Source organism: Camelus dromedarius, chromosome X (assembly GCF_036321535.1).
Source record: "Camelus dromedarius isolate mCamDro1 chromosome X, mCamDro1.pat, whole genome shotgun sequence".
Lineage (NCBI taxonomy): Eukaryota > Metazoa > Chordata > Mammalia > Artiodactyla > Camelidae > Camelus > Camelus dromedarius.
Window position 1 is genome coordinate 69642777 of NC_087472.1, and position 144179 is coordinate 69786955.

Consider the following 144179-nt stretch of genomic DNA (forward strand, 5'->3'; position numbering starts at 1 on the left):
TTGGTTCTGTGGCTTTTACTCCTCTCCACAAGAATTTGAATTCTCTGTTGCATTTTGTAGACGTGTTCTTCACATGGGAAGAAATTCTGCTTTTTTAAAGAGGTGGATTTTCCTATCCCCTCTGAATGCCTTCTGTAATTACTACAGCAAAAATCTGTTATTGCATTGCTTAATTATTTCATAAACAATTTTTTGGCTTAATCAGAAACAATGACAAAGAGTGATAATAAAAGATACGAAAACCTTCCTTCCTTGGAAGAATAGAAATCATGTGGTCAGGCTCACGCATGCTTTGTGCCTGACACACCCTCTTGTCATTGTGTATCATGATTCGGAGATGGAATTGCTTCAGGTTTGTAGATTTTTGTTTTAAAATTTGTGTTGAATTCTTTCTCCAGGATGATTTTTCCTGTTGGGTTTGTGGAAAGTGTAGAAGAAGGGAAACAAATGCTTTGTTTTGTTTTCAGGAGGCCTGAGTTGCTGATGAGAAAATAGTTGAGGGTGGGCTGAGGAACACAGAGACACTCCCTCTCCTCCCGGCTGATATCGATGAACAATGAAATCAATTAGGTATATCGATATTTGACCAATAGAATTCAATGAGCCCAAACTGGCTAGTTATGCCCAATGGAATGTACTGAATACACCTGCTGAGTTAGGTGTTTTACCAAGTAGAAGCAGCTTAGAGCAATCAGAAAAATCAGTCCTATGATGAGATATAAAAAGAATATAACATCTTTTATTTCTGAAGCTTTTCTACGTTAAGTTGTGTAGAGCTAAAATTAAGTTTCACGCACCAGGAGTTAAGAGTGTGAGTGGTTCTGTGGGATCGTTATTCAGGGAGGTGTCTAGATCCTGCTAGAGTGGCTGAAGCTGGCAGGAAAAGACCCAGAGCCAGGATTTGTCATCCCAGGGTGTTCTCAATAATGGTTCCATGTGGGAGCCCATGATTGGGTTAACAAATTATAACAGACCCCAGCCGCCTGTCAACTTTAAGAAGAAAAAACTGTGCTTAGTAACTGCTTTGCAAGCAGGGGCCTGTGCATCCTCACTCCTGTCTTCTTGCCTTAAAAAGCAGAGACAATGTTTGCTTGCATAGTTGAGGTTTTAGATAGCACTCTGCTCATTGCAAAGCAAGGACCCAGGCCCTCAGCTATAAACGCTGGGCTTGTGTGCTGTTAGGTAGTCTATTATCCCCAAAACAAGGACCTGGCTGGTCTGCTGGTCTGCTTTGTAATTCACATATCTAAAAAATGTATCTTGTCCCCTCACTCCATGACTTCCCTAAAGATACACTAAGCCTTTGTACTCATTGTGGATTCTACAATCTCTATCTCATTCTGCCTTTCCCCAAGTTCCTGCTTACTATCACACACCTGTTAATGACTTTTTCCTTTGATTATACAGAATAAATATGGGAGCATTTGACAGGCTCATGGAGTTGGCTCCCTACTCCCTTTCACTCTGTTAACTTTTTCCACAGAGTCTTGAGTAATTCATTCCATGTCGGTACGACTTCTGCCAGCCAGAACCCACAGCTCCAGGTGAGAAGGATGCAGGCTTTATCACTCCTAACCGAGGGAGAGACAGAAGAGTATTGTGATCTGCTCCCCTGTGGTCCCTTCCTGTCCCAGGGCCACTCCAGTTCACCTGCAGCCTTCTGGCCTCTGCTCACAGGGCCTCTGTCCCAGGACTGACCGCAGCCTATTCTTCCCTTGTCAACATTTCCTGCGCCTTCCAGAAGTTGGTCTCTTCTCTGCAGTTCAACCCTGGCAGATGTGATGGTGGTCAGCGTGCTGGTGGGCAGTCCCTTGTGGACTCCCAGGAGCCATGCTGATTCTCCTGAGTCTCTCATTCTGGGTTACAGAACTGTCGAGCACCGGAGGAAACCCATTCACGTGAAGCCAGCACAGCATTGCATCACTTTCATTTTATTTTTGAATTTTCAGTGTAGAAATTATTTGTAGCAAACTGTTCCAGATTTTCGGCCGCCTGCTTTCCTCACCACCATTTCCTTGTTGGCTCTGGTGCTTGTTTTAAGAACCAGGTTTCTTCTCTTGTCATTTGTAGCAGCTGGGCTCGCCGAATCCTTGATCTGCATTTGAAGCAGAGTGCTTCTTCGTGATGTCAAACTGATTTCCCTTGACATTTCTGAATATTTCGTGTACACTCAGCAACTGTTTCAAGTGAAATGCTCTTGTCCAATTTCGGTTAACTCACATTTGCTGTTCTGCTGCTTTCATGCTGAGAGCAGTTTCGTCTTCCTGTAATAAAAGTTAGCAATTTGTATTTACTATGGGAAGGCACTGCCCCAAGGTTCTTTTGTTCTTAAAAGTTTTAATACAGCTCACAGTTTAAAATGTACTGCGGTTTTTACTCTATGCCGAGAATTGTGCATCCCAATCAATCTTAGAACATTTTCATTCCCCCAAAAGGAAGCCCCGTATGCATAAGCAGTCATTCCCATCTTCCCCATCCTCCCCCAGCCACAGGCAGCCACTCTTCTCTCTCTGTGGATTTGCCTGTGCTGGAGATTTCATGTAAATCGAGTCACTTCATGTAAATGGGACCGTCTATTGTGACTGAATTCTTTCACACTGAGTAACGTTTTCAATGTTTGTCCAAGTTTGTCCACGTTGTGGCCTGTCTCAGTACTCCTTGCTTTGCTATTGCTGAATAATATTCCACTGTATGGCTGGGTCCCTCTGTTTACCCATTCATCACATGATAGTTATTTGGGTTGTTTCTGCTTTTTGGCTGTGATGAATAATCTTGCCATAAACATTCCTGTAGGAATTTTTATGGGGACATTTGCTTTCAGTTCTCTTACGTGTGTCCCCAGGAAGCAGAATTGCTGGGTCATTCAGAAACGAAGTGTTCAACTCTCTGAGGACCTGCCAGGCTGTTTTCCAAAGTGGCCACACTATGTTACATCCTCACCAGCAGCTGCTGTGAGCTCCGCTTCCTCTGTGTCCTCATTAGTGCATGTTATACTTTTTTTGATGATAACCTATTGTAGTGAGTGTGAAGCAGTTTCTCCTAGTGGTCTTGACTTGGTTTCCTTTACAGCTAATAATATTGAACATCTTTTCTTTGTGCTTATTGGCCATTTTTACATTTTCCTTTAAAAATATCTTTTTAGATCCTTTATTCATTTTTTAATTGACTTGCTTTTTACTGTTGAGTTGTTGAACCTTTTTTTTATCTTGGAAATACTAATTCCTTATCAGATAAATGATTTGAAAAAATTTTCTCCTGTGTGTTGTTTTTTCACTTTCTGGATGGTATCCTTTGAAGCAAAGTTTTAAATTTTGATGAACTCCAATTTATCTCTGTTTTCTTTGTTCCTTGTGCTTTTGGGGTCATATTTAGGATATGAGGTATTTTATTTAAACTTTTATATATAAAATAACTGAATTCTTAGGACCGTTCTAGAAGATGGGTGCTGTTGTTGTCCCAAGTCTATGGATGAGGAGACTGAGATGCAGAAAATTTCCCTGAATATCAGTGTCACAGCTACCTAGTGGTGCTGTGGGCTTTCAGACCCTCTTGTTTGTCCCCAGCATCTGTGCTCTTCAACACCATGCTCTACTCCTTCCTGGAATCGTTAATGAAAGTCTTTCCTTCTTTGATTTCTTGTTAGTTTTTTTCTCATTGGGGACCTCATCTTCTCATTTTCCTTGCAGAGCTCAGTGTAGGTTAATTTTAGGTCTCATGTAGGCAGAAGCATTGCTACCAGTTAACTATTTTATTACTCACTTTGCAGTGATGGCTGTTGCTAATTGATCTAATCAAGTCATGCTTAAGTCTTTCCTGCTCATGACACTAAAAACAGAGTCATGACTTACAGAATGCTCAAAGAAGAAGGTACTTGATTGGTTTTATTTTGCTAACCAATCAAATTAAAACCCCAGTGCTGACATAGATTATAAGCCCTCCAGAATAGGGTCATTGACTTCCTTGTGTTTCACTTATTTGGTCACAGTGTCTGGATAGTGCCTTGCTGTCCAGCAGTATTGTTAGGTTACAGTGCTTGTGAATCATTGTAAGGAAAGAATTTTGACAACAGACTGTGTTGTTCATTTCACAAGGGAAAAGATAATATAAAAATACTGCTCAGATCTATTTTAAAATTAAGCTTGGAATTTTGAGGAGAGTTCGAGGAACCATACAAAGATATTTTTCACTGATTATAGATGTATCTTCGACACATTATGGTTACATAGCAGACTAACTTATCAACTAGATTTGACAAGAGGGGTGTATTATTGATTATTTGTTTTAGTTGAAATATTCTACCTGGGATAAAGTAATCAGTGCCCATAAATGAACAAATGTAACTTTGTACTTCTATGCAACATGGGAGCAGACTTCATACATTTATGTATAATATATGTGGGTGTGTGTTTTAAACTGTCTTTCAGTGTTTTTATAGATTTTCAGCAATGTTCTACCTTTAGAATTCTTCTAAGAACATCACCCCCGTATCTAGTCCAGTTTGTACTGTGTATCCTGTCTTATGCATGTAATCCCACTGTCCCCTCAGTGAGGAATTTCCTCTCGTACTGAGTTAGTAGCAGAGCTACAGGGACTGGGATTTCTAGGCCTTTGCTCTCCATGTGTTTGCAGTTGGCTGTCAATCACGAATTTCCCTTTCTTGGGTTTTCATTGTTCAGTTAGAATTTTTGAAACTAACTATTAATATGTTGCACCAGGCTCCCTTGAAAATTGATGTGTTTGTGCATTCCAGTTTTCAATTTATGAAAAATGTAAATGCACTCTTGTTTTTAAGTAGACCTTTTTCACTAGATATTTGTTTACCTCTTTATAGTTAATTTTTTTCCCCAATGAATGAATAGGTATGCATGTTTTAAAAGATACATTACTTTCTATTTTTCTTATTGTAACAGTTATATTATTGTAGAGAATTTACAAAATAAGGATAAACACAGTAAATAAGTTAAAAATGGCCTGTAATCTCCTCACCTGGGGATACAGGTGTAAGTTTTGAAATTGAGAATTACAAGTCCTCTCACGTTGTTCTACTTTTACAAGATCGCTTTGGTTACTGAGTCCCTCGAATTACCATATGAATTGTAGCAGCAGCTAGTCACTTTCTGCCGAGGAGCCCGCTGGGATTGTGATCAAGACCACATTGAATATACGGATCGCTCTGGGGGGCACTACCATTCCAAGAGCGCTGTGTTCTGATCCAGGAATGTGCGTGGTGCGTCTGTCCAGGTATTTAGGTCTACTTTAATTTTTTTAACAATGCTTTCAGTTTACAGAGTATTATTTTACTTATTTTTTGCCTTTATACGGAGGACAAGTGTGTAAGGCACTGTGATCAGAATTGTATTTGAGCCCCGTCCCTTGCTGCCGCCATGGTCTCTGCGCTCTTGCTTCACCCTCTGTACAATCTTGCACAAAATAGGACCTCAGTAATTCTCTCTTGAATGAATGATTATATGATTGTTGGATGATGCTTGAGAGTCCTTGTGATGATTTTCTTTCCCAACCTCTCCCCACTTCTTAACTATGCCCTTTCTCTTGTTAAACTCCAGCCTGGGTTTCAGCCTGCCTGTGGCATTGATTTTCCCTGTCTGTAGACTCTTCCTTTCACTGGTTCATGATAATGTTACATGTGGGCTGTGGAAATTTGCTAGAAGTCAAGAAAGAGCAAATCCATTGTATGCTAGTATTTTTAGAGTGTGGTAATCTTTTATCGATTGAAATTAAATCAGGCTAACCCCCTGAGCCCTCCCGTGAGCTCTTTTCGCCTTCTTACACGTGATACTGCTCTGGTTGCTGCATGTGACCTTCCCCCAGCCTTGGTTTTGGAGTTGAGTAAGTCACCATCAGTGGAGCCCTCTCTAAAAGATGAAGAGAACATTTGCTCCTTCTCCCTGGTTGGGGACTTGGATGAGATGAGGTACCAGATAAAGAATGGAGCCCCACCTCATTCTGACCCCCGCTCTTTCTGTTCCTTTCTCCAGGGGAAAAGAGTACAATTCAACAGTATAAAGATTGATTGTGAGCTAATGAGATAGACAAGACAACCGAACATTTATTAAATATCCTTTCATGCCAGAAACAAATGTATTATACACACAAAAAGCACAAAAAGCACGGTAGTACTGTGGTTACAATCGTGGGTCCGAGTTCGAGTCCTGCTCTGGAGTGACTAGTCCTGTGAGATGGAGAACTGGTAGGTCGGCTTAGCCTCTCCCGGACTTGTTTTCTGTCCTGCAGAGACGGGGCTCGCTAGGCGTCCCCCCCCCCCGTAGAGGCGCTGTGGAGTGTAAATGACGCGCATGGGCAGCCCGAGTACAGCTGCTCGTTCCTCGTAAGTACAGGATAGCATAGCTTTTGCGGTGACGGCTTTATGACCGCCCCGGGTAGACTCTCAGTGCTCCAAAGGGATGCCTTGTGGTTTGGAGGTGGGATTCTCACTTCTGTAAATACCCAAGGATTGTGTTATTGGGCCCTTTCTGATTTGAATCTATTCTTTAGAAAGTACATATTGTAGATTTTTTTTTCAAGCATGCATGATTTTTTCTTTTAATATTTATATTTCTACCCTCTCATGTCTTGGTGTGATTTTTCATGGAATGTAGGAAACAATCCTAAGCCACCTGCCTCTTCACAATTCTCCGTGGTGGTTTTCCTCCCTGACTGGAAGAGGGTTTTGCATAGGAAATTAACTTTGTTCCCTTTTCTTGGACTCTCTCTGTCTGTCTGCCCATCTCTCACCTTTATCTACCCACTCATTCTTCTGACTTGTTCCAAGAAGCGTTTTAGGCAGCTTACAGAAGAACAGATACCAAGAAAACAGGTGAGAAAATGGGGCCAAGTTCACACAGTGAGGCTAGGAGGCGAGCCTGTGTGAGGGTTGTAGGCGTGAGACACACGCGTCTGCCCTGTGACTTATAAGATCGACAGCAAGTCTGTGCCTGAGGCGCCCAGCAGACACAGGGAAACAGTGTTTGTGGGAGATGCTCACTGGCTGTGAAATAAATAAGTGGCTTAGGAGAAGCCCAGCCTTTCCAGCTGCTAAGGCTTAGAAGAATATTTTGGGTGTCTTCCAAAATCAGAGTATTGCATCGTTTCTTTTGTCACAGTTCTTCGTGTCGTTGGTTACATTCTATACCTGGAAATTTCTCCAAAACTGCTTCCCACGTAAGTCCCATGGCTCGGGAATGGAGTGGTTCTGCTCATTGATGGCTGTTAGCCACAAACAGAAAAGGACAGCCTCAAAGGAGACTGGGACTTTTCAGTCATGTTTTGTCAGTGCTGTTGACTTCAGAAAATGCTTTCACAGTTTCTCTCCATCTGAGGTGGCAGAGTGCTCTCTTACCAGCATCAGGAGCTCAGTGCCACGGGATGGTGGGTGCTGACTGAACTGCCGTCAAGACGGCTGAACTGGTCGCTGCAGGCGTGGTGATTTCACGTAGAGCATTTCATGTTCTTAAATAGAAATTTTCAACAGGAAGTTAATTCATTGAGTTAATTAACGTTTAATAAATATGATGCTTTTTGAAAAGACAATTATAGGCACATTATAAGCTGTGAAGGATTTAAAAACGGTTTCATTACTTAAATTTCAGTAGGGAAGATGCACAGTTTATCTTATTTATGCCTCTCTTTTAAAGTAACAAAGAAACAAGACAGAAAAGGCAGAGGATGATTTCTGTTCTTCCTCTCGGCTTGCAGGTGCCCTCACCTCCAGTGGCATCCATCCAGACACCAGCACTGACACTGGCCGTGCTCAGAACTGCCTCAGCCCTGAAGACACAACTGACAAATAGAAAGGGGCCACGCCCTGTTACAGCAGGTGCTCTCACTTTGTGGGTCCTTACGTAACTGCGCGGCGTTAATCAGGATCGCCCGTTCTACATTGTGTGACGCTGCTGCCGTGTCTCCTAGTTACTTATTTCTGTAAGTACTCGTGTATTATTCTCCAATGTGCTTTACTACACATCTAAAAATGCTTTTTTCAGATGAAAAATAATGTGTATTTAATATAATAATTCTGAAAAAAGGGACAAAAGAGGCTATCCTGGTCCCACTACTCAGAGATAATAAATAGCACTTTAACATCTATTTTCTGTTCTTTTCGTCAGTGTGTATCACCTCTGTCATAAAAACCAGCGAGCACTCTGTGCCTGTTTACTGTGTGGAGACCTCCATTTTCCATTCGGCTTATTACATGTTTTTCTACAATATTCTATCTCCCCTGGCATGATTTTTAATGACCAGTATAGCATTCTGCCTTGTGGATGCATCGTCCATTTTACTTCGGACTTAAATAAACTTTTAAATTCCAAGTATACTTAACTTAAATACTGAAAAGAGAACTGTGGTGGTACCAAAAGGCCCCTACCTCCCTTCGCCTTATTTCCTGAGAGTAAAAACTGTTGACAATGTGGTGTATATATTTCATGACTTTATGCCTATGACACATATATATACACATACATACATACACGTATATTAGAAATGTGTGTGTATATATGTTTTATGGAAAAATAAGGTCATACTATAAGTTTTCTGCAGCTCGCTTTATTCACTCAGGGGTATATCATAGACGTCCTCCCACTGCAGACTCACCCGGTCCTTTCAGATAGAGTGGAGGGGTCTTCTGATGTGCAGGTGCGGTCTCTTGTGCAAGAACACCTTTGGTGGGAGAGTGCTGTGGACATGGCCCTGGACCACGCCGAAACGCCGGCTCCCTCAGGGCCCGCAGCTCGCCGTGATTTACCGCATCATTGTCTTGATGGTGGACACTTAGATTTTCTCCATTTTCCACTGTCAGAAAGGATGTTGCACTGGCATCATTCTTGTACAGACATTCCTGTGATCTTGTATGAGTATTCCTTTAGTTAAAGCTTCTGGAAATTTAGTCCCTGGATGTGACATTTACATTCATCACAGGCTCCTTTCAAGTGACTCTAGAAATTCCTTCTCCAGTGGGGAATGAAAAGATGTAGAATTACTTATGTAACCAATTCTCTATCACTGGATATGATTTCACTTCAGCTTTTCTTCCCACCATTGTAAACAGTGCTGTGTAAATGCCCTGATGAGTACATCTTTTTGAGCTGATTTCTTTTTTTCTAAAGGAAACGATTCCTAGAAGTGGAGTTGAGTCAGTGTGTATGCACGTTTTTTAGAGTTTACATATTCATTGAAATGTCATCCTCCAAAAAGTTCGCTCACAGTTTGTTCTCCCACAGATGGACACTAGCTAGAATAACTTTTACAAATATTTGCCACTATGATGAGCAAAAGTGCTTTTTCAATATTTTAGCTTGCATTTGATTACCAGTGAGGTACTGAGCATTTTTCACTCATTAGCCATTTGACTTTTTAAAAATGAATGATCCCTTTTGTTCTTTGCACACAGTTAAGTGAGGGAGCTTCTTGTTGCTTTGTGACAGCTCTTTGTATGTTATGAACATTAACTTCTTGTCTTCAGCAACACGTGTCACAGAGCTTTTTCTTGTCATTTCTTGCCTTTCATTTTGTTCAGTAGGTTTTTTTTATTCTCGTTGTGGCCCAAAATATTCTTAAGATAGTAAATGTCTTCCTTATGGGTTTTATATTTGGCATTATTCTTAGAAATACTTTCTTATAATGGAATAAATCTCTTCTGTAGGTTTTTTAATCTCTAAGATGGAGATGATAATACTACTTGTTATAGTGAGGGTAAGTTGAGTTAATATGAGCAAAGTGTTGTATTTACTGTTACTATTACTTTTTAATATTTATATCACTGTCTGTAATTTTTCTTGTGGTCATTATGACAGGAATAGAATTTATTCTTTCCAGGTGAGTCTCTGATTGTCCCAGGACAATTATTGAATTCATATTTTTCTCTTTGATTTGAAATCCCACAAAATACTTATGTACACTAGAGTCTATTTTTGAGCTCGTGGTTCCTTTCTGTCAATCTTCCTTTCTTATTCCAACACCATATCTTACATATTGTAAAAATTTATTTAATATTTGACAGTCTGATTTGTTTTTGATTCTTTTCTTCCATCCCAAATTTTCTTAGCCAGTATTATCACTTTATTATTCCTGAAGAATTCAAAAATATTTTGCTCAAGTTAAAAAAAATCAGATAAGAGTTTTCATGGGATTTTTTACTAAGTTTTGAATTATTTTTAGGATAACCTATATCTTTACAAAACTGCTTTCCTCCATGCAATATGTTGATGTCTCTACATTTACACCTCTTATTTTACCCTTCAACACAGTCCTGTAGATTTCTTCATTTAGAACATGGGCAAAATTTTTGAGTTTATCCCAGATTATTGTTTATGCTTTTGTTAATTTTGTAAGTGAGAATTGTTTGCTATTGTATTTTCTAACTGCTTAAAACTGACACTTAGAAAGGCAGATTCGGTTTGTAAATACTCACTTTGTAACTTGTCATTTAAAATTGGAAGTATTAAATACTTGCTCCAGAATCCTTTCTATTCTGTTTTTAAAAATTTGTTTCCAAGATTATCAAAATGGTCATAGCTAAGTAGTATAGGTGGGGAGAGAGATGGAGAGAGGTAGTGTGGCTCATGTGCAAACTGTGAGCAGTTTCATGGCTGCCTTTAGGCTGGAGAAGCCCCAGAAGAACCCAGGATAGACCAGGGGTGGGTTTGTATGCACTTGAAAGCCAGCTTTCCGGCCTTTATGGTGAAGCCTGGTGGGCGTGGCAGGTAGATGATCAAGGTCTGATGAAGGTCATTGGCTGCACAGAGTGCTGTGTCTGTGAGAACTGGAGACCATCACCATGGGAAACGCTTGGTGCCAGGAACACTGCAGGGGAGCTGGGGATCCTGTGTGTTAAGGATTTTCCTGTCCTGGGAGTGGGAAGATCAGACTCTGCATTCAGATCTGAGTTTGAATTCATCCTCTCTTGTTTACTGGTCCTCTGACTTTTATCAAGTTATATACCCTCTTTGAACTCCTGTTTTCTTTTCTCTCAAAACAGGAGAATTACAGCCTGCTGCTAGAGTGTTTGTTCAGGGTAAATGATTTGTGTCTATAAGATTCCATGTACAGTCACAAGCTCAGTGAGAAATAGGCTGTCGCTTCTTCTGCAACTCGGTGCTCGACAAGACATCGGGGGAAAGCCAGTCCCTAAATTGTATGTGATGCAAGTAGGAACAAAATTAATGTTTTGCCTTTCCCTAGCAGTGTTCTTACTCCTTTGCTTCATTTACCTCTTTCCTCCTTTCCTTTCCCCTCTTTCACCAAAAGAGCTTGAGTCTGTCTCAGAACACTAGATCCAAATTATTTTAAAGGTTGGCTCATCCCCTTGAAATGACAGTGACATAAAAAAATCTATTCACATCCCAGAATTAATTGTATTTGATTTATACACACACACACACACACATACACACACATATCAGGCTACCTCCCACTTGCTGAGGGAGAAGGACCACTCTTTCTGAGTTTTCATTCACTGAGCGTGAGAGCAAAGTCTCTTAAGCAGACTTTCTCCTGGCTTCATGCATGGTATTTTATTGGATTTCTCTGTGGCCATAGAATTATTCTCCTATTAGAAGAGAGGAAGTGGAGACATAGACATTCTGCTGAGACATCGGTGTCATCATATTTGAGTTGGAAAGGACTTAAGACAGCATAGAGTCGTAACTTTTTATGGGTGAGAATCCATGATGGTGTAACTTGGACAAGAACCTGGGTCTTCTGCCATCGTGTCCACGTGGATGAAGAGGCAACTGGTTGGGGGATGGCAGGGATCCTACTTGCTTGAGTTCCAGGGTCTTGCTAGTTTTCATTGCTCAGCTGCCTTTAGTTTATGTCCATGTGCACTCTCATGGGAAGGTCACTCTGTCCTGATAGATTGAGTTTCTTATCAGCAAAAAGCTCTGGACCCACTCACATTTCCCAGAGTTTTTCTGCTGTCCTGCTGACACTTTATGTAAATGAGACCTAAGAAAACTACTGGATATAAAATCCTTATTTTTATCATTTGCCCTCGAGTTCCATAGGAATGATGTGCTGTTTCAGGCTGTCTAAGGCAAGATCTGAACAAAGATAGGGTGATAGGCTGTGCTGCTGGACCATCATAAGTGGAATGGGATTTCCACCTTATTTTTTAGAATCAGGCAGACGAGTTCAAATCTTGCCTTTACCAGTTACTAGCTTTGTGACCTTGAGGAAGAAAGTTTACTTTTTTGTGTCCAATTTTCTTTATCTGTAAATAAGTTCAGTGTTTATTTTAGGGTTTTTGTTTTAGAATTGAATGAGCTAATTCCCTCATTTATACCTAAAATAATGATCACGTGGTTCTATGCTGGTGCCTTGGTAGTTGATTACTAAGGGACTCGGCAATGAGAATGGGGGTGGGGGACCCCTGGATCATAGAGCTTATATTCCAGGATATGCTTGTAAAAGCCTGGATGTGCAGTGGATTTTTAGTAAATGTCCATTCTTTTCCTAATCCCCATTGATTGTATATATATTTATACTAATATATGAACTTTTTTTGTTGCAATTTAAATTTCTTTGTAGTATTTAAAATATGTAGCTATAACAAAAATACGTGAAATAAAATGACTTGATTTTTATTTTCCTTTCAATAAGCAAAACAAAAGAAAATAGAAAAGAAAGAAACTTTTGAAGGACTAGAAATAATTTTAATTTCCATGGAATCAAGTCTCTATATTAAGTTTTTTGGATTTGTTGTTAAACGGCATGTAAAATTAATAGGTTGCGACTTCAGTGTTGATAGCTAGGTGAGTTTCTTGTTATTGTTGTCTTTGATGAATTATTTGCACTAGATCATAAATGATGTGCATGCTACATATTGGAAATGAGGAAACAGTGGAGACATACTACCTCCAATGTATTTTGTTACCGAGTCCAAACTCGTTCTGCTTGCCACAAGACAGGCCAATAAATTGGGAGATGAGGTGTTGGGTCAAGGAATAGTGACTTTATTTGAAAAGCTGGCAGACCCAGAAGATGTCAGACTGATGTCCTGGAGAGCCCTCTTCCCCAAGTCAGAATTCAGTCTCCTTTTATAGTGAAAGGGGGAGGGGGTGTGGTTGGTTGTTGCAAACTTCTTGCTGTACGAATTGTTTGTCCTTGGTATCCTTTGTTGTTGCAGCTGTCCATGTGGGTCAAATCATGGTGCCCCTGTAAAACCTCCAACAAAACAAAGGTTATTCTCTATTTTGCAACTTGAAACTCTCTACATAAGTGCAGAAGAGCTAACGTCCTTAAAGATCAGAGCCCGGAGAATAGGCTCTCCTTTATATTTCAGGCTAATGGCAACTTTCTTTCACAAAAGGTGCAGAGCTAGCAAGTCTGAGCCTAGAAAACAGGGCACAGGGTTAAAGCCAAAGGAACAGATCTAACACGGAGTCATATTTCTTCTTTCCTATTACAATTTCTTTTTCCATCTCATAGATAATTTTAGTAAGAAACATAAGCAGTTTTGTATTTTTGCTTCTTAATAACCGATAAGTGGGCTGACTACATTTTTGTGAGCAGGGAAGCTGTGCGGGCCTCGGGGTCTCAGCAAACTCTTGTTGAGGGTGGTTGACCCTGCAACATGTCTAATGCCCCCAGGAGTGTTGGTTAGGGTCCCCCCAGCTTGGGGCTCTATTCAGGGACCAGCATATGGGCATTTACCTCTGGAGTCCTCTTTTTCGTCTGCAGGAAGTTTTTTCAGACACTGTGATTGAAAAATCACTCCAGCTGGGGATAATTAGGGAAAAAAGGAAGAGGAAAAGGGTTTGGAGTAGAGTAGAAGAGAAATGCAGAAGATCAGGGAGCCTGGGGGCTTGGCAGCGGGGCCTAGGAAGAGAGGGTAACAGAGGTGGGGAGTGGCCCGGTTCCGGAACCAGCTCCTGCACCTGTCCCCGCACCAAAGCCACACAGCTTTTAATTGGCCTGGGCCACTCTCCTGGCTGGATGTCACCCTGGGCAGAACCTTGAGAACTGAAGTTGAGGGGTGGGCAGCACTCACCTAGGGGGTCACTGAGGACTTTGATCAAGTCCACAGTGCCTTTTCTGATCATGTGTCTTCACTTGCCCTTTATCTCAGGATCTGAGGAGCAGGAGCAAGGTACTCAGGGAGAGATCCAGGAAGACATCCGACTGTGTTAAAAGAGGACAGACACAGTGACACGAGGAGCGAAGACACTTGCAGCAAATTAAAATGACTTCACAACTACTGCATCAGGGCTGCAGGTGTGAGAGAGCCTAAGCCTGTCTCAGAGTGCAGGGGACAAGCGGAAAGGAATGGTAAAATTTCCACTGACAATTTAAATTTTGTTAAATAGCCTGCTACTGTTGGTTGTATCAGTTGAATGAATGCAGGTATATTTCTGTGGGCATTTATAGGTTCACTCAACCCCACCAGCCCCTCTTGCCCCCATCAGGGGTGGGTTTTCTCAAGCACAGTGCCCCTCCTGCTTGGTGGGGCCAAGCTGCGGGTCCTCGCCTGGGGCCGGGCTGCTGCAAGGCACTGAGTCCCCGAGGCACGGCCTGCGAGACATGACAGGAACATCTCTGCTCTTGACTGGGGGCCTCCTTTTCCCCCTGCAGTGTAAGAATGCTGGTGACTCAGAAGCATGCATCCAAGCCGTCCTTCCGTGTCCTCACCATCTAGAAGCAGAGCCTGAATCTTCTGAATTTCTCCAGAATGTGGTTTACAATCACCTTCGACAAGTGAGTGTGTGTCCTCTTACAATTGGAGGAATTACTGCCGTTTTCCTGGAACTTACTCACCACTAGTCCATCTGATGTTTCTGTGCTAGTATTCAGTATGGCATGGTAAAAGTTCTGGAGTCAGATATTGAAACCCTGATGAAGAGGATTATTTTATTTCTTTATATGATAGCCTTTTACTTTCAAAATTCAGAATTTTCGGTTCTTTCAGGATTTTAGGGGGGGTTGGAGAAACAACTTTGCTCTTACCGTCCTTGCGACCTGTTGCTTTATGCCTCTAACCCGTCTTCTGTCACTTGTTAGGCGGTTCCATTTGTAACACTGGCCAGGTTGTTCATATTATAAAACATAAAGACTGTGAAAGTACAGTTCCTTTTATTCCGAAGGCATTCCACAGATACTACTTAAATCTGGGTGTGGTTTCAAGAAGACAGATCTATTAGAACATGTACTTGCAGGTTGCTAGTGAAAAATCCCCAAAGCAAAAGTCTAGCTCAACATCTAAAATCTTTCTAATCTACCTTGGATTTGTATGGATAATTGAAGCAGTTTGCTAAGAACTCAAGACCAGGGTTAGAATACAGGCTGGTGTAGTTCAGCAGGTCCTCCCAAGCTGATACTCTGCCAGGGGACAGGGCCGAGGGGAGAGGGCGGGTCCTGCCCTCCCTGAGCTGATAGTTTCATGGCAAAGAACTTCACCAGGTGAAGAATTTGGAGTTTCTTCTAAGAACAGTGGGTTTGAAAAGAGTCTTAAAAGCACGGGAGTGACAGAATCCCATTTGTCTCAAGTAGGGAAGAGCAGCTGGGGGGCCACTGGGAGACTCACGAGTCCATGTGGGCAGTATTGGTGGCTTCCACCTGAGTGGTGGGATGGTCAGTGGGAAAAAGGGAATAGATTGAAGACATGTCAGATATTAAAATGAAAGAATGAATGATGTCTGTGAGGGTAGGATGAAGTAAGGCCAGGGTTTCTGGGTGGATTAACAAGGTAAATGATGGTCTTGCTGTGTTCTGAGGAGGGAAAGCTGCAGAGGGAGTTCTGGGGGAAAACTGATGAGTTCAGCTGTGGGTAAAATGAAAGGCTGTTAGATGTGTGGTCTGGCAGCTCAGGTGAGAGCCAGTAATGAGTAGGGGGGAGGGGAGAGAGACCTTCAAATCATTTTGTCTTGTGAAATTAGAAAAAAGTGTGAGTAATACACTTACGCCTCTATATTCTGGATTTAAAACCCATTAACATTTTGCTATATTGACTGCAGAGGTTCTTAATTCTTTTAAAAGAAATAAAATAAATAGAAACAAAATAGTGGAGATTATGAACATCTTAGAGTTGATGTGTGTCCTTGTATGTATTTTGATACCTCATCTGTTTATAACCATAATCTATTAAAAGTTAACTAGTTTAGCATAAGAGTTAAACAGAGGGATGAGACACACACTGTTGGGGGTTGAAGCTGATCTCCTTGGGCAAATTATGTAGCCTCTCAGTGCCTTAGTTCCATCTTCTGTGACTGCCCCCGGGCCCCTCATCACAGCTGATTTCCTAGATTAGAATTTGGGAGAGAGGCTGCTGTAGGGAGTGAGAAGTGGCAACCGCCAGGGACACGGAAGAGAGAGACAAAAACAGATTAAAGCCGATAAACTAAGTACAAAGAAATACCCTCAGAGAGAAAGAATCCCACAGTCTTATGAGCCACTTAGCATAAGGGAAACAAAACCACGTGGACCCAAACTTCTTGAGCATGTGAGTATTGTGGGTGGAAATGTGTCATCAGAAAAGGGTTGAGAAAAGGCCTTTTGGTTTCCCTTGATGTTTCCGGTAAGGATGGACAGCAGAAGGGAAAACCCCCCACTTCAAAGTGAAAGCTGCTGTTTTGTGTGAAACTGATCAAAGGTTGGAAACCAGTCATTAGCAGTGCTGGCAAGTGAACAGCCTTCTGGATTTTGTGGGGCAACTACTGTGACTTCCTGGTGACCTGCTGGGTAGGGGCTGGGAGATGGGCAGTAGGTCTGCCGGGTGACCCGGGCATAACCCCGGGGTCTGAAGCTGCTGGTCTGACTAGCAGACCTGGGCACAAGCAGTCTTAATGGGGCAGCTCGGGATGTGGCCTGGGACACCTGCCACACTGAGGGCGAGAGGAGGGCTCCCCTGAGGGGGTGTCCATGTGGAGAGTGGAAAAATCCTCCTGCAGGGACGGAAGAGCCTCTGAGCAGGGGGCCGGATGCACAGGCATGACTGGCCTGAGCACGGAGTGTTTGGGAAGCCGGAAGTCATACGGTGGCCGGAGCAGCCTTGTTCCTGAGAAACTGGAGGGAAAAGATGCTGAAAAGGCAGGCTGCAGGCCGACCCTGTGGTGGGTCATGACTGACAGTCAAGGACTGGTCAGGCAGGCACGAGAGAACCCTGTGGGCGTCCCAGCTGTGGCGTCACACTGGAGGGAGGAGCAGAGTTATAGACTATGCCACTTATTAGCTGTGTGACTTTGAGCAAGATCACCCCACCTCTCTATATATATCTTCATCTGTAAAGTGACAGAGTAACAAGCTCGTGTCATCAGAAGGCTTAGTTTAGTTCTGATCCTCTGTGTCCAGTCCTGTCAGTGCTGCCCTGCAAGGTTCTGCAGTGGCTGTTCTTACCCTGAGATGGGAGGGCGTAGAGGGATATTGTAGCACACGAGGGCAGGAGGGGTGTGCTTTAAAAACAGACATGTAGCCGCCTGCAGCTGCAGACCTGCAGGTAGTTTGGTTGAAGATCGTGGAGAGGACTTTGGAGGACTTAGCATCGTCTTAAGACTTGCTTTCCCTTGGGGACCGGAATTGCCTTTGCAGATTAATGTTGAAGATTTGGGCTTCTGGCAAAGCTGTTTTCAGAGATGGGTATATATGTAACATATCGTATAAAATAAAATGCTTTTATTTAATGTGTGGGACTTTGCAGCTGTTGGGAACAGCTCTGTTTGCCTGGTCTCCACGGAGGACACTAGGGGTCAGCAGAGCGTGCGGGAGGGCAGGCAGCCCACAGTGCTGTGGAGGGGTGTTCTCCCCAGTAGGGCACTCTGCTGAGTTGACTCTTCTCTGAGTTTGGTTACCAGATGAGCAGACAGCAAATTAATGAGTTCTGGTGGGATTGTATAATGACAGGAAGAAAGAGGGACCCGTAGTTTTCTGGACTACTACACGCATTTTGTTCTTGATCCAGTGTGTTTCATTGCGGATTTGATGAGTTGTGTCTGTTCTGGATCTGATTTGGGCTAATCTGTATATTTGGAAAGGAACTGAGATGGAATTATTGCAGGCACCTTGTGCCTTAATAAGTCCTGCGCAAACATAAACACGGATGAAGCATACGTTTGGATTTAGTGGTGTAGAGAAGGGTTTCTAGACATTACAGGGGAAGGCAAGGCAGAATTCCTCTTCTTTGTGGGTAGGGAATTGGGTCCACCTGTTTTTTCTGTAACGTTTTCTGACAGCAGTTTATGGTAATTAATCAGCATTGACAAAGGGTGGCACACATTGCATTTAAGAGCTGGCCGGCTGCAAACTTGTGTATTGGACAGGTGGATTTCACAGACAAGTGATCAGGTAGATGGGAGAGAGAAGGAGCACAGGCATGGGCACCCCAGCTTCAGGTTTAAATCGCCATTTCCACACCATAGGAATTTGGACTAGAATGTAACCTCACTTAACCTGTTGGTGAATCAGTAAAATGGGCATGATAATATTCATTTCTTCCTGGGTTTGTTGTAAGTTGCGTCGACTGAAATAAATGTGCAGCCTAAAATTTAAGAGTTAAGTTTTATTTGGCGGGAGGACTCGAGCCGGGATGACAGCCTCTCAGATTGTTCTGAGGGACTGCTCCAAAGAGGTAGGGGAGGGGCTAGGATATATAGGAGCTTTACAACAAAGACCAGGAAGTTGGAACAATAAAAGATTGCTTGTTATCTAAAGAAAACCAGATATCTCAAGTTTAAAAATTTAGTGCTTTTCTATTTATGGGAGGAAGCAAATATTTGGGCTCACTGAATTCATTCCTTTGACAAGCACCTAGCTATCTAGGGCCAGTATCCTGTACTTTCTTATTCTGAGTCCCCTCAGAGGGCACCATTGTGAGTGGCCGCAGAGGCTGGGCTGCAGGCCTGTCCTCGCTGGGGGGTGGCAGCAGCCTCTGATGACTTGGTTTCAGCATTCTTTGTTTACTGACATGGTTGCAGTATTTTCATTCACATTGTAGTACTTTCATTCACAGTGCTCCCCCTTGGTCCTAAATTCGACCAATATTTTGAGAGACATTTCATGACCAATTTTGTCCCACGGTGCTAGGATGGCTCATTCCTAGTTCAGGTGAAGAATCTTCTGAGCTGCCATTCAAGGTGTTAGGTGTTTTATCAGGCCCTGTTGATACTAAAAGTTCTCTGGATTGCCTGTCTTACTAGTCTATTATGATCCAGGAAATGTTCACCCTTCGATGCTCATTCCCATATCTAGAATCATACTATTACAAATTTTTTATGCAGGGCTATAAATTTTACCTATTTCTTCAAGATGTTTAGCCATCATCAATTTTGTTGTAGGCCTAGTTACACAGTGGGAAATGTAAGAGGACAATTTTATAAAATAGACAGGGTATAAGTAATGCAGCTAGTAAAGTTAATAAAGTCACGAGTAAGAATTTAACAGTCGAGAAGATATATTTTGGTTTAAAATTTTGCTTGTGTTTCTGATTGAGTTTGAGTGATCTTATGAGAAAGTTCATATTTATGGTCAGGCTCAGAGCAGGTATTAATTGTCCAGGTGAGGTCTCCCACCTTGTAAGATCAACAGTGGCCTAAACAGAACTATAATTTCTTTTTAGAATAATGTTTCTGAGGGCCATCTAGTTGGAGCCTTGGAGTAGGGAAACCCACCAAGGTAACAAAGAAGTACTAGACATAGGTAATTTACCATAAACTTAACAATGGGAGTAGTTCATAATCAAAGGTAGGAGAAATTATCAAAGTAATTGGTATACAGGCCTGGTCCGGTGTCTTGGGTCAGCTGTCTACCTCAGATGTCGTCTTCTTCTCATCCTGGCCTGGTAGCTTTTTCTGCATTTGGGCATTGTTTGAAGGTGAGCAGTGCTCTATAGGCGAGTGCACTGCAGGGGCAGTTTCTGATTGGAAATGAGTCCGAAAGTCCTTTTCCTTCAGCTTTCCTGTGTATGGTCTAGTTAATAGTACCTGATAAAAGGTCCTTCCATTCAGGTTGGAGACAGTTCTTTAAGTCATGCCTGTTCCAGTATGTATAAACCCCTGGCTGCAGGTCATGGGGCCTTGGAACTTTACCCAAGGATGGATTACTGAGCTTCAGAAACAAACCTAGAGTATCCTTTTAATAATTCAATTAAACTCTACAGCAATGTGACATAACAACAAGGAATGATCTGGGAAGTGTCTAGTAAATATAGACCTCAATTAACAAAACTAGAATTGAGTATCCACTAAAATGTAATCTTTTTCTCTCTAAAGTTACCCTCATTTTTCGCAAATATAGGCAAATCATGATTAATTTGTTTACAAGTTAAGTCTGATTATTTGATCATATAGGCTTTTTTTAAATTGGCTGTGTTGGAATTTTTAATAAGGAGTCTCAGTGCAGAATGTGAATAAGGCCAGGAAAGCCACGTCAAGGGCTTGTCATAGATTTCTGCCTTACAGATTTAGGTAAATTTTTTCTCTTTAAAATCCTTAAAATACCTTGAGATTTCTATATCTGTTAGGAGATGATCTTCCTCATTTGTCTGATAGAGCCACTGGGGACCTAAGAGTTTTTAGTCTCTTGAGGGATCAGGTAGAGGGAAAAGATAAATGTTCCAAGTCTGCTTACATGGGTATAATTTATCAAATTGGTGTGAATCATAACTAGTTTAAGGAGAAGAGTTTCTTTATGTCTGGGAAACAGGTTAAAAGCCATAGTATTTCAAAAAATCAAAAATTATAACCATATTCATCAGTTTACTCAGTCCCATGTAACTAATTCTTTTAATCAGAGTTTTCATTAGACCTTTAAAATTCCTTACGCAGTTTATTTAAGTGCTATAGTTTGAAATTTATTAGAAACCAGTACATCTCCTTGAAGAGAAAGCATTTTGCAAAATCATCAGAAGAAAACAATTAACTGTCTATTAATGACAAAAGATTTAACAGCATGTTTAAACACCGTTACACTATAATCAATAAAGAAACCTGGTCACAATAACCAGAATTATGACTGGTAACATTTCATATATACCAGAATTTTAGGGAGTCCATATAATTTCTTGAATATCTATATTAATAATACTTTCTCATACAATATAAACTAGGAAGATTTACTATTCATTTGGCAATACTTCCCATGTTATTTAACATGCCAAATGAAACTTACTAGTTTAAAATCTCTCTTTGGGATGTTCCAGGGGCCCTCAGTAGCATCCCAAAATTACCTGGAGATTAAAAGAACTTAAATTAGAAATTGATATTTGGGGAGCTTGTTAAAAGATTTCAAAACACTTCGTCAGATAAATGTATAGATCACTGTAAAGAAGTACTTATTAATTAACAAGAAAATATTTCAAAGGTAAAGGCAGAACAGATCAGTTAAGTGGTATAAGAAGCTTTACAATCTGTTACTGAAGGTGGATTAACATTTTAAGAAAATTTTGTCCTCTTAATAGAGAGAAAACCAAATCTATTCTTGTACCAGCTTACTTCTAAGATTCAGTTACTTTGCCCAAATTGATTCTAAACTTAGCCAATTCTGACCACGTACAAAACTCTTTCCTCGGGGTTCCTCTTCCACAAGCCTTCCACAGATTTCTATTCTCATATTAGTGTGTCCCTTATTTTCTCTTCCATTCTGAAGTAACCGGCTTCAGGACAAAGTCACTACTTTTCATTATCAAAGTATAATTCCATTCCTTATATCTCCCTTTACACATTTATCTTACTTTCCTAAGATACTGAGATCTTTCCCTTAATAATAGAGACTATTTCAGGGTGGCACCAACTATTTATTAATATTTCTAAACACCTTTAGTTTCTCTGTAAGAGGAAGTTAAATGTTAAGTAATTCATATTTGAATCTTATTTTATCTCAAAATGGCATAGCTATTTAATCAACTCCTCTCATTTAACTTAATTTAGCACAATTCTAGAATTTAAAGGTACCAAATATTTAGAGATTATCTCAAGCATACATTTTAAAAATATATTTTAAAGAATTTACCCAAAGCTCTCATCTCATTTGCATTTAATTTACTTAAAGTTTTATCACACCACATTACTATTATTTTTTTTTGACAAATCTGCAACACATATAACAGGATCTTATTTGACTTTCATTAAACCTAGGTACAGTAAGGGTGTTATACTTAATATTGATGACTTTAAAGGCTTCTATATTAATTAGAACATACTTAAACTAAACAATACCAAGTATTATCTTAATATTGAATATTTTCAAGTTTATGTGAACCTGAAGGTCAATTTGGTCAGTTTTTATTTTAAAAATACTTAATTTGTAAGCTCTTATTTTTTACGTCAATTAAGCAGAGCTCTTTGACTTTGATTTTTTTTTAGCCATAGAAATATCTCATATCTATAATGTATATGTAAGCTTATAAATAGAAAAAAGCTAAAGATTTCATAGCTTCACTTTACAACTTACCTATGAGATAGGTATAATAATAGTTGGAGTAAGCTGAATTTGCTTGCTCAAATCCCTAAGGCTTACTATTTTTGAAAAAGGCATTTAAGATTTCTTGACAAAGTCTGAAGGACCCGTCAGAGTTCTGAGTTCTAAAATGCGAAAAAATTTCTTTGGCCTTAAGTTTTATCTCGTTGAGCTAATTAGGCTCAGTCCTGGGTCACTGTTTGCTGTATTTACATTTCTGATCTACAAGACAAAGACACACGTTTCCAGTTCCCCAGAGAACTGCTCTGTCACCTAGGCCCAATTGTATCTCCTTAATTTGCTTTTTTGTATCAGTGACAAGAACTGTAAACAAAGAATTCCATGTTTTAAAACTTTAAGGTTTACTTTATCATGTCTTCCAAAGCTTGCATAAGGCATTTAGTAAGGTCTCTTTTCCTTGAGTTATTAAGTTAAACCCAGGGTAAACCTCTTATTATTTTTTTTTTGTTTATTAGCCACTGAATATTTGTTTTTATTCTTACGTTTTATTGGACGGCCCATGTAACTCTATTTGTTTCCATTAGTTTATTCAGTTACTATTTTCTGAGGGACAGATATGTGCCCAGCCTTATAATACCAAGAAGGGAAGCGTTTTTCCATTGAAACATATCTATACCACAATATAATTAAGCAAAAGGTTTATATAAAGCCAATTTAAATATACCAATTTTACAAACTTTTATCTCAATTTTATTAACTCTTATAACTTTAATTTTAATATTTATTAGGTTTAATCAATAATTCTTATTTATAGAAGGAGTGACAGAAGCCTTTTTCTTTTTTCTTTTTCTTTTCTCTTTTTCTTTTCTTTTCCTTTTGTGCACTGTATCTAATTTTATAGAAAAGTCTCTGGGATCACCAAGTTTAAATAAAACGGACTTGTTTGAACTTTAATTTTGGTGGGGCAGTAGTTGATCTCTTTGGTCTTTTTTTTTTTTTTTTTAACTTTACGTAGTGTAGTATCAAAACCTTGTATTTAAATCCAAAAATGTCCATTTTATTTATCTCATTCAAAATAACCATTTAAAAATATTTACCCATTTGGGATAAGCCCATAATCCTTTTTTTTTATTAAGAAAAAATCTTTAGACATTTTTACATTCCTTTTTCCAGTTACTCAACCTAATTAACATTAATTATTCTAAGTTTTTATTATCATCTCTAAAACCATTGATGGGAAAGGAAAAACACAAATGTAGCTTTTCAAAGCAGTTTCTTTTTATAACTAAGTTCTTAGGTTAACCATTAGATATATTTTTCTACTTTTAAACTTGATTTTAGTAGGTACCAATAAAACAGCTGTTTATAATGAGAGCTCTTTCACCTTTCACCAATTTAAGTTTTTCCAAATTAAAGGATCCATCATATGGCCATCCATTTATATATATATATAGTGATTTTAAACAAATAAGATGAAGAGGCTTTTCCAAATGAGAGTGGGGGTGTTGCCTAAATAAATTCAAAGTTCACTCTCCAAAAGGTAAGCCTTTGTCATCCAGGCTGATGCAACAAAGTTTAAGATGGCAAAATGCCTGAAAATTGGTACTATAAAAGGATTGTTGAGAATCCCAATTTATTTGCGTGGCCACCATATGTACACAATACTTGTACCTTTTGCGTGGCAGAGTCCAAGTTCTCCTTTAAAAAAAAAAGGAAACACATATACATACATACACAAACATCAAATACACAGAGAAAGATAAAACGTTTACATTTCAAGGACTAAGGAAGAGAAATCCAAGTTCCCCCTAAAGGGGTTTTTGTTTTTATGAGTTCAGAATTCCAAAAAATGTTTTTATCAGGCCTGGTTAGTTACTTTCAGAGTGAGATTTTTTTTTTTTAATTCCCAATTAAAGTTGTAAGTTTTGTACGTATATAAACCTGGCTGGGGTATTAGTTGGAGGCTGGCAATCTGTCATTTATTTTCGTTCCTTTTCTTTTCTGTTTTTGTTTTGTTTTTTTTTTTTTTTTTTTGAAAGTTCTATTCCCCATTGTAAGGTCGGGTTCTCAGAATAAAATTGCTAGTAAGTTTTCCCGCAGGGACAACTCTATGGCATGAAGTCTTTGCCTCTACCACTCCTGCAAGATTCTCTGTCACCCGAGAAAGCTGTTACCAGCTAGGGGAAGGGTCCCATTTTTGGAGTTGAAAGTTTCCTCCTAAGAGTTTTACTTTTATTCCGAAAAATTCAATGGAGGTAACCAAATTGAGGAAAGCATTAGACCAGCCTCTTACCTAACGACTCAGTCCTGAACCCAGTGTCTTTCAACTTGGACCCACTCGGAACGTCTCCACTGGGTATTTTCCTGGTATCTTTAAACCAGCCCCACATCGGACGTCTCCTCAAGGTGGGTATTTCCCGTTATCTTTCAACCAGGCCCCACCCAGTATGTCCCCACTGGGTGGGTAATGCCCCCCAGTATCTTTCAACTGGAGGGCCAGGTACCTGGATACACTGCCAAATAAAACTCAGGATCATCAACCAATATGGGAGATCCGAGAACCAGGAGAGACTCAACCAAATGCATCTGGACTCCCCGAGTAGGCGGATGGGCACAAAGGGCCACTGCTGGTACCAAGGCTCCGGTTACTCGGAGAGTTCAGGTGGAGAGAAGTCTGCTCTGGGTCCCTTCATGGTGTCCAAAACTGTTGACTGAAAAACATGTGCAGCCTAAAAGTTAAGAGTTATGTTTTATTTGGCGGGAGGACTCGAGCCGGGATGACAGCCTCTCAGAGCACTCTGAGGGACTGCTCCCAAGTGGTTGAGGAGGAGCTAGGATATATAGGAGCTTTAAAACAAAGACCAGGTAGTTGGAACAATAAAACATTGCTTGTTATCTAAAGAAAGCCAGGTGTCTCAAGTTAAAAAATTTAGTGCTTTTCTCTGTATGGGAAGAAGCAATCAATTGGGCTCACTGAATTCATTCTTTAGAAAAGCACCTAGCTATCTAGGGCAAGTATCCTGTCTTTTCTTATTCTGAGTCTGCTCAGAGGGCACCATTGTGAGTGGCTGTAGAGGCTGGGCTGCAGGCCTGTCCTTGCTGGGGGGTGGAGGCAGCTGCTGATGTCTTGGTATCAGCATTCATTGTTTACTGACATGGTTGCAGTATTTTCATTCACATTGTAGTATTTTCGTTCACAGACTGATTATGGATAATCTGGAAACTTGGAAAGGAACCGAGATGGAATTACTGCAGGTATCTTCTACTTTAATATGCTGTGTGCAAACATAAACACGGATGAAGCATACATTTGAATTTAGTGTTGTAGGGAAGGGTTTCTGCACATTATGGGAGAAGGCAAGGCAGAATTCCTCTTCTTTGTGGGCAGGGATGTGGGTCCACCTGTCTTTTCTGTAGCAGTCTCTGAGAGCAGTTTCTGGTAATTAACCAACATTGACAAACTGTGGCACATATTGCATTTAAGAGCTGGCCGGCTGCAAACGTGTGTATTGGACAGGTGGATTTCATAGGTAAGTAGTCAGGTGGATTGGAGAGAGACGTAGCCCAGGCCTGGGCTCAGATTCAGGTTTAAATCGCCATTTCCTCACCAAAGGGCCTTGGACTAGAGTGTAACCTCTCTTAACTTGTTGGTGAATCTGTGAAATGTGCATGATAATATTCGTTTCTTCCTGGGTTTCTTGTAAGTTGTAAACAGTATTATAACACACATGAAGCACTTAACAGGCACTTAGCAGTGTTCACTGTGTCCTTCAGCCCCACTTAGCGTGTGTCAGAGCCGTAAAGGCAGCATGAGTCTGTTGAGGACGCACTGGTAGCCTCCTGAATAGGTTGTGAATTTGGTGATTTCCTTTAATCCTTGTAACTGTATGTACCATGGGCCGTTATTTTCATGGACAGATGAGGAATCTCAGGGTAAAGAAGACTGTAATTTGCCCAATGTCAGGCCATAATTTTGGGTGCAGGGGCCTCGGTTCAGCATGGGCCCCTGGGCTATATGCCCTCTTGGTTCAGCACCAGAGCCAGAAGTGGGGTCACCTGCCTCCCAGCCCAGAATATCCAGTAGGCAACAAGACACACCTGGACATGTGCTGCTTAAGCAAAAGCTCCAGAGGGGAGGCACGTACTAAAGGGATAAACATAAAAACAGACGACTGCAAACTGTGATCAGCTCTGAGAAGGAAAGGAACACGCCTCGCCGTGCAGAGCTGGGAGCTTTCCCGTCGGGGCTGCTCTGGGGGCGTTCATCTCAGCTAAACAAGCTACGCTCCTACACCAAGGCAGGAAGGCAGGGCACGTGTGACCAGGTAGACTGGGTCTCGATGATCATACTCACTCGCCATTAAGCGGCAGCTGTCACGGGCACTTACCTAGTAAACAGATGTCGGCCATAATCTTCACGCACTTTGCTTGGTAGTTTTATTGGCCTCATATTAGAGATGAGGTAATTGAAGCTGGGGAAATTGCTGCATGCCCGTGATTACCGTGAAAATAACCCAACTGGTCTTTCAACCTAGACTGGTGATGGCTGTCATATCCCAGCCCTGTGAATGGCATTGTGTAGCTTCTCCCAAGTGGCCCAAATGACTGACATTGACTTTCTTAATTCGTAGGAAATGGTGTGTGACAATAAGAGAAAAAGGTAATAAGAAATTGTTTGGAAAAATAGAACAAAATCCAATACTTCCTCAGCTGGGGAAGCGCACCCAGTTTCACTCATCCCACTAACTGCCTGGCACCTCCTCCCTGCCAACTCCGTGTTCAGAAGCCACTCTGAGCCTTTGAAGAACATTTTGCCTCATGACACTGTTGACTATGTCCTGCGACCTCTCTGTCCCTGGTTAACTCTCTCTTGAAAGCCATTTAAATTTTATGCAGGCTCCTCCACTCAGATGTAAGAATAGCCTCTTTAAACTTCTTGATGCAGCTCCTTAATGAAGATCTTGCGAAGGAAACCTAGCCAAAACCTGGGATGTATGCACATAGTGACTGTAACCTCAGCACTTTGTGAAGTTCAGAATCAGAGGGGTGGGAGACTCAGGAAAGGTATTTTAAGGTAGAAAGGGGAAAGTGAAAGGACACAGGCTGTGTGAGACTGAAACATCTCGGTCCCAGCCAGCAAGGCACCTGCGTTCAGGATGGTGTGTGGGGAGTGCAGAGTTCTCGCAAAGAAAGAAGTGGTGGGATAGGAGGGAGAACAGTTAGGTTGTTGACTTGGGAAGGAAAAAGTGGGCTGAATATTTCCTGGTTGAACAAGAGGACTGTGACATGATGTGCTTGTATTTTGGAGAGAAGGGATTTGTGGGGACAGGCCTAGGGAGAACGTTCTCTGGCTGGGGAGTCAGCACAACAGGGAACCACAGAGAACCGGCCGACCCCAAGGCCCCTGCTGGGGGAGTGGCTGTCCGCCAATTTGAGCCCTGGTAGCTGCTTCTGTCCCTTAGCTGGGGCCTCAGAGCTCCCTTCACAACCCAGTCCTGTTGATACAAGAAAACAGATGTGGGCCATGAGAAGGGCTGTATCCCAGGCTTTGGTTGAGCCCCTGGAATGTGCCCCACCAGACGTGGGTCCTTGGCTTCCTGCAGGAAAGAATTCAAGAGCAAGCCACTGTTGAGTCAAGGTAGATTTATGCAGAGAGATACATTGAAAGACAAGAGAAAGGCCACGAGGTGTGGGGGCTGGGTGCTCAGATTAAAAGTAGGTACACACTCCACAGACAAGAGTGTGGGCCTTCTCCGAAGAGGGAGAGAGAGGGGTGACCGCGAGGCGGCGCTGTGTTGCTGGTTTTCTTGGGCTTGGTGGTTTCATATGCTAATAAGTAGAACGACCAGCCTAAGGGCAAAGGGATGGAATTCCCAGGGATTTGGCCATTTCCCACCCTTTGACCTTTTGTGGCTAGCCTTGGGACTGCCATGTTGCTGGAGGCGTGTTATTCACCATGTTACTATTACAATGGGTGTATAATGAAGCTCAAGATCTGCTAGAAGTTAAATCTCTTCATCCTGAGCCTCAAGGCCTATTGGGGGTTGAATCCTTCACCATTTTGATGTTAATTGCTGTGGCCTTCCTTGAATGGCTGTGCTCTGCCCCCTTCCATCCTGTCTCACTGTGATGACACAGAGAGAGCAAAGGCCGGTCCCTGCCTGTGCTCCTGCTTTTAACATTGGGAAGGTTGGGGTGGGCTGAGGATGACTCTGAGTGGTGAGAAGGATGTTTCAGATTTTCGCACGTGGGATGTGGGGACCTGCCAGCAGCCACCGCAGATTTATCTCACGGGCATTATCGCTTGTGTCACTCATCTTTTTCTATTTTTCTTTTTTTTTTTTTTTCAGTATTTAATCTAAATTTAATATCAGGTTTTTTTTGGAAAGAAATTTCTCTTTTTCTTTCCTTTGGGGCTCTTTTTGGGGCATAGGTAATTAGGTGTATTATCTGTTAGTGGAGGCCCTGGGGCATGAACTCAGGACCCCGTGCACGCTAAGCACACGCTCTACCACTGAGCTCTACCACCCACCACATCATCTTGTTCTTTTTGCTTTAGCTGCCAAGAATCTTACAGCTGAATTTCTAGTCGGCCTTTAACACTTACCCTGACTTCATGGCATCCATTTTTATGACTTTACCTCCCCCTGATTTCATTTAAGTATTGAATCTCCATTTTCTCTTCACTCTCACTTTTGTCTTTTTGTTGTTGTGGTTGTTAAGCTGTGTTTAAAAAATTGTTTAATTTCTCTTTTAGCAGGAGGCTGAAATTAAATAAATATGTAAACAAACTTATCACACTTAAATGCTTTTATACATTCTAAGCTGTTAAGTAGTTACTTAAAAACTGAATTGAATACTAAATTTGTAACTTTTTTAAATTATTTTTTTAATTTTTTATAAATGTATAGCTGATTTACAATATGATATAAGTTTCAGGTGTAGAATAGATGCACAATATTTAATGTTATGCTCCATTTATAGTTGTTGTAAAACATTGGCTATATTCCCTGTGTTGTAAGATACATCCCTGTAGGTGTTTATGTTACATGGAGCAGTTTGTATAAGAAAGTTGGTTAACTCAGAGTCTGGGGCGTGGCTGTGTCTGACCCAGGTTCACGGTCACCCTGCCTTTCAGAGCCCAGGTACTCACTTCTGTCTGCAGGGGAGCAAGTGGAGGCAGCTCTCATCAGCACTGGCATCACTCTCTGAGTGGCAGTGACAGCAGTGACTGTCTGTGGACGTGCAAAGTGTTGTTCCAGGAGCTTTACATGCATTTCTTCATTTAATGATTAAAGCCCTCCTGTGAGGAATCGTTTTATGTTTTTAATGAATAATACATTTTATTTTGATATTGATAGACTTCAAACCTCCGGAAAATTTACCAGAATAGTACAATAAATGCTTAGATACAGTTGACCTAAAAGGGCAATATTTGGCTTTTTGTGTCTGGCTTATTTTAGCATAAAGTTTCAAGGTTCATCCATGTTGCAGCCTGAATCAGTACTTTATTCTTTTGGTTTGATAATATCCTTTTTCTTTTTTTTTCGTTTTTGGTCTATTTAAAAATATTTTCATTGAATTCTAGTAAGTTTATAATGTTGCATCAGTTTCTTGTGTACAGCACAACACTTCAGTTATATAGGAACATACCTGTATTCATTTTCATATTCTTTTTAAACATACGTTACTATAAGGTATTAAATATATTTTCCTGTGCTATACAGTATAAACTTGCTGTTTATTCTATACATACTCAGTATCTGCAAATATTGAACTCCCAATTTATTCCTTCCCACACCCTCTGCCCTCTGGTAACCATAGTTTGTTTTCTATGTCTCTGTGTCTATTTCTATTCTGTAGAAAAGTTTATCTTTTTGTTTGTTTGTTTTTTGTTTATTTTTTTTAGATTCCACATGTGAGCGATCTCATATGGTATTTTTCTTTCACTTTCTGGCTTACTTCACTTAGAATGACATTCTCCAGGTCCACTGATGTTGCTGCAAATGGCATTATTTTATTATTTTTTTATGGCTGAATAGTAGTCTATTGTACAAATATACTACAACCTCTTTATCCAGTCATCTGTCAGTGGAAATTTAGGTTGTTTCCATGTCTTGCTATTGTAAATAGTGCTGCTCTGAACATTGGGGTGTAGGTGTCTTTTTGAATTAGGGATCCTTCTGGATATATGCCCAGGAGTGGGATTGCTGGGTCCTATGGGAGGTCAATTTTTTGTCTTTTGAGGAACCTGTATAGTGCTTTCCACAATGGCTCCACCAAACTGCATTCCCAGCACAGTGTAGGAGGGTTCCATATTCTCCACAGCCTCTGCAGCATTTATTGTTTGTGAACTTCTGGATGATGGCTATTCTGACTGGTGAGAGGTGGTACTTGATTGTAGTTTTGATTTGCATTTCTCTGATAATGATATTGAGCATTTTTTCATGTGCCTATTGGCCATTTGTATGTCTTCATTGGAGAAAAGTTTGTTTAGGTCTTCTGCCCATTTTTGGATTGAATTGTTTGTTTTTCTTTCTTATCAAGTGTAAAAGCTGTTTACATATTCTGGGAATTAGGCCCTTGTCAGCCTCATTTATTGCAAATATTTTCTCCCATTCCATAGGCTGTCTTTTTGTTTTGCTTACTGTTTCCTTTGCTGTGCAAAAGCTTGTAAGTTTAATTGATCCCACTTGTATATTTTTGCTTGTATTTCTATTGCTTGAGTAGACTGCTCTAGGAGAACATTGCTGAGATATATGTCAGATGTTTTGCCTATGTTTTCTTCTAAGAGGTTTATAGTCTCTTGTCTTCGTGTTTAAGTCTTTAAGCCATTTTGAATTTATTTTTGTCTATACTGTGAGGGAGTAGTCTAACTTCATTGATTTACATGCAGCTGTCCAGTTTTCCCTACAGCATTTGCTGAAGAGGCTGTCTTTACTCCAGTGTATGTTCTCACCTCCTTTGTCAAACATTCAATGACCAAAATTTTGTGGGAGTATTCTTGGTAATTTTCTTTATCCATTCATTGATTGATGGATATTGTTTGTAACTTTTGGCTACTCTGAGTGATACTGCTATGAATATTGATGTGCAAATTTTTGTGAGAATATGTTTTCATTCTGTTGGCTGTACAGTTGGCCCGCCATATGTGTAGTTTCCACTTCATGGATCCAGATGGCTGATTGTAAAGGGACTCGAACATCCTTGGATTATGGTATCCAGGGTGGGGGGTTCCTGAAACCAACCCCCCGAGGATACTGAGGGATGACTCTATACGTAGGAGTGGAATTGCCGAGCCATATAACTCTAACCTTTTGAGGAAACACCAGACTTCTCCAAAGAAGCTGCACCACTGTCCTTTCCACTGGCCATATATGAGGTTTCTCTGCCTCCTGAACGACACTTGTTTTTGTCCATGTTTTGATTATAACCATCCTAGTGGGTGTAAAATGAGAACTCATTTTGATTTTGATTTGGCTAGTGATGCTGAGCATCTTTTCATATGCTTTTTGGCCATTTGTGTATCTATTTAAATCCTTGGCAAATTTAAAAATTGGGCCAATTTTCTTTGTATTGTTCAGTTGTAAGCATTTGTTATATATCCTGGATACTAGTCTCTTATTAGATACATGCTTTGCAAAATTTTTCTCCTATTCTGCAGATTGTCCTTTCAGTTTAGTTTTCTTAACATTAAAACAATTTCTTTACAGGGGAGGCAATTAGATGTATTGATTTATTTTATTTTTCTTGCCAAGCACGCACTCTATCACTTGAGCTACCCCCTTCCCCTGTCATTTCACTTTCTTGATGATGTCCTTTGTAAGAAAAAGGTTTTAATTTTGATGCAGTCCAGTTTATCTGCTTTTATCTTCTATCACTTGTGCTCTTCGTATTGTATCTAGGAAACCAAAGCCTATCCTAGGACCACAAAAATTTATACTGTGTCTTCTTTTAGAAAGTTTATAGGTTTGTTTTTATGTTTCTGTCTGTGATCCATTTTGAATTAAATTTTATTTGTTATATAAAATATGGGGGTCCAGATTCCAGATTCATTCTTTTGCCTGCAGATACCCAGGTGTCTCTGCACCATTTGTTGAATAGACTATTCTTTCAGTGGAGTGTTGTTGGCACTCTTGTGAAAAACTGACTGTAAATGTAAGTTTTTTCCCCCTGGGTTTTTATTGTGTCTCATAGATTTATTTATCCAAACTTATGCCAGTACCATACTGACTTGAGTACTATAGCTTTTTAGTACCCTTTTAAAGTGAGTCCTCCAAATTTGCTCTGCTTTTTCAAGATTGTTTTGGCTGACCTGGGCCCCTTGCACTTCCATATGAATTTTGGGATCAGTTTTTCAATTTTTCCAAAGAAGTCAGCTGGAATTTTGATAGGGATTCCACTGAATTAGTAGATAACTTTGTGGAGTCTTAACATTTTTAACAATATTTTCTACCATTCCATGAAATTGGGATGTCTTCCATATATGTAAATCTTTTAAATTTCACTTCGGTGATACTTCAAAATGTTCAATGTTCAAATCTTGTAAATTAATGTTAAATATATCTCTCATTTTATTTTTAATGCTGTTGTAAATGGAAAGGCTGAGCTTCTTAAGGGTCAGACTATATATCAATTTGTTTATTTCTAGGATTCCTACACAGCAAATACCCTAGGTTTATATTTGCTACACAAATCTATCCACAACTCTTCCCATCCACTTGTTATAAGGACCCAAGACCCAAGTTAAGCTACCTGAACACCTACGTGGAAGTGAAAAATGAGTCCATTGGGTGGGGCTTTGTGCAGATGATACTGAGAGCTTATTCAGGTTGGCTTCATGTTAATTTCTTTAAACAATCCTTTTAGTGTATATAGTCAGGTACATTAAGAACATGCCCTTTTGATGTGCAGAGGAGCTAAGACTATCATTTTCAAATAATTTCTAGTGAGAGTGTTGTACTTGAAACCTAATTTGCATCAATCTTTGAAGATTTATGTTTCAGGAGCTTTGACTAAGGAATACATGTCTTTATTCAATGACAACTAAATGCTCAAGCAACATGTAAGAGTTTGAGCAAACTGCCCCCGCCCCGTAGTGCTGGTTGGCTGCAGCTGTAACTGGAGTCAGCGCTTACCTATGCCAGTACGCTAGCGCTGATCTACTCAAAGGGGTTCGTCCAACAGTTTGTCAGTAGTCTGTTGGACAAAGCCATAAAACATTGATTTAAGGTTGCTGGAATGGAATCTATTCTTATTAATATTAAGTAAGCACATATTGAGTGCTTACTGTATGTTGGGAATTGTCCCTCAGCCTCACATGAATATTATTTCTCTTAAAACCACACATATTGTCTTGTAATTCTCACTTTACAGATAAAGAGACTGAAAATTAGGTCTTCTCTCTTTTGGGGGGAGCTCATTATCAATGACGGGAAGTTGTAAGGGAAAAGATACTGATTCATCCTGAGAAAACATTTTTCTGAGAGTCAGCAATGAAGAGGGTGACCACTGAAGAAGGTGATCATTGTTCGAGTGCGACGAGCCCCGGGTTGTACGGAGTCAGCATCCTTGTCCTGGACAAGGCACGTTTAGAGCTGCTTGGTGAGTGAGGAGATGCCACCGCACAAGGAACGCTGATGCCCGGCCGTTGGGCTGTGCTCAGGCCCGGTGGGGCTTTCTCCTAAGGGCAGTGGACCGTCATTGACAGATTTTAAGTAGGGGAGTAGGGTGCTCTCATAGATCACTTTTGTCTTGTAGAATGCTTGGAAACATTTAGAAGGCTTGGCAGGAGGTGATGTGGTGAGTCAGAGTAGAGTGGCTGCGAGGTGTAGCAGTGTTCAATTTTCAAGTTGTTTTCAGTCCCAGGTTTGTGGCTCAGTAGCCATGTCACTTTGGGTGATGCACTCAAGGAAGTGAAACAATTTATCTAATCAATTAAAGCAGTGATGTACCGACTTCCCAGGACTGCTGCGGAGATCCAGTGAGATAACATGTGCACAGTGTGCAGCGTGGTCCCCAGCACAGAGTCAGTGCTGAGTGAGTGCCAGTGAGTACCTGATAGGACAGGCGTGGGTGGTGGGACTCATTACTGAGGAAATTTGGGCCCTGAAGGAGGGGTCCAGGCACATCTGTGAGTGATGGGCCTGAGCTGGGAGAGGCAGGGAGACCTTGCCCCCAGACCAGGGGCCCTGGGCAGGACGGCTATGGGAGGAACACCGTCAAGTCAGCTCTGTGCAGATGGAGATGGAAGTGCCCTTGAGATACCTAAGTGCAGTGTCACGAGCGCACAGAGGAGGTCTGGGCCCAGGCTGTGCATTTTCCTGTAATCTCAATCCCTGAGGATGCCGAGGTATTGATCCCTGAACGTGAAGGCATACTTTACAGGACAAGTGAATAGTAGTATCATCTCTGTCATCAAAGCTCACGTCTCTTTATTCATCACTCACTTTGTTAATTGGGTACTTACAGAGCTCACTTCACCGCCCTCCCCTGGGCTCAGGCTCCACAGTAAAGAGCTGGTGATCCTCCCTCTTTTCCAGAAGAAGACACATTATCTGGTAGCCTTCTATACCTCGCCAGATTTAGAATTTTAGTTTGTTGTTTTAATTCTATTTTCTGTTGGCCATCTCCTGACAGAAGAGAAGATTTACCTCATGGTCATGTTTCAATTAGCTGTTAGTGAGAATTGCTGATCTAATCCATACTGTATGTATTTTATTAACTTTTTTAGAGTATTTATCATTTTTCTGTCTTTGCCCTTTAATTTTGTATGGCCCTTCAAGGCTCTATCCTATTTGGGGCCTTATTTTTTTTTAATTAAAAAATATCTTTTAGCAGTTAAGAAAACAATGGCAAAGAAAAAATGCACATGATTCCTAAATTTAGAAAATATCTAGTGTGTTTTCTTTCTCAGCAATGGAGGGTTCTAGAAACTCTTGAAAACCTTCATTACAGAAGTTCCTTAAAATGCTGATTAAGAAAGAAAACCTTCCTTCCTCATCTTTCAAGCTGCACAGCTAATTGTCAAGAAAATGAGGGGAAATCCTCAGAAGCCAAGGCAAATCAGAAAGCAGGGATTCTGGGAGATAAGCGAGCCTTAGAAGCCCTGGGGTGCCAGTTGGCTCCTGAACTGAGTTTCAGTTGCCTTGACAGGAGGGCAGGAAGTGAGCCCCACACCTCTCACACTGGGAGTTGGATGACCGATCATATTTCAGGCCAAGCCCATCCCTAGAAGCCTGGTTTACTAAAGGGTGAACTAGGAAAAAAAATTACTCAAGGCAAGAAATTAAGGAAATTCAATTTTGTTGGAAGAGGGGAAAAATAACAAATCCAAAGTAAGGATATAGTTTAAAGCTGTTCTGGCATGAGAGTGACCACATACTCCTGGCAGAAAAGCACAGCTACTCCTGGAATGAGAAGTTGTGTTTTGAAATAATCAGTGAACAGCCATTCAGAAAAAGGCCTCCAGAGTCTTGTGGATCAAGATACTGGACCGCAAACACCTCTCTTCGAAGGTCTCATTCAAATAACCAGGAAGGTTTTAAAGGAAAGAAGCCATAATCATAGTTGTATTTATTGACATTACTATATGCTAGGAATTCAGAGGTGACTATGGAGTTGTCTCCTCTTTTATGGACCTTACTTTCTCTTTGGGGAGACAAACTGCCATAGGTGGGGAGCTTGGTGGAGGGAGGTGTTAGTCTGTTGTAATTAGCCAGGAGAGGAAATTAAGAAAGCAGTGAAGGGTGGGTGAACTTTTTAGCTGAGGACAGTCTTGTTCAGTTGGCTTTTAATTGCAGGCTCGATGAGTTGTCACTGGAGGGAATTGATCTTACAGAGGATGGACTTAGCTCAGGCCTCTTTAGAATGGACAAGTGAACCTGGAGAAAGACAGTCAAATCTGTGCAGACATTAAAGTTCACTTGAATGTGCTCCATCCCTGAGCCAAACTTATGACAAATATGCAGCACTTCTTGAGGACAGAGAAGTGGTTTTTAAGGTTCTCCAAGAATGAATCCCAGGGAACCGAGATGGCCAGTTGTCAAACTGTGACTTTGCTCTTTGGACGGTGTACCCACCATGGGTATTGGCCTTTTATAGGTTTCCATTTCTCTTTAATACATGTCAGGTGATGAGGACGTGGGCACAAGTGTTTGACACCTTGTCGAGGTGACTTTGGGTACCTGCCTAGAAGCACGGTCACAGTTGTGGCTGCGTCATACATCTTGCCGGCCATCCCGTTCCCCGGCTCCGTGATCACGGCTGAGTGGTTCCTTGTTGACCTGTCTCCTCTGTGACATCATAACCCATGAAAAGACCGGAGCGTATTAACTTGGCTTTGTTAAAGTCAAAGGAACAGATCTAATATGGAGTCAGATTTGTTCTTTCCTATTTCAGTAGTGCCATGGAGAAGGCATTTTGGGCAGCTTTTTGTAGGGTCCTTGAGGCTTTCTCTCTCAGCCTCTGGGCGCCTCTATTGAAAACCCTTCATAGCTGTCTGGCCTGCTGGAAAACCACTCTGACTGTTTTGCCCTGAAGATGTGTTCTGTTTATAACTCATCTCTACTCCTTGGAAAACAACTCAATAAAAACTCAGTTGGTTTTCCACCAGCCATGGGCAGGGGTGAGGGACAGCATGTTATTATTTCATAAAATAATAATATAATAATAATAATTATAATTATAATAATTAAAGAAGTCTTAAAACAGCACTGGGCACATAGGAGAGAGTCAATAAATGCTTCCTGGCTTAAATCAAAAGTGATAACTCAGTGATTCCATGGCTGCTGTATTTGCTGAGCTGGTTACTTCTTTGATCCATTACACTTTTTTTTTAACTGAAAAAGAAATACATGCATATGGTTAAAAAAATTTTCAAACAGAGCACAGAAATACACAATTGAAAGAAGTTTTCCCTCATCCTCTGTTCTTTCAGCCCTCCCTGGAGATGCCACTGTTTACTATCCTTTGTGTGCTTTTCCAGATATGTATGCACATTCCCACCTATGTATGTAAATTCCTTTAAAGTTTTAGTTATTTTTAACTTAAAGGGATTTAAATCCCCAAGTGGCTTCTGGCCCGGTGATAGAAAAGAACAAATCTGACTCCATATTAGATCTGTTCCTTTGACTTTATCTCTGTGCTCTGTCTCCTAGGCTTCATCTTGCTTGTAAAACAATGTTGCCTACAGCCTGAAATATACAGGAGAGCCTATTCTGAAGGCTCTGACCTTTAAGGATATTTAACACTTTTTCATTCATAAAAAGATAACAAGTTGCAGAATAGAAAAGAACGTTTGTTTTGTTGGAGGTTTACAGAGATTTGACCCAGGCAGATAGCTGCAAGAACAAAGGATTCTAACAACAAAGAATTCCTACACCAAGAAGTTTGCAACAACCAAGCACGTAGGAAAGGAGCCTGAATTCTGACTTGGGGAGATGGTTTTCCAGGACATTAGTTTGCCATCTAGGTCTACAGAAACTTGCTATTCCATGCCCCAACACCTGGTCTCCCAACTTATTGGCCTGTCCTGCACTGAGGAGAATGAATTTGGACTCGGTAACTCTCCTATCTACCTAGCAAGCTGGGCACTGGAACTGAGGACAGCTCTCCCACACCCAGGGACCTACTGTGAGCCTTTGACTGTCCCACTGGGGTGGGGTGTGGTTTACCCAGGAGGGATGGGGACTATACACCAACACTCAGGCAGTCTGCTCTGTCTGGGGCTCTGATCTTGTACCTCCCGCTCCCCGCCAGCCCAACACCTGGGACAGTGGAGCTAAGGCAGAGATCGTGCCTGCCTGTTTCCCAGCGTGTAAAAGGGGAATATGTACTCTTCCCAAGGTAGTTCTGAGCGACAACACCTGCGGGTGCTTGGTTCCCAGAGCAACAGGAAACCAAGCTCCGCGTGGGGGCAACGGGTATGACCCCCGTAGGGGTTCTGCAGAGTCATCAGCTAGAGGGCTGGACCAGGGAGGTAAAACTTGAGCTGCGGGCCTTGAAGGGTTAGAGAAGGGTACAGAGGCAGGACTGCTTGCCTCCTTCGGGGTGCCCCCAGAGGTAAAGCTTTTTCTCTCCATCTCCGCTACTCCCCTCCCCTCTCCAGATCCCTCCCTTCTCTCTGCCCCTCCTGTCCATCTGTCTCCCTCCACTTTTCCCCTCCTCTCCTCCTCCTCCCATCTTCTCCCTCCCTCGCTGCCACAGCTTCTCTGGCAGAACCCAGAGAGGATCAATGGCCCTCCTGCGCATGCGCAGTCGGTGCCAGCTGGACCGCGGGTTGGAAGCTCCAGCTCCGATCCGGGGCCGGGGCCTCTGGCTGTGGAAGTGCAAGGTGGGGGCTCCCGGGAAAGGGGTCAGGCGGCTGCGGGAGGGCAGTCCGCGTGTCACAGCCCGTGAGGGCTCGAGTCAGCGTGTGTTCAGCTGAGGGGCTCGGGCCAGTCCCCTCTGCCCGCGCCACCAGCCCGGCGCCCCGGCCATAGCTGTCCAGGGCCAGGTGTGCACCTGCCGCCTCTCGCCCCAGCCAGGCTCCCCTCAGTCCGCGGCTGGCGTCCCCTTCCCCTCTCCCGCACGCGAGTCCTCTCCTCCCGGGCTTCCTCTCCTCGGCCGCCGACCCGTCCCCGTCCCTGGGCGGGCTGGGTCTGCCGACCCAGACGGGGGCGGGCGGCTGGGGCTGGGGCTGGCCTCCGAGCGGGGCTGCAGCCCGCGTCACCACCCCAACCCCGCTTTCCCTGCCCCGCGACCCCGGGGCTGCCCTCCTCTCCCTTTCCCGCTCCCTGAGGACCAGCTCAGCGGCGTGGGCACTGCTCCCCGGGCTGAGAGCCTCTGGCTGTAAAGCCCAGCTTCTCCTGGGGGAGTCGAGAATAGGGAGCGCCAGTGCTGAGCGAGCTTCCGTCTCCTCCCTCAGTGTTTCTGCCCTAGGTAAGTACCTTGAACACTTTCAGGTGTTGTGATGGCGGTGCTTGTTGATGTCACGTGTTTTTATAGTGAGAGGGATTACAGTGCTGAAAGCAGGGCTTGGTTCAGTTAAAAATGAGCTGAAGGCATGAGGCTGTGACATCCTCCTTCCTTCCCTCTCCCAGGGTGAAACGTGTGACCCTCGATTTTAAAAAGATAGTCACAGTCCCTAACTAGCCCAGCCCAGCTAGTGTGTGTTAACAGGAACAGAACCACCAGAGGCGTTGGAGACCTAGGGACATTGCAGTCCTAAAGAGTTCCTGGCACAGTTTGGTTTGTTTTGGTTTTTTGTTTTTCTTAAATTGTGGGGCAGACTAGTTGTATAGAGGGGAAAATAATTGTCAAGAAATATTTTTTCATATAACAGCTTTATTGTGATATTGTTCACACACCATGAAGTCCATCCATCTAAATGGTACAATTCAGCAGCTTTTAGCATATTCACAGTTGTGCAACCATTATTATTCCAGAACGTTTTCATCACTTCAGAAAGAACAGTGGAAATGAATGACCTATCCACCCCTCTCCAGTGGTGGTTCTAAACAAGTTTCTTGGCTATTCCTGACCATAAATTAACTTGTTACATTCCATGAAAAATCTGGTAGGAATTCTAATCAGAATTGCATTGAATCTGTGTATCAAAACAGGAAGAATTAATGTCTTTATGGCATAAACTTCTTCTACCCATGCATATATCTGGGACCCTATCTTTTCATCTGTCCAGAGCCTGGCCCATAGGATGTCCTCACTAATTTTTGGGCTTGTGAATGATGAGATTCTATACATCGTTAGTTGCAACTGTAGACTTTCACAGAAGAGAAAAGTAACCTCAGTGAAGCCAAGTGACTCTCTGATGGTCAGAAAGAGTGACAGTCAGTGCTGGAGTGATCCAGTGGACTTGGTGCTTGCAACCAGAATTCTCCACCACCTACAGCTAAGGGGATTACAGTGTTCTTTTATTTTTTCTTAATGGCGTTGCTTTTATTTTTACTTATTTTTTTAAATTATTTTTTATTGAAGTGTAGTCAATTTACAATGTTAGTTTCAGGTGTACAGCAGAGATTCAGTTATAAACATATGCATATGTATATACATATGTTTTAGATTGTTTTTAGTACAACTCGTTACAAGAAATTGAATATAGTTCCCTGTGCTATATAGTAGGTCCTTGTCATTTATTTTATATTTATTAATTTGTATCTGTTAATCCCCCCTTTCCTGCCTGCTAACCACAGTTTGCTTTCTATGTCCATGAGTCCATTCCTAGCAGCAGCGTTTTTCATAGTAATATATGCTGGTTGGCTGCTTTCAGTTTCAGTAATTCCATCTTATATGTGGGCACTTTTCTTCTGGTGGGCCTTTATGTGGTTTGCAAACGTGGTAATAGAGATCTGTATTTGGGAGTACTTCAGGTCTCATGTAGTCCCTGGTACAGAGCGCCCACTGAGCTGATGCTTGAACTGGGGAAAAAAGCACAGTAAATGTTGGAATTTCCACTATGGTTGAGACTTCCAGATTTCTATAACCTGTTTAGCCCACCTTAATTTTGGCTGCACCCATACTGGGTAATTTGGTGGAACTTCATGGTATGGTGGTGTAGAGACAGGGCCTTGTATGCTTCTTCTCTTTCCTTTTTCTAACACGCATTCTCCTGGGCCTTCCAGATCCTCCCCCAGAAGTGCCCAGGCCTGGCTTGGTGCTGCACTGAGGCAATATTTGTTAATAAGGCCCTTTCCTCATCTCTTCTGAGCCTCCGTTTCCTTCTCTGCACAATGAGGGCTTAGACTAGATAAGTGCTTTTCAGTTTCTTTTAAAGCCATGTTTCCTTTGAGAAACAGAAAACGCGAATCTCTCCTCCCATCCCAAACCTTTAGATTTTGATGCGTCCTCCAAGGAGTGACATAGCTCTTTGTGGAAAATTGATGTGATTGTGATTCCAGGTGGCACAGAAAAGACTCTTCAGAGATTTCCTGCAGGGAGAGGGCAGGAAAGGGGCAGTATGTCACACTTTCTAGTGTGAGCACTGGAGCAGGTGCTTGGGTTTAAATACGGTGTCTGACGTGGCCTCTCTCTAATCTTGTACAATGTGATAAACCTCTCTCCCTCAGTTTCTTAATGTGTCAAGTTGGGGTGATAATATTTTAGGGCTTTTGTGAAACATTATACACATAAGCCATTTGTGTCTCGGTAGAAACAAGACCTGCTAGGGAGTCAGGGATTTCTTTAAAAAAAAAAAAAAAATCTTGTCCATAGTAGTCTGTCTGTGTGCATTTTGAAGTTCCTAGAGAGTGAGGGTTGAGTCTAAAGTCCATCGTGGGACAGGTGGCCCATTGGTCTGTGTGCCCTAGAATGCCCCCTCCTCCCCAGTCCTCTTCCTCTCAGTCCAGGATGAAGTTCCCTAGTAGATTTACACAGAGGTCTTGTGGAAATGGCTTTTCATTTTATTGTTTCACCAAGAAGGGCTGCCATCATGATCTCTGTGGTCAGGTTTTGGTGACCTGAAGGCTATGCAATTGGGGGTTTCTACTTAATAAAAAGAAAAAAATTACAAATACAAAATTAGACTTGGGTGGTGACAGGGGCTCTTAGAAGTTGGGACCATTAACTTTGTTAGCTTCAGGTGCAGTGGCCTCTAGCCAGGAGGACCCATCCTCGTGCTCTGAAGTTGGAAGGACCAGTGGGTTCAGTGGGAATGTTAACTGAGTGTATCTCATGGGCTGGGCATTGTCCTATTTGTACTGTGTGTTCCTTATTTGAGACAGTGAGCTCATTTAACCTCAATAGCCTCTTTAAATAATTAGAATTTTTTATTTTGAGATGTAATGTAGATTCCCATGTAGTTGTAAGAGATAATATGGAGAGGGCCTATGGACTCTTTGCCCAATTTTCCTTAATGGTTCCATCTTGCAAAGTTGGGGTACAATTCATTACTGACTCACTAACACTTTGAGGTTTGTGTTATTGCCCTCATTTAGATTCATGATTAAACTGGGGCTTAGAGAAGCACACAGGCCTGTCCAGGTCACCCACATGGTTAGTGTAGAGTCGGGTGGAACTTGGGCTTGGGATTTCCAGGCAGTACCATTATGATGGTCTGTGGCAGGGAGCAGCATTCACTTTGCTTGTTTATTCATTCATTCAAGAAACATTTATTGAGTAACCTCTGTGGGTCAGATGCTTCCATAGGGTTATCTGATTCTTCAGCAGTACTGAGAATCAGGTAATGTTTTCTTTTTTTAATCTGATAAAATTAGCTCTGAGAAGTTATAACCCCCCCAAAGGAAATATAGCTCATAAAGGAGCGATAGTAAATTTGTACAGTCCCCCCTTTTTATGCAGGTGGTACCCTAGGCATTTTACATTTGCAAACTTGCATAATTCAGATATAGTCTTGTAAGGCAAGGATTTTTTTTTTTAATTTAAGTATAGTCAAGTTTACAATGTTGTGTCAAATGCAAGGTGTTTTTTGATTTTGAATAAAAAAAATTTTTTGAGGAGGGTAATTAGGTTTATTTATTTGTTTCATTTTTTAAAATGAGGTACTGAAGATTGAACCCAGGACCTCGTACATGCTAAGCACGTGCTCTACCACTGAACTGTACCGTCCTCCCCAAGGCAAGTTTTCTTATCCATTATTCTGCAGCTTAGGAGTTCAAATAAATTGGAGTTGAAATCCAGATCTTTTGATCCCACTGTGGTTCTTTTCTTTATATTCTGCTGAAGGGGGGGTGGGGAAAGCAGTTCCTTTGTTCATTTCTTTATTCAGCAGTTTTGAGCACTGACTTTGCATCAGGGTCTGGCTAGGTGCTTGGAAACAGAAAACAAGAAATGACCCTTCTCTGCAGGGGCAGGAAGCCTAGACCAAAAGCTGGGTAATGTGATCCGAGCTATGGTAGCCATGTGCAGACTCTGAGGACAAACTGTACCCCCGGCTTTGCTTGGGATTCCCTTGCCTTCTGGCTGGTACACACCAGGTCACCGCAACCCAGAGGGGTCCGCAGCACACAGCACAGTATGTACCTCGATCTCCTCTCCCCTCTCGGCAGGGCCTGCAACATGAGCATCCCTGACTACGTGCAGTGGGCTTAGGACTACGAGACTCTCCCCGTGGTGGTCCAACCCATGGGGATCATCTCAGAGGAGAATTTCTTTTGCATCTATAAGCGAATCTCCTTGGTGAGCCAGATCAGCCCGTGCGGCTCCCAGTGGGCACTCTGTATCCACTACAGGCACCACTATGCGCCCGAGAATGGGTGGAGCGACTTCCAGACCCACCGCAAGGTCGTGGGCCTTGTCACCATTACCGACTGCCTCTCGGCCAAGACCTTCGAGAAGCTCCACGTGCAGAGGAGCTGTATGGCACCACGGCTTAATGACTCTCAGCTCTTTGTCTTTGTGCTGCATGGGGAGGTAGCCGAGCAGCCGTGCACCGACGTGGCCTTCAATCTACGAGGACTGCAGGGTGGTGGAGAAGAGGATCGAGGACTTCACTGAGTCACTCTTCATCTTGCTCAAGTCCAAGTGGCTGGGTGGGGCCCCTGACAAGTCTGGGGACAAGATCCCCCTCCTCTGCGTCCTGTTTGAGAAGGAGGACTTCATGGGACTGGACACAGACAGCAGGTAAGTCTACCTGGAGGCCCGTCCGCCCTGGCTGTGTGCCGGGTTACTTCCCTACATCCAGAAAGGGATCAGCAAGGAAGAGGGCTGTCTTGTAGCCAAGCGGGGAGGGAGGTGCAGCCCGCCGGTTTAAGGACCTTTAAAAGTGAATCCGCCTTTGTTTCAGAGAGATCCTTTTAGGGTTAGTGTGGACAGTTACTCCAGCTTTTCAGCCAGGACCCCTGGTGGGATCCCTGGAGTTGCTGTCCAATAGAGTAGCCACAGCCACTGATGCTAGGAGCGCTGGGAAGGAGGCTGCTCTGAGCTGAGATGTGCTGTAGGTCAAATGCACATCAGATGCTGGGAATTGTCTAGTAAAAAGAATGTAAACTATCTTGTTACTTTCTATATTGATTACATGTCAAAATGATAGTATTTTACATACAGTAGATTAAGTAAGATCTGTTCTTAAAATCAGTTTCTAATATTTGTTTTTTGTTTGTTTCTTTGTTTACCGTTTTAAATATGGCAACTGGGAAACTTTCTTTACATGGCTCTCATTTCATTTCTGTTGGGCAGCCTCTCCTGGGACAGTCTCATCCCTTTGCTTATAGATGAGATGCTGAATCCCGAGACGCAGAACGAGGCGCTGGTTGAGCTGGGGGTGGAGCCGGTGTCTCCTGCCTCCCAGGCCCAGCACCTGCACGGCTCAGGCCCTCTCTTCCTGCCCGACAGCCACCATGCCAAGTTAGGGCATCAGAAACACCGCCAGGGACTTCCGAATGAACTCCTTACGCAGGGAAAGGCATATCACGGAGTTTGGGACAGAGCAGGGAAAGTTTCATTCTCACTTTGTCCCTGTGATTAAGTCAACGGCCCCACTTTGCCTCGGAAGTGCAGACGAGCTCTTCTGGGCTGCCTAACTCCCCACCTTCTGCTCTTTTTCCCCGTGTATCGTGCTTTCCCTCGGGCAGAAGAGGGTGAGATGCCTTTGCCGAGAGGTGGTCCCCCTTTGCTGGGGAGAGTGAGGGAAGCTGTGTCCCCCCGGCCTACGGCCTCGGGTCTTGAGTCTGGAGAGCGTTCATGGCGGTCCCACAGGTGACGGTCGGAGGACCTGGTACGTGCTGCTGGGCCCACTGTGGAGGCAGTGCTCTGTGATTCTTGAACTTACCTAAGATCAGATCCTACTTTCTGGTTGTTGGTAAGTTGGAGAAGAAGATGCCAGAGAATTGATAAAAAGAAACTCCAGAGCAGCCCTGTGAGTGAGAGGCACAGGGGACCCGAGTCCCACCTGCGTGTGGTGCCTGGCGGGCTCTGGATGAATTTTCAGTTCCTCCCCGGACATGCCTCTATGGCTTAAGGAAGGGGCAAGTCATGTCGTGGCCATGATCTGTACTTGTCCTCACAGGGCCCTGTGATCTACACGCCCGTGCTCCCCTTCTGCTCCTTGGAGATGAGGTGGCAGGTTTAGGAGCCTGGGCACTGCTGAGGGCACAGCTGCCAGCACCGTGCTACACCGAGGCTGGCTCCATTCACCTCACCTGTCACCTCCTGCTGAGGTCCCACGTGTTAGTCAAGGTAGGTGCATCAGTGCAACGTAAGCAGGGACCACCTTCTCCCCCTGGACAGACTGGTGGGTGAGCAGTGGAAGCCTGGGGCCCTGCCCCAGCCCCCTGGCCAGTGCCTCCTCTTTTGTCATAGGAGGCACTGGTGACATTTTTGCTCAGCAACTGCTTGGCTCTGAGTCTGCAGACCCACCAGAGAATGCCAGCTTGCTTTTGCTTTTTGAAGTCTGCCCTTGGGATTTGGCGGAGTAGCTGGATGTGTGCTTAGCCCATAGTGGTTGACACTGTCGCTATTGTTTACCCAGTACCTCGTGTATCAGGCATGGCTCTCGGCATCAAAATACAGCAGCGAATTAAACCTCCCTCCTGGTGGGTCTGTCTGTTTTGGTACCATAAGGGCTCATCCAGCATCTGAACGTCAGTGAGATAACGCGGCCAGTGAGCTCGGGTCAAGCACGTTCTCCTCCAGTCACTTTTACTCCATTGTTGCTTTTACTATTCCACAGTCATTAATTTTTAAAACAATGCTTTGGTGCAGGAGCAGAGCCTAATTCTCTCCTGCTAATCTTGTTGGGAGTGAGTAAAACTGTCCAGCCTGAAATGCGACCACAGTTTGTGGCTCAAAAGCTGCCTAGACGCATGTAGGTGGAGTTTTGGTTAGGGGCGCTGACCACGTTGGGGTCCCCCGGCAGCGCCCCTCCCCTCAGGCCCCTGCCTTCCCTGGAGCAGGAGGTGAGGGTGGGTCTCACCGTCCCCACGTCCCTGGCCTCACACACTCACGTAACTTCTTGTACATGCTGTCAAAGTCATTTTTGTTCTTGTGTATTTCTAATTTTCTCTTGTTCCTCTTTTCCCTTTTCTTTATTCCTTTTTCTCTTGTAGTGCCCTGTGAGCATGTTGTTGCGTCTGAAAAGGTGGGCTGTGCACACCCTGCACTGGAAATAGCCAGATCGCTCTCTGTGCTGTCTCCATCGCTTTAAAAAGCAAAAACTTAACAGCTGCCTTGATCCGTGGATTATCCTAGTCATCTTTTTATTTTCTAATTTTTTGGAATATTTGCTTTGTTAACACATCACCCACTGGTGTTTGATACCTGTTAAAATCCTTACTTTGAGGAACCTGTTTGGTCTTCCTTATATTTGGTGACAAATGCGCCCTTATTAAATTTCTTTGATTGTTTTGAAGAAGTGAGATGCGAATTGATTTAGGCGGCTGCTGTGAGATCCTTTTCATGGAGTATTTAAACTTGTAAAGTCAAAGTCTGCAGCATCTTGCTCGATTCCTGCTTTTACACAAACGTGCTCGGCACGCGGTTCCTGGCTGTCGCTGTGTGACGTGCGTGACGGCGCTTCCTGGCCGGCGGTCACTGGTGAGGAAGTGGCAGGCTCTGGGGTGAGCAGCTGCAGGGTACGCTGTTGGAGGAAGCAGTCACCATTTTGTTATTTATTTATTTATTTATTTATTTTTGCATTCAACTTCCCCGTGCCATTTACTTTACTTTGCTTTCATAAAGGGGCAGAAGCGGGTATAAAACCCATGCCACTCTTTTGTTCCCTTTACGAGGCTGGTTTTTCTGAGTATCAGGACAAAATTGTCTTCTCCTAAATAGCTGGCTCACCTGGCTCCTAAATAGTGGACACAGGGACTGCTAAAGGGGACCGTAGCTTCCTCTCTGCTTCAGCCAGTGGGCATTCAGAGCCGGGTCTGTGGTTTGCCTCAGCAGCTGTGCAGGCCTCCCTACACTGGCCTTTACTTTTAACCCATGTTGGCAGTAAATACCTGACTCTGTGTCTGTTGCCGCTGACGTCCACCACTGACGGCTGTGTCGTTAGTTTGCGCTAGTGAGTTTCCAACACCCCAGTCAGCCGTGAAGGAAGATGCTTTGGCCGACCTAGGACCTTGGATTCTCACCCCCACCCTGCTTCATCTCACCCGAGGGAAGGGTTTGGCCACCACCGTCATGCTGATCATGAGGCCTTGTTTCTCCTTTCATGCTCTGGTCCAAATTTGGACACTTCATCCTTCACCGACTTGGTCTCGCTTGAGACAGGCCAGACATTCTGAATGAGTCCATCACATTCTGGGGGGGAACAGAACAGAAGTAAGTGTCACAAGTAGAAGGAGCCTAGGCTGTCCGGGTTGGCAAATGCAGGCTGGGATCTGTGATAGCTGGGCTGTGCCCTGGACACAGGCCTTTCCCGTGGCTCCCAAGAGCCCAGGGGTCAGAGTGAGAACAGCCTTGCCTGGGTTCCTCCATGCTCATCTGCTCACTGGCAAGTGTGACTAATTAGGAGATCCCCCAGACCTCGGGTCCTTCAAAGCTCAGGCCATGGGAGAACCTTGGGTCCCTTCTCCTGGGCCTCCTTTGTGAGAATCCTGTGCCTTCAGAGGTGACCCATGCCAGGAGTTGCCTCCCCCTCTGGGGAGCACCCTTCAGAGGACTGTGACTCAGTACACCATGCTGTGAGCTTGTGGGGTTACGGCCATGGTCCCTGCAGAACCAGACTTGAGATGGGCTTAGCGACGGAAATAACAGGACTGATTCCAGGGCAGGGCTTGGGGGAGGGAACAGGGGAAATTGAATGTGACCTCAAACACCTAGGTGGGGGCTGGGGCTGTTACTAAAATGGGGAGTCTGGGAGGTACCTGCCAGGAATTGAATTCCAGAGTAAATGGTGGACATGAGGCATTTTTAAGATGCCATTTGTCATCCAAGTTAGGACTTCAAAGAGGCACTCGGTCTATGAGCCTGGGGCTCAGGTGAAGGAGCCGAACTAGAGATAACGTTGGGAGTCGTCTTTCTTAGCTGGTGTTCACAAACTTGCATGTGGATGAGCTCATCTCAAGAGGTGCAGACTGAGGCTGAGTGGGGGCAGGGCTATGCCTGGGTTGGAGGAAAGCCCAGACCATGCAGCTTTGGTATGTCAGTCAGCGGCTTTTGTGATTTTCAGAGTAATGCCATTTATCCTTATGGGGCCGGGGGGTGGGCAGGGCCAGCCAGGAAGAAATCTGAAGGGAGGGTCGTGGCCACGTGTGTGTCTTGGGAAGATGCAGAGTCTGCAGGGTCCGGGTGGGTAGACTCCTCCGAAGCTGGAGTTGGATTGGGGAGTGGGGAGAAAGTAGTCACACTCACCTGTGAGAGAGGGAGGGAGGCCTAGGGAGTCCCCACACTACGGGACTCGCTTTCACATGAACAGAAGGCAATCAGACAGAGGATGTGAGGTGAGAAGGGATGGCGCTGGGAGGGGAGCCAACCCGGAGAATGGTGCTTGGAAAGTTCTGGAATAGACTCCCTGCAAAATAGAGTTAAAAAAACCCAGATTCTTAAGAACATTGATAGTGACTGGGGAGGAGGCAGTTGTTTTTCTTGCCTCCTAAGGGTAAGGCATGTATCCAGGGATACACAGAAGAATCGGGCAGTCTGTTTCGGGGGCTTGACCCTTACCAGGGGGAACAATGTAAGTTTAAAGAGGGAGAAGGGCCGTGGAGGGAAACTAACCAGGCCCCGTGTCAGGTACCAGTCGGCCACCCTACTTGCGTGTTGCATTCACACCCATGTCTCCCAGGTGGGCAGTGGCAGCCCCCTTTTGCGGATTGGGAAGCATTCTCAGAGGGGTTAAGTTATTGGTCCATTTAGCGGCTAGTAAATGCTGTAGCAGGATTCAAGCAGGGCCTTGTCAGACTTCAAGGGCATGTTTTCTCTACTAATTCCGGTACCTCCCTGTTGTACCTGGAATGGTGAAATGGGTCAGAATTGGGGCCTTTCAGAAAAAGTACGATTTAAGTGCCTCAGGACACTTTCGCAAAGCTCAGTGTTGTTTGATGGTTCGGAAGCACCGCAGTGCTTTTCGCCCCACAGATGTAAGGTCTTACTCCTTTGACGATGACGTGGTTGCAAATGACGTACAGCTGCAAAACCAGACTTAGCAGCTTCTGAAGGGAAACTCTCCAGTTCTCCCTTGGTAGACTTCCGCGGGATGTAACTGTGCTGCAGCATAGGCCTGAGCTTTCCGTATGGAGTGAGGATTTGATATCCAAAGTTAGCATAAAACAGTCAGATGAAGAAAATCGACGTTGACAATTTATTTTTGGGTTTCATTAGTCAAGATATACTATCAGTTAATGGCCCATATAGCGAAAGGAATTGAGTACAGAATATTGGATTTCTTCCTTTCTATTTCGAGTTCTCTTGCAGCATATGGTTGCCTGCTTTGGAACATCAGCTCCACCACCAGGGCGCCTGTCAATGTGTTGGTCGGATTGCATTTACACAGTGAATGTAATCTGGGCTTCCTCAGCCCCAAACACTCCAGTGCAGGATCACGGGCTGTAGCCATCTCTTAGTCACACAAATACTTCTAAAATTATATGATGCCAGAAAAGAAAGAAGAGAGAGAGAGGGATTGCCTTTATCAAAGTTCCTTTCAATTCTAACTGCAAACTGTTGTTGAGCAGCTCTGGTTTCCTTTGGATATGAATATATACATTTCTTTGCATGTAACCTGGGTTTTGGACTAGAACACCAAGCTCTTGCTGTCCACAAGCCACAAAAACAGTAGCCAAATTGCACACGTGTGAAATACTTTATTCCTTTTTCTGAGAAAGAATCCTTGAATTTGGGACTTGGGCTGTGATTTTTGATTTTTGCTTCCCCCACCCCTCTTGTAATCTCTCACTCCTTCCCACGTGGCCCCCAAGAGGTCGTGGTCTCAAAGGAGTGGGCAAACACCCAGTGGGTCACCATGCAGTGCTGCTGTAGAGGGAGCCCAGCCAAGACCTAAAGGACATTATCAGAGAGGACTTCCTGGAAGAAATGGGCTCTGCATTCAGTTCTGAGGACAGAGTAAGAGTCAGCCAGGAGAAGGAATCCAGAGGGTGGCTCAGGTGGCAGGAGCAGCCGGGCAGAGGCCTGGAGGCTTGTGGGTGGGGACTCGGGGAGAGTGCCCTGTGCGGTCTAGGGTGGAGGGTGCCCCTGCTGGGGAGGACACTGGAGAGGGCCTGGGGTGGAGGGCTTTGGAAGAGCTTGAGTTTTACTAGAACTGACACAGGAGGCAGTGAAGGGTGTCAGCAGGAAGTGACCCTCAGGAAAGTTACTTCTGGTTTTGCTTCTGAAATTCTATAGAAAAAGGGTCGGGACGGGCGAGAGCCGGTCTGTCTTTCCCTTTGAGACCCACCCCTTCATTCATTTATTCATAACACGCACACTTCTGAGTGTCTAGGGGAGAGAGGATGGACCCACATTAGTAAGCTAATTGTATTTGCTTCTTGGGAGCTTAGCAGTGTCAGAAGTTGACTTAGCCTAGAATATTCTAGGAACAGAGGAAAAAATTGCGGAGGTTGGATGGAGGGAAGGCTTCCTTGAGAAAGAGTCAAAAGGAGCCTGGAGGCATGTGGGAAGTAGGAGCAGGTCAGGGGGCCCCTGAGGTCACTGGGGACCTGGGTAATGAGGTGAGGCTGGGCGAGCAGTGTCAGGGTGGGGCTAGAACTCTACCAGGGAGCCTCTGAAGGGTTTGAAGTGGGGGTGATGTAATCAAATTTGTGCTTTGGGAAGGCTGCCCTGGCTCTGTGTGTGTGTGTGTGTGTGTGTGTGTGTGTGTGTGTGTGTAGCGGGGAAGAGGGGGAGGGTGCCACCAACTGGGGGATCATTAGAAGGCCATTCACAGGCTGGAAGGTGACCAGTGGGAGAGGGGCATCGGGGCTGCTTGGGGATGGCAGGGGCAGTGTGGATGCCGGATTTCCTTATGGGGAGGGCTTGTTAGCAGGGCCACCCTAGCGGCGCCTTTTGGCTGGAAGAAAACAGATGGAGGTCGCCAGGTGGACTTTCCTCCTCTCTCCTTCCCTGCCTTGTGTGATGATCTTAGCTCAGCGAATATTTGGAACAGAAGAGCTAAGTTCCAGGGTAGCCCAGGACTTTGTTGAGCTCGTTCGAGTGAGATCTGATAGGATTTAGGTTTGTGTTCAGATCTGCATGTTCACTTAGCTAGAAACGTCCCATATTTTGGATTTCCATGGGGGTTTTTATTCTTGATAAAGATTGCTTTATTGGTGAGAGGAAATTTGATACAGCTGTTGTCTTTCTCAAAAAAAATCATATCTTTTAAGAACTTTAATATTCAAAAGAATAGGAATATATAAAAATGATAAAGTAAGGCTTTGGTGCAGTTTCTTTGATTTCTGAGTTAATGTGGAGTTAGAGCCTTTGCATTACTTAATGGCACATCCTTGTCAGTATTTAAAGAGCTGTTAGTGAGAGCCCCTGGCCCCTCCTCTCAAAGCATCATTAAAGTTTGCTCTGAAATAGTGAGGTCATAAAGGTCTTGTTTGCAGAAACCAAACGGTTTATAATATGCAGCATAGCTCCCTTTATAAAATAATAATAGGTTCAAAATTAAGAAAGTGGAAGATAATTGATTTTTTTTAAAGCTGAAACATTAAAGTTCTTGTGCTAATGTTGCAACTGGAAATTTTGAAAAGAAAAATCCTACTGTAATATCATCTATGTGGAATACATATGTGCCTTTCATGTTTGAAAAGTGACTGCACAGTGGTTTTTGAAGTCAGGAGCATTCCATCTCAGATACTGGCAGTGATGTTTGCTGGTTTTCAATGGAAGAGCCTAAATTTGCCTTCTTAGTTTTTTTTTTTTTTTTTTTTTTTTTTGGAGTAAGAGGGTTGAGTAGTGCTTTGCCAGCATGATTTTGGGGCAATTTGGGGGCAGATGTCGTGCACCAGCAGTGAGATATTTCCGTGCATTTTATTTTCCGGACATCACCAGGGCACATGTAGGGTTTGTGCCTGCAGGCTGGGATGCTGCATGACTCCCTGATCAATCACCGTTATGTCATGGAGCTGCTCCAGTCAGTGAATGATTTTCTGTGGCTTGGATGTAAGGTGGTGTGATGCAGATGATCAGATGTGTAGTTAAAGTGCTATTACTTGAAATAAGAGAAACCTAGAAACATGGCTCTAAAAATACAGGATGAGGGAGGAGAATTGGCTGAGCTGCTTGCAGTGGGGAGTCTTCTCAGTTGACTCCCTCACCGTGATTCCTGACAATATCTGCCCCAGCCCTGCACGGTAGTCCTGCCGAAGTAAGCATGCCCTTTGCTCAGAAACGCACTGAATTTCCTTGTGCCTCTGTTTGTTGGCTTCTTTTTTTTAAAGCACATCTTGCCCTTTGCTTAAATGCCATCTCTGCTAGTCACCTGTTAACATTCATTCTTCTGGACCTCGTCCATACATAGCTGCTGAATGGATGAACATGTAGTGGAACATTATTCAGACGTAAGAGTGAATAAAAAAGAAAAAATAAATAAAGGGGAAGATGAAAAAGGCCACCTGTTATGGGAAGTCCACCCTGACTGCTCAACCCACCCTTTTCCCTTTGAAACCCAATCCCTTATGCTCCAATCTACTCTTTTTGATAGTACTTACCACCTTCTAATAAACTTTAACGTTTTCCAAAAAAAAAAAAAAAAAGAGAGAGAGAGATGTTGATACCACTTCAACATGGACGAGCCTTGATAACAGCATGTTAAGTGAAAGGAACCAGACACAAATGGCCACATATTTTTGATTTCAGTGATCTGAAATGCCCAGAATAGGCACATGCAGAGGCAGAGAGCAGGTGATGGTTGCAAGGCGCTGGGTGGAGGCGGATGAAGGAGTGACTGCTAGTGACAGGGGGTTTCTTCTGGGGTGATGAAGTGTTCTGGGAATAGATGGTGGTGAGGGCTGCACAACCGTGAGTGTGCAGAAGACTGCTGAGCGCTGTCTCTGGGAGTGCCTGTTGTTGGGGCGGCTTTATTTTGTTCTCATCCTGCAATGTGAAGACTCATCTTGTGCTGAGGCCGTTCTACTCCTGTGAGTGGTGAGGCTCAGAGACTTTGCAGCCATGTTTCTTTTTTCCCCCTTGCTAATTGTATGCAAAAAAGGTTTAAACCTGAGAAAGTGCTCCATCTGCAGAAATGTCTTTCAGTTTTGCATGGTTTAAAAATCTTGAGAGATTTTTAATCATTGAGGACAGTCTGTTGGGGGAAACAGCCCATGAAGCCTGGGTGAGACCTGGAAGAGCCGCGCTTCCCTCCCTGACACGGGTGGGGATTTCACCCCCGTTCAGGCAGTGAAGGGCACAGACCCGTGAGCGGAGTTGACAATCGTGAGTATTTACGTGTATCCGTTGCTTCATCTTGGATATTAATTTCAAGCTGAGTCAGTTTGTGGCGGCAGCCTCATCCTACATCAGGAATTTATAGTATCTGCTCTTTGAGGTGAAGACCAGACAGACTTGATTATTTAACAGTCTCCCTTGAATTGATATCCCAGATTCCTTTGTCAAAAGCAAAACAGCAGAAATACAGACGTCCTTTAATGCCAATGTGACCTGGAACGGGTTTAGTCTGTGCCTCAGTGGCCTTATCTGCGGGTGGGGAAGATGATAACAGTGCCTCCTTCAGAGGGGCTGGTGAGGGGGGAGTGAGAAGCACAAATGGAGGACTTACACGAGATGCTCATGAATGACCGAATTTAGTGCTCTCAGCCTGGTGAGGCCTCAGGGGCAGAGATGTCAGAACAGAGCAGTCCTAGCCAGAGCTCCATCCGTGTTGGCAGCTGTTAGGATCACTATCACCACTGTGTGTTATCAGGTAGTTTCAAGACTTGGTAATATGAATTCATGAATAATGTTAAAAGACTAGACATCTCAGATCCAGTTTACATAGTTCTCAAGATTTCCTCTGAGAAATGGATGTTTTATTCCCCATCTTAAATCTGAGTTGAGTCTCTAAAAAAATTCTGTATTCCTCCATCTTTTTGCTTTAATTCTCCATTTCTTTAAAAAAAAAAGTTTTTAAATGGAGTTACTGGGGACTGAAGTGAGGGCCTCATGCATGCTAAGCACATACTCTCCCAAATGAGGTATAATCTCCCCCTGAATTTTTTTAAACTTTACTTTCTTAGTATTCAGAGGTTAGAGGCCTCTAATTCTTTTCCTGGAGACTTGTCCATGAACCTGTAAATCTATAATTAATAGACAAAACTTGTTTTATTAAAAAAATCAATAGAATATTCTGCAATCCATCCAAAAGGAAATGCTCATTGACTTAAAATATTTCTCCTTTATGGTGATTTCTACTTTTTGGTCTAGCTTAATTTATTAAAAGCCATCCTCATCATCATAATGACCAAACTCGATGTGAGTGGACACCTACCTAAGGCTAAAATGCTTTCCTCATGTTTTACTTCATAGTAGGTGTTTGAGGGTAGGTATCAGTGTCTCCTTTTTTGCAGCTGAGGGATTGAGAGATGGGGCAGCTTGTCCCAAATCACACGCAGCTGGCGGTGGCTAGCTCGGTGCTGGAACCCAGGCTTCACAGGATGCATTCTTAATTGCTCCTCTAATCAGCCTCCCGTTGAGTGGTTTCCCGAACTCCTGTGAGTCCATAAATGGCCGATTTTAGTGATCTCAGCCTGATGAGGCCTTCAAAGCAGAGACACCAGTGAGAATGTGAGACATAGTGGCCTAAATTAAAATTGTACATTTTCAAAAATGTTTTATTCTCAGGTAATGACTTAAAAATTTAATATATTTTTTATGTTAGTGCTCTGTAAGCACTAAAAACAAAACATTAAAAATAATTATAGTGCAAAAGAGAAGTGGGCTTTGAAAGTCCAACCATTGCTAATGATGTTACTTGTTTTTCTCTAGTGGCGCTTATTGACAGAAATACTTACAAAGACTGAATTGGTTTTATGTAGTCTTAGTATGGAAGAAAAGATTGTCAGTGAATATTGTAATTAAAATCTTTACTCTTTTCTTTCCTGATGATGAATATGTAAGTTGTTTTCATGGCTTAAGTACACTTCCTCATTTGTGAAATTTGAGTAATATCGTTTACCTTGTCAGACTGTGAGAGTTAGACGCCTTGTATACAAAGCACCCAAGAGGTGCTTAATAAAAATGTGCTGTCACAATGACAGATAGTTTAGAAGGATCAACTCTGAATACTAAAGTGGGTGGCTTATTTCTGATGCATATTCAATATGTAAATATATGATATATATGAATATGGTTTAAAGTAACAAGGATTCATTTTTTTTAATGCAGTATGTAGTTTTAATGAAATCTGTATCATTCTAGTGAGACAGGGACTAGTTAAATTGCATTAAGCAGACGACCCTGAAGATTATTTACACAGAATATGTATTGTTACAACTCAGAATTTATGTTGCCGTGTAACCATCCACTCAGACTTTTAAATTCATGGGATTCTGACCAGATCCATTAAGTTTAGAAAAATCCACATTGATCATTTTCAGGGAATAAGCTTCTCTCTTTTGTGATTAAAGAAAATTTTGATTTTTTTCCTGCACTCTTAACAGGTTTAAAATATCAAAACATTGATTTGACATGTCACTTTTTTAATAGAGAGAATAAAGCTCATGCTGTTTTAATATGTAAATAAATGTTTCTGTATTTCAACAAACTTGTATGATTTCCTGGCTCTTTGAGAAGTATTTTGCAAGATACTTAGGTTACCTACTGTTGGAAAAATACAGACGTGACTTTTATGAATATAGGCCTAGTAAAGATCTGTTGGTTTTTGCTACAGTGCAAGACGTGAGGCCTAGGAGAGCTTTGCTGTGGATTGCCAGGAGGACAGATCCCAGGTCTCAGTCTCCCCTCCTGTAAAATGAAGTGGCTGGACTGTATTCTTTCCTCTTCTAAGATGAGTTTCCATGAGCCTATGTATTTTGTTTATATTCAGGAGTATCAGCAATATCAGATTAAATACTGAATACCCCTCCCTTCCCCCAAAGCAAAGTGCAGTATGTGGTATATAAGCTTTTAGTTATCTGATTCTCGTTTCTGATCCTACAGGCAATTTTTGTGTTGCATGTTTCCCAGCAACCTGGAAGGTCTTTTTAGCCATAGGTGGCGCTGTTGCACCTTCTTACAGTCTTAATTTTCCTGTTTGTAAAAGAAGGCTTAAACAACGTTATTTTATTTTGATTTCTTTGCTTAATGCTTCAGAATAGCACAATGTCCATTATGTCTATCTACCTAGAAAAATTATCCTGCTTATATCTTAGTTTTATTCTGTCATCTCACTGTGAACATTTCAGACTTGCTGTGCAAACAATGGCAAAATCGGACTTTTCTTCCAGTGTTAGAAACCAGTGAGCCAGGATTTTATAAAACAGCTAGAAGCGGCCTCTGGAGCACCTTAAAGCTGAAAAGTGTATTGAGTTCCCTGAGTATTGACCCCGCCGCTGTCTGTTAATTGGTGGTAGGAGATTTGGTACATATACAAAGGGGTGTAGATTTTTGACTTGGGTTTGCATGCACGTGCTGCCACTGAGCCACGTGAGCCTGAGTCAGTTCGTTCTGAGTTTTTCTGTGAGATGGGGACGCTCGTATCTGCTTTGTAGAATTGTGAGAATTAGAAATTATGTAAAGTGTTTAGCACAGTGGGTATCTCAAGAGGGCTCATAAACTTTAGCTGCTGTTTTGTGTGAAGCCATCATCTTATACTCTTTGGCAATTACTAAGAAACAGGTAAATGAGAAAAGCTGGTTTTATGATGAAAGATATTTGAGGAGGTTCTATAGTTCCTATACCCATAATTTAGCATCAGCAGAGTCAGAACTGTTACACAGTCACCCTGAACCAACGTTAAGCCACAGAATTTTTTGTTACTTCATATATGTTGGGGCTTAAGGGGATCCAATACTTATACACATGTTGTCTTCAGCAGCCAACTGAGAGATGACACAAAAGAGTAGGCAGCCGATAAATGTCTTCTTTGTTACTGATGAAGCCACGCTCCCCATGAACTTCAGGGCTGTGGGAAAATGCGTGTCATGATACTGTGTCCCAGAAGTAGAGACTCACCCTGTCCCAGGTAGCTCTGGGCCACAGCGAGCCTTCCCTTGAGAGGATCTGCCCCTTCATGGACAGGGCTGTCCTGCCATGGAGCTGAGCATCCCAGGTACTTCCCAAGGGTGGCCAACACTGGAGGGAAAGGAAGGGTTTCACATGCCCTACTTGTCTCCCCGGACTCACACCTCACTCTGTTAGTGTGACGAGGGCTAGCTGTGGGCCAGTGATCAGGGGTGTGAAGGGAGAAGCACTCTCCGTGGCCCAGAGGAGTGGGGAGGAGGCATCCCCTCCTGCATTTTAAACAGGTGGTGGGATGGAACAGAAGGGTGCTCCCCAAGAGTTTATAAAAGGAGAAATAAGGATTTTCTTTGGGACTTAGACTAGCCAGGAAACACAGAAGATGATTAGAAGGGAGACTTGTAAATCACTTTAATATTAAGTTGACATTTGTTGAGCACCAAAAATGTGCTATATTCTTTTCTGAGAGTTTTACAGAAATGAATCCTTCAATCTTCTCAACAAGCGAGTAAGGAAGGTTTGATTGTTATCCCAGTTTTACAGTGCGGAAATTGAGGCACACAGAGGGTAAGTAAGTTGGCCAAAGTCACAGAACTAGTAAGTGGCAGAGCTGGTAATTAAACCCTGGCTGTCTGGTTTTGAGGCTCACAGAGATGGGCTTTGGGTGTTTAGGGGTATCTGCATCCCTGGATCTCTGTTCCTCTGTGCATCAGTTAGCCCAGAAAGGACAGGTAATGGAGAGTTACACAGGTGCCCACAGTCGTGTCTCGGCCACTGTCCACGAAGAGTGCACCGTGATTGGCGTTAATTGTTTTCCAGGCAGTAGATCTGTTCATATAACAGAAATTTAGTCCATTGAGTTAATCTAGAAACCCTTCCTGCTCTGCTTCTGTCCATGCTTGCCATGTGACTGCCTGCCCATGATTGGGCCGTGGAGGAGAAAATGTACTCATGGTTGAACTCTGATATTTCAGTCTGGTTCATAGTTTCACGTCTTCTGTTACATTAATAAGTTAAGTTTCTGGTTTTCTTGCATCAGTGTCTCATGAGTTTGGTTAATGTGAAACCAGTCCATGGGAGCCCAGGGGTGCTGACGGTATGATTTCTGAGCACGTTGTGGCACTTCTTCCCATGCAGACCTGACTGGAGGATGTCCGCCTTCCTCACTGATTTCTCCCAACAGCAGGGTCCTCTCCCACCCCCGGATGTGAGGCAGGGAGCTCTCTGAGTAGGACAGTCAGAGGCCAAGTCCACCAATCAGAAAACGATGAAGTACCTGGAAGTGGGCTTAATAGACGAAAAGGGCTTCCAGGAAGTCCGATGGGCTGTTTGAGTCCATTTGGTGAAAAGCTGTCCACTGTCTGTGGTTGAGCTGCTTCTTTGCTTTTGAAAAGTCTGGATGAGATAAAGGGATTTTAAAAAGCAGAAAGGAGTGATTTCAGGTGGTACATCCACACCGGTGAGAAGTGATGGATGACCGCCTGTGTGAGGCATAGACAGAGTCTTACAAACTTCATAAAACAGCTTTAAAAGCTCTTCCATCTGAGTGCACTTCATATGGGGTCCAGTTCATCTCTGGTCGTGCTGAGAGGGAAAATAATTGATGATGGCAGAAAAGACACGGAGGCATCAAAAAGGTCTCAGTCATGTTCCCTGGTTAAAGGATGTGGCACAGTGTAATATATTTGAGCTGGTTTTTCACTGAACAATTTTTAGTGTTTTCTGGGACTTCCCAGTGTCCCAAGGTTCCATGCAGCTGGGTGTCCCCTCAGTACAGCTCTGTCAGCACTTGCCCTGGGCTGACGTGGTGTCACTGGGAGCAGGACGGTCAGCGTCCCCGGCTCCTCCGAGCTCCGTCTCCTCATCCACAGTGCCGGGTTTCTCATCCATGTCTACATAGTAGAGTTCCTGAGAATCACACGTGATGGTTGTCAGGTGTGATTTGTGGTTGTTTCTGTGATTGTCATATAGTCAATATTTGACAGAAACACTTGTTTTTTTATTGTAATTGTAGCACCTAGATTGCAGTGGTTTTTAGTCTGCATTTTTTTTATAACTTTATTCTTATTTTTAAATATGCACTTATTTTTATTTATTTTTTTTGGTGGTACTGGGGACTGAAGCCAGGACATTGTGCATGCTAAGCAGGTGCTCTACAACTGAGTAATACACACCCTCCTTGTCTGCACTTGAAAATAAATATTGCAATAAACAAAATAGCTAACACCATCATGGGTCTTAGTCTCTGTATAGACAATTGAACACGAATGCTATTTCAGTAAGAATTAATGTTGTTGGGACATACCTTTCTGTATCTGTTAATGTGCTTAAAAACGATCATAGCTAGTGATAAACACGAGTCTTGGATCCAGTACTTCTTAGGGTCTGTTCTGCCATCATGGGAAATTACATTCTACAGAGAAGGCTAATTGGGTCTCTTTGATATTTGGATGGTTTAGCAGATGATCAAGGCTTTCAAAAGCTGACAGTTTTGTATTTTAAACTAACTACAAAGTTATCTTCTAGAAGTTGGAAGTCCTAAGCTTGTGAAGTGCCCAGTAATCAAGGGGGTATGTGTCTGTGTCTGTGTCTGTGTGAACGTTTGTGTGTGTGATTTCAAGAAGGTAGAAATAAGTTCCATATAGACTTCTGATACCTTTCTCCTCCAGTTCAAGGTGTAGATATATATTTACACAAATAAATTGATATTCTTTTGTCATTTGGCATATTGGTGGGAATAAGAGGTTCTCAAACTTGTTTCAGAAGGGTTGGGGAGCATGAGCTTAGAAAATGGGAGGAGAAAGAGGCAGGGAGGCACTTCACACTTTGTGCAGGATATGAGAAACAGTAGCTTTTCTTTTTTCTTCAAAAGCAAACTGGCACTGAATTGTAACATGCTATTACTCAGAATTGCTTTTCTGATCAGATACAAGTGCCTCAGATTTTTCAAGGCAACATTAATGATGAAATGTGTTTTAGCAGTTATCTTAAAAGTAGTTTTATTTTTCAAGTAAAAGGCTATAGCTTGTTCTTTCTTCCAGCGGAACAAGAAATTCTCATTGATCTATGTACAAGATCTATGTGCTTAGTTACTTTGGGTTTGTTTTAAGTGCTTGTTTCATTCTGGTGTGAATGAATGTTTAAAATTTCTGGATTTTGATCTTTAGAACATGCTGATTTATCAGAACTGTTAAAAACCTGATTGTTCTTTGGTCCTCGTTTGGTGGGGCACCCTATTGATTTCTGTTGTCTGTTAAAGAGGGAAATTCTTCCTCTAGCCTGCAGATCATTAAGTGAATGGTTTGCAGTGTGTCTTTAAAACTCATTGAATGCATTGTGCATGTCTGTCCAGTGAATTTTTAATTGACTCATAGTAATGACTTTGCTTTGGTTCTGTGGCTTTTGCTCCTCTCCACAATAATTTGAATTCTCTGTTGCATTTTATAGATGTGTTCTTAACAGGGGAAGAAATTTTGCAATTTTTAAAGAGGTGGGTTTTCCTATCCCCTCTGAATGCCTTCTATAATTGATACAACAAAAATCTGTTATTGCAGTGCTTAATTATTTCATAAATTATTTTTTGGATTAATCAGAAACAATGACAAAGTGATAATAAAAAATACGAAAACCTTCCTTCCTTGGAAGAATAGAAATCAGGTGGTCAGGCTCACGCATGCTTTGTGCCTGACACACTTACTCTCATGTCATTGTGTATCATGATTCGGAGATGGAGTTGCTTCAGCTTTTTATAGATTTTTGTTTGAACATTTTTGTTGAATTCTTTCTCCAGGATGATGTTTCCTGTTGGGTTTGTGGAAAGTGTAGAAGAAGGGAAACAAATGCTTTGTTTTGTTTTCAGGAGGCCTGAGTTGCTGTTGAGAAAATAGTTGAGGGTGGGCTGAGGAACAGAGTGACACTCCCTCTCCTCCAGGCTGAAATTGCTGAACAATGAAATCAATTAAGTGTATCGGTATTTGACCAATAGAAGTTAGCGAGCCCAAGCTGGCTAGGCATGCCCAATGGAATGTACTGAATACACCTGCAGAGTTAGGTGCTTTACCAAGTAGAAGCAGCTTAGAGCAATCAGAAAAATCAGTCCTATGATGAGAGATAAAAAGAATATAATATCTTTTATTTCTGAAGCTTTTCTACGTTAAGTTGTGTAGAGCTAAAATTAAGTTTCACACACCAGGAGTTAAGAGTGTGAGTGGTTCTGTGGGATCGTTTTTCAGGGAGGTGTCTAGATCCTGCTAGAGTGGCTGAAGCTGGCAGGAAAAGACCCAGAGCCAGGATTTGTCATCCCAGGGTGTTCTCCATAATGGTTCCATGTGGGAGCCCATGATTGGGTTAACAAATTATAACAGACCCCAGCTGCCTGTCAACTTTAAGAAGAAAAAACTGTGCTTAGTAACTGCTTTGCAAGCAGGGGCCTGTGCATCCTCACTCCTGTCTTCTTGCCTTAAAAAGCAGAGACAATGTTTGCTTGCATAGTTGAGGTTTTAGATAGCACTCTGCTCATTGCAAAGCAAGGACCCAGGCCCTCAGCTATAAACGCTGGGCTTGTGTGCTGTTAGATAGTCTATTATCCCCAAAACAAGGACCTGTCTGGTCTGCTGGTCTGCTTTGTAATTCACATATCTAAAAAATGTCTCTTGTCCCCTCACCCCATGACTTCCCTAAAGATACACTAAGCCTTTGTACTTATTGTGGATTCTACAATCTGTGTCTCATCCTGCCTTTCCCCAGGTTCCTGCTTACTATCACACACCTGTTAATGGCTTTTTCCTTTGATTATACACAATAAATATGGGAGCATTTGACAGGCTCATGGAGTTGGCTCCCTACTCCCTTTCACTCTGTTAACTTTTTCCACAGAGTCTTGAGTAATTCATTCCATGTCGGTATGACTTCTGCCAGCCAGAACCCACAGCTCCAGGTGAGAAGGATGCAGGCTTTATCACTCCTAACCGAGGGAGAGACAGAAGAGTATTGTGATCTGCTCCCCCGTGGTCCCTTCCTGTCCCAGGGCCACTCCAGTTCACCTGCAGCCTTCTGGCCTCTGCTCACAGGGCCTCTGTCCCAGGACTGACCGCAGCCTATTCTTCCCTTGTCAACATTTCCTGTGCCTTTCAGAAGTTGGTCTCTTCTCTGCAGTTCAACCCTGGCAGATATGATGGTGGTCAGCGTGCTGGTGGGCAGTCCCTTGGGGACTCCCAGGAGCCATGCTGATTCTCCTGAGTCTCTCATTCTGGGTTACAGAACTGTCGAGCACCGGAGGAAGCCCATTCACGTGAGGCCAGCACAGCATTGCATCACTTTCATTTTATTTTTGAATTTTCAGTGTAGAAATTAATTGTAGCAAACTGTTCCAGATTTTCGGCCGCCTGCTTTCCTCACCACCTTTTCCTTGCTGGCTCTGGTGCTTGTTTTAACAACCAGGTTCCTTCTCTGGTCATTTCTAGCGGCTGGGCTTGCCGAATCCTTGATCTGCATTTGAAGCAGAATGCTTCTTCGTGATGTCAAACTAATTTTCCTATTTCTGAATATTTCGTGTACACTCAGCAACTGTTTCAAGTGAAATGCTCTTGTCCAATTTCGGTTAACTCACATTTGCTGATCTCCTGCTTTCATGCTGAGGGCAGTTTCTTCTTCTTGTAATAAAAGTTAGCAATATGCATTTACTATGGAAGGTCCTGGCCCGAGGTGCTTTTGTTCTTAACAGTTTTAATACAATTCACCCATTAAAATGTACTGCGGTTTTTACTCTATGCCCAGAATTGTGCATCCCATTCAATCTTAGAACATTTTCATTCCCCCAAAAGGAAGCCCCGTATGCATAAGCAGTCATTCCCATCTTCCCCATCCTCCCCCAGCCCCAAGGAGCCACTCTTCTCTGTGGATTTGCCTGTGCAGGAAATTTCATGTAAATCGAGTCATTTCATGTAAATGGAACCGTCTATTGTGACTGACTTCTTTCACACTGAGTAACGTTTTCAATGTTTGTCCACGTTGTGGCCTGGGTCATTACTCTATGCTTCGCTATTGCTGAATAATATTCCACTCTATGGCTGGGCCCCACTGTTTACCCATTCATCAGGTGATAGGCATTTGTGTTGTTTCTGCTTTTTGGCTGTGATGAGTAGTGTCGCCGTGAACATTCCTGTAGGAGTTTTTATATGGACATTTTTTTTCAGTCCTCTTGCGTGTGTGCCCAGAGTGCAGAATTGCTGGGTCATTCAGGAACCAAATATTCAAATCTCTGAGGACGTGCCGGGCTGTTTTCCAAAGTGACCACGCTGTGTTACGTCCTCACCAGCAAGGGCTGCGAGCTCCGCATCCTCTGTGTCCTCATTAGTGCTTGTTACTCTTTTTTTGATTATAACCTATTTCAGTGAGTGTGAAGCGGTTTCTCCTAGTGGTTTTGACTTGATTTCCCTTACAGCTAATGATATTGAACATCATTTCATTTTGCTTATTGGCCATTTGTATATTTTCCTTGAAAAATACCTTTTCAGATCCTTTATTCACTTTTTAATTGAGTTGCCTTTTTACTGTTGAGTTGTAGGTTTTATTTATTTATTTTTTTTCATTCGGAGATACAAATTCCTAATCAGATAAATGATTTGAAAAAATTTTCTCCTGTGTGTTGTTTTTTCACTTTCTGGATGGTGCCCTATGAAGCAAGGTTTTAAATTTTGATGAACTCCAATTTATCTCTGTTTTCTTTGTTCCTTGTGCTTTTGGGGTAATATTTAAAATCTGAGGTATTTTATTTAAACTTTTATATATAAAATAACTTAATTCTTAGGACCATTCTAGGAGACGGGTGCTGTTGTTGTTCCCAGTCTATGGATAGGAGACTGAGAGGCAGAAAGTTTCACTGACATATCAGTGTCACAGCTACCCAGTGCTGTGGGAGTTCAGACCCTCATGTTTGTCCCCAGCATCCGTGCTCTTCACCACCATGCTCCACTACTTCCTGGAATCGTTAATGAAAGCGTCTTTCCTTTTTTGATTTCTTGCTAGTTTGTTTTCTCATTGGGGACCTCATCTCCTCATTTTCCTTGCAGAGATCAGTGTAGATTTATTTTAGGTCTCATGTAGGCAGAAGCATTGCTATCAGTTAACTTCTTTATTACTCACTCTCCAGTGATGATTGTTGCTAGTTGACATAATCAAGTCATGCTTAAGTCTTTCCTGCTCATGACACTAAAAACAGTCATGACTTACAGAATGCTCAAAGAAGAAAGTACTTGATTGATTTTATTTTGCTACCCCATCAAGCCAATCAAATAAAAACCCCGGTGTTGACACAGATTATAAGCCCTCCAAAATAGGATCACTGTCTTCCTTGTGTTTCATTTGTTTGGTCACAGTGTCTGGATAGTGCCTTGCTGTCCAGCAGTTTTGTTAGGATACGGTGCTCGTGAATCATTGTAAGGACAGAATTTTGACAACGGACTATGTTGTTCATTTCACGAGGGAAAAGGTAATATAGAAATACTGCTCAGATCTATTTTAAAATTAAACTTGGAATTTTGAGAAGAGTTCAAGAAACCATACAGAGAAGTTTTTCAATAATTTTAGATCTATCTTAGACACATTATGGTTACATAGCAGAGTAACTTATCAACTAGATTTGACAAGAGGAGTGTATTATTGATTACTTGTTTTAGTTGAAATATTCTACCTGGGATAAAGTAATCAGTGCCCATAAATGAACAAATATGTTTGTATTTCTATGCAACATGGGAGCAGACTTCATATGTTTCTATATAATATATATGACTGTGTGTTTTAATCTGTCTGTCAGTGTTTTTATAGTTTTTCAGCAATGTTCTACCTTTAGAATTCTTCTAAGAAATTCACCCCCGATTCTAGTGCAGTTTGTACTGTGTATCCTGTCTTATGCATGGGATTCCACTGTCCCCTCAGTGAGGAATTTCCTCTCCTATTGAGTTAGTAGCAGAGTTCAAAGAACTGTGATTTCTAGGCCTTTGCTCTCCATGTGTTTGCAGTTGGCGGTCAATCACGATTTTCCCTTTCTTGAGTTTTCATTGTTCAATTAGAATTTTTGAAAATAACTATTAATATGTTGCATCGGTATCCCTAGAAACTTGATGTGTGTGTGCTTTTCAGTTTTCAATTTATGAAAAATGTAAGTGCACTCTTGTTTTTAAGTAGTCCTTTTTCACTAGATATTTGTTTACCTCTGTATAGTTAAAATATTTTTTTCCCAATGAATGAATCGGTGTGCATGTATTAAAAGATACCTTACTTTTTATTTTTCTTATTGTAACAGTTATATTCATTGTAGAGAATTTAGAAAATAAGAATAAACACAAAAATAACTTAAAAATGGCTTCTAATCTCACCTGGAGATACAGTTGTAAGGTTTGAAATTGAGAATTACAAGTCCTCTCACGTTGTTCTTCTTTTTCAAGTACGTTTTGGTTACTGAGACCCTCGAATTCCCATATGAATTGTAGCAGCAGCTAGTCAGTTTCTGCAGAGGAGCCCAATGGGGTTGTGATCGAGACCACGTTTAATATACGGATCGCTCTGGGGAGCAATGCCATTCCAAAAGCGCTGTCTTCTGATCCAGGAATGTGCGTGGTGTGTCTGTCCAGGTATTAGGTGTTCTTTAATATTTTTTCAACAATGCGTTGATTTTACATAGTATTATTTTACTTTTTTTTTTTTGCCTTTATACTGAGGACAAGTGTGCAAGGTACCGGGATCAGAAGTGTATTTGAGCCCCGCCCCTTACTGCCACCATGGACGCTGCACTCTTGCTTCACCCCCTGTACAATTTGCACAAAATAGGACCTCAGTAACTCTCTCTTGAATGAATGATTATATGATTGTTGGATGATGCTTGAGATTCCTTGTGATGATGTCTTTTTCCCAGCCTTTCCCCTCTTCTTAACTATGCCCTTTCTCTTCCTTTCCTCCAGCCTGGGTTTCAGCCTGCCTATGGCATTTGATTTTCCCTGTCTGTAGATGCTTCCTTTCACTGGTTCATGATAATGTTACATGTGGGCTGAGGAAAATTACTAGATGTCAAGAAAGAGCAAATTCATTGCATGCTAGTATTTTTATACTGTGGTATTCTTTTATCGATTGAAATTAAATCAGACTGACCCCCTGAGCCCTCCCGTGAGCTCTTTTCGCCTTCCTACACGTGATACTGCTCTGGTTGCTGCATGTGCCCTTCCCCCAGCCTTGGTTTTGGAGTTGAGTAAGTCACCATCAGTGGAGCCCTCTCTAAAAGATGAAGAGAACATTTGCTCCTTCTCCCTGGTTGGGGACTTGGATGAGATGAGGTACCAGATAAAGAATGGAGCCCCACCTCATTCTGACCCCCGCTCTTTCTGTTCCTTTCTCCAGGGGAAAAGAGTACAATTCAACAGTATAAAGATTGATTGTGAGCTAATGAGATAGACAAGACAACCGAACATTTATTAAATATCCTTTCATGCCAGAAACAAATGTATTATACACACAAAAAGCACAAAAAGCACGGTAATACTGTGGTTACAATCGTGGGTCCGAGTTCGAGTCCTGCTCTGGAGTGACCAGTCCTGTGAGATGGGGAACTGGTAGGTCGGCTTAGCCTCTCCCGGACTTGTTTTCTGTCCTGCAGAGACGGGGCTTGCTAGGCTTCCCCCCCCGTAGAGGTTCTGTGGGGTGTAAATGATGCACGTGGGCAGCCGAGCACAGCTGCTCGTTCCTCGTAAGTGCAGGATAGCATAGCTTTTGCGGTGACGGCTTTATGACCGCCCCGGGTAGACTCTCAGTGCTCCAAAGGGATGCCTTGTGGTTTGGAGGTGGGATTCTCACTTCTGTAAATACCCAAGGATTGTGTTATTGGGCCCTGCTGATTTGAATCTATTCTTTAGAAAGTACATATTGGTAGATATATTTTTCAAGCATGCATGCTTTTTTTCTTTTATTATTTATAATTCTACCCTCTCATCTCTTGGTGTGACTTTTCATGAAATCCAGGAAACAGTCTTAAGCTACCTACCTCCTCACACTTCTCCGTGGTGGTCTTCTTCCCTGACTAGAAGAGGGTTTTGCATAGGAAATTTTCTTTGTTCCCCTTTTCTTGGAGTCCCTCTGTTTGTCTGCCCAACTCTCACCTGCCCCTCTATTTCTCTACCCACTCATTCTTCTGACTTGTTCCAAGAAGCATTTTAGGTAGCTTAAAGAAGAACAGATACCAAGTAAACAGGTGAGAAAATGGGGCCAAGTTCAGACAGTGAGGCTAGGAGGCGAGCCTGTGTGAGGGTTGCAGGCCTGAGACACACGCCTCTGCTTTGTGACTTATAAGATTGACAGCAAGAGTGTGCCTGAGGCTCCCAGCAGACACAGGGAAACAGGGTTTGTGGGAGATGCTCACTGGCTGTGAAATAAATAAGTGGCTTAGGAGAAGCCCAGCCTTTCCAGCTACTAAGGCTTAGGAGAATATTTTGAGTGTCTTCCAAAATCAGAGTATTGCATCGTTTCATTTGTCACAGTTCTACATGTAGTTGGTTACATTCTATACCTGGAAATTTCTCCAAAACTGCTTCCCACGTGAGTCCCATGGCTCGGGAAGGGGGTGGTTCTGCTCATTGGCCGGTGTTGGCCAGAAACAGAAAATGACAGCCTCCAAGGAGCCTGGGATTTGTCAGTCATGTTTTGTCAGTGCTGTTGACTTCAGAAAATGCTTTCACAGTTTCTCTCCATCTGAGGTGGCAGCGTGCTCTCTTACCAGCATCGGGAGCTCAGGGCCACGGTACAGTGGGGGCTGACTGCACTGCCGTCAAGACAGCTAAGGTAGTCACTGCAGGCGTGGTGCTTTTACGTAGTGCATTTCATGTTCTTTAATAGAAGGTTTCAACAGGGAGTTAATTAACTGAGTTAATTAACTTTTAATAAATATGATGCTATGTTGGAAAGACAGGTATAGGCAGAATATAAGCTGTGAAGACTTTAAAAACGGTTTCATTACTGAAATTTCAGTAGGGAAGATTCAGTTTATCTTATTTATGCCTCTCTTTTAAAGTAACAAAGAAACAAGACAGAAAAAGCAGAGGATGTTTTCTGTTCTTCCTCTCAGCTTACAGGTGCCCTCACCTCCAGTGGCATCCATCCAGACACCAGCACTGACACTGGCCGTGCTCAGAACTGCCTCAGCCATGAATACACAACTGACAAATAGAAGGGGGTCACGCCCTGTTACAGCAGGTGCTCTCACTTTGTGGGTCCTTATGTAACTGCACGGTGTTATTCAGGATCGCCCGTTCTACATTGTGTGACACTGCTGCGGTGTCTCCTAGTTATTTGTTTCTGTAAGTACTCGTGTATTTTCTCCAATGTGTGGTACTAGACAGCTAAAAATGCTTTTTTTCAGATGAAAAATAATGTGTATTTAATATAATAAGTCTGAATAAAAGGGGCAAAAGAGGCTATCCTGGTCCCACTACTCAGAGATAATAATTAACACTTTATCATCGATTTTCTGTTCTTTTCGTCAGTGTGTATCACCTCTGTCATAAAAACCAGCGAGCACTCTGTGCCTGTTTACTGTGTGGAGACCTCCATTTTCCATTTGGCTTATTACATGTTTTTCTACAATATTCTATCTCCCCTGGCATGATTTTTAATGACCAGTATAGCTTTCTGCCTTGTGGATGCATCGTCCATTTTACTTCGGACTTAAATAAACTTTTAAATTCCAAGTATACTTAACTTAAATACTGAAAAGAGAACTGTGGTGGTACCAAAAGGCCCCTACCTCCCTTCGCCTTATTTCCTGAGAGTAAAAACTGTTGACAATGTGGTGTATATATTTCATGACTTTATGCCTATGACACATATATATACACATACATACATACACGTATATTAGAAATGTGTGTGTATATATGTTTTATGGAAAAATAAGGTCATACTATAAGTTTTCTTCAGCTCGCTTTATTCACTCAGGTGTATATCATAGACGTCGTCCCACTGCAGACTCACCCGGTCCTTTCAGATAGAGTGGAGGGGTCTCCTGATGTGCAGGTGTGGTCTCTTGTGTAAGGACAACTTTGGTGGGAGAGTGCTGTGGACAAGGAACTGGACCACGCCGAAACGCCGGCCCCCTCAGTGCCCACAGCTCGCCGTGATTTACCGCGTCATTGTCTTGATGGTGGACACTTAAGTTTTCTCCATTTTCCACTGTCAGAAAGGATGTTGGACTGGCATCCTTCTTGTACAAACATTCTTGTGATCTTGTATGAGTATTCCTTTAGTTAAGGCTTCTGGAAATTTAGTCCCTGGATGTGACAATTACATTCATCACAGGCTCCTTTCAAGTGACTCTAGAAATTCCTTCTCCAGTGGGGAATGAAAAGATGTAGAATAACTTATGTAACCAATTCTCTATCACTGGATATTATTTCTCTTCAGCTTTTCTTCCCACCATTGTAAACAGTGCTGTGTAAATGCCCTGATGAGTACATCTTTTTGAACTGATTTTGTTTTCTAAACAAAACGATTCCTAAAAGTGGAGTTAAGTCTGTGTGTACACACGTTTTTCAGAGTTTACATATCCATTGACATGTCGTCCTCCAAAAAGGTCGCTCACAGTTTGTTCTCTCACAGATGGACACTAGCTAGAATATCTTTTTAAAATATTTGCCAATATGATGAGCAAAAGTGCTTTTTCATTGTTTTAGTTTGCACTTGATGACCAGTGAGGTATTGAGCATTTTTCACTCATTACCCATCTGACTTTTAAAAAGTGAATGATCCCTTTTGTCCATTGCACACATTTCAGTGAGGGAGCTTCTTGTTGCTTTGTGACAGCTCTTTGTATGTTATGAACATTAACCCCTTGTCTTCATCAACATGTATCACAGAGCTTTTTCTTGTAATTTCTTGCCTTTCATTTTGTTCAGTAAGTTTATTTTTGTTGTGGCCCAAAATATTCTTAAGATAGTAAATGTCTTCTTTTTGGGTTTTATCTTTGGTATTATTCTTAGAAATACTTTCTTATAATGGTATAAATCTCTTCTGTAGGATTTTTTAATCTCTAAGATGGAGATGATAATAGTACTTGTTATAGTGAGGAGAAGTTGAATTAATATGAGCAAAGAGTTGTATTTGCTGTTATTAGTACTTTTTAATATTAACATCACTCTCTGTAATTTTTCTTGTGGTCATTATGACTGGAATAGAATTTGTTCTTTCCAGGTGATTCTCTGTCCCAGGACAATTATTGAATTCATACTTTTCTCTTTGATTTGAAATCCCACCTGTACAAAATACTTATGTACACTAGAATCTCTTTTTGACTTCATGGTTTATTTCTGTCAATCTTACTTTCTTACTCCAGCGCTATATCTTACATATTGTAAACATTTATTTAATATCTGACAGTGCGATTTGTTTTGATACTTCCATCCCAAATTTTCTTGGCTAGTATTATGACTTTATTTTTCCTGAAGAATTCTAAAATTCTTTGCTCAAGTTAAAAAAAAAATCAGATAAGAGTTTTCATGGGATTTTTTAGTAAGTTTTGAATTATCTTTAGGAGAACTTACATCTTTACAAAACTGCTTTCCTCCATAGAATATGTTGATGTCTCTACATTCACACCTCTTACTTTACCCCTCAGTACAGTCCTGTAGTTTCTTCATGTACAACATGGGCATTGTTTTTGAGTTGATTCCAGATTATTGTTGATGTTTTTGTTAATTTTGTAAGTGAGAATTTTTTGCTATTATATTTTTTAACTGTTTAAACTGACAGCTAGGAAGGCAGATTCGGTTTGTAAATACTCACTTTGTAACATGTCATTTAAAATTGTAAGTATTAAGTACTTGTTCCAGAATCCTTTCTTCTCTGTTTTTAAAAATTTGTTTCCAAAATTATCAAAATGGCCAGAGCTAAGTAGTATAGTTGGAGAGAGAGATGGAGAGAGGTAGTGTGGCTCATGTGCAAACTGTGAGCAATTTCATGGCTGCCTTTAGGCTGGAGAAGCTGCAGAAGAGCCCAGGTTAGACCAGGGGTGGCTTTGTATGCACTTGAAAGCCAGCTTTCCTGCCTTTATGGTGAAGCCTGGTGGGCGTGGCAGGTAGATGATCAAGGTCCGATGGAGGTTATTGGCTGCACAGAGCACTGTGTCTGTGAGAACTGGAGACCATCACCATGGGAAACGCTTGGTGCCAGGAACATTGCAGGGGAGCTGGGAATCCTGTGTGTTAAGGATTTTCCAGTCCTGGGAGTGGGAAGAGCAGACTTTGCATTCAGATCTGAGTTTGAATTCATCCTCTCTTTTTTTACTGGTCCTCTGACTTTTGTCAGGTTATATACCCTCTTTGAACTGCTGTTGTTTTGTTTTTTATTTTTGTCTCTCAAAATAGGAGAATTACGGCCTGCTGCTAGAGTATTTGATCAGGGTAAATGATTTGTGTCTATAAGATGCCACGTACAGTCACAAGCTCAGTGAGAAATGGGCTGTCACCTCTTCTTCTGCAACTCAGTGCTTGACAAGACATGGGGGAAAGCTAGTCCCTAATTTGTGTGTGATGCAAGTAGGAACAAAATTAATGTCTTGCATTTCCCTAGCAGTATTCTTACTCCTTTGCTTCATTTACTTCTTTCCTCCTTTCCTTGCCCCTTTCCCATCCTCCACCAAAAGTGCCTGAGACTCTCTCAGAACACTAGATTCAAATTACTTTAAAGGTTGTCTCATCCTCATGAAATGACAGTAACATAAAAAAAAAATCTGTACACATCCCAGAATTCATTGTATTTGATTTACACACACACGCGCGTGCGCACGCGCACACACACCCACACACACAATCAGGCTACCTCCCACTTGCTGAGGGAGAAGGACCACTTTTTCTGAGTTTTCATTCACTGAGCGTGAGAGCAAAGTCTCTTATGCAGACTTTCATCAGGCTTCGTGCATGGTATTTTTATTTGGATTTCTGCTTTGTGGCCATAGAATTATTCTCCTAATAGAAGAGAGGAAGTGGAGACATAGACATTCTGCTGAGATATTGGTATCATATTTGAGTTGGAAAGGACTTAAGACAGCATAGAGTCGTAACTTTTTATGGGTGAGAATCCATGATGTTGTAACTTGGACAAGAACCTGGGTCTTCTGCCATTGTGTCCATGCAGGTGAAGAGGCACCTGGGTGGGGGATGGCAGGGATCCTTCTTGCTTGAGTTCCATGGTCTTGCTAGTTTTCATTGCTCAGCTGCCTTTAGTTTATATCCATGTGGCCTCTCATGGGAAGGTCACTCTGTCCTGATAGACTGAGTTTCTTATCAGCAAAAAGCTCTGGACCCACTCATATTTTCCAGAGTTTTTCTGCTGACCTGCTGACGCTTTATATAAATGAGACCTAAGAAACTACTGGATATAAAATCCTTATTGTTATCATTTGCCCTCGAGTTCCATAGGAATGGGGTGCTGTCTCAGGCTGTCTAAGGCTAGATCTGAACAAAGATAGGGTGATAGGCTGTGCTGCTGGACCCTCCACAGTCGAAGGGGACTTCCACCTTATTTTTTAGAATCAGGCAGATGAGTTCAAATCTTGCCTTTACCAGTTATTAGCTTTGTGACCTTGGGGAAGAAACTGTACTTTTTTGTGTCCAATTTTCTTTGTCTGTAAATAAGTTCAGTATTTATTTTAAGGTTTTTGTTTTAGAATTCAATGAGCTAATTCCCTCATTTATACCTAAAATACTGATCGCGTGGTTCTATGCTGGTGCCTTGGTAGTTGATTACTAAGGGACTTGGCAGTGAGAATGGGGGTGGGGGACCCCTGGATAATAGAGCTTATATTCCAGGATATGCTTGTAAAAGACTGGATGTGCAGTGGATTTTTAGTAAATATCCACTCCTTTCCTAATCTGCACTGGTTGTGTATATATCTTTATACTAATATATGAACAATTTTTATTGCAATTTAAATATCTCTGTACTACTTAAAATATGTAGCTATAACAAAAATACATGAAATAAAATGATTTGACTTTTATTTTCTTTTGAATAAGCCAAACAAAGTAAAATAGAAAAGAAAAAAGTTTTGAAGGAGTAGAAATAATTTTATTTCTGTGGAATCAATTCCGTATAATAGGGTTTTTGGTTGTGTTGTTAAACATCATATAAAATTGATAGGTTGTGACATACCGGAAATGAGGAAACAGGGGAGACATACTACCTCCAATGCAGTCATTTTGTTACTAAGTCCAAACTCTTTCTGCTTGCTACATGACAGGCCAATAAATCGGGAGATGAGGTGTTGGAGCAAGGAATAGTGACTTTATTTGAAAGGCTGGCAGACCCAGAAGATGGCATACTGATGTCCTGGAGAACCGTCTTCCCCAAGTCAGAATTCAGTCTCCTTTTATACTAAAAAGGGGTGTGGGTGTGTTTGGTTGTTGCAAACTTCTTGCTGTACAAATTGTTTGTCCTTGGAATCCTTTGTTCTTGCAGCTGTCCATGTGGGTCAAATCATGGTGCCCCTGTAAAACCTCCAAAAAAAACAAAGGTTATTCTCTATTTTGCAACTTGCCATCTCTATATAAGTGCAGAAGAGCTAACATCCTTAAAGATCAGAGCCCAGAGAATAGGCTCTCCTGGATATTTCAGGCTAAAGGCAACTTTCTTTTACAAAAGGTGCAGAGCTAGCAAGTCTGAATCTAGAAAACAGGGCACAGGGTTAAAGCCAAAGGAACACATCTAAGATGGAGTCAAATTTGTTCTTTCCTATTACAATTTCTTTTTCCACCTCATAAATAATTTTAGTAAGAAACATGAGCAATTTTGTATTTTTGCTTCTTTATAACGGATAAGTGGGCCAACTAAATTTTTGTGAGCAGGGATGCTGTGCGTGCCTTGGGGTCACAGCAAACTCTTGTTAGGGATGGTCGGCCCTGCAACATGTCTGATGCCCCATGAGTATTGGTGAGGTTCCCCCTAACCAGGGGCTCTCTTCAGGAACCAGCATATGGGCTTGACCTCTGGAGACCTCTTTTTCAGCTGCAGGAAATTTTTTCAGATACTGTGATTGAAAACTCACTCCAGCTGGTGATAATTAGGGACTAAAGGAAGAGGAAAAGGGCTTGGAGTAGAGTAGAAGAGAAGGACAGAAGATCAGGGAGCCTGGGGGCTTGGCAGCGGGGCCTCGGGGGAGAGAGGAGCAGAGGTGGGGAGGGGCCCGGCTCCGGAACCAGCTCCTGCACATGTCCCCGCACCAAAGCCACACAGCTTTTAATTGGCCCAAGACTCTCTCCTGTCTGGATGTCACCCTGGGCAGAACCTTGAGAATCGAAGGTAAGGGGTGGGCAGCACTCACCTAGGGGATCACTGAGGACTTTGGTCAAGTCCACAGTGCCTGTTCTGGTCATGTGTCTTCACTTGTCCTTTATCTCAGGATCTGAGAAACAGGAGCAAGGAACTCAGGGAGAGATCCAGGAAGATATCTGACTGTGTTAAGAGACGATAGTCACAGTGACACGGGGAGTGAAGACACTTGCAGCAAAGTAAAATAACTTCACAACTTTTGCATCAGAGCTGCAGGTGTGAGAGAGCCTAAGCCTGTCTCAGAGTGCAGGGGACAAGCGGAAAGGAATGGTAAAATTAACACTGACAATTGAAATTTTGTTAAATAGCCTGCTACTGTTAATTGTATCACTTGAATGTATGCAGGTGTATTTCTGTGAGCATTTATAGGTTCACACAACCCCACCAGCCCCTCTTGCCCCCATCGGGGATGGGCTTTCTCAAGCACAGTGCCCCTCCTGCTTGGGTGGGCCATGCTGCAGGTCCTCGCCTGGGGCCGGGCTGCTTGCAGGGCACTGAGTCCCCGAGGGACGGCCTGCGAGACACGACAGGAACATCTCTTCTCTTGACTGGGGGCCTCCTTTTCCCCCTGCAGTGTAAGAATGCCGGTGACTCAGTTAGAAGCATGCTTCCAAGCTGTCCGTGTCCTTGCCATCCAGAAGCAGAGCCTGGAAGCTTCCGAATTTCTCCAGAATGCGGTTTACATTCACCTTCGACAGGTGATTGTATGTCCTTTTACAAGTGGAGGAATTACTGCCGTTTTCCTGGAACTTACTCACCATTAGTCCATCTGATGTTTCTGTGCTAGTATTCAGTATGGCATGCTAAAAGTTCTGGAGTCAGATCTTGAAACCCTGATGAAGAGGATTATTTAATTTATTTCTTTATATGATAGTATTTTACATTCAAAATTCAGAATTTTCGGTTCTTTGAGGAATGTTTTTGGGAGTTGGAGAAACAACTTTGCTCTTACCATCTTTGTGACCTGTTGCTATATGCCTCTCACCTGTCTTCTGTCACTTGTGAGGCGGTTCCATTTGTGACCCTGTCCGGGTTGTTCATGTTATAAAACATAAAGTCTGTTAAAGTACAGTCCCTTTTACTCCGAAGACATTTCACAGATACTACTTAAATCTGGTTGTGGTTTTAAGAAGACAGAATCATTAGAACATGTACTTGCAGGTTGCTAGTGCAAAATCCCCAAATCAATAGTCTAGCTCAACATCTAAAATCTTTCTAATCTACCTTGGGTTTGTATGCATAAGTGAAGCAGTTTGCTAAGAACTCAAGACCAGGTTTAGAATACAGTCTGGTGTAGCTCAGCAGGTCCTCCCAAGCTGCTGCTCTGCCAGGGGGCGGGGCCGAGGGGAGAGGGCGTGTCCTGCCCTCCCTGAGCTGACATTTTCATGGCAAAGACCTTCACCAGGTGAAGAACTTGGAGTTTCTTCTAAGAAAAGTGGGTTTGAAAAGAGTCCTAAAAGCACGGAAGTGACACAATCCCATTTGTCTCAAGTAGGGGAGAGTGGCTGTGGGGTCACTTGGGAGACTCGTGAGTCCAGGTGGGCAGTGTTGTTGGCTTCCACTTGAGCGGTGGGATGATCAGTGGGTAAAAGCGAACAGATTGAAGGTATGTTTAGATGGTAAAAAGGAAAGGATGAATGCTGTCTGTGAAGGTAGGATGGAGTAAGGCCCAGGTTTCTGGGTGGATTAATGAGGTAAATGATGGTCCTGCTGTGCTCTGAGGAGGGAAAGCTGCAGAGGGAGTTCTGGGGGAAAACTGATGAGTTCAGCTGTGGGTAAATGAAAGGCTGTTAGATGTGTGGTCTGGGAGCTCTGGTGAGAGCCAGTAGTGAGTAGGGGGAGGGGAGAGAGACTTTCAAATCATTTTGTCTTGTGAACATACAAATAAGGATGAGTAATGACACACTTAACACCTCTATATTCTGGATTTAAAACCCAGTAACATTTTGCTATATTGAGTGCAGAGGTTCTTAAATTTTTTTAATAGAAATAAAATAAATAGAAACAAAATAGTGGAGTTAATGAACATCTTAGAGTTGAGGTGTGTCCTTGTATGTATTTTGATACCTCATCTGTTTATAACCATAATCTACAAAAAGTTAGCTTGCTTAGCATAAGAGTTAAACAGAGGGAAGTGGCACACACTGTTGGGGGTTGAAGCTGATCTTCTTGGGCAAATTATGTAGCCTCTCTGTGCCTTAGTTCCATCTTCTGTGACTGCGCCCGGGCCCCTCATCACAGCTGATTTCCTAGACTAGATGTTGGGAGGGAGGCTGCTGTAGGGAGTAAGAAGAGGCAACTGCTAGGGATACTGAAGCGAGAGACAAAAACAGATTAAAGCCGATGAACTGAGTACAAATACCCTCAAAACAGAAAGAATCCTGCAGTGTTTTAAGCCACTTAGCTTAAGGGAAACAAAATCACGTGGACCCAAAGCTCTTGAGCATGTGAGTATTGTGGGTGGGAAGGTGTCATCAGAAAAGGGTTGAGGAAGGGCCTTTTGGTTTCCCTTGACGTTTCCAGTAAGGATGGGGAGCAGAAGTGAAAACCCCCCGCTTCACAGTGGAAGCTGCTGTTTTGTGTGAAACTGACCAAAGGTTGGAAAACAGTCATCAGCGGTGCTGGCAAATGAAGAGACTTCTGGATGGGGTGGGGCACTTGCTGTGACTTCCAGGTGACCTGCTGGCTGGGGGCTGTGAGGCGGGCAGTAGGTTTGCAGGGTGACCCGTGTATAATCCCTGGCTCTGAGGCTGCTGGTCTGACTAGCAGACCTGGGCACCCGCAGTCCTAATGGAGCAGCTAGGGATGTGGCCTGGGACACCTGCCGTGTCGAGGGCCAGGAGAGGGCTCCCCTGAGGGAGTGTCCCTGTGGAGAGTGGAATCGTCCTCCTGCAGGGTAGGAAGTGCCTCTGAGCAGGGGGCCGGATGCACAGGCAAGACCAGCCTGAGCACGGAGGTTTTGGGAAGCCGGAAGTCATAGAGTGGCCAGAGCAGCCTTGTTCCTTGGAGACTGGAGGGAAAAGATGCTGAAAAGGCAGGCTAGGGTCAGACCCTGTGGTGGGTTATGAGAGACAGTAAAGGACTGGTCAGGAAGGCACGAGAGAACCCTGTGGGCATCCCAGGTGGGGCGTCACGCTGGCGGGAGGAGCAGAGTTATAGACTTTGCCACTTATTAGCTGTGTGACTTTGAGCAAGATCACCCCACCTCTCTCTATATATATCTTCATCTGTAAAGTGACAGTGACAAGGCTTAGTTTAGCTCTGATCCTCTTTGTCCAGTCCTGTCAGTGCTGCCCTGCAAGGTTCTGCAGCGGCTGCTCTTATCCTGACATGGGAGGGCGTAGAGGGACATTGTAGCACCCGAGGGCAGGAAGGGGTTGCTTTAAAAGCAGACATGTAGCCGCCTGCAGCTGCAGACCTGCAGGCAGTTTGGTTGACCGTCCTGGAGAGGACTTTGGAGGCCTTAGCATCGTCTTAAGACTTGTTTTCCCTTGGGGACCGGATTTGCCTTTGCAGATTAATATTGAAGTTTTGGGCTTCTGGCAAAGCTGTTTTCAGAGATGGGTATATACGTAACATATCATATAAAATAAAATGCTTTTATTTAATGTGTGGGACTTTGCAGCTGTTGGGAACAGCTCTGTTGGCCTGGTCTCCACGGAGGACACTAGGGGTCAGCAGAGCGTGCGGGAGGGCAGGCAGCCCGCTGTGCTGCTGCGGGGGGTTCTCCCCAGCATGGTGCTCTGTTGAGTTGACTCTTCTCGGAGTTTGGTTGCCAAGTGAGCAGACAGCAAAATAATGAGTTCTGGTGGGATTGTATAATGACAGGAAGAAAGAGGAACCCGTAGTTTTCGGGACTAGAACATGCTTCTGGTTCCTGATCCAGTGTGTTCCATTAAAGAATTGATGAGTTGTGTCTATTCAGGGACTTGATTGATATAAACGTTGAGCCTAAAAGTTAAGAGTTATATTTTATTTGGCGGGAGGTCTCGAGCCGGGATGACAGCCTCTCAGATCACTCTGAGGGACTGCTCCCAAGAGGTAGGGGAGGAGTTAGGATATACAGGAGCTTTACAACAAAGACCAGGTAGTTGGAACAATAAAAGATTGCTTGTTATCTAAAGAAAGCCAGGTATCTCAAGTTCAAGAATTTAGTGCTTTTCTATTTATGGGAGGAAGCAAACATTTGGACTCACTGAATACATTCTTTAGACAAGCACCTAGCTATCTAGGGCAAGTATCCTGTTCTTTCTTATTCGGAGTCTGCTCAGAGGGCACCATTGTGAGTGGCTGCAGAGGCTGGGCTGCAGGCCTGTCCTTGCTGGGGGTTGGCGGCAGCCGCTGATGACTTGGTTTCAGCATGCTATGTTTACTGACATGGTTGCAGTAGTTTCATTCATATTGTAGTATTTTCATTCACAGACTGATTATGGATATCTGGAAACTTGGAAAGCAACCGAGATGGAATTACCACAGGTACCTTCTACTTTAATAAGCCGTGTGCAAACATAAACATGGAGGAAGCATACAAAAGGATTTGGTGGTGTAGGGAAGGGTTTCTGCACATTACAGGTGAAGGCAAGGCAGAATTCCTCTTCTTTGTGGGCAGGGACGTGAGTCCACCTTTCTTTTCTGTAGTGGTTTCTGAGAACAGTTTATGGTAATTAACAAACATTGACAAATGGTGGCACACATTGCATTTAAGAGCTGGCCAGCTGCAAACTTGTGTATTGGACAGGTGGATTTCATAGGCAAGTGGTCAGGTGGATGGGAGAGAGATGGAGCCCAGGCCTGGGCCCAGAATGAGGTTTAAATCGCCATTTCCTCACCATAGGGTCTTGGATTAGAATGTAACCTCTCTTAAACTGTTGGTGAATCTGTGAAATGGGCATGATAATATTCGTTTCTTCCTGGGATTGTTGTAAGTTGTAAAGAGTATTATAGCACACATGAAGCTCTTAACACACTGGCACTTAGCAGTGTTCACTGTGTGCGGCCGCCCCGCTTGGCATGTGTCAGAGCCGTAAAGGCAGCATGAGTCTGTTGAGGACGCACTGGTAGCCCCTTGAATAGGTTGTGAATTTGGTGATTTCCTTTAATCCTTGTAACTCTGTGTGTCATGGGCAGTTATTTTCATGGACAGATGAGGAATCTCAGGGTAAAGAAGACTGTAATTTGCCCAAAGCCAGACCAAAATTTTGGGTGCAGGGGCCTCGGTTCAGCATGGGCCCCTGGGACATATGCCCTCTCCGTTCAGCACCAGAGCCAGACGTGGAGTTGGCTGTCACCCAGCCCAGAATACCCAGCAGGAAGCAAGAGACACCTGGCCCTGTGCTGCTTGAGCAAAACTCCGGAGGAGAGGCAGTTACAAAAGGGATAAACATAAAAACAGACGACTGCAAACTGTGATCAGCTCTGAGAAGGAAAGGAACACGCCTCGCCGTGCAGAGCTGGGAGCTTTCCCATCGGGGCTGCTCTGGGGGCGTCCATCTCAGCTAAACAAGCTCTGCTGCTGCACCAAGGCAGGAAGGCAGGGCGTGTGTGACCAGGTAGACTGGGCCTCATTGATCATACTCATTCCCCATTAAGCGGCAGCTGTCACGGGCACTTACCTAGTAAACAGATGTCGGCCATAATCATCACGCACTTTGCTTGGTAGTTTTATTGGCCCCACCTTTGAGATGAGGTCATTGAAGATGGGGAGTTTGCTGCATGCCCGTGATTACCTTGGAAATACCCCCACTGGTCTTTCAACCAAGACTGGGGTGGCTGTCATGTCCCAGCCCTGTGAATGTCATCATGTAGCTTCTCCCAAGTGGCCCAAATGACTGACATTGATTTTCTTAATTCGTAGGAAATGGTATGTGACGATAAGAGAAAAAGGTAGTAAGAAATTGTTTAGAAAAATAGAACAAAATCCAATTCTTCCCCTGCTGGGGGAGCGTACCCTGTGTCACCCACCCCACTCACTGCCTGGTACCTCCTCCCTGCCAACTTCGTGTTCAGAAGCCACTCTGAGCCTTTGAAGAACATTTTGCCTCATGACACTGTTGACTATGACCTGCGACCTCTCTGTCCCTGGTTAACTCTCGCTTCAAAGCCATTTAAATTTTATGAAGGCTCCTCCACTCAGATGTAAGAATAACCTCTTTAAACTTTTTGATGCAGCTCCTTAATGAAGATCTTGCGAAGGAAACCTAGCCAAAACCTGGGATGTATGCATATAGTGACTGTAACCAGAGCACTTTGTGAAGTTCAGAATCAGAGGGGTGGGAGACTCAGGAAAGGCTTTTTTAAGGTAGCAAGGGGAAAGTGAATGGACGCAGGCTGTGTGAGACTGAAACATCTCGGTCCCAGCCAGCAAGGCACCTGCATTCAGGATGGTGTGTGGGGAGTGCAGAGTTCTCACAAAGAAAGAAGTGGTGGGATGGGATGGAGGACAGTTAGGTTCTTTACTTGGGAAGGAAAAAGTGGGCTGAACATTTCCTGGTTGAACAAGAGGACTGTGACATGACGTGCTTGTATTTTGGAGAGAAGGGTTTTGTGGAGACAGGCCTAGGGAGAACGTTCTCTGGCTGGGGAGTCAGCACAACAGGGAACCACAGAGAACCGGGCCGACCCCAGGGCCCCTACTGGGGGAAGGGCTGCCTGCCAATTCGAGTCCTGGTGGCTGCTTCTGTCCCTTAGCTGGGGCCTCAGAGCTCCCTTCACAACCCAGTCCTGTTGATACAAGAAAAAAAACGTGGGGCATGAGAAGGGCTGGGTCCCAGGCTTTGTTTGAGCCCCTGGGATGCGCCCCGCCAGATGTGGGTCCTTGGCTTCGTGCTGGAAAGTATTCAAGAGCAAGCCACTGTTGAGTCAAGGTAGATTTATTCAGAGAGATACATTGAAAGGCAAGAGAAAGGCCAGGAAGTGTGGGGGTTGGGTGCTCAGATTAAAAGTAGGTACACACTCCACAGACAAGAGTGTGGGCCTTCTCCGAAGAGGGAGAGAGAGGGGTGACCGCGAGGCGGCGCTGTGTTGCTGGTTTTCATGGGCTTGGTGGTTTCATATGCTAATAAGTAGAACGACCAGCCTAAGGGCAAGGGGATGGAATTCCCAGGGATTTGGCCATTTCCCACCCTTTGACCTTTTGTGGCTAGCCTTGGGACTGCCATGGTGCTGAAGGCGTGTTATTCACCATGTTACTATTACAATGGGTGTATAATGAAGCTCAAGATCTCCTAGAAGTTAAATCTCTTCATCCTGAGCCTCAAGGCCTATTGGGGGTTGAATCCTTCACCATTTTGATGTTAATTGCTGTGGCCTTCCTTGAATGGCTGTGCTCTGCCCCCTTCCATCCTGTCTCACTGTGATGACACAGAGAGAGCAAAGGCCGGTCCCTGCCTGTGCTCCTGCTTTTAACAGGGGGAGGGGTGGGGTGGGCTGAGGATGACTCTGAGTGGTGAGAAGGATGTTTCAGATTTTCGCACGTGGGATGTGGGGACCTGCCAGCAGCCACCGCAGATTTATCTCACGGGCAATATCGCTTGTGTCACTCATCTTTTTCTATTTTTCTTTTTTTTTTTTTTCAGTATTAAATCTAAATTTAATATCAGGTTTTTTTAGGAAAGAAATTTCTCTTTTTCTTTCCTTTGGGGCTCTTTTTGGGGCATAGGTAATTAGGTGTATTATCTGTTAGTGGAGGCCCTGGGGCATGAACTCAGGACCCCGTGCACGCTAAGCACACGCTCTACCACTGAGCTCTACCACCCACCACATCATCTTTTTCTTTTTGCTTTAGCTGCCAAGAATCTTACAGCTGAATTTCTAGTCGGCCTTTAACACTTACCCTGACTTCATGGCATCCATTTTTATGACTTTACCTCCCCCTGATTTCATTTAAGTATTGAATCTCCATTTTCTCTTCATTCTCACTTTTGTCTTTTTGTTGTTGTGGTTGTTAAGCTGTGTTTAAAAAATTGTTTAATTTCTCTTTTAGCAGGAGGCTGAAATTAAATAAATATGTAAACAAACTTCTCACACTTAAATTCTTTTATACATTCTAAGCTGTTTTGTAGTTACTTAAAAACTGAATTGAATACTAAAGTGATTACATTTTTAAATTATTTTTTATTTTTTATAAAGGTATAGCTGATTTACAATATGATATAAGTTTCAGATGTACAATAGTTGCTCCACTTATAGTTATTGTAAAACATTGGCTGTATTCCCTGTGTTTTAAGATACATCCCTGTAGCGTGTTTACGTTACATGTAGCAGTTTGTATGAGAAAGTTGGTTAACGCAGAGTCCGGGATTTGACTGTGCCTGACGCAGGTTCACGGTCACCCTGCCTGTCAGAGCCCAGACCCTCACTCCTGTCTGCAGGGGAGCGAGTGGAGGCAGCTCTCATCAGCACTGGCACCACCCTCTGGGTGGCAGTGACAGCAGTGACTGTGGACATGCAAAGTGTTGTTCCAGGATCTTTACATTCATTTCTTCATTTAATATTTAAAGCCCTCCTGTGAGGAATCGTTTTATGTTTTTAATGAGTAATACACTTTATTTTTATTTTGATAGACTTCAAACTTCTGGAAAATTTACAGGAATAGTACAATGAACACTTAGATACACTTCACCTAAAAGGGCAGTATTTGTTCTTTTATGTCTGGCTTATTTTAGCATACTGTTTCAAGGTTCATCCATGTTGTAGCCTGAAACAGTAATTTATTCTTTTGGTTTAATAATATCTTTTTTTTTTATTTGTTTTTGATCTATTTTAAAATAGTTTCATTGAAGTCTAGTCAGTTTATAATGTTGCATCAGTTTCTTGTTTACAGCACAACCCTTCTGTTATATAGGAACATACATGTATTCATTTTCATATTCTTTTTCAACATAAGTTACTATAAGATATTAAATATATTTCCCTGTACTACACAGTATAAACTTGCTGTTTATTCTATACATTCTCAGTGTCTGCAAATCTTGAACTCCCAATTTATCCCTTCCCACACCCTCTCCCCTCTGGTAACCATAGTCTGCTTTCTATGTCTATGGGCCTGTTTCTGTTCTGTAGATAAGTTTGTCTTTTTTGTTTTGTTTTGTTTGTTTTGTTTTAGATTCCACATATGAGCGATCTCATATGGTATTTTTCTTTCTCTTTCTGGCTTACATCTCTTAGAATGACATTCTCCAGATAAATTCATGATGCTGCAAATGGCATTATTTTATTAATTTTTATGGCTGAGTAGTAGTCTATGGTATAAATATACTACAACCGCTTTATCCAGTCATCTGTCAGTGGACATTTAGGTTGTTTCCATGTCTTGCTATTGTAAATAGTGCTGCTGTGAACATTGGGGTGCAGGTGTCGTTTTGAATTTGGGTTCCTTCTGGATATATGCCCAGGAGTGCGATTGCTGGGTCATATGGGAAGTCAGTTTTTTGTCTTTTGGGGAATCTCCATACTGTTTTCCACAATGGCTCCACCAAACTGCATTCCCAGCACAGTGTAGGAGGGTTCCATTTTCTCCACAGCCTCTCCAGCATTTATTGTTTGTGAACTTCTGAATGATGGCTATTCTGACTGGTGTGAGGTGATACTTGATTGTAGTTTTGATTTGCATTTCTCTGATAATGATATTGAGCATTTTTTCATGTGCCTATTGGCCATTTGTAGGTTTTCATTGGAGAAATGTTTGTTTAGGTCTTCTGTCCATTTTTGGATTGAATTGTTTGTTTTTCTTTCTTATCAAGTATAAAAGCTGTTTATATATTATGGGAATGAAGCCCTTGTCAGTCTCATTTATTGCAAATATTTTCTCCCTTTGCATAAGTTGTCTTTTTGTTTTGCTTATTGTTTCCTTTGCTGTGCAAAAGCTTGTAAGTTTAATTAGATCCCACTTGTATATTTTTGCTTGTATTTCTATTGCTTGAGTAGGAGAACATTGCTGAGATGTATGTCAGATGTTTTGCCCTTGTTTTCTTCTAAGAGGTTTATAGTGTCTTGTCTACATGTTTAAGACTTTAAGCCATTTTTACTTTATTTTTGTGTATGCTGTGAGGGAGTAGTCTAACTTCATTGATTTACATGCAGCTGTCCAGTTTCCCCTACAGCATTTGCTGAAGAGGCTGTCTTTACTCCATTGTATGTTCTCACCTCCTTTGTCAATGCTTCAATGACCAAAAGTTTGTGGGACTATTCTTGATAATTTTGTTTATCCATTCATTGATGGATGGATATTGTTTGTAACTTTTGGCTTCTCTGAATGACACGGCTATGAAAATTGATGTGCAAATTTTTGTGAGAATATGTTTTCATTCCGTTGGCTGTACAGTTGGCCCGCCATATGTGTAGTTTCCATTTCATGGATCCAGATGGCTGATTGTAAAGGGACTCGAACATCCTTGGATTATGGAATGCAGGGTGGGGGTTTCCTGAAACCAACCCCCCGAGGATACTGAGGGATGACACTATATGTACGAGAATTGCTGAGCTATATGATACCTCTAACCTTTTGAGGAAACACGAGACTTTTCCAAAGAAGCTACACCATTGCCTCTTTCCAACGGCTGCGTATTGAGGGTTCCCATTACTCTGCCTCTTGACCGACAGTTGTTATTGTCCATGTTTTGATTATAAGCATCCTAGTGGGTGTAAAATGAGATCTCATTTTGATTTTGATTTGGCTAGTGATGCTGAGCATCTTTTCATATGCTTATTGGCCAATTGTGTATCTATTTAAATCCTTTGCAAATTTAAAAATTGGGTCGATTTTCTTTGTATTGGTCAGTTGTAAGCATTTGTTTTATATCCTGGATACTAGTCTGTTATTAGATATATGCTTTGCAAAATTTTTCTCCTCTTCTTCAGATTGTCGTTTCACTTTACTTTTTTTAAACATTAAAACAATTTCTTTATAGGGGAGGTAATTAGATTTATTCATTTATTTTATTTTATTTTTTGCCAAGCACACACTCTATCACTTGAGCTATCCCCTTCCCCTTTCATTTCACTTTCTTGATGATATCCTTTGTATCAAAAGGTTTAAATTTTGATGAAGTCCAGTTTATCTGTTTTTTTTTTTTTTTATCACTTGTGCTCTTGGTATTGTATCTAGGAAACCATAGCCTATCCTAGGACCACAAAGATTTATACAATGTCTTCTTTTAGAAAGTTTATAGGTTTAGTTTATACGTTTCCTTCTGTGATCCATTTTGAATTAATTTTAATTTGTTATATACAATATTGGGGTCCAGATTCCAGATTCATTCTTTTGCCTGCAGATACCGAGGTGTCTCTGCACCATTTGTTGAATAGACTATTCTTTCAGTGGAGTGTTGATGGCACACTTGTGGAAAACTGACTGTAAATGTAAGTCCCCCCCCTGGATTTTTTATTGTGTCTCATAGATTTATGTATCCAAACTTATGCCAGTACCATAATGACATGAGTACTATAGATTTGTAGTAAACTTTGAAGTGAGTCCTCCAACTTTGCTCTTCTTTTTCAAGATTGTTTTGGTTGACCTGGGTCCCTTGCATTTCCATATGAATTTTGGGATCAGTTTTTCAATTTTTCCAAAGAAGTCAGCTGGAATTTTGAGAGGGATTCCATTGAATTTTTAGATCACTTTGGGGAGTCTTGACATTTTTAACAATATTGTCTACCATTCCATGAACATGGGATGTCTTCCATATATGTAGATCTTTTAAATTTTTTTTGGTGATACTTCAAAATTTTCAGTGTACAAATCTTGTAAATTTTTGTTAAATGTATCTCTCATTTTATTTTTAATGCTGTTGTAAATGGAAAGGCTGAGCTTCTTAAGGGTGGGACTATATATCAATTTGATAATTTCTAGGATTCCTAAACAGCAAATACACTAGGTTTATATTTGCTACATAAATCTATCCACAACTCTTCCCTCCCCCGTGTTATAAGAAACCAAGGCCCAGGTTAAGCTACCTGAACACCTATGTGGAAGTGAGAAATGAGACCCTTGGGTGGGGCACAGTGCAGATGATACTGAAAGTTTATTCAGGATGGCTTCATGTTAATTTCTTTAAACAATCCTTTCAGTGTATATAGTCAGGTACATTAAGAACATGCCCTTTTGATGTGCAGAGGAGCTAAGACTATCATTTTCAAATAATTTCTAGTGAGAGTGTTATACTTGAAACCTAATTTGCATCAATCTTTGAAGATTTATGTTTCAGGAGCTTTGACTAAAGAACAACTGTCTTTATTCAATAACTACAACTAAATGCTCAAGCAACATATAAGAGTTTGAAAAAACTGCCCCCGCCCCATAGTGCTGGTTGGCTGCAGCTGTAACTGGACTCAATGCTTACCTCTCCCTGTACGCTTGTGCTGATCTGCTCAAAGGGGTTCGTCCAACAGTTTGTAATCTGTTGGACAAAGCCATAAAACATTGATTTAAGGTTGCTGGAATGGAATCTATTCTTATTAATATTAAGTAAGCACATATTGAGTGCTTACTGTATGTTGGGAATTGTCCCTCAGCCTCACATGAGTATTATTTCTCCTAAAACCTCACATATTTCCTTGTTATTCCCACTTTACAGATAAGGAGACTGAGGATTAGGTCTTCTCCCTTTTGGGGGCAGCTCATTATCAATGACTGGAAGTTGTAAGGAAAAAGATACTGATTCATCCTGAGAAAATATTTTTATAAGAGTCAGCAATGAAGAGGGTGACCAATGAAGAGGGTGATCATTGCTCGAGTGAGACGAGCCCCGGGTTGTACGGGGTCAGCATCCTTGTCCTGGACAAGGCAAGTTTAGAGCTGAGTGGTGAGTGAGGAGACGCCGCCGCACAAGGAACGCTGATGCCCGGCCGTTGGGCTGGGCTCAGGCCAGGTGGGGCTTTCTCTTAAGGGCAGTGGACCGTCATTGACAGATTTTAAGTAGGGGAGTAGGGTGCTCTCGTAGATCACTTTTGTGCTTATAGAATGCTTGCAAACATTTAGTAGGCTCAGCAGGAGGTGATGTGATGAGTCAGAGTAGGGTGGCTGAGAGGTGTAGCAGTGTTCAATTTTCAAGTTGTTTTCAGTCCCAGTTTTGTGGCTCAGTAGCTGTCTCACTTTGGATGACGCACTCAAGGAAGTGAAACAATTTATCAAATCAATTGAAGCAGTGATGTACCCACATCCCAGGTCTGTTGCGGAGATCCAGTGAGATAACGTGTGCACAGTGTGCAGCGTGGTCCCCAGCACAGAGTCAGTGCTGAGTGAGTGCCAGTGAATACCTGGTAGGACAGGAGTGGGTGGTGGGACTCAGTGACTGAGGAAATCTGGGCCCTGAAGGAGTGGTCCAGGCCCATCTGTGAGTGATGGGCCTGAGCTGGGAGAGGCAGGGAGACCTTGCCCCCAGACCAGGGGCCCTGGGCAGGACGGCTATGGGAGGAACACCGTCAAGTCAGCTCTGTGCAGATGGAGATGGAAGTGCCCTTGAGATACCTAAGTGCAGTGTCACGAGCGCACAGAGGAGGTGTGGGCCCAGGCTGTGCATTTTCCTCTAATCTCAATCCCTGAGGATGCCGAGGTATTGATCCCTGAACGTGAAGGCATACTTTACAGGACAAGTGAATAGTAGTATCATCTCTGTCATCAAAGCTCACGTCTCTTTATTCATCACTCACTTTGCTAATTGGGTACTTACAGAGGTCACTTCACCGCCCTCCCCTGGGCTCAGGCTCCACAGTAAAGAGCTGGTGAGCCTCCCTTTTTTCCAGAAGAAGACACATTTAGCTGGTAGCCTTCTATACCTCGCCAGATTTAGAATTTTAGTTTGTTGTTTTAATTCTATTTTCTGTTGGCCATCTCCTGACAGGAGAGAAGATTTACCTCATGGTCATGTTTCAATTAGCTGTTACTGAGAATTGCTGATCTGATCCATAGTGTATGTATTTTATTAACTTTGTAGAGTTCTTATCATTTTTCTGTCTTTGCCCTTTAATTTTGTTTGCCCCTTCAAGATTCTATCCTATTTGGGGCCTTATTTTTTTTAATTAAAAATGTCTGTTCGTTTAGAAAAGAAAAGAAAAGAAAAAATGCACACAATACCTAAACTTAGAAAATATTTAGTGTTTTGTGTCTCGGCAATGGAGGGTTCTAGAAACTCGTGAATACCTTCATTACACAAGTTCCTAAAAATGCTGATTAAGAAAGAAAACCTTCCTTCCTCATCTTTCAAGCTGCACAGCTAATTGTCAAGAAAGTGAGGGGAAATCCTCAGAAGCCAAGGCAAACCAGAAAGCAGGGATTCTGGGAGATACGTGAGCCTTTGAAGCCCTGGGGTGCCGGTTGGCCCCTGAACTGAGTTTCAGTTTCCCTGACAGGAGGGCAGAGGGTGAGCCCCTGGCCTCTCACACTGAGAGTTGGATGGCTGATCCTATGTAAGGCCAAGCACATCCTGAGAAGCCTGCTTTACTAAAGGGTGAATTAGAAAGAAAGAAAAAAAGAAAACTTTCCTCAAGGCAAGAAAGTAAGGAAAGTGAATTTTGTTGGAAGAGGGGAAAAATATCAAATCCAAAATACGGATATATTTTAAAGCTGTTCTGGCATGAGAGTGACCACATACTCCTGGCAGAAATTCACAGCTCCTCCCGGAATGAGAAGTTGTGATTTGAATGAATCAGTGGACAGCTATTCCGAAAAAGGCCTTCAGAGTCTTCTGGATGAAGATACTGGACCCAAACACCTCTCTTCCAAGGTCTCATTTAAATAACCAGGAAGGTTTTAAAGGAGAGAAGCCATAATCATAGTTCTATTTATTGACATTAATATATGCTAGGAATTCAGATATGACTGTGGAGTTGTCTCCTCTTTTATGGACCTTACTTTCTCATTGGGGAGACAAACTGACATAGTTGGGGAGCTGGGTGGAGGGAGGTGTTAGTCTGTTGCAATTAGCCAGGAGAGGAGATTAAGAGAGCAGTGAAGGGTGGGTGACATTTTTAGCTGAGGACAGTCCTGTTCAGTTGGCTTTTAATTGCAGGCTCGATGAGTTGTCACTGGAGGGAATTGATCTTAAGGAGGATGGACTTAGCTCAGGCCTCTTCAGAATGGACAAGGGAACCTGGAGAAAGACAGTCAAATCTGTGCAGACATTAAAGTCCACTTGAACGTGCTGCATCCCTGAGCCAAAGATAGGACAAGTAGGCAGCACTTCTTGAGGACAGAGAAGTGGTTTTTAAGGTTCTCCAATAATGAATCCTAGGGAACCGAGATGGCCAGTTGTCAAACTATGACTTTGCTCTTTGGACGGTGTACCCGCCAAGGGTGTTGGCCGTTTATAAGTTTTCATTTCTCTTTAATACCTGTCAGGTGATGAGGACGTGGGCACAAGCATTTGACACCTTGTCGAGGTGACTTTCGGTACCTGACTAGAAGCACGGTCACAGCTGCGGCTGCGTCATACATCTTGCTGCCCATCCCGTTCCCCGGCTCCGTGATCACGGCTGAGTGGTTCCTTGTTGACCTGTCCGTCTCCTCTGTGACATTGTAACCCAAGAAAAGACCGGAGCATAATAGCCTGGCTTTGTTCTTTTCCATCCTTCTCTTCGAATTATGATAACTGATAGTGGACCCAGTTATGTTAGCAGACGTTTTACAAGTAGGGCTCTCAGTACAAACCTTGTAATCCCCGCTTTGTGATCTAAAGAAAGTTACATTCTTTCCAAATTGTTTTGATGCACTTATGTGGGAAATTGTTGTAAGTTTGAATATGTATTTCCTCTCTGAAATATCATGGCTAGAGATGAATGTGGGTAGACATGGAGTGTGTTTTCTGTATTTGAACTGTATGGTCCCCTGAATTCTCCCCAGCTTTTTAAAGTCATCACTGGAGTGCTACCTCCAGAGTGTCCCAAAGCATCCACCACTGCCTGCTCTTCAGACACTGTGAGTTTCCAAGTTGGAGAAGGCTGCTGTCTGGTGAGGCATTCTCTGGCACAACTCTGGCTGGCTGATGTGGGCTTAGCACCCAAGACTTGGCAGACAGTAACTAACCATGATCATGTCCATTTCTGGAACACTCATGGAGGATTTTAGACCTATGCTAGTGACATTCATTATTTCATTTAGTTTTCCCAACAAACATAATTAGATTTTATCACCTGTATTAATAAGGAAGCTGTCAAAGCGAGCGACGTGCAGACTTTGGACTGGAACACGGGTATTTCTGATTCCTGTCTCTGTTCCCTCCTCGGCCTATCCTTCCAGATGGCCAGGAGACTCTTCCTCTGTCTTGAGTTTCCTGCTGATGTTACCACTCTCTTTGTTTCTTGGAGAGGAAAACAAGTCTAAACTTACTTTCCAGTTGGAAATGGAATGGAGAGTTAACGTTGGAAGCCGGGAGAGTGTGATGAAGTGGTCTCCGAGCCACTTCCACTGGGACGTCACTTCACTGTCTGGGCCCCTTGCTCAGCCTGTGCACAGGTGACAGTGCAGATGTCCCGAGCAGTCCTCCCGGACAGGGCAGTGAGTTGGAAATGAGTTTGGGGATTTGGTTTCATTTAATAGGTTCCTGAGGGTCTTGGCCTGGCACTTCGAGTGGGACCATTCCCTGTCCCACAGGCTTGTGCTCTGGGCCCGTGCAGACCTGACGTGGCCTCAGCCTGAGACTCAGGGCCCGTGGTGAAGCGGAGCATTTTAGTCCAGGGTCTGCTGGAGGCTCTGACACTTCTGGGCCGTGGTACTTTGTCCAGAATGATAATTCCTCCCCAAGTTTCAGATTTCCTTGCCTGTGAGCCGGGGTAGTAATAGTTTCTGAGATGATTGTAATGATTCAGTAAGGGGAGCAGAGTGTGCTGGCAGGAAGCTGGTGCTTAAGGAGCAGAAGTCGCAGTCACTCTGTCAGCCTCTCACTGTGTGCTCTGTGCTTTGAGAAGTTGTGTGTTTGGTGAAAGTCCCGCCCAAACCCTAGGGTCTAGATGAACTGTTGTTCCTTTACTTTCCCTTCCTTTTGCTCCTTCTCTTCTCTGCATCTCATGTGTAGGTAGCAGATTCCTACGTTTCAGGGAATACGGGCCTTTCTAGTAAAAGGACAGGCTGAACGCAGAGAGGTGGGGCCCGGAGGGGTTCTGGAGTGTCTGCACAGCGCTGCTTCCCTGCGTTTCTGCATCCGGTCCCGTCAGTGCACGAAGTCAGCCTTCCTCTTCCTGTGTCATCGGGTCTCTCTTTTATGGGAAAACCTTTTTTACGTGTCTTTTTTCACTTACATGTTTCTCTCAGATGCTTGTTGCTTTTCTCCCTGTGCTTCAGCGTTCCGAGGAGAGAATTCAGCAGTGCAGCATCCTCTCCGAGCTCTATGAGTTGATCGGCTTCCACTGCAAGTCCGCCTTCATCAAGCGGGTGGCCCCCATGCAGCGCACGGCCCCCGGCATCTCGGAGCCTGGCGGGAAGACCTGCTACCGACTCCTTCTGCAGACGCTTCCTGGCTACAGTCTGTCGCTGGACCTGCAGGACTTCAGCAAAGGTGTTGGAACTAAGCCATTGCTTCAGTCCCATTAACCACGCCTGGTTTGGGCCCTGCTGTCCTGTCTCATCAGGGTGAATTCTGATTCGTGTAGAATAGGGCTCAGCAGAATTTTTTCTGTCAAGGGCTTGGGAGTAAATATTTCAGGGTCTGCAAACCTCCTGATCTCTGGTGCAGCTGCTCAGCTCTGCTGTTCAGACGCCAGAGCAGCCGGACAATCCACACACCCACAGAGCTTTATTCACAGCGGTGACTGGGCTGGATTGGGTGTGTGAACTGCAGTTTGTCCCCACAGCCTCCTCACTATTGACGCCTGCACCAGAGCGTGCATTTGCGACAATGGGTGAACCTACACTGACACGTCATCATCACCCACATCCCATGCTTGACACTAGGATTTACACTTGGTGGTGTGCACTCTGTGGGTTTGGACAGATGTAAAATGACATGTATCCACCGTCACAGCATCATACAGCGTAGTCTGTCTCCGTGACCCAAAAGACGCACCGTGCTGCACCTCATTCACTGCTCCTTCCCCTCTAGCCTCTGACAGCCACTGATCTTTTAGTCTCTGTGGTTTTGCCTTTCCCAGAACACCATACGGTTGGAATCAGACAGTTGCAGAACCTTCCCAGATTGGCTTCTTTCACTTAATAATATGCATTTAAGGTTCCTCCATGTCTTTCCATGCCTTGATAACTCATTTCATTTTAACACCAAATAATAGTCCATTTTCTGGCTGGACCACAGTTTATTTATCCTTTCACCTACTGAAAAACAGATTAGTTGCTTCTGAGTTCTGGTGATTACGAATAAAGCTGCTATTAATATCTGTATGCAGATTTGTGTGTGGACATAAGTTTCCATTTTGTCGAGTAAACACCAAGGAGCACAGTTGCCGGATCATATGGTAGGAGTACGTTTAGTTTTGTAAAAAATTGCCAGACCGTCTTCCAAAGTATCTGGGCCATTTTACATTCCCGCCAGCAATGCATGAGAATTCCTGTCGCTCCACATCTTCACCAGCATTCAGTATTGTCAGTGTTCTGCCTTTTGGCAGTTCTGACAGGTGTGCAGTGGTACCTCGCTGTTTCAGTCTGCAGCCCCTTGATGACAGATGCTGTGGAGCATGTTTCCATAGACTTCTTTGGCATCTAGATTCCTTCTAGGATGAGGTGTGTGTTCAGGCATTTTGCTCATTTTTTAATCAGGTTATTCATTCTTCTTGTTGAGTTTAAAGAGATTTTGGTATATTCTGGATATCAGCCCTTTATCAGTGTGACCCTGCCCTTCACCTGCAACACCGGAGTTGTCCTTTGGGTCTCAGTGGAGTGTCAGCTCTTCAAAGAGGTTCCCTGTCTTCCCTCAGCCTAAATACAGTCCTTGTATTTTTCACTTTCATTGACTCATTTTGTTCTTTTTAAATAGCATTTCCCATAATTTGTAAGTACATGAAAAAAAAAAACGGTAATGATTGAACACCGCCTCCCCCACCAGGCTGTGTGCCCTGTGAGAGCAGAGACCCTGTCCGCACTCACCATGTCCCATGACAGCACATGGCAGATGTCCATGTAAATGTGCGTAATGGGGGGCCAAACCTGATGAGCAGCTATGACGACATGTGTTGGCTACCATTTATTGAGTAGAGTTTGTTTCTTGATCTTAATTATTAAATCACATGAATGAAACATGTTTCTTTTGAAAAATAAAACAACAAAGCACACCTCCATGTGATTGGTAATTTCTACTTAGCCTTCTGACCCAGGAGGGGTTGTTCACCATCATTTTGTGGAGGAGGTTGGGGAGGTAAATTAGGAGAGTGAGATCAAATAAAGTAAAAATGATAACTATCAGCTGGCCCTATTTTCACTAAGAAATAAAAGTTATTTTAAACCCTATCTCAGCTGTTGTCCTGTTGTTTTAAACACTTCTCATAGAATTAAATGGAAGCCCACTAAACCCTGAAAGGGAAATTGTGTGCTCAGGATCTGAAAAGTGTTTATGTCTATTTCTTGAGAAGCACATTTTCCCTGCTGGTTACAGAAAGTCGAGGCGGGAACACAGTCGTGAGCTGTGTGTGTCTGCCGGCTTCACGGGCTGCTCACAGTCATTTTCATTTTCTTGTGTTGCAGTGTATGAAGATTTTCCATCAGACCGTTTGCTCAGCCTTTTCCTGAATGAGGGATTGAATTTTCCACAGGAAGTCTTATGAAAGAGAGTGACAAGGCACATGGGTTTCCCAAAAAGCAGTAGTTGATGTAATAAACTCTCACATTGGTGAACTTTTTGATTACAAGCGGCTTGAAAATTTTATCACTAGGTCATATGCCACAAATCTGTCTTAACAATAAAAAGATTCAGATTTTATAGAAGAAGCAGTTTGAATCAAGTAGAAATTATAATTTGTACACTATTTGGTGTTAGAACTTATACTCAGTCTTATCATAATTGCCTGTGGTAGGAACTGGATCATTATTTATTTATTTAAAAAAAATGCACTAGGTGCTATTTGCCCCATTCTTGATGCGGCAGTGCTGAGGTTAGTTAAGTCGGGCCGTTTAGAATGCTTAGCTAGGTTTTCGGGACATTGATTTCAGCCTCTTTATCTTTTTTAGAATCTCTTATTTTGTGTCGGCCTTTGGTCTTTTGACAACGTGGAAACACTGCAGGGATCTGTCTTTCCCTTTTTTCCTGTCTTTGTGGGAAAAGATCTCTATAAGACAGACTACTAGAACATTAAGGATTTTATGTGGGGTAAGTTTGGTCAGCTCTAAGGATTTCAATTAATACGTATTAATACTTGCTATTCAGCTAATGATAGTAAAATTATAAAATAACTTTCGTATACATCAATAAGTATATTACAATAAGCCCATCACCTAGATGAAGGAATTCACAAACTTTTCCATATTTCCTTTATTCAGACCTCTGTTCTTTGCCTTGTCCTTTGTTGAAGTATTTGACAGCAAATCCCAGAAGACAAGTCATTTTACCCTATGTACTCAAGTAGGCATGTCTGAAAAATGAGGGTCTTTCCTTTGATCAGGTTTTTCCATTTGACCCATGTGCTCGCTAAGTACCAGTTGTATCAGGCATCTCTCTAGGCTTTAGGGATCCTTGGGGCAATGAGACAGTCCTGGCTCCCAAGGAAGTTAAGGGCTGATGGAAGAAACCAACACAGGAGCTTAGGTGCCTCACCTAAGTTCCCTGTGTGATGATACCAATTGGACAAAATTTGTGCACAGTACAGTGGGATTCACAGAAGGGACTGGTCAGACTTGTAGGGCAGGCAGGGAGAGAGGCGGTCAGCAGGGCTACAATAGGAGGAATCGTTTGATCAGAATCTGAAATCCTTTCCGCCAACCTTCCTACCAAGCCCCTAGGGCCCATCACACACAACCCTGTGCTGTAACTGTTTTTGATTCCTGTTACCACATCTCCTTCAGGAAGGATTTTAGGTGGAAAATATTTAAAATCAGTAATTGCTGCCAGAAGGGACATAGAACAAGAAACATGGAAACAACACAATGTCCATCAGCACATGACTGGATAAAGACGAGGTCATACATATCTACAATGGAATACTACTCAGCCATAAAAGATGCCATTTGCAGCAACATGGATGGACCTGAAGACTGTCATTCTAAGTGAAGTGGGGTGGAAAGAGAAAGAAAAATGCCATATGACTTCATTTATGAGGAATCTAAATTTAATAACAATAATAATATGACCACCAATGAACTAATTATTATTTTGATTTCTTGAATTTGTGTAAGCACATCTGACTGTCCTTTGTGATTGGGTTACCATATTCTGTTTATTATTCTTTTGTAGTTGTCTTTATTCCTCTGGTAACTATGTAAGTTTAAAAATCTAAAGCTCTAATATGTTCTTAGAAACAATAATTAGTACATATATGTAAACTAAAAAATGCAGTGTACTCTATACATGTATTTACATGCAATATGTGTATGTGGAGTTGAACTGTAATAATTCTACCTAATAATACTGAAAGAGGAAAAAAATAAAATAATTTATTAAAAAATAATCACTCCTCTTTAAATATTAAAACGTTCAGTTCTGAGATTCTGTGAAACACAACATGGAAGTAGGTTTTTAAGTTTTTCTCCTTGCGCCGCAGTGAGCAGCCTGGGCTGCAGTGCTTGGCCGCCACAGGCACCCAGGACTTGCCGGCTTGCTCCTCACTTCTTGAGAGGAAGGTTAGCAGCTGCAGGAATATTTATGCTCTTAGAAGTTGCTGAGAACCCCACAGAGCTTCTGTTTACATAGAGTGTATCTGTCAATATACCCCATTTTAGAAATTAGAACAGAAAATTTTAAGCCCAAGGACTGACAAGCACACGCTGTCCCAGCATGTGGTCAAAGCAGTGCTGCCACGCTGGCTTGTGTTGGTTCTAGAAAAAATGCACCGTACACTCAAGAATCAGGGTGAACCCACAGATCTCATCTCAGCAATGCTATGAAGAATTGGGACTCAAAGCCCCCCAAACAGTGCTGAAGTCCCCAGATGTCCCAGAACACACAGAGCCATGGGACCAAGAATCCAGTGTCTCGTGGATCATCAGCCGTGGAGACCGCGTCCTGGGTCAGGAGAAGCAAAAGTAGGGATACCAGGCACACAGCCCTATTGACAGCAAAGCTTTAAAGGTGTTGAACTGACTAAAAGTTTGGCAAAGATTTGCATTGAGAATACTACATTTCCTCTCCTGGAGACGTTAGAAGGATAACACTGATTAACAGAGGATGATTGTAATGGATTAATTATGATACTGATGACATGGGCTGCTCACACTAACCCTGCACTCAGTGTAGAATAAGCCTTTTATGTACACACTTCATTAGGTCTGCACACCCCTGCAAGGTGGCATTAAGCACTCATACAACCATGAAATCAGTGACTATAAAACAGTCACAAGGCTTCCTCTCCAGCATGAGGTAGCAAAACCAGCAATGATTTTCAATGACAAAAGCCAAAATCATATGTATTTGGGAAAGAAAGCAAATGAAACACTGAAGAACAATAAACCAAAAGAGCAGATGGAATGGAAACTTTTATTGAAGAAAGCAATGATTGATTCAATTAAAACAGCTAATGTCCCTGGTATAATTGAACCATCAATCCAAATTTTTGGAATACTGGGTTGTGAAATTACTATCTCATTTAATATGGGAATTCCAAGTTGGACCAATTTGATAGGCATCACTGGTGCGATGTTAGCTATTTAGGTAAATAACTTCATATTTTTTCAGTTAACAGAAAACAACACAGGACTCCAGATTTAGGGAGAGAATGCAAACAACTACTATCATACTCCATCCAGTAAGGACACGTGTCCCTGCGTCACCAAAGCAGTGAGAGTTTGCACACAGAAAACACATTTCTCCAGTTGTGACAAATACGAGACAGTGAGCCATGAATTACGAGAACAAGCGACTGTTTAAATGCCATGGGCAAGTTTTTTTTATCATCTTGAAAACATCACTGATGCTCTAGGTAAGAAAAAGAATTGTTTTACTAACAAATCTAACTGACACAGGGGTTTTTCGAAGTGAGAAGGTAATTCCAAAAAGTGGAGTAAAATGAGTTAAGATGATCTGTGCAGTGACGGAGCCGATCTTAGACTGACCAGCATCACGATTCCCGGTTTTACACTTGCTCTCTGCTCGTCACCTCTGACACAAGAATGCATCATATGATTTTTTTCTTTAAGAAAAAAAAGATAAATAAAATCTAACTACAATATGTGGTATGAAAAGCGGTAATGAAGTTGTCTAACATAATAATGCAGCCAGTGTAATGTAGCACTTATTCGGGCACTAGAATTTTTTAAATCATGATTTATCTTATATCCTATTTCTATCCTAAAGGAGACACTTAAAGTTTTCTACTTTACTCAACATATCTTGTGGGGGTTGTGATATACAGTGGTATGGCAGTTTTCAGAAATTTAAAATCGCCTCTGTGGTTGTGGTCAGGAAAGGCAAGGCTCCCTCACAGCTGCGACGGAGAAGGAATCCCCGGAGTCAGCCTCCGGGCAGCTTCCGAACAGCATTTGCTTGCACTTAGCACAGGACACCTTCAGCAAGTGTAACTCTGACAAGGAGTTTTCCCCGGGGACCTGGGAGGTGCGCTAACATTGTGAAGCCACTTGTTTCCCAGTTAGGTAAGGCTTGGAAAAACAGTTTATTATAAGTGACTTCCTTTGTATGTGCCTTTTGTCCTGAGAGGTCACTAATTAGCATAGAATATAAAATACCCCATAATATAAGAATTTAGGTACTCCATCTTTCCATATACCTATTTCTTTATCATATTTATACTTAGGTTACACTTTCTATGATGTTCAATTCCAGGCACCAAAAAGAAAGGTTACAAATTATTTCTTATAAAAAGCGGGGACTGGGTCTAAGGGTTAAAAACCACTACTGCTAACAACAAAAACCAGATAATATTTTTGGCCTCAATTGCATCAGACCTTCCCGAATTCCTCCCTTAAGTTCACTGTTACAACAGTAATGGAATCTCTGTTCTTCCAAGACTCGGGCCTGATTGCCACCCATCCAGATATCTGTTTGTGGGTCCCTACTTGTACTCGAGGTCCCAGAACACACCTTATGGGGTGAACTTTCTTCAGTGTTCCTACTGTAGGGGAAACCTGGAAGTCCCAGGCACTGTCCAGGAGTCACACCTACCTGCAAAAATCAAAGTCATGTGACTGAAACGGGACAACCCAGGTGGCGTGATAGGGCTGAAAGCTCACCAAAAACAGGTTTGGGGGCCTTAACCAATCCCTCCGGCTCCTAACATGAAGAAGGACAGGGAGGCCCAATTAGCCACAAGACTGGGGGCCTTCATTACTCCATGAATAAAGGATTTGTGCTAGTGCCACCTTTAGACAGGGAACCCCAGAACCCAGACTTGGAAGCACCCTGTCACCTCCTCTCTGAATAAATATTCTCTCAAGACACATAGAGATGGGAGCCCTGGTGAGCTCTGGAATAAGATGCAATCTGAAAGACTGCTGGTAACAAATGGTGTGGAGCTCGGGGAGCCCCCAGGGCCAGCAGCCCTTCTGGTACCACTGATGCCCACACTTCCATCCACAACAGTTTCTTCAGGACCCTTATGCACACATAACCATCACACAAAAATGATTGCTTAGACATATTTTAAGAGAAATAACATTATGAGAATGCCAAATTCATGACAAGTCACAGTTAAGACCCCAGAGTATTTACTGGGTGAGATCTCACGTGTGCTCCCCAGTGAGCTTTAAACACTTAGGACACAGTCATGGAACAGTAGGCATTTTCTTTCTTTCCTCCAAGTTGGCTTTATTGGAGAACTCCGTAGACACAGGAAGACTCTGGATCCCACCTCTACTACTTACACAAAGGGCTCACTATGTGGAGTGGGATCAGCGCTGGTGCGACCAGCGTCAATGTGAGCACTCCCGTGTCCAGGTCCCCGAGGAGCAGAGCTCCCCCCACAGGAGCAGAGACCCCCAGGAGCAGAACTCCCCCCACGGGCACTGCAGTGCCTGTAAGAATCAGGTGTCTGATGAGTGAGCCTGGGGCGGGCAGGACAGGAAGCAAGCACCGCTCCCTCACGCTCTGCAGGTGATCTCTGTGTCATCTTGAATAAATACAGTCAGCATTAAAGATGTTTGACAAGAGGGTAAAAGGTAAGGCCTCCCCAAATCTACTCGCATTCCTTTAGTTGGAGACCTGGTAGAACACATGGCGACAAGAGACGCTGGCTTTACATGCGCACGTTGGCCTCAGGGCTGCAGGGGAGGCCATGGTGCTGCCTCTGCCCCACCTCCTGCCCTCGTCCCCCAGACATCACAGGGGCCGCTGACTCGTTTCTCTGACTTTCTCTCCTTGGTTGTGCTGCTCTTCCAGCTTTTAAGAGCTCACCAGAAAATCTTTAACAATGAACCCAAGTCAAATGAAATCAACCAAAGAGACACGCTGCCTTCATCATTACTTTATATTTTAAGAAGAAATTCTTGAAGACGACTCCCTGACCTGAAGGGGTGGATGGAGGAGAAAAGAAAACAAGACAAGCATTTTTTGGCCCATAAAAAATGACAGGTAACCAGATGGTGTCTAGTCTTCATTGCACCTCTCTGCCCGCCCCAATTTCACATGCCCCTCCCCACTGAACTCATCAGAACTCAACTGAAGGAGACGGCTGTGCAAATTTATTGGAAACCAAAGAAATCACTACAGAAACAGTCTCTGAAACCCAGCGAGAACACTGTAAGCTGACCAGTGCCAGGATCTGAATACTAAAACATGCAGATCCGAACTCCGATCCCCTCCCTGGTGGGTGTACTTACAGTGGGGGTGTTGCCGTGCAGTTTGTCTGCATCCAACATGTAAAAATGAAAGGGACTCCAGTTTTCAACATCACAGTCCCTCTGAAACAACTGGTGGTCAATTAGCTTTTGTTGGCAGCAAAAGTCGATTTTCTCCCCTGCACGTGGAGGTGAACACACAGAAGTGACTGATGATCCCCGCTGCGAGTGTAGCTAAGTGCTTCTAAGCAAACTGTCTCCATCACCCTCCTGATGATCAGGGGAGTGTGTTCGCCGCAGGGCTCTGCACACTAACGGCCAGGCAAGGAGGGCGCTTCCGTACTTTGGGGAGAAAAAGGCCGGAGCAGCACTCGCTTGAAGTAAATTCTAATTAAACTTCAGGTGCGGTTCCTGCAGCGGAACCCACGCCAATAGATGAGGCTCCCTCCGAGCTGTCCAGTTATGTGAGCCAGGCTCATTAATATACCTGTGTGTTTGCTTTAGCAAGTGAATCATGTCTGTTTTCTGGAAGTTACACTAGGGTGGAAAACCTTCCAAACATGTTCATTTATTTGCTGTGGAATTTGTTTAATCCTCTTAAGAGCATTTAGAATGACAACCTTCTTAAGTTAGCATCTTTGCCCGAGAGACCTTTCCAGGCACATGCGCTGAAACCTAGGACAACCCAAAAGCAAAATCAAAACCGTTTCAGCTGCATTGAGAATCAAGGATTTTTTTCTCCACACACTTTTCCTCCTCTGCCCAAATTAATCAGCTTCTGCTGCTCTTGTATAATGAGTATCGTATGACTCATCTTCTCTGCCTGTAAAATGGAAATGCTAAATACTTCTACCCAATAAAACGTCATAGAACTAACCCCCAAAATTATATATATTAAAAAAAAAAAGCCAGGGCTTTATGCTGTCCAGGGATATGAATCATTTATTTAATGTATCAATTGTTACTAGAATAAACTTTTCAGAATATAACACCCCCTCAGAAAACTTCAACTACTATTCAATAAAAAATCACAGAAAATTTCTGAAAAGAATTTAAAGGAAAATCATTTTTAACTGAATCATATTCTAGGCACACTGAATAAATTCTCTTTAGAGAACTCCTACTTTTTTTTAATAAATGACCTATAAAAATACACCCAGCATTAATCAGTAAATCTTCATTCCTTATTTTTAAAATTCTTAAGGCATGCTATTTTTCTTAAATCAAATGAGGAGGTATTTGCAAGCCAATGGACAACGAAATTACCTAAGAAGACATCATAAAACAGCAATTTGCCAAGCATTGTGCCTGAGAGTCAGTCGTACCATCTCATTTTGACCTGACCGCTTGGAGGTGAGCTCCATCAGCCCATTTAACACATGAAGAAACTGAGGCTATGGGTCATCATGTTTTCAGTACTTGCTGAAGCCAGGATCCAAACCCGGATCTTTGTCTATAGAGCCTGTGCCTTTACCAGATCACACTACATTTCTCACTCTTCAAATGCACTCAGTCCCCGAGGTAACACACCTTCCTTGCGTTTCTAGGAGTTTTAGGAAATACTGAATTACAAGGACTAAGCAGACATTTGTGTGGGCTAATTTTTTTATTTTCTGATTTTCCTGAATCACTTCAGGCTGAATTCATATTACTTACGAGGAGAAGTCCTGAGGCTGAGGAGAGAGGGGAAGATAAGCCAGACATAAACAATTTCAAGAGACCCACTTTGTCAAGGAAGCAAAGTATTAAATAAACCACTTCAGCAACACGCTTGTCAATAAACCTTGTTGTCCTTGTCTCAGCCTGAAGGAGGGTAAGCCCTCCAGCCCATCTGCCTTCCTGACACTTACCCTAGATGATCTTGGTTCCCTCACCTGTGATACGTGTGGTCTCCTGGGACTCTTTGTAGAGATTAAATGATAAAACTATATGCAAAGGGGCTACTTCATTGCCAGACAGTAGGCACTAAACAAATAATAAAATTATTTTGTTTCATGAAAATGGGAGGCAAGTCTCCCAATTAAACATTCCTGATAGAATCCCAACAAGCACTTTAATTTATCTGCCAGAAATTGTAAAATAGCATTTCTTTTTTGAAGGCTGTATCCATTCTCCCTACTTTTTACCAATCCTGGCTGTTATCCTGAAAATCTATTCCCAGAACTTGGCATCCATCTCCCATATTTAAATCCTTTAAGTTTGAAATTTTGATGAAGCTTGGGCACATAAAGATTCACACCATAATTCACAGAATAAACAAAAACCATAGGAACAGGGCCATCTCCAGACCCCATGTGCTCAGGACAGGCTCCAAACTTCACAAAATCAGATGCACGCTGTTTGAACAGAAAGAAATTTGAATGTGTTCAAGGAGGCTGACAGAACACTGGCCGGCTCACGAGATGACTCCTTCAACCCCTCGTCTGACCTAAGTCATCTAACACAGTTATCCGTTGATCTCTAACTAAAACTAGAACACGGGTAGAGTTGGAAAGTAACAATTTTTCCTACAATATATACATATTGTCAACTAAAAATTGGCACTTGTCATCTGCCTCTGATTTGATTAAGTCATGAGGAACCACTGCAGCTGCTGACCTTCAACACCCTCTGAAAGTAGTTCAGGGTGGAGATCAGGAATGGGGCACTCTGTGCTCCGGGAAAATGGGCAGAAAACCTTCAGATGGTTAGACATTTTCAGGAAATCTTATGAGCCCAAATTCTTGCATCTCCTCCTATCTAGAAAAGCACTAAAATCATTAACAGAGACACCTACTCCTCGACTAGCAGCAGCCTCTGCCTAAACGTGTACTGGACCACACGTCCCCCTCCACTGAAATCTCATATAATGCAGAGCTCCCCCTCCTCTTCAGAGCAGTTCCTCCGAGCTCTCGGAGATGCTTTCACCTGGGCTCTGGTCCTCATTTTGCCCCAGATAAACCTTAACCCACATCTCTCACATTGTGTGGTTTATCAACAGTGCCACAAAAATTAAGCTTACATACTTGAACTCATAGTAAACATTCAGTATCAAACATTTCTTGACTTAAATTCCTTTTTAAAAGTAAATAATCATTCAATTTTTTAAATATAACATCTTTAAATATAAATTAACAGATATTTGTGAATCTTAGGAAAATATATTCTAGAAAAAATTTTAGCTAATTAAAAAAACTATTGCGTGGAGCTTTAGAATTTAAAAAGTGGAAGAGAATAGTATTGTAACTCAAGTTCTTGTTTTAAATGCAGAGATACTGAGGCCTCAAAAGTCATATCAATTTGCCTGATTTTATACATTGTCCTTTAACAGAAAACCTAGAACTAAGTTCCTGGTCTTTGAGAAACCAAGATTTGCTCTGCTGGTGCAGGGCTGAAACTGATGAAAATGGGTGGTGAGAAGGAACCAGAATGCGGGGGCCTGGGCGAGGCAGCGGAGGAAAGGAGGGTCTCAGCTGGTCGTGGGTGAGATATAGGCTCCCGCAGTGCCAGTGTGATGGGCATCCCTCAAGTGCCTGAAAACTACAATTTAGCGCACCTGCCACCGAAACGCACACGAGCTAGAAGGCTGACCAGGAGGCTTTCTCAGTGACACAACAAGCTATTTTCACGTTAACTCTACAACTACAGGAAGAGAAAGAATAGAAAGCTGATATTAATTATTAAAAATTTACACCAAGAACCAAGGAATTTCCAGGAGAAATAAAAAGACGTTGGATGTTTCATTATGTGAACTTACTGCCTATTCAGTTGTCTTAAAAGTTGTGCTATAAAGTATATTGTCCTTTGTTGTTCCAAATCACATTTGAAAGAAATAATCTTTCTTAAGGGTCTTTCTGGAATTTTCTAACACCAAAATTCAGACCTTTAAAGAAATGGGGTGTTGGCATTTCATCCACTGTTCTCTAGGCAATTTGTAGTTCCTTCAAAGAACAAGGGGGGAATCACAAAGAAAAGTATTTGAGCATCAGGCTGCTTACATTTCCTCCGGAAGTCTTGGAAAATAACGTGGAAATGAACAGCAGGACAGAAACCTGGCGGGAAGGTCACTGGCTAGAAGGTGAGAACAAATGTGTTCTCCAACGTGCTCTGGTAGCCACTAGTTTAAATGAACCGAGCAGTTGTTCCAGCATACACGCACCTCTACGTGAAAATCTCAACCGTTACCAGCCGCTCAGTGCAGCCCGAGGCAATGGACCGACTGCAGAGGCCCCCGGCGGCTCATCGTGGTGCTTTTCACCACGTGCAGGATGAGCGGTGCCTCCCCGCCCCCTCCCGCCCCTCCCCTCGAGGGAGATGGCTGGTCCTGAGCTGAGCTTACCTCATAGCAAGCTGTCTCTCAGCCCTCTGTCTAAAGCAAGATGAAAGCAGGAAAGCTATCCGGGACTTCACAGAACCATCCCAAAAGGGAACTGAAGCACCTTTCTTCCCTCCTCTCTGCTGCCTGGAATGTGGACCTGATGGTTGACCCTCAGGCAGACACTTTGGGCCAACAAGTTGACGGGCTGAAAATAACAGGCATCTGGTTCTCTGACCCTGGGGCCTTCATGCAAACCAGCCCTGCGGTACCGATTGCTTGACTTCTTTATGTAAGAGGGAAATACAAATATAGCATGTGTAAGCCACTGCTGTTATCTGGGGAACTAGGTATTGTACATTGCCACAGTAAGTCCTAATAATAAAGTTAAAGATTCACCAAAAACTATTTACCAAATAGTTAATAAATGATAAAGAGATCTTGATTTTTGTTTTAATGCTATGAAATGTAACTCAAGTTTCAGCATATGCCAGTAAAACAAGACACTGTGGAGAAAAAGCAAAACAGAGATTGTAGAACAGAGACCCAAAGCATCCTCTTCTCTAAGGCACAGGAGGACAGCCGTGACTCTACGTGCCAAGGCTGGAGTCACATGGGCTCCCTGTTTTCCTTGTCTTGGGTTGTGTTTTATTTCCAGCCTTGGGAAAAATGGATAAGACTGCTGGTCAAATCATTTCAGGAACAGCTTCCATCGTGTAGAACCCCTGTCTCTTCCTTTCCTCTGCCTCCTGGAATGTTCTGACACAATTAATCAGTCCAGCCTTCTAAATTGAGCAAATGGAGCTCAATCAATCTGCTTTTAGACAGAGTTAAGAAATAGACGTTAAAAAGCATAACTAGGAAATCTTTTCTTCCAGAGGTCATTGCACAGATGAAATAGGAGAATATCTGTGAATCACTCTGTAAACACTAAGTACAATACAAACAATAGTAGTACTGATTCTATGTCACATTCATCAAAAAAGGAAAACAGAACAGTTTTCTACCAGAAGGAGAAGGTGCTTTACAATTTTCTGTCTCTTTAATTCTTCAAAAGTTTCTATAAAATTGATGTCTTTAAAAAAATCAATGCACATTAGGGACTAATTTTAATTCCTTCATCTCCCCCTGTTTAACAGATATCAAGAATGATACCATTTCTAGATATTTTATTTAGGAAAGCCTTCTGTATACATGAGGCACAGAGCATGACAAATTGTCAGTATCACTCAGGATAGGAAACCCATGTTTGATACCCGAACTTGAAGACATGAAGAAGATGCCTGGCATGTCCCACTGACCTTTCAAGCTATTCTTTTTCAAACACTTGTTTCTTCTTGGTCCAGAACAGACCCGCATTTGTTGATGTGAGACTCTTTAAGTGAAAAGGTCAACCCATCATTACCACTTTAGAGACTGAATTCTTACCCTCCTCATCCATGTGGACATAGCATCCTTACTGATTCCTAACATGAAAAATGACCACCGATGACATCTCAGGATGCTCCAATGCAGAGGTTCTCTGCTGCAGTGAGGAGGAAAGAGCCGTGTGCTTCAAGATGTACTTACTGTCTGTAGCTCACTTGGCAAGACACAGCAACTTGTCTAAGCTAAAGCTTAAATGTGGAAAATAGAGACAACATCCATTGCAAAGGGCATTCGGAGGCTAATTCCTTGGCCCCACTTCATCCCTTCTCATGAGCCTTGGGCAATACCTTGAGAAAGGCAGCAACATGGTACCCAACTCATCAAAAAGCTGCACCTCCTACTAATCGACAGTAAAGCAAGTGTCATCTGGCTCAACAGATCTCCCTGTGTCTCTACAGTGTATGTCTACTTTTTCTTTATTTTCTCCGTTGGGGGACACTCTTTTTTTGAAAATCCCCCTCCCTGCAGTAGAAGTTCTTAGTTTCCCAATCAGAATGCAGGCTTGAAGGGGGGACAACAGAGCTGACAAAAAAAAGATCAGTATTTATTCCTTGATATATTTTTGGCACATGGACTAAAAATCATTGGGTCAGTTGGACATCAAGATCATATCTAATTTACACAATTGTCAACTGTCATTTTACTACAAGCTCCTGAAACAGTCACGTGGTCACTAGGTTTTTTTTTTTTTCCTTCCCTTGACCCATGGGTTCGATGATTTCTCCCCAGACACATTAGCTTTTTGAAAAGAAGTCTGTTTCACCTTTTGCTTTCAAGATAAACTTGCGTGCTTGACCCTGACTTCACTCTAACATTCACAGAAAGCTATCCAAGGACAACCAAATTAGACATCATCTCTAGATGTCTTGAATACACTGCTGAGCTGATTCTTCCAAATCATTAAAATATATATGCACATTATCCTGTGGTCCTCTTCAATTTGTGGTGTTTTCAGTAATCGTTACCTCTTTGGATACTTTATTACACATTTAGCATTTCTTTATCCAATTCTGTTACATTAGTATATAAGATTTCAAAAGAACTGCTTTCTCAAAATGATGATATTTAACATCTATGGTCTTTTTTAAATCAAGTAATTCAATAAGGTTGTCAAGGACAGCAGTGAAGTTTGTGTGCGGTGATTGCTGCTTCAGAGTCTCTGGTCCTGTCCCATGATCTTGCAGGTGTTTACGCATCCTTCTCAATGTCATCACATCAGTCTATTAGGAGCTGAAATTAAACTACCTGGATGCTAATTTTTCTTTTTAAAAACAATAAACTCAATTTCCCCTACTAATTCTTTATTGTTTCTCATACTGAGGCTCACCAAATTTCCTAATATATATATTTGGTGGGGAGGGGGGTCACAGCCCTGAAAGCCTGCAGACAGCACCAACCCTATAAGAGTAACCAGAGGTGGCCGTGGATGTCGTGTGACTTCAGCCACTGACCACGAGCACCTGCTGTCCCTCCAACTGCTCTGCCTCTATTGCTGACCACCCTGAAGGTCACTGCCTCTTGTAAAATTCTACAACACTACAGTTCATATATTTTTAAAAGGTATAAAATTGTGAATGTCGTCTGCTGTTTGTGTAAAATGGGGGGTATTTCCCTTTGTTCATTTCAGGCTAAACTAACTCCAGAAGGACGGACACACACGCACACACACACACACACACACACACACACACACACACGGAGTTCTGAATGCCCCCAAGGAAAAGTTTGAAAGGCTTCGGGAGAGTGGTGGCACTCAAACCTTTGGAATTTTGAGCTCTGTGAAAGCATCACTTATTCAGAAATTAAGCATTATAATTCTAGAGGAAGAGAATCAGAATCACCCACAAGATACTTACTGGAATTTTTTAAAGAAACTATCTTCCCTAAAATCCAATGATAATTCAAATATCCATGGAAAGAAAATAGATCAGTAATATCAAGCAATAATTTCTACACTATTGCTGATTAGCCTTCAGCCCCAACCAAAGGACATAGAAATAAGACACCTGGAGATAAAGAGATGGAAGAGAGGTATTAAAAAGCAAGAATATAAAAGAAGTAGTGGCCTTATGGAAACCTGCTCATTTTCTTTGAAATAATTACTTGGTTAAAGGAGCTCACTCGTGAGTATCTGGAAATGCATCAAGAGGAAATCTAGCAGGGAAAAGAAGCAGGAGCAGGCCTCAGTTTTCTTCGAGGCTGCTCCTAAATGAAAAAAATTTCCTTGGCTTCCAAAATAGACAACCTGCATGGTTCCCTTAGCAGAAGAGTGAGTAGTAGAGAAAACCAAATGTGTGTGCAAACCATCCTTCACAACCCTGTTGGAACACAGAATTTTGGTGTTAGGGGCACTGCCCGACCTATAAGTATAAGAGAAGGAACAAGCCCTAACAAGGTTTTTGAGCGAAAAATGCTTTTAGCTTTAAACCTACTCATGGAAACATGCTGAGAAATCATGGTAAGTGCTTGAGGTGTAGCCTTGCTGTTTACGTTACATATAGGAATGCTTCCCCACATGTACCATTTTGGGAACGGAATCTGTGTGGAAGCCTCCTTCACCTAGGTTTTTGGAAACCCAGAGTTTCTGGCCACGGGGAGTTAGGCTAGTTACATATCTAAGGGGAGGCAAAAACTCCAGGGCGCTTTTCCATTGCAAGCCGCTTTTCCCTGAGACTGCCTTTAAGAATCATGCTGAGAAATCAGAGTGTTTCTACATCACTCTACCTTTTATGCTGGATGAAAGAACGCCTCTCCACATGCTCACTTCTGACATCTCAATCTGTGTGGAAGCCGTTGTAAAATGAGATTTTTGGGAACACAGAGCTTCTGTCTTAGAGCATCTACACTACTTACATATGTAAGGGGAGGCACAAGCTCCAACACGGTTATCCACAGCAAACGGCTTTTGCTTTGAAACCGGCGTTAGGAAACATTCTGAGAAATCAGAGAATGTGTGTCTAGAAGTCCCTCTGTCTTTTATGCTGGATGAAAGGATGCCTCTCTACATGCTCAATTTTCAGATCTGTATGCGTGTGGAAGCCGTCCTTCCAATAGCTTGTTGGGAAACCAGAGTTTCTGGCCAAGGGAAACTACGCTGCTTTCATATATATGGGGACGTACTAGCAGCAACTCGGTTTTCCACTGCAAACCACTTTTCTTTGAAACCGGCTTTGAGAAACATGCTGAGAAATCTGAGTAAGGGTTTCTGTATGTCACTTAACTTTCAATGCTGGATGAAAGAAAGCCTCTCCACATGCTCACTTCTGACATCTGAAATTGTGTTGGAGAAGTCGTTCACCTACCTTCTTGGAAACCCAGAGTTTCTGGTCTAGGGGAAGTACGCTACTAGCATATCTAAGGGGAGGCAATGGCTCCAATTCGTTTTTCCACAACAAAATACTTTTACTTTCAAACCGGCGTTAGGAAATAGGCTGATAAATCAGAGAATGTGTTTCTAAATGTCACCCTGCCTTTTATGCTGAATGAAATAACACCTCTCCACATGCTCTACTTTCAGGTCTGTATGTGTGTGGAAGCCCACCATCACCTAGCTTGTAGGAAAGCTAGAGTTTCCGAACTAGGGAAAATATGCTGCTTTCATATATATGGGGATTATTAGTACCAACTCGGTTTTCCACTGCAAACTGCTTTTCCTTGAAACCGGCTTTCAGAAACATGCTGAGAAATCAGAGTAAGTGTTTCTGTATGTCACTTAACCTTCAATGCTGGATGATAGAACGCCTCAGCACATGGTCACTTCTGACGTAATTATGTGTATTGGAGCCGTCCTTCACCTAACTTCTGGGAAAGCCAGAGTCTCTGGTCTGGGGGACTTATGCAACTTAAATATCAAAGGGGAAGCACTCGCTGCAATTGTATTTTCCACAGCAAACTACTATTAAATTGAAACCAGCGCTTGGAAACATGAGAGAAATCAGAGAATGTGTTTCAACATTTCACTCTACCTTTTAAGATGGATAAAATACATGCTAAATTCTGAGGGTTGAATGTGTGTCAAAACCGACAATCACCTAGCTTGTAGGGAAGACACAGTTTCTTTTGAGTGGGTAACTAGAATACATACATATACATGGGGAGGTACTAGCTCCAACTCGGTTTTACAGTGAAAATTACATGAACTTCATACCGGCACTAAAAAACCATACGAGAAATCAGAGTAAGTCTTTCTAATGCTATCCATTTCTATTATGCTAGATGAACGAAAGCCTCTCCACAGCTAATTTCTGAGAGTTGAATGTGTCTGAAAGCAATCCACTAACTATTTTGTTGGGAAAACACAGTTTATTTTGAGTGGGGAACCACACCACATATATATCTATGGGGAGGACAAGCTACAATTCAGTTTTACAGTGAAATTGCATGAACTTCAAACCGGCACTAGGAAAACAGACTGAGAAACCAGAGTATGTGTTTCAAATAAAAACCATTCCCTTTATGCTGTATGAACGAAAGTCTCTCCACATGCAAAATTCTGAGAGTTAAGTGTGCGTGAAAGCCGTCAATCATATAGCTTGTTGGGAACACACAGATCCTTTTCAGTCGGAAAATTCACTACATACATAGATATGGGGAGGTACTAGTTCAAACTAGGATTTAGAGTAAAAACTGCATGAACTTCAAACCGGCAATAGGAAAACATAGTGAAAAACCAGAATAATTCTTTCTAGTAGAAACCACTCCCTTTATGCTAGATGTACGAACGTCTGTCTACATGCCCAATTCTGACAGTTAAGAGAGTGGGAAGCAATAAATCCCCTAGCTCGTTGGGAACATATTTTCTTTTCAGTGGGTATCTACACTACATACGGATATATGTGGAGGTACTAGTTCCAACTCTGTTTTACAGAGAAAACTCCATGAACTTCAAAGCGGCACTAGGAGAAGTAATGAGAAACAGGAGTAAGCGTATCTACCGCAACCCATTCCCTTTAAGCTAGATGAACGAAAGTTTCTCCACATGTTCAACTCTGAGAGTTAAGTGTCTGTGAAAGCCCTCATTCACCTAGCTTGTGGGAAACACACACTTTCGTTTCAGTGGGGAAGTACACTACATATATATATATGGGGGTGTACTAACTCCAACACGGTTTTACAGTGAGAACTGCATGAACTTCAAACCGGCACAAAGAAACATACTGAGAAACCAGAGTAAGTGTCTCTACTGCAACCCATTCCATTTATGCTATATGAACAAACATTTCCCCACATACACAATTCAAGGTAAAACCGAGTAGGAGCTAGTACCTCCCCATATATATGTATGTAGTGTAGTTTCCCATGAAAAGACAGCATGTGTTCCCAACAAGCTATAATATTGTCGGCTTTCACACACATTTAACTCTCAGAATTGAGCATGTGGAGAGACGTTCGTTCAACTAGCTTAAAGGGAATGGGTTGCAGTATAAACACTTACTCTGGTTTCTTAGTATCTTTCCTAATGCCGGTATGAATTTCATTCAGTTTTCACTGTAAAACCACGTTGGAACTACTAACTCCCCATATATATGTATGTAGTATAGTTTTCCACTGAAAATAATGTGTGTGTTCCAAACAAGGTAGGTGATTTATGGCTTACACACAAACTTAACTGTCAGAATTGATCATGTGGAGAGACGTTCGTTCATGTAGCTTAAAGGGAATGGGTTGCAGAATAATCACTTACACTGGATTCTCAGTATGTTTTCTAGTGCCGGTTGTAGGTTCATAAACTTTTCACTGTAAATCCGAGTTGGAGCTTGTACCACCCCATATATATGTATGTAGTGTATTTTCCCACCGAATAGAAAGTTTGTGTTCCCAACAAGCTAGGTGATTGAATACTTTCACTCACAAGACAGTCAGAATTGTATATGTGGAGAGAAGTTCATTCATGTAGCTTAAAGGGAATGGTTTGCAGAACAAATATTTTCTCTGATTCCTCAGTATGTTTCTTATTACCTATTTGAAGTTCATGCAGTTTTCAATGAAAAACCACATTGGAGCTAGGACTTCCCAATGTATATCTATGTAGTGTAGTTTCCCACCCTAAGGAAATTGTGTGTTCAAAACTAGCTAAAAGACTAACACCTTATAAAAACACGTAAATGTCAGAATTGAGCATGGGAAGAGACGTACGTTCATATAACATAAAGGTAATGGGTTGCAATACAAACGCATTCTCTGCTTTTTCAGTATGTTTCCTACTGCCGGTTAGAAGTTCATGCAGTTATCATTGTGAAACCGCGTTGGAGCTAGAACTTCTGCATGTATAAAAATGTAGTACAGTTTCACACATAAAAAAAATTGTTTACCGAACAAGGTTGGTTACTGACGGAATTCACACAAAATTAACTAACACAATTCAACATGTGGTGACACGTCCGTTATTCTAGATTAAAGGGAATCAAATGAAGAAGACACACTTACTCTGGATTCAATGTATATTTCCAATTGCCGGGTTGAAGTTCATACAGTTTTCAGCGTAAAACCGAGTGGGAGCTAGTACCAACACTTATATATGTATGTAGTGCAATTTCCAACTGTAAAGAAACTTTGGGTTCCCAACAAGCTAGGTGAAGGACGGCTTTCACACACACTTATCACTCCGAAATGAACATTTGGAGAGACGTTCGTTCAACTAGCACAAAGGGAAAGGGTTGCAGTAGAAACACATACTGAGGTTTCTCAGTCTGTTTCCTATTGACGCTTTGAAGTTCCTGCAGTTTTCACAGCAAAACCGACTTGGAGCTAATACCTCCCCATATATATGTATGTACTGCAGTTTCCAAATTAAAAGAAACTTTGTGTTCCCAATAAGCTAGGTGAAGGAAGGCTTTCACACACAATATGCCTCCGAAATGAGCATGTGGACAGACGTTTGTTCAACTAGCACAAAGGGAATGGGTTGCAGGTGAAACAATTACACTTGTTTCTCAGTCTGATTCCTAGTGCCGGTTTGAAGTTCCTGAAGTTTTCCCTGTAAAACCGAGTTGGAGCTAGTACAACCAATATAGATGCATGTAGTGCAGTTAACATCTGAAAAGAAATTTTCTGTTCCCATCAAGATAGGTGAAGGACGGCTTCCACACACACTTAACTCACAGAACGGAACATGTGGAGAGAATTTCGTTCACCTAAAAAAAGGGAAAGGTTTGCAGGAGAAAGGCTTACTCTGGTTTCTCAGTCTGTTTCATAGTGCAGGTTTGAAGTTCCTGCAGTTTTCCCTGAAAAAACGAGTTGTAGCTTCTACCTCCCCATATATATGTAAGTAGTGCAGTTTCCAAAATAAAAGAAACTTTGCTTTCCCAACAAGCTAGGTGAAGAACGGCGTTCACAGACACTTATCTCTCAGAGCTGAGCATGTTGAGAGCCGTTCGTTCATCTAGCACAAAGGGAACTGGTTGAATTTGAAACTTTTACTGTGGATTCTCACTGTCTTTCCTAGTGCCGGTTTGATTTTCCTGCAGTTTTCACTTTAAACCCGAGTTGGAGCTTGTACCTCCCCATATATATGTATGGAGTGTAGTTTGCAAATGTATAGAAACTTTGTGTTCCCAACAAGCTTGGTGAAGGACGGCTTTCAAACACACTTATCTCTCACAACTAAGCATGTGGAGAGACGTTCGTTCATATAGCACAAAGGGAACTTTATGCAGGAGAAAATTTTTCTCAGTTTTCTCAGTGGGTTTCCTAGTGCCGGTTTGAAGTTCCTGCAGTTTTCAGTGTAAAATCGTGTTTGAGCTAGTACTTCCCCATATATATGTATGGAGAGTAGTTTGCAAATTTATAGAAACTTTGTGTTCCCAACAAGCTAGGTGAAGGACGGCTTTCACACACACTTATCTTTCAGAACTGAGCATGTGGAGTGACGTTCGTTCATCTAGCACAAATGGAACGGGTTGCAGGAGAAATTCTACTCTGATTTCTCAGTCTATTTTCTAGTGCCGGTTTGAAGTTCCTGCATTTTTTACTGTAAAACCGAGATGGAGATAGTACCTCCCCATATATATGTATGGATTTTAGTTTGCATCTGTATATAAACTTTGTGTTCCCAGCAAGCTAAGTGAAGGACGGCTTTCACACACATTTATCTCTCAGAACTGAGCATGTGGAGAGACGTTCGTTCATCTAGCACAATGGGATCGGGTTGCAGGAGAAACTTTTACTCTGGTTTTTCATTCTGTTTCCTAGTGCCGGTTTGAAGTTCCTGCAGTTTTTTCTGTAAAACCGAGTTGGAGCTAGTACCAACCCATATATATGTATGGATTATAGTTTGCAACGGTATATAAACTTTGTGTTCCCAACAAGCTAGGTTAACGATGGCTTTCACACACTCTTATATCTCAGAAATGAGCATGTCGTGAGACATTCGTTCATTTGGCCAAAAGGAACAGGTTGCAGGGGAAACTTTTACTCTGGTTTCTCAGTCTGTTTCCAAGTCCCGGTTTGAAGTTCCTGCAGTTTTCACTGTAAAACCGAGTTGGAGCTAGTACCTCCCCATAAATATGTATGGAGAGTAGTTTGCAACTGTATAGAAACTTTGTGTTCCAAACAAGCTAGGTGAAAGACGGCTTTCACAGACACTTAACTCTCAGAACTAAGCATGTGGAGAGACGTTCGTTCATAATACACAAAGGGAAATGTTTGCAGGAGAAACTTATTCTCAGTCTTCTCAGTGGGTTTCCTAGTGCCGGTTTGAAGTTCCTGCAGTTTTCAGTGTAAAATCGTGTTTGAGCTGGTACTTCCCCATATATATGTATGGAGAGTATTTTGCAACTTTATAGAAACTTTGTGTTCCCAACAAGCTAGGTGAAGGACGGCTTTCACACACACGTAACTTTCAGAACTGAGCATGTGTAGTGACGTTCGTTCATCTAGCACAAATGGAACTGGTTGCAGGAGAAACTAATACTCTGGTTTCTCAGTCTGTTTCCAAGTGCCGGTTTGAAGTTCCTGCAGTTTTCACTGTAAAACCAAGTTAGAGCTAGTACCTCCCATATATATGTATGGAGTGTACTTTGCAACTTTATAGAATCTTTGTCTTCCCAACAAGCTAGTTGAAGGACGGCTTTCACACACAATTATCTCTCAGAACTGAGCATGTGGAGATACTTTCGTTCATCTATCACAAAGTGAACGGGTTGCAGGAGAAACTAATACTCTGGTTTCTCAGTCTGTTTCCTAGTGCGGGTTTGAAGTTCCTGCAGTTTTCACTGTAAAATTGAGTTGGAGCTAGTAATTCCCCATATGTATGTATGGAATGTAGTTTGCAACTCTATCGAAACTTTGTGTTCCCAACAAGCAAGGAAAAGGACGGCTTTCACACAAATTTATCTCTCAGATCTGGGCATGTGGAGAGAGTTTCGTTCATCTAGCACAAATGGAACCTGTTGCAGGGGAAATTTTCTCTGGTATCTCAATCTGCTTCCAAGTGCCGGTTTGAATTTCCTGCAGTTTACACTGTAAAATCATGTTGGATCTATTACCTCCCCATATATATGTATGGAGAGTTGTTTGCAACTGTATAGAAACTTTGTATTCCCAACAAAATGGGTGAACGACGGCTTTCACACACAATTAACTCTCAGAAATGAGCATGTGGATAGACGTTCGTTCGTATAACACAAAGGGAACAGGTGGCAGGTGAAACTTTTACTGTGGTTTCTCAGTCTGTTTCCAAGTGACGGTTTCACGTTCCTGCAGTTTTCAATGTAAAACCGAGTTGGAGCTAGTACCTCCCCATATATATGTATGCAGAGTACTTTGCAACTGTATAGAAACTTTGTGTTCAAAACAAGCTAGGTGAAGTACGGCTTTCACACACCCTTATCTCTCTAGAACTGAGCATGTGGAGTGAAGTTCGTTCATCTAGCACAAATGCAACTTTATGCAAGAGAAACTTTTACTCTGAATTCTCAGTTGGTTTCCAAGTGCCAGTTTGAAGTTCCTGCAGTTTTCACTGTAAAACCGAGTTGGAGCTAGTACCCCCCCATATATATGTATGGAGTGTAGTTTGCAACTTTATAGACACTTTGTGTTCTCAAAAAGCTAGTTGAAGGACGGCTTTCACACACAACTATCTCTCAGAACTGAGCATGTGATTAGACGTTCGTTCATCTAGCACAAAAAGAAAAGGTTGCAGGAAAAATTTTTCTCTGGTTTCTCAGTCTGTTTCCAAATGCCGGTTTGAATTTCCTGCAGTTTTCACTGTAAAACCGAGTTGGAGCTAGTACCACCCCATATATATGTACGGAGTGTAGTTTGCAACTTTATATAAACTTTGTTTTCCCAACAAGCTAGTTGAACGATGGCTTTCACACACACTTATCTCTCATAAATGAGCATATCGAGTGACGTTCGTTCATCTAGCACAAATTTAACTGGGTGCAGTTGAAAATTTTACAGTGGATTCTCAGTGTCTTTCCTAGTGCCGGTTTGATTTTCCTGCAGTTTTCACTGTAAAACCGAGTTTTAACTAGTACATCCACATATATATGTATGCAGAGTACTTTGCAAATGTATAGAATTTTTGTGTTCCCAACAAGCTAAATGAAGGACGGCGTTCACACACCCTTATCTCTCAGAACTGAGCATGTGAAGAGCCGTTCGTTCATCTAGCACAAAGGGAACTGGTTGAATTTGAAACTTTTACTGTGGATTCTCAGTGTCTTTCCTGGTGCCGGTTTGATTTTCCAGCAGTTTTCACTGTAAAACCGAGTTGGAGCTTGTACCTCCCCATATATATGTACGGAGTGTAGTTTGCAACTGTATATAAACTTTGTGTTCCCAAAAAGCTAGTTGAACGACGGCTTTCACATACACTTATATCTCAGAAATGAGCATGTCGAGAGACTTTCTTTCATCTAGCCAAAATGAGCAGAGTGCAGGGGAAACATTTACTCTGGTTTCTCAGTGTGTTTCCAAGTCCGGGTTGGAAGTTCCTGCAGTTTTCACTGTAAAACCGAGTTGGAGCTAGTACCTCCCCATAAATATGTATGGAGAGTAGTTTGCAACTGTATAGAAACTTTGTGTTCCCAACAAGCTAGGTGAAGGACGGCTTTCACACACACTTAACTTTCAGAACTGAGCATGTGAATAGACGTTTGTTCATCTAGCACAAAAGGAACAGGTAGCAGGAAAAACTTTTTCTCTGGTTTCTCAGTCTGTTTCCAAATGCCGGTTTGAAATTCCTGCAGTTTTCACTGTAAAACCGATTTGGAGCTAGTACATCCCCATAAATATTTATGGAGAGTAGTTTGCATCTGTATATAAACTTTGTGTTCCCAACAAGCTAGGTGAAGGACGGCTTTAACACACAATTATCTCTCAGAACTGAGCATGTGGAAAGACGTTCATTCATCTAGCACAATGGGATCGTGTTTCAGGAGAAGCTTTTACTCTGGTTTCTCATTCTGTTTCCTAGTGCCGGTTTGAAGTTCCTGCAGTTTTGTCTGTAAAACCGAGTTGGAGCTAGTACCACCCCATATATATGTACGGAGTGTAGTTTGCAACTGTATATAAACTTTGTGTTCCCAACAAGCTAGTTGAACGACGGCTTTCACACACACTTATATCTCAGAAATGAGCATGTCGAGAGACGTTCGTTCATCTAGCCAAAAGGAACAGGTTGCAGGGGAAACTTTTACTCTGGTTTCTCAGTGTGTTTCCAAGTCCGGGTTGGAAGTTCCTGCAGGTTTCACTGTAAAACCGAGTTGGAGCTAGTACCTCCCCATAAATATGTATGGAGAGTAGTTTGCAACTGTATAGAAACTTTGTGTTCCCAACAAGCTAGGTGAAGGACGGCTTTCACACACACTTAACTTTCAGAACTGAGCATGTGGAGAGCCGTTCGTTTATCTAGCCCAAAGGGAACTGTTTCAAGTTGAAACTTTTACTGTGGATTCTCACTGTTTTTCCTAGTTCCGGTTTGATTTTCCTGCAGTTTTCACTGTAATACCGACTTTGGGCTAGTTGCTCCCCATATATATGTATGAAGAGTAGTTAGTAACTGTATAGAATCCTTGTGATCCCAACAAGCTAGGTGAAGGACGGCTTTCACACACACTTATCTCTCAGTACTAAGCATGTGGAGAGACGTTCGTTCATATAGCACAAAGGGAATGGTTTGCAGGTGAAATTTTTTCTCAGTTTTCTCAGTGGGTTTCCTAGTGCATGTTTGAAGTTCCTGCAGTGTTCAGTGTAAAATCGTGTTTGAGCTAGTACTTCCCCATCTATATGTATGGAGAGTATTTAGCAACTTTATAGAAACTTTGTGTTCCCAACAAGCTAGGTGAAGTACGGCTTTCACACACACGTAACTTTCGGAACAGAGCATGTGTAGTGACGTTCGTTCATCTAGCACAAATGGAACTGGTTGCAGGAGAAACTATTACTCTGGTTTCTCAGTCTGTTTCCTAGTGCCGGATTGAACTTCCTGCAGTTTTCACTGTAAAACCAAGTTAGAGCTAGTACCTCCCATATATATATATATGGAGTGTACTTTGCAACTGTATAGAATTTTGTCTTCCCAACAAGCTAGTTGAAGGACGGCTTTCACACACAATTATCTCTCAGAACTGAGCATGTGGAGAGACTTTCGTTCATCTATCACAAAGTGAACGGGTTGCAGGAGAAACTAATACTCTGGTTTCTCAGTCTGTTTCCTAGTGCGGGTTTGAAGTTCCTGCAGTTTTCACTGTAAAATTGAGTTGGAGCTAGTAATTCCCCATATGTATGTATGGAATGTAGTTTGCTACTCTATCGAAACTTTGTGTTCCCAACAAGCAAGGTAAAGGACGGCTTTCACACAAATTTATCTCTCAGATCTGGGCATGTGGAGAGAGTTTCGTTCATCTAGCACAAATGGAACCTGTTGCAGGGGAAATTTTCTCTGGTATCTCAATCTGCTTCCAAGTGCCGGTTTGAATTTCCTGCAGTTTACACTGTAAAATCATGTTGGATCTATTACCTCCCCATATATATGTATGGAGAGTTGTTTGCAACTGTATAGAAACTTTGTATTCCCAACAAAATGGGTGAACGACGGCTTTCACACACAATTAACTCTCAGAAATGAGCATGTGGATAGACGTTCGTTCATATAACACAAAGGGAACAGGTGGCAGGTGAAACTTTTACTGTGGTTTCTCAGTCTGTTTCCAAGTGCCGGTTTCACGTTCCTGCAGTTTTCAATGTAAAACCGAGTTGGAGCTAGTACCTCCCCATATATATGTATGCAGAGTACTTTGAAACTGTATAGAAACTTTGTGTTCAAAACAAGGTAGGTGAAGTACGGCTTTCACACAACCTTATCTCTCTAGAACTGAGCATGTGGAGTGAAGTTCGTTCATCTAGCACAAATGCAACTTTATGCAAGAGAAACTTTTACTCTGAATTCTCAGTCGGTTTCCAAGTGCCGGTTTGAAGTTCCTGCAGTTTTCACTGTAAAACCGAGTTGGAGATAGTACCCCCCCATATATATGTATGGAGTGTAGTTTGCAACTGTATAGACACTTTGTGTTCTCAAAAAGCTAGTTGAAGGACGACTTTCACACACAACTATCTCTCAGAACTGAGCATGTGAATAGACGTTCGTTCATCTAGCACAAAAGGAACAGGTTGCAGGAAAAACTTTTTCTCTGGTTTCTCAGTCTGTTTCCAAATGCCGGTTTGAAGTTCCTGCAGTTTTCACTGTAAAACCGAGTTGGAGCTAGTACCACCCCATATATATATACGGAGTGTAGTTTGCAACTTTATATAAACTTGGTTTTCCCAAAAAGCTAGTTGAACGATGGCTTTCACACACACTTATCTCTCATAAATGAGCATATCGAGTGACGTTCGTTCATCTAGCACAAATTTAACTGGGTGCAGTTGAAAATTTTACAGTGGATTCTCAGTGTCTTTCCTAGTGCCGGTTTGATTTTCCTGCAGTTTTCACTGTAAAACCGAGTTTTAACTAGTACATCCACATATATATGTATGCAGAGTACTTTGCAAATGTATAGAATCTTTGTGTTCCCAACAAGCTAAATGAAGGACGGCGTTCACACACACTTATCTCTCAGAACTGAGCATGTGAAGAGCCGTTCGTTCATTTGGCACAAAGGGAACTGTTTGAATTTGAAACTTTTACTGTGGATTCTCAGTGTCTTTCCTAGTGCCGGTTTGATTTTCCTGCAGTTTTCACTGTAAAACCGAGTTGGAGCTTGTACCTCCCTATATATATGTATGGAGTGTAGGTTGCAACTGTATATAAACTTTGTGTTCCCAACAAGCTAGTTGAACGACGGCTTTCACACACACTTATATCTCAGAAATGAGCATGTCGAGAGACGTTCGTTCATCTAGCCAAAAGGAACAGGTTGCAGGGGAAACTTTTACTCTCGTTTCTCAGTCTGTTTCCAAGTCCCGGTTTGAAGTTCCTGCAGTTTTCACTGTAAAACCGAGTTGGAGCTAGTACCTCCCCATATATATGTATGAAGAGTAGTTAGTAACTGTATAGAATCTTTGTGTTCCCAACAAGCTAGGTGAAGGACGGCTTTCACAGACACTTCTCTCTCAGAAGTAAGCATGTGAAGAGACGTTCGTTCATATAGCACAAAGGGAAATGTTTGCAGGAGAAATTTTTTCTCAGTTTTCTCAGTGGGTTTCCTAGTGCCGGTTTGAAGTTCCTGCAGTTTTCAGTGTAAAATCGTGTTTGAGCTAGTACTTCCCCATATATATGTATGGAGAGTAGTTTGCAAATTTATAGAAACTTTGTGTTCCCAACAAGCTAGGTGAAGGACGGCTTTCACACACACTTAACTTTCAGAACTGAGCATGTGGAGTGACGTTCGTTCATCTAGCACAAATGGAACTTGTTGCAGGAGAAACTATTACTCTGGTTTCTCAGTCTGTTTCCTAGTGCCGGTTTTAAGTTCCTGCAGTTTTCACTGTAAAACCGAGTTAGAGCTAGTACCTCCCATATATATGTATGGAGTGTACTTTGCAACTGTATAGAATCTTTGTGTTCCCAACAAGCTAGGTGAAGGACGGCTTTAACACACACTTATCTCTCTAGAACTGAGCATGTGGAGTGAAGTTCGTTCATCTAGCACAAATGCAACGGTTTGCAAGAGAAACTTTAACTCTGAATTCTCAGTCGCTTTCCAAGTGCCGGTTTGAAGTTCCTGCAGTTTTCACTGTAAAACCGAGTTGGTGCTAGTACCCCCCCATATATATGTATGGAGTGTTGTTTGCAACTCTATAGACACTTTGTGTTTCCAACAAGCTAGTTGAAGGACGGCTTTCACACACAACTATCTCTCAGAACTGAGCATGTGGATAGACGTTGGTTCATCTAGCACAAAAGGAACAGGTAGCAGGATAAAATATTTTTCTGGTTTCTCAGTCTATTTCCAAATGCCGGTTTGAAATTCCTGCAGTTTTCACTGTAAAACCGATTTGGAGCTAGTACCTCCCCATAAATATTTATGGAGAGTAGTTTGCATCTGTATATAAACTTTGTGTTCCCAACAAGATAGGTGAAGGACGGCTTTAACACACAATTATCTCTCAGAACTGAGCATGTGGAAAGACGTTCATTCATCTAGCACAATGGGATCATGTTGCAGGAGAAGCTTTTACTCTGGTTTCTCATTCTGTTTCCTAGTGCCGCTTTGAAGTTCCTGCAATTTTGTCTGTAAAATCGAGTTGGAGCTAGTACCACCCCATATATATGTACGGAGTGTAGTTTGCAACTGTATATAAACTTTGTGTTCCCAACAAGCTAGTTGACCGACGGCTTTCACACACACTTATATCTCAGTAATGAGCATGTCGAGAGACTTTCTTTCATCTAGCCAAAAGGAACAGAGTGCAGGGGAAACTTTTACTCTGGTTTCTCAGTCTGTTTCCAAGTACCGGTTTGAAGTTCCTGCAGTTTTCACTGTAAAACCGAGTTGGAGCTAGTACCTCCACATAAATTTGTATGGAGAGTAGTTTGCAACTGTATAGAAACTTTGTGTTCCAAACAAGCTAGGTGAAGGACGGCGTTCACACACACTTAACTCTCAGAACTGAGCATGTGGAGAGACGTTCGTTTATCTAGCCCAAAGGGAACTGTTTGAAGTTGAAACTTTTACTGTGGATTCTCACTGTCTTTCCTAGTACCGGTTTGATTTTCCTGCAGTTTTCACTGTAATACCGAATTTGGGCTAGTACCTCCCATATATATGTATGAAGAGTAGTTAGTAACTGTATAGAATCCTTGTGATCCCAACAAGCTAGGTGAAGGACGGATTTCACACACACTTATCTCTCAGTACTAAGCATGTGGAGAGACGTTCGTTCATATAGCACAAAGGGAACGGTTTGCAAGTGAAAATTTTTCTCAGTTTTCTCAGTGGGTTTCCTAGTGCATGTTTGAAGTTCCTGCAGTGTTCAGTGTAAAATCGTGTTTGAGCTAGTACTTCCCCATCTATATGTATGGAGAGTATTTAGCAACTTTATAGAAACTTTGGGTTCCCAACAAGCAAGGTGAAATACGGCTTTCACACACACGTAACTTTCAGAACTGAGCATGTGGAGTGACGTTCGTTCATCTAGCACAAATGGAACTGGTTGCAGGAGAAACTATTACTCTGGTTTCTCAGTCTGTTTCCTAGTGCCGGTTTGAACTTCCTGCAGTTTTCACTGTAAAACCAAGTTAGAGCTAGTACATCCCATATATATATATATGGAGTGTACTTTGCAACTGTATAGAATCTTTGTCTTCCCAACAAGCTAGTTGAAGGACGGCTTTCACACACAATTATCTCTCAGAACTGAGCATGTGGAGAGACTTTCGTTCATCTATCACAAAGTGAACGGATTGCAGGAGAAACTAATACTCTGGTTTCTCAGTCTGTTTCCTAGTGCGGGTTTGAAGTTCCTGCAGTTTTCACTGTAAAATTTAGTTGGAGCTAGTACTTACCCATATGTATGTATGGAATGTATTTTGCAACTCTATCGAAACTTTGTGTTCCCAACAAGCAAGGAAAAGGACGGCTTTCACACAAATTTATCTCTCAGAACTGGGCATGTGGAAAGAGTTTCGTTCATCTAGCACAAATGGAACCTGTTGCAGGGGAAATTTTCTCTGGTATCTCAATCTGCTTCCAAGTGCCGGTTTGAATTTCCTGCAGTTTACACTGTAAAATCATGTTGGATCTATTACCTCCCCATATATATGTATGGAGAGTAGTTTGCAACTGTATAGAAACTTTGTATTCCCAACAAAATGTGTGAACGACGGCTTTCACACACAATTAACTCAGAAATGAGCATGTGGATAGACGTTCGTTCATATAACACAAAGGGAAGAGGTGGCAGGTGAAACTTTTACTGTGGTTTCTCAGTCTGTTTCCAAGTGCCGGTTTCACGTTCCTGCAGTTTTCAATGTAAAACCGAGTTGGAGCTAGTACCTCCCCATATATATGTATGCAGAGTACTTTGCAACTGTATAGAAACTTTGTGTTCAAAACAAGCTAGGTGAAGTACGGCTTTCACACACACTTATCTCTCTAGAACTGAGCATGTGGAGTGAAGTTCGTTCATCTAGCACAAATGCAACTTTATGCAAGAGAAACTTTTACTCTGAATTCTCAGTCGGTTTCCAAGTGCCAGTTTGAAGTTCCTGCAGTTTTCACTGTAAAAACGAGTTGGAGCTAGTACCCCCCCATATATATGTATGGAGTGTAGTTTGCAACTGTATAGACACTTTGTGTTCCCAAAAAGCTAGTTGAAGGACGGCTTTCACACACAACTATCTCTCAGAACTGAGCATGTGAATAGACGTTCGTTCATCTAGCACAAAAGGAACAGGTTGCAGGAAAAACTTTTTCTCTGGTTTCTCAGTCTGTTTCCAAATGCCGGTTTGAAGTTCCTGCAGTTTTCACTGTAAAACCGAGTTGGAGCTAGTACCACCCCATATATATGTACGGAGTGTATTTTGCAACTTTATATAAACTTTGTGTTCCCAACAAGCTAGTTGAACGATGGCTTTCACACAAAATTATCTCTCATAAATGAGCATGTCGAGTGACGTTCGTTCATCTAGCACAAATTTAACTGGGTGCAGTTGAAAATTTTACAGTGGATTCTCAGTGTCTTTCCTAGTGCCGGTTTGATTTTCCTGCAGTTTTCACTGTAAAACCGAGTTTTAACTAGTACAACCACATATATATGTATGCAGAGTACTTTGCAAATGTATAGAATCTTTGTGTTCCCAACAAGCTAAATGAAGGACGGCGTTCACACACACTTATCTCTCAGAACTGAGCATGTGAAGAGCCGTTCGTTCATCTAGCACAAAGGGAACTGGTTGAATTTGAAACATTTACTGTGGATTCTCATTGTCTTTCCTAGTGCCGGTTTGATTTTCCTGCAGTTTTCACTGTAAAACAGAGTTGGAGCTTGTACCTCCCCATATATATGTATGGAGTGTAGTTTGCAACTGTATATAAACTTTGTGTTCCCAACAAGGTAGTTGAACGACGGCTTTCACACACACTTATATCTCAGAAATGAGCATGTCGAGAGACGTTCGTTCATTTGGCCAAAAGGAACAGGTTGCAGGGGAAACTTTTACTCTCGTTTCTCAGTCTGTTTCCAAGTCCCGGTTTGAAGTTCCTGCAGTTTTCACTGTAAAACAGAGTTGGAGCTAGTACCTCCCCATAAATATGTATGGAGAGTAGTTTGCAACTGTATAGAAACTTTGTCTTCCACACAAGCTAGGTGAAGGACGGCGTTCACACACACTTATCTCTCAGAACTGAGCATGTGAAGAGCCGTTCGTTCATCTAGCACAAAGGGAACTGGTTGAATTTAAAACTTTTACTGTGGATTCTCAGTGTCTTTCCTAGTGCCGGTTTGATTTTCCTGCAGTTTTCCCTGTAAAACCGAGTTGGAGCTAGTACCTCCCCATATATATGTATGGAGAGTAGTTTGCAAATTTATAGAAACTTTGTGTTCCCAACAAGCTAGGTGAAGGACGGCGTTCACACACACTTATCTCTCAGAACTGACCATGTGAAGAGCCGTTCGTTCATCTAGCACAAAGGGAACTGTTTGAATTTGAAATTTTACTGTGGTTTCTCAGTGTCTTTCCTAGTGCCGGTTTGATTTTCCTGCAGTTTTCACTGTAAAACCGAGTTCGAGCTAGTACCTCCCCATATATATGTATGAAGAGTAGTTTGTAACTGTATAGAATCTTTGTGATCCCAACAAGCTAGGTGAAGGACGACTTTCACAGACACTTATCTCTCAGAAATAAGCATGTGGAGAGACGTTCGTTCATAATACACAAAGGGAAATGTTTGCAGAAGAAACTTATTCTCAGTCTTCTCAGTGGGTTTCCAAGTTCTGGTTTGAAGTTCCCGCAGTTTTCACTGTAAAACCGAGTTGGAGCTTGTACCCCCCCATATATATGTATGGAGTGTAGTTTGCAACTCTATAGACACTTTGTGTTCCCAACAAGCTAGTTGAAGGACGGCTTTCACACACAAGTATCTCTCAGAACTGAGCATGTGGATAGACGTTCGTTCATCTAGCATAAAAGGAACAGGTAGCAGGAAAAAATTTTTTTCTTGTTTCTCAGTGTGTTTCCAAATGCCGGTTTGAAATTCCTGCAGTTTTCACTGTAAAACCGATTTGGAGCTAGTACCTCCCCATAAATATTTATGGAGAGTAGTTTGCATCTCTATATAAACTTTGAGTTCCCAACAAGCTAGGAGAAGGACGGCTTTAACACACAATTATCTCTCAGAACTGAGCATGTGGAAAGACGTTCATTCATCTAGCACAATGGGATCGTGTTGCAGGAGAAGCTTTTACTCTGGTTTCTCATTCTGTTTCCTAGTGCCGGTTTGAAATTCCTGCAGTTTTGTCTGTAAAACAGAGTTGGTGCTATTACCACCCCATATATATGTACGGAGTGTAGTTTGCAACTGTATATAAACTTTGTGTTCCCAACAAGCTAGTTGAACGACGGCTTTCACACACACTTATATCTCAGAAATGAGCATGTCGAGAGACGTTCTTTCATCTAGCCAAAAGGAACAGAGTGCAGGGGAAACTTTTACTCTGGTTTCTCAGTCTGTTTCCAAGTCCCGGTTTGAAGTTCCTGCAGTTTTCACTGTAAAACCGAGTTGGAGCTAGTACCTCCACATAAATTTGTATGGACAGTAGTTTGCAACTGTAGAGAAACTTTGTGTTCCAAACAAGCTAGGTGAAGGACGGCGTTCACACACACTTAAGTCTCAGAACTGAGCATGTGGAGAGCCGTTCGTTTATCTAGCCCAAAGGGAACTGTTTGAAGTTGAAACTTTTACTGTGGATTCTCAATGTCTTTCCTAGTTCCGGTTTGATTTTCCTGCAGTTTTCACTTTAAAACCGAGTTGGAGCTAGTACCTCCCCGTATATATCTATGCAGAGTACTTTGCAACTGTATAGAAACTTTGTGTTCAAAACAAGCTAGGTGAAGTACGGCTTTCACACACACTTATATCTCTAGAACTGAGCATGTTGAGTGAAGTTCGTTCATCTAGCACAAATGCAACTTTATGCAAGAGAAACTTTTACTCTGAATTCTCAGTCGGTTTCCAAGTGCCGGTTTGATGTTCCTGCAGTTTTCACTGTAAAACCGAGTTGGAGCTAGTACCCCCCCATATATATGTATGGATTGTAGTTTGCAACTTTATATAAACTTTGTGTTCCCAACAAGCTAGTTGAAGGACGGCTTTCACACACAACTATCTCTCAGAACTGAGCATGTCGAGTGACGTTCATTCATCTAGCACAAATTTAACTGGGTGCAGTTGAAAATTTTACAGTGGATTCTCAGTGTCTTTCCTAGTGCCGGTTTGATTTTCCTGCAGTTTTCACTGTAAAACCGAGTTCGAGCTAGTACCTCCCCATATATATGTATGAAGAGTAGTTTGTAACTGTATAGAATCTTTGTGATCCCAACAAGCTAGATGAAGGACGGCTTTCACAGACACTTATCTCTCAGACTAAGCATGTGGAGAGAAGTTCGTTCATAATACACAAAGGGAAATGTTTGCAGGAGAAACTTATTCTCAGTCTTCTCAGTGGGTTTCCAAGTGCCGGTTTGAAGTTCCTGCAGTTTTTCAGTGTAAAATCGTGTTTGAGCTTGTACTTCCCCATATATATGTATGGAAAGTATTTTGCAACTTTATAGAAACTTTGTGTTCCCAACAAGCTTGGTGAAGGACGGCTTTCACACACACGTAACTTTCAGAACTGAGCATGTGTAGTGACTTTCATTCATCTAGCACAAATGGAACTGGTTGCAGGAGAAACTATTACTCTGGTTTCTCAGTCTGTTTCCTAGTGCCGGTTTGAATTTCCTGCAGTTTTCACTGTAAAACCAAGTTAGAGCTAGTACATCCCATATATATGTATGGAGTGTACTTTGCAACTGTATAGAATCTTTGTCTTCCCAACAAGCTAGTTGAAGGACGGCTTTCTCTCACAATTATCTCTCAGAACTGAGCATGTGCAGAGACTTTCGTTCATCTATCACAAAGTGAACGGGTTGCAGGAGAAACTAATACTCTGGTTTCTCAGTCTGTTTCCTAGTGCGGGTTTGAAATTCCTGCAGTTTTCACTGTAAAATTGAGTTGGAGCTAGTACTTCCCCATATGTATGTATGGAATGTAGTTTGCAACTCTATCGAAACTTTGTGTTCCCAACAAGCAAGGAAAAGGACGGCTTTCACACAAATTTATCTCTCAGATCTGGGCATGTGGAGAGAGTTTCGTTCATCTAGCACAAATGGAACCAGTTGCAGGGGAAATTATCTCTAGTATCTCAATCTGCTTCCAAGTGCCGGGTTGATTTTCCTGTAGTTTACACTGTAAAACCGAGTTGGATCTATTACCTCCCCATATATATGTATGGAGAGTAGTTTGCAACTGTATAGAAACTTTGTATTCCCAACAAAATAGGTAAAAGACGGCTTTCACACACAATTAACTCTCAGAAATGAGCATGTGGATAGACGTTCGTTCATATAACACAAAGGGATCAGGTGGCAGGTGAAACTTTTACTGTGGTTTCTCAGTCTGTTTCCAAGTGCCGGTTTCACGTTCCTGCAGTTTTCAATGTAAAACCGAGTTGGAGCTATTACCTCCCCATATATATGAATGCAGAGTACTTTGCAACTCTTTAGAAACTTTGTGTTCCCAACAAGCTAGGTGAAGGACGGCTTTCACACACACTTATCTCTCTAGAACTGAGCATGTGGAGTGAAGTTCGTTCATCTAGCACAAATGCAACTTTATGCAAGAGAAACTTTTACTCTGAAATCTCAGTCGGTTTACAAGTGCCGGTTTGAAGTTCCTGCAGTTTTCACTGTAAAACCGAGTTGGAGCTAGTACCCCCCCATATATATGTATGGAGTGTAGTTTGCAACTATATAGACACTTTGTGTTCCCAATAAGCTAGTTGAAGGACGGCTTTCACACACAACTATCTCTCAGAAATGAGCATGTGAATAGACGTTCGTTCATCTGGCACAAAAGGAACAGGTTGCAGGAAAAACTTTTTCTCTGGTTTCTCAGTTTGTTTCCAAATGCTGGTTTGAAGTTCCTGCAGTTTTCACTGTAAAACCGAGTTGGAGCTAGTACCACCCAATATATATATGTACGGAGTGTAGTTTGCAACTGTATATAAACTTTGTGTTCCCAACAAGCTAGTTGAACGATGGCTTTCACACACACTTATCTCTCATAAATGAGCATGTCGAGTGACGTTCGTTCATCTAGCACAAATTTAACTGGGTGCAGTTGAAAATTTTACAGTGGATTCTCAGTGTCTTTCCTAGTGCCGGTTTGATTTTCCTGCAGTTTTCACTGTAAAACCGAGTTTTAACTAGTACATCCACATATATATGTATGCAGAGTACTTTGCAAATGTATAGAATCTTTGTGTTCCCAACAAGCTAAATGAAGGACGGCGTTCACACACACTTATCTCTCAGACCTGAGCATGTGAAAGCCGTTCGTTCATTTAGCACAAAGGGAACTGGTTGAATTTGGAACTTTACTGTGGATTCTCAGTGTCTTTCCTAGTGCCGGTTTGATTTTCCTGCAGTATTCAGTGTAAAACCGAGTTGGAGCTTGTACCTCCCCATATATATGTATGGAGTGTAGTTTGCAACTGTATATAAACTTTGTGTTCCCAACAAGCTAGTTGAACGACGGCTTTCACACACACTTATATCTCAGAAATGAGCATGTCGAGAGACGTTCGTTCATCTAGCCAAAAGGAACAGGTTGCAGGGGAAACTTTTACTCTCGTTTCTCAGTCTGTTTCCAAGTCCCGGTTTGAAGTTCCTGCAGTTTTCACTGTAAAACCAAGTTGGAGCTAGTACCTCCCCATAAATATGTATGGAGAGTAGTTTGCAACTGTATAGAAACTTTGTGTTCCAAACAAGCTAGGTGAAGGACGGCTTTCACAGACACTTCTCTCTCAGAAGTAAGCATGTGAAGAGACGTTCGTTCATATAGCACAAAGGGAAAGGTTTGCAGGAGAAATTTTTCTCAGTTTTCTCAGTGGGTTTCCTAGTGCCGTTTTGAAGTTCCTGCAGTTTTCAGTGTAAAATCGTTTTTGAGCTAGTACTTCCCCATATATATGTATGGAGATTAGTTTGCAAATTTATAGAAACTTTGTGTTCCCAACAAGCTAGGTGAAGGACGGCTTTCACACAGAATTAACTTTCAGAACTGAGCATGTGGATTGACGTTCGTTCATCTAGCACAAATGGAACTGGTTGCAGGAGAAACTATTACTCTGGTTTCTCAGTCTGTTTCTTAGTGCCGGTATTAAGTTCCTGCAGTTTTCACTGTAAAACCGTGTTAGTGCTAGTACCTCCCATATATATGTATGGAGTGTACATTGCAACTGTATAGAATCTTTGTGTTCCCAACAAGCTAGGTGAAGGACGGCTTTAACACACAATTATCTCTCTAGAACTGAGCATGTGGAGTGAAGTTCGTTCATCTAGCACAAATGCAACGGTTTGCAAGAGAAACTTTAACTCTGAATTCTCAGTGAGTTTCCAAGTGCCGGTTTGAAGTTCCTGCAGTTTTCACTGTAAAACCGAGTTGGAGCTAGTACCCCCCCATATATATGTATGGGGTGTTGTTTGCAACTCTATAGACACTTTGTGTTCCCAACAAGCTAGGTGAATGACGGCTTTAACACACAATTATCTCTCAGAACTGAGCATGTGGAGAGACGTTCCTTCATCTAGCACAATGGGATCTTGTTGCAGGAGAAGCTTTTACTCTGGATTCTCATTCTGTTTCCTAGTGCCGGTTTGAAATTCCTGCAGTTTTGTCTGTAAAACCGAGTTGGAGCTAGTACCACCCCATATATATGTACGGAGTGTAGTTTGCAACTTTATATAAACTTTGTGTTCCCAACAAGCTAGTTGAACGATGGCTTTCACTCACACTTATCTCTCATAAATGAGCATGTCGAGTGACGTTCGTTCATCTAGCACAAATTTAACTGAGTGCATTTGAAAATTTTACAGTGGATTCTCAGTGTCTTTCCTAGTGCCGTTTTGATTTTCCTGCAGTTTTCACTGTAAAACCGAGTTTTAACTAGTACATTCACATATATATGTATGGAGTGTAGTTTGCAACTGTATAGACACTTTGTGTTCCCAACAAGCTAGTTGAAGGACGGATTTCACACACAACTATCTCTCAGAACTGAGCATGTGGATAGACGTTCGTTCATCTAGCACAAAATGAACAGGTAGCAGGAAAAACTTTTTCTCTGGTTTCTCAGTCTGTTTCCAAATGCCGGTTTGAAATTCCTGCAGTTTTCACTGTAAAACCGATTTGGAGCTAGTACCTCCCCAAAATATTTATGGAGAGTAGTTTGCATCTGTATATAAACTTTGTGTTCCCAACAAGCTAGGTGAAGGACGGCTTTAACACACAATTATCTCTCAGAACTGAGCATGTGGAGAGACGTTCGTTCATCTAGCACAATGGGATCGTGTTGCAGGAGAAGCTTTTACTCAGGTTTCTCATTCTGTTTCCTAGTGCCGTTTTGAAGTCCTGCAATTTTGTCTGTAAAACCGAGTTGGAGCTAGTACCACCCCATATATATGTACGGAGTGTAGTTTGCAACTGTATATAAACTTTGTGTTCCCAACAAGCTAGTTGAACGACGGCTTTCACACACACTTATATCTCAGAAATGAGCATGTCGAGAGACGTTCTTTCATCTAGCCAAAAGGAACAGAGTGCAGGGGAAACTTTTACTCTGGTTTCTCAGTCTGTTTCCAAGTCCCGGTTTGAAGTTCCTGCAGTTTTCACTGTAAAACCGAGTTGGAGCTAGTACCTCCACATAAATTTGTATGGAGAGTAGTTTGCAACTGTATAGAAACTTTGTTTTCCAAACAAGCTAGGTGTAGGACGGCGTTCACACACACTTAACTCTCAGAAATGAGCATGTGGAGAGCCGTTCGTTTATCTAGCCCAAAGGGAACTGTTTGAAGTTGAAACTTTTACTGTGGATTCTCACTGTCTTTCCTAGTTCCGGTTTGATTTTCCTGCAGTTTTCACTGTAAAACCGAGTTGGAGCTAGTACCTCCCCGTATATATGTATGCAGAGTACTTGGCAACTCTATAGAAAATTTGTGTTCAAAACAAGCTAGGTGAAGTTCGGCTTTGACACACACTTATCTCTCTAGAACTGAGCATGTGGAGTGAATTTCGTTCATCTAGCACAAATGCAACTTTATGCAAGAGAAACTTTTACTCTGAATTCTAAGTCGGTTTCCAAGTGCCGGTTTGAAGTTGCTGCAGTTTTCACTGTAAAATCGTGTTGGAGCTAGTACCCCCCCATATATATGTATGGAGTGTAGTTTGCAACTGTATAGACACTTTGTGTTCCCAAAAAGCTAGTTGAAGGACGACTTTCACACACAACTATCTCTCAGAACTGAGCATGTGAATAGACGTTCGTTCATCTAGCACAAAGGGAACTGGTTGCAGGATCAAATTTACCTTGGTTTTTCAGTGTGTTTCCTAGTGCCGGTTTGAAGTTCCTGCAGTTTTCACTGTAAAACCCAGTTGGAGCTAGTACCTCCACATAAATTTGTATGGAGAGTTGTTTGCAACTGTATAGAAACTTTGTGTTCCAAACAAGCTAGGTGAAGGACGGCGTTCACACACACTTAACTCTCAGAACTGAGCATGTGGAGAGCCGTTCGTTTATCCAGCCCAAAGGGAACTGTTTGAAGTTGAAACTTTTACTGTGGATTCTCACTGTTTTTCCTAGTTCCGGTTTGATTTTCCTGCAGTTTTCACTGTAATACCGAGTTTGGGCTAGTACCTCCCCATATATATGTATGAAGAGTAGTTAGTCACTGTATAGAATCTTTGTGATCCCAACAAGCTAGGTGAAGGACGGTTTTCACACACACTTATCTCTCAGTACTAAGCATGTGGAGAGACGTTCGTTCATATAGCACAAAGGGAACGGTTTGCAGGTGAAATTTTTTCTCAGTTTTCTCAGTGAGTTTCCTAGTGCATGTTTGAAGTTCCTGCAGTGTTCAGTGTAAAATCGTGTTTGAGCTAGTACTTCCCCATCTATATGTATGGAGAGTATTTAGCAACTTTATAGAAACTTTGGGTTCCCAACAAGCTAGGTGAATTACGGCTTTCACACACACGTAACTTTCAGAACTGAGCATGTGGAGTGACGTTCGTTCATCTAGCACAAATGGAACTGGTTGCAGGAGAAACTATGACTCTGGTTTCTCAGTATGTTTCCTAGTGCCGGTTTGAACTTCCTGCAGTTTTCACTGTAAAACCAAGTTAGAGCTAGTACCTCCCATATATATATATGGAGTGTACTTTGCAACTGTATAGAATCTTTGTCTTCCCAACAAGCTAGTTGAAGGACGGCTTTCACACACAATTATCTCTCAGAACTGAGCATGTGGAGAGACTGTCGTTCATCTATCACAAAGTGAACGGGTTGCAGGAGAAACTAATACTCTGGTTTCTCAGTCTGTTTCCTAGTGCGGGTTTGAAGTTCCTGCAGTTTTCACTGTAAAATTGAGTTGGAGCTAGTAATTCCCCATATGTATGTATGGAATGTAGTTTGCAACTCTATCGAAACTTTGTGTTCCCAACTAGCAAGAAAAGGACGGCTTTCACACAAATTTATCTCTCAGATCTGGGCATGTGGAGAGAGTTTCGTTCATCTAGCACAAATGGAACCTGTTGCAGGGGAAATTTTCTCTGGTATCTCAATCTGCTTCCAAGTGCCGGTTTGAATTTCCTGCAGTTTACACTGTAAAATCATGTTGGATCTATTACCTCCCCATATATATGTATGGAGAGTTGTTTGCAACTGTATAGAAACTTTGTATTCCCAACAAAATGGGTGAACGACGGCTTTCACACACAATTAACTCTCAGAAATGAGCATGTGGATAGACGTTCGTTCATATAACACAAAGGGAACAGGTGGCAGGTGAAACTTTTACTGTGGTTTCTCAGTCTGTTTCCAAGTGACGGTTTCACGTTCCTGCAGTTTTCAATGTAAAACCGAGTTGGAGCTAGTACCTCCCCATATATATGTATGCAGAGTACTTTGCAACTGTATAGAAACTTTGTGTTCAAAACAAGCTAGGTGAATGACGGCTTTAACACACAATTATCTCTCAGAACTGAGCATGTGGAGAGACGTTCCTTCATCTAGCACAATGGGATCTTGTTGCAGGAGAAGCTTTTACTCTGGATTCTCATTCTGTTTCCTAGTGCCGGTTTGAAATTCCTGCAGTTTTGTCTGTAAAACCGAGTTGGAGCTAGTACCACCCCATATATATGTACGGAGTGTAGTTTGCAACTTTATATAAACTTTGTGTTCCCAACAAGCTAGTTGAACGATGGCTTTCACTCACACTTATCTCTCATAAATGAGCATGTCGAGTGACGTTCGTTCATCTAGCACAAATTTAACTGAGTGCATTTGAAAATTTTACAGTGGATTCTCAGTGTCTTTCCTAGTGCCGTTTTGATTTTCCTGCAGTTTTCACTGTAAAACCGAGTTTTAACTAGTACATTCACATATATATGTATGGAGTGTAGTTTGCAACTGTATAGACACTTTGTGTTCCCAACAAGCTAGTTGAAGGACGGATTTCACACACAACTATCTCTCAGAACTGAGCATGTGGATAGACGTTCGTTCATCTAGCACAAAATGAACAGGTAGCAGGAAAAACTTTTTCTCTGGTTTCTCAGTCTGTTTCCAAATGCCGGTTTGAAATTCCTGCAGTTTTCACTGTAAAACCGATTTGGAGCTAGTACCTCCCCAAAATATTTATGGAGAGTAGTTTGCATCTGTATATAAACTTTGTGTTCCCAACAAGCTAGGTGAAGGACGGCTTTAACACACAATTATCTCTCAGAACTGAGCATGTGGAGAGACGTTCGTTCATCTAGCACAATGGGATCGTGTTGCAGGAGAAGCTTTTACTCAGGTTTCTCATTCTGTTTCCTAGTGCCGTTTTGAAGTCCTGCAATTTTGTCTGTAAAACCGAGTTGGAGCTAGTACCACCCCATATATATGTACGGAGTGTAGTTTGCAACTGTATATAAACTTTGTGTTCCCAACAAGCTAGTTGAACGACGGCTTTCACACACACTTATATCTCAGAAATGAGCATGTCGAGAGACGTTCTTTCATCTAGCCAAAAGGAACAGAGTGCAGGGGAAACTTTTACTCTGGTTTCTCAGTCTGTTTCCAAGTCCCGGTTTGAAGTTCCTGCAGTTTTCACTGTAAAACCGAGTTGGAGCTAGTACCTCCACATAAATTTGTATGGAGAGTAGTTTGCAACTGTATAGAAACTTTGTTTTCCAAACAAGCTAGGTGTAGGACGGCGTTCACACACACTTAACTCTCAGAAATGAGCATGTGGAGAGCCGTTCGTTTATCTAGCCCAAAGGGAACTGTTTGAAGTTGAAACTTTTACTGTGGATTCTCACTGTCTTTCCTAGTTCCGGTTTGATTTTCCTGCAGTTTTCACTGTAAAACCGAGTTGGAGCTAGTACCTCCCCGTATATATGTATGCAGAGTACTTGGCAACTCTATAGAAAATTTGTGTTCAAAACAAGCTAGGTGAAGTTCGGCTTTGACACACACTTATCTCTCTAGAACTGAGCATGTGGAGTGAATTTCGTTCATCTAGCACAAATGCAACTTTATGCAAGAGAAACTTTTACTCTGAATTCTAAGTCGGTTTCCAAGTGCCGGTTTGAAGTTGCTGCAGTTTTCACTGTAAAATCGTGTTGGAGCTAGTACCCCCCCATATATATGTATGGAGTGTAGTTTGCAACTGTATAGACACTTTGTGTTCCCAAAAAGCTAGTTGAAGGACGACTTTCACACACAACTATCTCTCAGAACTGAGCATGTGAATAGACGTTCGTTCATCTAGCACAAAGGGAACTGGTTGCAGGATCAAATTTACCTTGGTTTTTCAGTGTGTTTCCTAGTGCCGGTTTGAAGTTCCTGCAGTTTTCACTGTAAAACCCAGTTGGAGCTAGTACCTCCACATAAATTTGTATGGAGAGTTGTTTGCAACTGTATAGAAACTTTGTGTTCCAAACAAGCTAGGTGAAGGACGGCGTTCACACACACTTAACTCTCAGAACTGAGCATGTGGAGAGCCGTTCGTTTATCCAGCCCAAAGGGAACTGTTTGAAGTTGAAACTTTTACTGTGGATTCTCACTGTTTTTCCTAGTTCCGGTTTGATTTTCCTGCAGTTTTCACTGTAATACCGAGTTTGGGCTAGTACCTCCCCATATATATGTATGAAGAGTAGTTAGTCACTGTATAGAATCTTTGTGATCCCAACAAGCTAGGTGAAGGACGGTTTTCACACACACTTATCTCTCAGTACTAAGCATGTGGAGAGACGTTCGTTCATATAGCACAAAGGGAACGGTTTGCAGGTGAAATTTTTTCTCAGTTTTCTCAGTGAGTTTCCTAGTGCATGTTTGAAGTTCCTGCAGTGTTCAGTGTAAAATCGTGTTTGAGCTAGTACTTCCCCATCTATATGTATGGAGAGTATTTAGCAACTTTATAGAAACTTTGGGTTCCCAACAAGCTAGGTGAATTACGGCTTTCACACACACGTAACTTTCAGAACTGAGCATGTGGAGTGACGTTCGTTCATCTAGCACAAATGGAACTGGTTGCAGGAGAAACTATGACTCTGGTTTCTCAGTATGTTTCCTAGTGCCGGTTTGAACTTCCTGCAGTTTTCACTGTAAAACCAAGTTAGAGCTAGTACCTCCCATATATATATATGGAGTGTACTTTGCAACTGTATAGAATCTTTGTCTTCCCAACAAGCTAGTTGAAGGACGGCTTTCACACACAATTATCTCTCAGAACTGAGCATGTGGAGAGACTGTCGTTCATCTATCACAAAGTGAACGGGTTGCAGGAGAAACTAATACTCTGGTTTCTCAGTCTGTTTCCTAGTGCGGGTTTGAAGTTCCTGCAGTTTTCACTGTAAAATTGAGTTGGAGCTAGTAATTCCCCATATGTATGTATGGAATGTAGTTTGCAACTCTATCGAAACTTTGTGTTCCCAACTAGCAAGAAAAGGACGGCTTTCACACAAATTTATCTCTCAGATCTGGGCATGTGGAGAGAGTTTCGTTCATCTAGCACAAATGGAACCTGTTGCAGGGGAAATTTTCTCTGGTATCTCAATCTGCTTCCAAGTGCCGGTTTGAATTTCCTGCAGTTTACACTGTAAAATCATGTTGGATCTATTACCTCCCCATATATATGTATGGAGAGTTGTTTGCAACTGTATAGAAACTTTGTATTCCCAACAAAATGGGTGAACGACGGCTTTCACACACAATTAACTCTCAGAAATGAGCATGTGGATAGACGTTCGTTCATATAACACAAAGGGAACAGGTGGCAGGTGAAACTTTTACTGTGGTTTCTCAGTCTGTTTCCAAGTGACGGTTTCACGTTCCTGCAGTTTTCAATGTAAAACCGAGTTGGAGCTAGTACCTCCCCATATATATGTATGCAGAGTACTTTGCAACTGTATAGAAACTTTGTGTTCAAAACAAGCTAGGTGAAGTACGGCTTTCACACACCCTTATCTCTCTAGAACTGAGCATGTGGAGTGAAGTTCGTTCATCTAGCACAAATGCAACTTTATGCAAGAGAAACTTTTACTCTGAATTCTCAGTTGGTTTCCAAGTGCCAGTTTGAAGTTCCTGCAGTTTTCACTGTAAAACCGAGTTGGAGCTAGTACCCCCCCATATATATGTATGGAGTGTAGTTTGCAACTTTATAGACACTTTGTGTTCTCAAAAAGCTAGTTGAAGGACGGCTTTCACACACAACTATCTCTCAGAACTGAGCATGTGATTAGACGTTCGTTCATCTAGCACAAAAAGAAAAGGTTGCAGGAAAAATTTTTCTCTGGTTTCTCAGTCTGTTTCCAAATGCCGGTTTGAATTTCCTGCAGTTTTCACTGTAAAACCGAGTTGGAGCTAGTACCACCCCATATATATGTACGGAGTGTAGTTTGCAACTTTATATAAACTTTGTTTTCCCAACAAGCTAGTTGAACGATGGCTTTCACACACACTTATCTCTCATAAATGAGCATATCGAGTGACGTTCGTTCATCTAGCACAAATTTAACTGGGTGCAGTTGAAAATTTTACAGTGGATTCTCAGTGTCTTTCCTAGTGCCGGTTTGATTTTCCTGCAGTTTTCACTGTAAAACCGAGTTTTAACTAGTACATCCACATATATATGTATGCAGAGTACTTTGCAAATGTATAGAATTTTTGTGTTCCCAACAAGCTAAATGAAGGACGGCGTTCACACACCCTTATCTCTCAGAACTGAGCATGTGAAGAGCCGTTCGTTCATCTAGCACAAAGGGAACTGGTTGAATTTGAAACTTTTACTGTGGATTCTCAGTGTCTTTCCTGGTGCCGGTTTGATTTTCCTGCAGTTTTCACTGTAAAACCGAGTTGGAGCTTGTACCTCCCCATATATATGTACGGAGTGTAGTTTGCAACTGTATATAAACTTTGTGTTCCCAAAAAGCTAGTTGAACGACGGCTTTCACACACACTTATATCTCAGAAATGAGCATGTCGAGAGACTTTCTTTCATCTAGCCAAAATGAGCAGAGTGCAGGGGAAACATTTACTCTGGTTTCTCAGTGTGTTTCCAAGTCCGGGTTGGAAGTTCCTGCAGTTTTCACTGTAAAACCGAGTTGGAGCTAGTACCTCCCCATAAATATGTATGGAGAGTAGTTTGCAACTGTATAGAAACTTTGTGTTCCCAACAAGCTAGGTGAAGGACGGCTTTCACACACACTTAACTTTCAGAACTGAGCATGTGAATAGACGTTTGTTCATCTAGCACAAAAGGAACAGGTAGCAGGAAAAACTTTTTCTCTGGTTTCTCAGTCTGTTTCCAAATGCCGGTTTGAAATTCCTGCAGTTTTCACTGTAAAACCGATTTGGAGCTAGTACATCCCCATAAATATTTATGGAGAGTAGTTTGCATCTGTATATAAACTTTGTGTTCCCAACAAGCTAGGTGAAGGACGGCTTTAACACACAATTATCTCTCAGAACTGAGCATGTGGAAAGACGTTCATTCATCTAGCACAATGGGATCGTGTTTCAGGAGAAGCTTTTACTCTGGTTTCTCATTCTGTTTCCTAGTGCCGGTTTGAAGTTCCTGCAGTTTTCACTGTAAAACCGAGTTGGAGCTAGTACCTCCCCATAAATATGTATGGAGAGTAGTTTGCAACTGTATAGAAACTTTGTGTTCCCAACAAGCTAGGTGAAGGACGGCTTTCACACACACTTAACTTTCAGAACTGAGCATGTGGAGAGCCGTTCGTTTATCTAGCCCAAAGGGAACTGTTTCAAGTTGAAACTTTTACTGTGGATTCTCACTGTTTTTCCTAGTTCCGGTTTGATTTTCCTGCAGTTTTCACTGTAATACCGACTTTGGGCTAGTAGCTCCCCATATATATGTATGAAGAGTAGTTAGTAACTGTATAGAATCCTTGTGATCCCAACAAGCTAGGTGAAGGACGGCTTTCACACACACTTATCTCTCAGTACTAAGCATGTGGAGAGACGTTCGTTCATATAGCACAAAGGGAATGGTTTGCAGGTGAAATTTTTTCTCAGTTTTCTCAGTGGGTTTCCTAGTGCATGTTTGAAGTTCCTGCAGTGTTCAGTGTAAAATCGTGTTTGAGCTAGTACTTCCCCATCTATATGTATGGAGAGTATTTAGCAACTTTATAGAAACTTTGTGTTCCCAACAAGCTAGGTGAAGTACGGCTTTCACACACACGTAACTTTCGGAACAGAGCATGTGTAGTGACGTTCGTTCATCTAGCACAAATGGAACTGGTTGCAGGAGAAACTATTACTCTGGTTTCTCAGTCTGTTTCCTAGTGCCGGTTTGAACTTCCTGCATTTTTCACTGTAAAACCAAGTTAGAGCTAGTACCTCCCATATATATATATATGGAGTGTACTTTGCAACTGTATAGAATCTTTGTCTTCCCAACAAGCTAGTTGAAGGACGGCTTTCACACACAATTATCTCTCAGAACTGAGCATGTGGAGAGACTTTCGTTCATCTATCACAAAGTGAACGGGTTGCAGGAGAAACTAATACTCTGGTTTCTCAGTCTGTTTCCTAGTGCGGGTTTGAAGTTCCTGCAGTTTTCACTGTAAAATTGAGTTGGAGCTAGTAATTCCCCATATGTATGTATGGAATGTAGTTTGCTACTCTATCGAAACTTTGTGTTCCCAACAAGCAAGGTAAAGGACGGCTTTCACACAAATTTATCTCTCAGATCTGGGCATGTGGAGAGAGTTTCGTTCATCTAGCACAAATGGAACCTGTTGCAGGTGAAATTTTCTCTGGTATCTCAATCTGCTTCCAAGTGCCGGTTTGAATTTCCTGCAGTTTACACTGTAAAATCATGTTGGATCTATTACCTCCCCATATATATGTATGGAGAGTTGTTTGCAACTGTATAGAAACTTTGTATTCCCAACAAAATGGGTGAACGACGGCTTTCACACACAATTAACTCTCAGAAATGAGCATGTGGATAGACGTTCGTTCATATAACACAAAGGGAACAGGTGGCAGGTGAAACTTTTACTGTGGTTTCTCAGTCTGTTTCCAAGTGCCGGTTTCACGTTCCTGCAGTTTTCAATGTAAAACCGAGTTGGAGCTAGTACCTCCCCATATATATGTATGCAGAGTACTTTGAAACTGTATAGAAACTTTGTGTTCAAAACAAGCTAGGTGAAGTACGGCTTTCACACAACCTTATCTCTCTAGAACTGAGCATGTGGAGTGAAGTTCGTTCATCTAGCACAAATGCAACTTTATGCAAGAGAAACTTTTACTCTGAATTCTCAGTCGGTTTCCAAGTGCCGGTTTGAAGTTCCTGCAGTTTTCACTGTAAAACCGAGTTGGAGATAGTACCCCCCCATATATATGTATGGAGTGTAGTTTGCAACTGTATAGACACTTTGTGTTCTCAAAAAGCTAGTTGAAGGACGACTTTCACACACAACTATCTCTCAGAACTGAGCATGTGAATAGACGTTCGTTCATCTAGCACAAAAGGAACAGGTTGCAGGAAAAACTTTTTCTCTGGTTTCTCAGTCTGTTTCCAAATGCCGGTTTGAAGTTCCTGCAGTTTTCACTGTAAAACCGAGTTGGAGCTAGTACCACCCCATATATATATACGGAGTGTAGTTTGCAACTTTATATAAACTTGGTTTTCCCAAAAAGCTAGTTGAACGATGGCTTTCACACACACTTATCTCTCATAAATGAGCATATCGAGTGACGTTCGTTCATCTAGCACAAATTTAACTGGGTGCAGTTGAAAATTTTACAGTGGATTCTCAGTGTCTTTCCTAGTGCCGGTTTGATTTTCCTGCAGTTTTCACTGTAAAACCGAGTTTTAACTAGTACATCCACATATATATGTATGCAGAGTACTTTGCAAATGTATAGAATCTTTGTGTTCCCAACAAGCTAAATGAAGGACGGCGTTCACACACACTTATCTCTCAGAACTGAGCATGTGAAGAGCCGTTCGTTCATTTGGCACAAAGGGAACTGTTTGAATTTGAAACTTTTACTGTGGATTCTCAGTGTCTTTCCTAGTGCCGGTTTGATTTTCCTGCAGTTTTCACTGTAAAACCGAGTTGGAGCTTGTACCTCCCTATATATATGTATGGAGTGTAGGTTGCAACTGTATATAAACTTTGTGTTCCCAACAAGCTAGTTGAACGACGGCTTTCACACACACTTATATCTCAGAAATGAGCATGTCGAGAGACGTTCGTTCATCTAGCCAAAAGGAACAGGTTGCAGGGGAAACTTTTACTCTCGTTTCTCAGTCTGTTTCCAAGTCCCGGTTTGAAGTTCCTGCAGTTTTCACTGTAAAACCGAGTTGGAGCTAGTACCTCCCCATATATATGTATGAAGAGTAGTTAGTAACTGTATAGAATCTTTGTGTTCCCAACAAGCTAGGTGAAGGACGGCTTTCACAGACACTTCTCTCTCAGAAGTAAGCATGTGAAGAGACGTTCGTTCATATAGCACAAAGGGAAATGTCTGCAGGAGAAATTTTTTCTCAGTTTTCTCAGTGGGTTTCCTAGTGCCGGTTTGAAGTTCCTGCAGTTTTCAGTGTAAAATCGTGTTTGAGCTAGTACTTCCCCATATATATGTATGGAGAGTAGTTTGCAAATTTATAGAAACTTTGTGTTCCCAACAAGCTAGGTGAAGGACGGCTTTCACACACACTTAACTTTCAGAACTGAGCATGTGGAGTGACGTTCGTTCATCTAGCACAAATGGAACTTGTTGCAGGAGAAACTATTACTCTGGTTTCTCAGTCTGTTTCCTAGTGCCGGTTTTAAGTTCCTGCAGTTTTCACTGTAAAACCGAGTTAGAGCTAGTACCTCCCATATATATGTATGGAGTGTACTTTGCAACTGTATAGAATCTTTGTGTTCCCAACAAGCTAGGTGAAGGACGGCTTTAACACACACTTATCTCTCTAGAACTGAGCATGTGGAGTGAAGTTCGTTCATCTAGCACAAATGCAACGGTTTGCAAGAGAAACTTTAACTCTGAATTCTCAGTCGGTTTCCAAGTGCCGGTTTGAAGTTCCTGCAGTTTTCACTGTAAAACCGAGTTGGTGCTAGTACCCCCCCATATATATGTATGGAGTGTTGTTTGCAACTCTATAGACACTTTGTGTTTCCAACAAGCTAGTTGAAGGACGGCTTTCACACACAACTATCTCTCAGAACTGAGCATGTGGATAGACGTTGGTTCATCTAGCACAAAAGGAACAGGTAGCAGGATAAAATATTTTTCTGGTTTCTCAGTCTATTTCCAAATGCCGGTTTGAAATTCCTGCAGTTTTCACTGTAAAACCGATTTGGAGCTAGTACCTCCCCATAAATATTTATGGAGAGTAGTTTGCATCTGTATATAAACTTTGTGTTCCCAACAAGATAGGTGAAGGACGGCTTTAACACACAATTATCTCTCAGAACTGAGCATGTGGAAAGACGTTCATTCATCTAGCACAATGGGATCATGTTGCAGGAGAAGCTTTTACTCTGGTTTCTCATTCTGTTTCCTAGTGCCGGTTTGAAGTTCCTGCAATTTTGTCTGTAAAATCGAGTTGGAGCTAGTACCACCCCATATATATGTACGGAGTGTAGTTTGCAACTGTATATAAACTTTGTGTTCCCAACAAGCTAGTTGACCGACGGCTTTCACACACACTTATATCTCAGTAATGAGCATGTCGAGAGACTTTCTTTCATCTAGCCAAAAGGAACAGAGTGCAGGGGAAACTTTTACTCTGGTTTCTCAGTCTGTTTCCAAGTACCGGTTTGAAGTTCCTGCAGTTTTCACTGTAAAACCGAGTTGGAGCTAGTACCTCCACATAAATTTGTATGGAGAGTAGTTTGCAACTGTATAGAAACTTTGTGTTCCAAACAAGCTAGGTGAAGGACGGCGTTCACACACACTTAACTCTCAGAACTGAGCATGTGGAGAGACGTTCGTTTATCTAGCCCAAAGGGAACTGTTTGAAGTTGAAACTTTTACTGTGGATTCTCACTGTCTTTCCTAGTACCGGTTTGATTTTCCTGCAGTTTTCACTGTAATACCGAATTTGGGCTAGTACCTCCCATATATATGTATGAAGAGTAGTTAGTAACTGTATAGAATCCTTGTGATCCCAACAAGCTAGGTGAAGGACGGATTTCACACACACTTATCTCTCAGTACTAAGCATGTGGAGAGACGTTCATTCATATAGCACAAAGGGAACGGTTTGCAAGTGAAAATTTTTCTCAGTTTTCTCAGTGGGTTTCCTAGTGCATGTTTGAAGTTCCTGCAGTGTTCAGTGTAAAATCGTGTTTGAGCTAGTACTTCCCCATCTATATGTATGGAGAGTATTTAGCAACTTTATAGAAACTTTGGGTTCCCAACAAGCAAGGTGAAATACGGCTTTCACACACACGTAACTTTCAGAACTGAGCATGTGGAGTGACGTTCGTTCATCTAGCACAAATGGAACTGGTTGCAGGAGAAACTATTACTCTGGTTTCTCAGTCTGTTTCCTAGTGCCGGTTTGAACTTCCTGCAGTTTTCACTGTAAAACCAAGTTAGAGCTAGTACATCCCATATATATATATATGGAGTGTACTTTGCAACTGTATAGAATCTTTGTCTTCCCAACAAGCTAGTTGAAGG

General features: G+C 42.3%; 1 protein-coding gene across 2 annotated transcripts; it reads left to right on the forward strand.

The window, feature by feature from the left end:
• Positions 1-38868: 38868 nt before the first annotated feature.
• On the forward strand, positions 38869-96233 carry LOC116154884 (trafficking protein particle complex subunit 9-like). 2 transcript variants are annotated; one of them, XM_064483097.1, is made up of 10 exons: positions 38869-39276; positions 43359-43932; positions 45317-45486; positions 46356-46842; positions 68480-68711; positions 73646-74046; positions 74804-75003; positions 75308-75431; positions 92006-92219; positions 94352-96233. In XM_064483097.1, exons 8-10 carry the CDS (start codon positions 75315-75317, stop codon positions 94429-94431), a joined length of 411 nt encoding a protein of 136 aa, XP_064339167.1. In that variant the 5' UTR covers positions 38869-39276; positions 43359-43932; positions 45317-45486; positions 46356-46842; positions 68480-68711; positions 73646-74046; positions 74804-75003; positions 75308-75314; the 3' UTR covers positions 94432-96233. The 2 variants fall into 2 exon arrangements, with proteins under 2 accessions (XP_064339167.1, XP_064339168.1); XM_064483098.1 differs by lacking the exons at positions 43359-43932; positions 45317-45486; positions 46356-46842; ... (1 more) ...; positions 73646-74046; positions 74804-75003.
• The last annotated feature ends 47946 nt before the right edge of the window (positions 96234-144179 follow it).

Coding starts and splice junctions, on each gene's coding strand:
- LOC116154884 (XM_064483097.1), top strand. CDS start 75,315: ATGCCGGTGACTCAGTTAGAAGCATGCTTCCAAGCTGTCCGTGTCCTT. Junction 75,432..92,005: donor TTTACATTCACCTTCGACAG/GTGATTGTATGT, acceptor CCTGTGCTTCAG/CGTTCCGAGGAGAGAATTCA. Junction 92,220..94,351: donor CCTGCAGGACTTCAGCAAAG/GTGTTGGAACTA, acceptor CTTGTGTTGCAG/TGTATGAAGATTTTCCATCA.